This window comes from Notolabrus celidotus, chromosome 5 (assembly GCF_009762535.1).
Source record: "Notolabrus celidotus isolate fNotCel1 chromosome 5, fNotCel1.pri, whole genome shotgun sequence".
NCBI lineage: Eukaryota > Metazoa > Chordata > Actinopteri > Labriformes > Labridae > Notolabrus > Notolabrus celidotus.
Genome location: NC_048276.1, coordinates 6,949,716 through 7,071,611, shown reverse-complemented (window position 1 = coordinate 7,071,611; position 121,896 = coordinate 6,949,716). Strand labels below are relative to the sequence as shown.

The following is a 121,896-nucleotide window of genomic DNA, read 5'->3' as shown; positions in this document are numbered from 1 at the left end:
GCTGGCATGAACAGTCAATCCTGTTCATTACTATTTTGCTCTTTTACTGAGCAAAGCCCTGGTTGTAGAGTTTTTCTGTCAACAGCAAAGCATTAGCAGACAATGTTTCTTTTTGCTAATCCTGCTCCAGTATTAGACATGAGGACAAATCATAATGTAAAATGAAAATTACCTCAAGATAAAACTAAATTTCTCCTGCTTGCTAACTTGACTCTCACTGTCTTTTTTTAGTATTTGCACTTCTTGTTCTGTAATGATAAGTGGTGTGTTAAAAAAACAAGTTATATTATTAAAATAATCAACATTCTAAGCCATGATTCAAACATAATGCAAAGTATTTAATGTCTTCGTGTTCTTAAATGCGTCACAAATGACTGCAGATAAGAAGATTGCATAGATTTTTTGTTGTACCCAAGGACCCTTCTTTTTCTTTAAGAGCTTTATTCTTATGACTCAAAGTTGACCCCAGTTGACCCTGAGCTGTTCATGAATGTTTTTACCTTATTTGGTCGCTTACCTGCAGACACCTCATCACAGCAGTAATCAGCAGGAACCTGCTCGTGGGCTTTTTGAGTCACCATCACTCAACTCCTCGGCTGATTTCACCAGCTGCCTCTGTGAGGTTTTTTTTTTTTGCCTTGACCTTGACTCCATATAAGTACCCATCCTCGTCTGTGGGATTGGCTGCCCTCCAGATACCGGTGATGTCTTACTGTCAGATGCCTCAGGAGCTCCAGCTGTGGTTTGAGATGTTGTTGTTTTTGCTCAACAGGAGCTGTCCCGCTCATCCATTGAAAACCAATGACCCTCTCGACAGCAGAACTCATGCTGCAGTGACTTCTTATTGTCTTACTCTTGTAGGACTTATTCCTGGGATTCTAATTGACTTGATGTTGAGAGGGGAAACACATCCAAACCTTACATAACGTAGCTTCACAAAGAATTAAAAGTTGAAGGTAGGTCTTGTTGGGAATGGACTGTAGGTTCAAGAGTCAGAGCTACATCTTGCTTTTCTGCCATCCGAGCATGAAATTGAATTTGTCAGTGGATAACTGCTGCCACCTAAAGGTCAGAGAGGGATACCTGTATGTGTGTGTAGTAGGTGAGGCTATCTGCAGATTTTATGGATGGCTTGATTAACTCACTACAGAGTAAATCAATTCCTAATCACACTCGTAAAGAACGCACACACGTATACCCCTAATTCTGTTTTATTTGGAGGGGTACACTCAACCTGGAAGCACCTGGTGGGTAAGTTGACTCACATGGCGAGACTGTAACTGAAGCATGAAATTGAAATTATTGATGGATACATTCTGACACCAAGAGGTCAGAGAGTCACAGTCAGCTGCGTTAAAACCTGTGACCACTTGGTAGCTCTGCGGGACTGGATGACGCATCAAGAAGACTTTGAAATCTCACAGATTTTAATCACTTCAGTAAAAACAGAGTTACACTGTGAGGATTATACTTCTCTCTTCTCTCATCTATCCTCGTAAACAGTCCTCCATATCTCGCAGCTCCTGTAATTCAGAACATTGAGGGCCACAGTGAAGGCAGAGGAGCCGCCTGACCTTGGGGATGACGGAGAGCGCCGGCCCTCGGGCTCCACTGAGAGGACGAGGGGAGAAACACACACAGCCGTTATTTTCTCTTTATAGTGTCAGTCAAAATGATGACAGACTCGGACTTGGAATATTGAAAACAACGTGCCCTTACTTTTTTTTTTTTTCAACTATCTGTATAACAACAACTCACCCGTTGAAGTGCAGCTGAGTTAATTTAAAGAGCTGTCGACCCAGTTCAATGCTGTCCTCTCCATACTGCGAGCTAATGGCCGTCGCACTTCGCTCCAGATGGAAGGCCGCTCTCTTCCAGTCACCTGCAGGATCAGCAGAAAGGAACAAAGCAATAAGAGGACTGGGGAGCAAAAGGTTATGATGATTTATTTGACACTCCAGGGTGTCTGATGGTCTGTCATTATTTTTATGGCTTGAGTTGCAGATTTCAGCGACCCATTCTTTGCACCGAACCTTTCCAGGTCCCAGCAGTCAAGATGTACAACGAATCTATCAGAAGCTTAATATCCAATATGATGAAATAAAATCAAGTCAGTCTTGTTTTTTTTTAAAGAAATAAGAAGAGTAGAATCTATCATCCAAAAAGCCACCTGAAGCAGGGCAGGTTATAGTCTCACAAATTGTAAGTAATATAACTTTATTGATCTTTATTTTTCCACTTTGTCTCTAAACTACTTCTACTTTAAATGTCAGCAGACACAAGTCTGCAAATTGATTATTTTTCCTTCAGCAAAGGTAGAAATGCATTTTTATCATTGTGACATATTAGAAAATATTGAGTGGCATTGTTGTTCTCACCCATCGTGGCATAAGCTCTGGCTGTAGCATCCTCTAGCTCCCCCTGTAGAGGGTGTGTCTCTGCAAGGATGAGTCCAGACTGACTGCAGGTCCTTTTCAGCAGCCTCAGAGCCTCATCTGAGGGACGAGGCAGGGCAGAAGAACATGGAGATGTAGCATGACACATTACTGCATGATTAAATGTTATATTAGATTTAAGATCAGAATCAGAATCAGAATCAGCTTTATTGGCCAGGTATGCTTGAACACACAAGGAATTTGACTTTGGTAAACTGTGCTCTCTTTGTACAAGGCATAAGAATAAGACCTACAAATAAAAATAAAGTAAAATAATACCAATAACATCAGCTATAAATACAAAAGAACAACAAATAGGCAAGACTAATATGTACAGGCTAAAATAATATGATAAAGTGCAGTGGTGAGTAGCAGAGGTAGTTTTTATATTATAAAAATAGTATGTAAGTGGCCAGAAACGGCAATTAAATTAAGTTAAAATTAAATGTTAAATGTTCCGGGTTGGAAGCGGGTACCCCGGAACTGCTCAGAGAGTTTAAATGCACGGCGGCATCTCTGCGCAATCAGCTGATCGGAGGATCACAGCTGATCACAGCTGATCACAGCTGATCAGCAGTGGAGCAGCAGCTGTGATCGGGCAGAGCAGCGGCAGGGATCTGTGCGAGTGGCGTGTGTGCAGTCGGGGAGGCCTCGTAGTGATCCATGGTCGAGATGGTTCTCCAAGCTTAAATGTTTTGCACCCTTGGTAGGTGAAGCGAGGTATGTCTGTTTTTAAATCACAGTGAATCTATTTTTATACGAGAAACGTAATGGTGTGGGATGATTTATGAATTAAAATGTTCTTTGTTTGCTTTTAGTTTCACGGTGCGTGCTGGAGACAAATAAATATATTGCACCTGTCGACCTCAACGTCTCATCATTTACCAAGGGCTGTAACATAGTAGTTAAATAATAGTTAAAGATTCAAGATTCAAGTTTCTTTATCGTCATTATGCAGGCATAACGAAATTTTGCAGACTCCCGGCAAGGCACATAAATAAAAAAAAGCAATTAAAGTCTTAATTAGTGTTTATGTAGAATAGATACCTGGAATGTCTCTCTCCATAAGGTCTCCAGCTTTCTCCAGGTGGAGCCTGATCTCCTGCAGCCTGCCGCTCACTTCAGACAGAGATATGTGATGACCACATGATGACTGAGAGCAGACAAATCCTTTTCTTTTGTCCTCTGTGCTTTTCTGAAAATCATGGGAAGTGTCACAGTCGATTAAAGCTCCCGTGAGGAACTTTCAGTGTGTTTTCTTTGCCGCCCCCTATATGCAGTCATACACATCTTGTAACTTTTCTGATCGTGCCTTGTACATGCTAATGGCCCTGTCACACCTTGACGATTTAGCCAGTGTTTTCCTGACGTATCAAAAAATGCCTCTAAAAAGCTGACACATGCTGATGTTTTTGTTGGGCATATACATAACTTATGCCCAACTATAGTCCACAGTGTGTGGCAGCGTAATAACACTGACAAAGTGTCTCTTTTTCCCATGCATCATTAGAGCTGTGTGCTGTTTGATGGCAGAGCTCTGTGTGTTATTAAAAACTCTGCAGTCTCTCTTTGTAAGAACATGATGAGCCGTGGAGAGTGTCAGAGGAGAGAAACCAGCAGGAACACAGCGTCTGATCTTTACAAGAAGTTACACTTATTGACTGCGCTTTTAAAAATGTCACATTCTGAACTTCATTTAACTCAACAACAGCAGCTTTATCGTTGAACACCACCAGACTCCGACATGCTGGCTTCAGCTTCTGTTTCAGAGGCTCTGCTGTTTGACACTGAGTGAGGGAACAAAAATCTCATGTTGCTCTCTTTTAACAGTCAAATATTTCCCTCCTTGTGAGTATTTACTGTTGAAAATGTTGAATGATGCTGTTTTTTCAGGAGGCTGTCTTCGCCTGGTCTGACGCCTCCCCCCTCGCCATGGTTTCAGGCATCATAAATAACCATATGGAAGTTGTCAATCATGTCGCTGGTGGTCTGGTTTGCTGTTGTAAGTCATTTAGAGACATCCGTATCAATTTGGATCTGATTCCCAGCCACTTAAAAACTTCTCACAGGAGCTTTAACAAGGAGGTATCAACTGTGGGAAGGCTCATCTATAAAGAGCAATTAGTACCAGTACACTCACTTTGAGGGATCCTTTGCACTTGCCACACAGGAGTCCTGATCGCTGCTGTCTGCCCTCCGTACCCTCCTCCTCTCCCTCTCCCTCTTCCTGCTGCAGAGTGCAGGCCTCACACTGACATAGGAAGTAGTACTGTTCCTGCAGGAGGCGCTGGCGGTCTTTGGTCGCCATCCTACTGCTGTGAGGACCTGATGGATGGAGGGAGGGATGATGACAGAAAAGCAGCATACATTTAACTCATGAGACGAAATAGCAGTCAATGCAGGGTGCTGGAAATGCTCCACTGAGGTAAGGTGGCACCAAATATATACATGTCTTCTATTTCCCAGATTTCTGATGTCAAAACAGATGTTTTCGTGGTTTCTATTGGTGCTTAGTGTTTCAGGTAAGGTTCTATTTTCACACTCATTAACCCCATTATCTCACCGTAGCAGTGAAGGATCTCTCCTCCAGCACTGATCACTCCAGCCGCTCTGACAGTCACAGTGACCCCACATGAGCTGCTTCTGTACCCAGCTTCTCTCTTGCTCTGATCTGCAGACAGCTCTGCCTCAGAGGGATCAGTACTGGTCCCAGTCTTGAACACCAGGCTGGTGTTGGGACAGCATGAGTGATTCAGGAGACTGAGAGTTGGGAATATCGCTGTGGCAATCCGGATTTCTCTGCTCGACTGCACCGCAGACGTCGCTGATCCTGTGAGATGCAACGAGCAGAAGGTGGAAGGTTATGTAGCGACTTGACATTCACAGCTGAGGAAGCAACACCTTAAAACATCACAGGAGCACACAATGTATGTGTCTGTATGAGATCCACCTGTATCTTGCAGCGTGCAGACGGCCTGCGCGTTACACCTCAGCTGCAGGATGTGCCTCAACACTGCACTTCCCAGCATCCACAGCTCTGCACTCCAACCTTCTCCGTCCCCCTTCTCATTTGATGTTTGGCTGTTTTCCTCTGAGGGTCTACGCAGGTGCCAGGATGCAGGTGGAGGTCCTGCCTTACTTAGCTCCAGGTACAGTGTTGCTGCGGTAACTGCACACAGGAAACGCACACTGGGGCTGTGGCGATTCAGGTGGTGCAGCAGATGAAACACACTCAGGTAAGAGTCACCGTAGTGTGAAGAAGAAGGGCCATGGTGATTGACACGGCTTGGCTGTGGCTTTGCATGCTCGTCTCTGATTGGTTCACTTGCCATTTGGACATTTTTCAACCCCGCCTTCAGAGTGACTCTCAGAGCCAGCTGTGACATCACACCCATCACCGCAAGATCTGCTCCCAGCGAACACTCCCAGCGGTGATGCTCCTCCCAGGCGTCTCTCTGACAGGAAGTGGAGCAGTATCGGCTGTAACTACACCCGTCACACGGCACGGCACACAACGTCACCGTCAAACACCTGTGACAGCGCCTGTGTTCTGTTCCAAACAACACTCCTCCCTGCGTGTCCTGCTTTCTTCCCCTCCCTTTCACCTCCTCCATCCCCGGTATGAGGACGCAGCTGTACGGCCTGTCATGTAGGAGCACCTCTCCAGCTGCGATTCTCTCTGTGGCCACCAGGTGTCGCCCTTTCTCTGAGCTGAAACTAACGGCAGCTTGAGGACTAATCCCTGGTATCAGGGGTCCAACAGATGCATTGGTTTGTCTGTCTGGATTCTTCTGATTCTCTGAGGCAGGATAGTGAGGATCCTTGTTTACCTTTTGACCCACAGAGAGGTGCTTGAGGCACAGGGTGCGACGCTCTTCTAGTTTGTGAAGTAGACGACTGGGGTAGTTGTTTTTTATAGCTCTGTCTATGTCTTCAAGTGATTCCTGAGGAGAGAAAAGCAGCAGATGAAATCCAAGATTAGATTCTTACCAGTCTTTAAAAGTTCCTCGGTCCTGTATAGAACGTAAGCTTCTTTGCATTAAAACAATGTTGCTTAGATAATCACTCTGAACAGACTGATGTTGTCTTACTAGAGTATCATCTATGATAATCTCTCAATGATGTTTCAGGGGTTCCTATAAGAAGTTAGAAAGGCTTAATGAAAAGGATGAACATGTCCGCAGGGTGAAGGCTTCTGCAGACAGATTGAGGTCAAAGCTAAACGTCTGTGGTGGCTGGTACAGTAGAGATACACTACCAGTCAAAAGTTTGGAAACACCTTCTCATTCAAGGGTTTGTATTTATTTTAATTATTTGAAACACTGTAGATTAACACTGAAGACATCAAAACTATGAAAGAACATATATGGAATTATGTAATGAACATAAAAGTGTTAAACAAAGCAGAATATGTTTTATATTTTAGATTCTGTAAAGTAGCCCCCTTTTTCCTTCATGACAGCTTTGCACACTCTTGGTATTCTCTCAGTCTGCTTCATGAAGTGGTCTCCTGGAATGGTTTCTAATTAACAAGAGCCTTGTCAAGAGTTCATTGGTAGAATGACTTGCCTTCTTTTTTGGGTAATTCTCTTTTTATTGAGATATCTTGGCATTATAACACTTTTCAATACATCTTAAAAACATGACATTTTCTTTCTTTATTACACTGCAACACTTTACTTTTTAAATGGTTTTATGGAATGTCCTGTCGGTATTGAATGACTGAATGTGTGTATTGTTTTTGTCCTTGAGTGAGTGAGTGCACATCGGATTTGAGTGTAAACATTAATTTCGTTGTAGCTACAATGACAATAAAGGCTTCAAATTCTGATTCTGATCTTAAAAACATGAAATTTTCTTTCTTTTTTAGTGAAACAAAATATGTATTAAAGGCCCTGTGAGGAGTTTTGAACTGGCTGAGAAACAGACTGAAAATGATACTGATGCCTCTTTATGACCTTCAATAGCAAACAAGACCATCAGCAGCAACACTGACACCTTCTCTGCTGTCATTTTTAATGCCTGAAACCGCCCTGAGGGGGTAGGTGTCAGACCAGATGATGGACATCTTGCTTCAGAAACAGCCTTTATTTGACTGTTTTCATGGAAAAGAATCACATTGCTTGATAAAGTTGACTGTTAAAAGACAACAGGATGAGGCTTTTGTTGAAAACACTACTTTTGCATGTTTAGGACAAGAGATAAGAGGTATCGCTTTGTCCACAAGGGGGCGCCAGAATCGATACAAAACAAAAGTTCCTCACAGCAGCTTTAAAGGTGACATATCATGCAAAATTGACTTTTTAATGGTTCTCTACCTGAAATATGTGTCCCTGGCATGTCTACAAACCCCCTGAGAATGAAAAAAATCCATTCTGCCCCTGTTTTGATTTCTACACCTTTCTGTAAATGTGTGTGAAACGAGCCGTTTCAGTTTTCAGTGTTTTTGTTACGTAACAACAATATCCGGTCTGTCACGGAGTCAGAGCTCGGAGCTTGTTCAGCCCATAGACTGTATAAAATAATACTGAATCCCTCCCCCGTTTTTCATTACCTGCACAAATGTGTGCTAACAAGGAGCTTAGGAGGGAGGCATGCTAGTTGTAGGCTGTCTTAATAAACACAAAGGTCGGTTTTACTCCCCACGTCTGCAGATTTGAAGATCTAGTGGATGATTTTTATTTGTCATGGATAAGTGCTAGCGCTAATTAGCATAGCCACATAGCTATATGTTCATAGCTGTAGCTGTAGCTGTAGCTGTAGCTGTGTACCAAGACACACGTCGACATACTGACAAATAAAACAACAAGAAACACTAAATCTGTGACCAATCCTTCATAAAAGGTCCTGCTGCCTTTCTGGTAGAGGTCGGTTTTACTCCCCACGTCTGCAGATTTGAAGATCTAGTGGATGATTTTTATTTATCATGGATAAGTGCTAGCGCTAGTTAGCATAGCCACATAGCTACATGTTCGTAGCTGTGTACCAAGACACACGTCTACATACTGATAAATAAAACAACAAGAAACACTAAATCTGTGACCAATCCTTCAGAAAGGTCCTGCTACAGGCGCCTCTCCCTCAGGATCAGATTCTGGATCAGATTCAGAGGGTTGAAGTAACGCGATCTCTGAGCAGCCGTGTATATTCAGCCAACATGTAAACATTAGATCAACGTGCTGGAGAGCCGAGGCCACACCCACTTCCTGAGGGGGCGTGGTCAGAGAGAAAACAGAGTGTTCTGATGAGGAATGAAGAAGAGGGTTTTTCAGGCAGACCAAAATCTGATTTCAAAGTGTTTTTTTGAGCATAAACTTTAAAGACATGTTTTGGGGACCTCTTAGACCAATATATATTGATGAAAAAAGCGTGATATGTCACCTTTAAGTAAAAAAAACAACAACAAAAAAAACAACAACCTTCGTATCAATTGATAAGATGGAGTGACTGATAATAGGATGTCGTTAAAACATCTATTGAGAATTTACCTTTATGAAAATGAAAATATACATCCAAATATCTCAATTCTAACTGGCCTTTCTTTAAAAACAGCCACATAATCCAAGAGAAAGGACCAGAATAAAAGTGAAAAAATATATATTGAATGACTTGCCTTCTTAATGTGTTTGAGACCATCAGTTGTGTTGTTCAGAGATAGGGTTAGTACACAATGGTAAATAGTACACAATATTTGACTACTGTTGTAATCCATATTATGGCAAAACCAGATTATTTCACAGTTTTGATGTCTTCAAAATTAATCTACAATGTTGAAAATAATTAAAATAAATGAAAAGAAATGAATGAGAAGGTGTCTCCAAACTTTTGACTGGTAGTGTACGTGTGAAAAGGGCAAATTGACTGTGATAATGAGACATTATTACATCATATCATGTCTTTATGTGTTCTGGTAAATTGTCTGTTATTTGATAGGAGTCTGGTCTGCACAGCATACGGATGTGAGGCCACTGTTTACATAGAATCATAAAAAAAATCATGACAATTTCCCCCAGCCGTCAGATGCTGTTCAAAACTGATCGCACAATGATGACACAGTCTGCTCAACATCTGCAGGCCCATTTGCCGTCAACAAATAAGCAGCGAAGCCGGTTTGAACAGGTTTTAATGACACCACAAGAACAACACTACCTCATTATTTAATTGTTGAAGATGGAGCCAGCTCACCTGGTAGTGCTGCAGATGGTAGAGCGCAGCGGAGCGGTTGGCATAGCACAGAGACAGCTGCTCCGAACTTTGGGAGGCACAGCATATGCCCTGTCATGACAGAGATAGAGAAGTTTGATGTTGATGCATATTAATCAGGACTGGGAGGCATGCCATGTTTGAGACTTATACTGGTAATCATCCAAGAAGCTAGTTTCAACTAATATTCTTAAAAAGAAAACAGTTTCATACAAAGAACTGATTTACATTCAAAGTGAATCTGACTCTGGACCTGTTTCTGGGAGATATTAGAGTCTGGAGCAAGTTCAACACAATGTGAGGGCAAAAACACATTTAAATAATGACATAATACAACATATTAAACTGATGAACAACTTTATTATGCTTCAGTGAATACAGACTGTGTCTATGTAGTTAGACGGTTTTAAGATAATATAAGATAATCCTTAATTTGTCCCACAACGGGGAAATTTGCAGGATTATAGCAGCAAAATGGATAGTGCAAACAATAATAGCATACATAATAAGTATTAAATATAAGTAATTAAAAGTATATTACTGTACCCTATGAAAAATATGTACCGAAATAAGCATAAAATATAACAAAAGTATATTTACAATATATCTACATGGGAAATGAATTACAAATGTAGATAATAGAGGTCGCAGCACACTTAACAGCGGGTGAGTGTTTGTCACTGGTTATAAAGTCTGACCACTGCAGGAAAATTTTAATTGATATGACTACGCAAAGCTACTAAGAAGCCCGCTTTCTTAGTCTTAATCAAGGAATATGTAACATTTAATTCGTCTTTAACCTGTTTAATACTAACCACGGTTGTCTCAGCTGTGATCCTCAGCTACATTTTCTACATACAGCGTTGGAAGTGGTTCAAATAGAAGAACCGAAGCCCTTGACTGAATAAAAAATAAGATGACATAATTTTTAAAGCATACAAATCATTGTTTCTGCATTATAAGAAGGTTTTCATGTAAAAAAAGAAATCTACAATGATGCCAGTATACACATGAGAGGTCCACATGGTCTCACAATTTCAGCCAATTTTAAAAATACACTTTTAATATTTTAATCAGATTTTTTTCTACAATAAAAAACTATGGCTCAATGAAACTTCATCTATTGAATATCCGAGATGTTAGTTTACTTTTACATTCATAATCAAGAGTAATAGACATTATGTATTTGATTGGATGGGGGACTCTAACAAAGAGTAGAGTGGGTTCCGTGTGTAATTATGAAAGCAGATAGGTTATTTATTTTGAATTTACTTGTATTAATGGTTTTCTTTTATTCACCCCTTGCATTTATTTGTTTTATTGATTTTTAATTGATTTAATTGCTTTTAGTAGTTTCTCTTTTACGCTTTTCCTCAACTGTTCCTTTAAGTTGTTCTTTTTATCTCATGCTATGCACCCCGGTTGAGGTACTGCATTTTGGGATGAACAATAGAAAGGGTGGAGTATGATAAAAAGTTTATTGATTTTTTTATTGTCAGTGCAAAACTTTGAATCTGTTTATCTGTATGCTTGATTAATCTGTCTTGTTTCGTTTGTTGATGTTCTGTTTAGGTGGTCTAATTTGTTGTGTACAAGGGGATTACCTTGCTGTATGTCACATTGGTGTAACACCCTTTCTTGCCTTTTTCATTATTGTTGAGGGGTTTTTTTTTATGATGTAAAGCACTTTGTAACGTCTGTTTTGAAAGTGCTTTATAAATAAACTTTATCTTTTATTTATTATTATTATTATTATTATTATTATTATTATAGGTTTCTTCACTTCACCTGTGAGTAGTGCAGAGCAGCTGCAGTGTAGTCTCTGCACTTGAAGCTGGAGTTGCCCTTCTCCCTCCATTTAGCTGCCTGCTCTGGATCCTTGTGGGCTGAATGTCCTGCAGAGATGGACTGCACAAAGTCCAGATCATCTTGTCTACAAAAGATGATTACAGATTACAGATCATGCTTTCTCTGTAAAAAACTGAATTAGTAAAACATGCGCTCAAGCTGCAGAAACTTGAACTACTTTCAATTTAACCATGTGCTTCTGCAAGAGTAAGACACAGTGAGTTAAAGTGAGTCAATAAATACAAATGCATAGCCACAAACAGCACGTTTTACATGTCTAATAGCCTGGAGAATTGATTTTTAAATATACAATGTGTCTCAGATTGAAGCAGGATGAGCACTTGACTCTTGCATGTGTGCTACTCACGTTGTCAGAGTGAGGGTGCATTTAAAAACATCATCTATCTCAACCAGGGCTGTGAACTGTTCCTTCAGCTCAGGATCGAGTCCGGTCCATTTCTGTGCTACATGATCTTGCCATTGCATACTTGGAAGATCCATCACGAGCTAAATGTGTCCACATGGGAACCAGGACTTCGGAGTTTGTTTATATCCTTCCACGCCCGCTCCACGCAGTCAGGAAACTCTAATCAAACTAGCTCATATCACAGCAACTTCCGTTCTAGAGCTTCAAAATAAAATATCTTAGCCATGATAAGATGCTGTCCATGAATAATACTAAGGTCTAATACTCACATTAAACTGATAAAATTATCTCTATGATTTTTTTCATATAGTTCTAAACAAGACTTTACCCCAGTTGGTGATACAGACATTCTTTAGAAACACAACGACATTTTATTTTGAAGGCCTGTTGTGTGTTTCCTGTTTCACCGCGTCACATGACGTAACTTTAGTGCTCTAAAATTGTAAACCTCGCAAATTCTCGCGATACTTGACATTCCTTTAACTTCAGGCACAGCTGATTAAAGCTAAAGCCTCCTGGCTTTGGTGAACTCTTTTAACAGCAGACATGGTTGTTAAACTCACTCCGGGGGCAATTCAAGTAAGAATATATAAGAATGTATCAAACTTCTTTGTCATGACTCGTTTTTCGAGTCTTTTTTGTTGTAATCACGTTTCCTGCTGTATCTGCTAGCATTATGAGCTAAAGAGAATTGGTGTCACAGCTGCATCCAAAACATTAAATATAGCTAAATGTTTTCTGTCTCTTTACTTTTTCCAGTATATGCATGTAGTTGTGCGTGGAAATTGGTCTTGTTGTTTAGATTTGTTATACAGAGAGTTGCAATTCACCAATAATGCCCAAATATAAGGCATCGAGAGTTGGTGTATATAACAGACACCTGAAGGGGCGGTACAAATGACTCATATTAAACCCTACGTGTGTGTTAGCAGTACTGTAATGTGACATGACAGATTTGGAACTGTCATACGATAATAACAAAAGCCACGTGTGTTATTGTTTAGGCCCTGATCACTGGCTCAGGGGGGACCAATCCTGTGCTGCAGCTGCTGGTAAGTACATTTCAGCTGTCCATCAGACCAGCCAATCCCTCATGAATGTATACCAGAGACACTTTATACAACACAGATGGGAGTTTCTGGTTTTGGTTAGTGCAGTGCATTAAATCAGGGGTTCCCAAAGTGTGGGTCGGGACCCATTGTTTTGTATCGATTCTGGCGCCCCCCTTGTGGATAAAGTGATAACTCTTATCTCTTGTCCTATACATGCAAAAGTAGTGTTTTCAACAAAAAACTCGTCCTGTTGTTTTCTACCAGTCAACTTCATCAGGCAATGTGATTATTTTCCATGAAAACAGTCAAATAAAGGCTGTTTCTGAAGCGAGATGTCCATCATCTGGTCTGACACCTACCCCCTCAGGGCGGTTTCAGGCATTAAAAATGACAACAGAGAAGGTGTCAGTGTTGCTGCTGATGGTCTTGTTTGTTATTAAAGGTCATAAAGAGGCATCAGTATCATTTTCAGTCTGTTTCTCAGCCAGTTCAAAACTCCTCACAGGGCCTTTAAGTTATCTAAATTAGTACATTTTACTCATTCTTGTAAAAAAAATAGTAGCAAAAAAAACCTTGAGAAATAGAAAATGTTATTAAAACAGCAAGCAATATGAGCGGGCCCTCGCACAAGCACCGCCGGATGTGCAGCAGGTGTTGCTGTGCTGCACTTTATGAGGCCTAGGCTGAATCGCCTGAATGTCTGCCACACCCTCAAATTTTAGATTTTGCATAATTTTTCTGATAACTTTTAGTGAGTTATCCAAATGTGGCTTTCAAGCGGCGGAAAAATCATAGCGATCTTTAGGGATACAATAGGGCCTCGCCGCCAGTGCGTGTCAGTGCTCGGGCCCTAATGAGTTTTCTGCCTTTCTTTTTGCCAGATGACTCCTAAGTTTAGGGTTGGTGAACAGTTAATTATCAAAAGCATCAGTAGCAGCAGGTTAATTCATAATGGCACAGGAAACACAGCCACGTGCTCATATAGGTAGGCTAATTTTCTGCAGACCAGCTGAATGAAGCCACATTAAATCACTTTGAGGGACAGCGGGCTTTGCAAGTCTTTGGCACCTATACGTTGGGAGTTGTGGTCTGAAAAGTTTGTGAACCCTTGCATTGAATTAGCGATAAATCAAGGTACTTCAATTATCTGATGTTGATGAATGTAGTCAGGAAGTCTTAACATCTGATGAGAGGGGGACTGTCAAAGATAGTGGGCGTGTGCATGTGATAAGACTGTTGGCAACACAATGTCTATTCTTTCACTTAAAACTCCAATCTGTGTGTGTATTTTCTTTGGTTTCTGGTTTCACACATTACACTTGCATAACATGTGGAGTTTAGATGAAACAGAACGAATCAGCAAATATGTACACAAATAATTCATTGTTTTATTTGTAACATCCTTCCTCTCCTCTGGGTTTTTCAGAAAATCCGGCAGGTTGATAACAGCGCTGCTCCTCCAAGGTACCGGCTCATGATGAGTGACGGTCGACACTCGTACGCATGTGAGTATCTCTCAGTTGCTGAATAACTGTAAGACCATGACTTTAGTTTACCAAGGTACACATGCTGTCTTAATGGATTTTTTTAGTTTAATACTTAATGTTCTAATGTAATAATAATGTTTGTGTTTTTAGCTATCCTGCTTGCAACACAGCTGAACCACCTGCCTGAGCAGAACTTCCTGGAACCAAACTGTGTGTGCAAGGTGAACAGGACCACCACAAGCACACTGAAGGATGGCAGGTATGTGTTTCATACTTTTTTTCCCACTATCCTTTCCTCCCCTTTTTTTCTGTTTGTGTTCTTTATATTTTTTTGCCTTTCACCTCCTTCTCCCAGGCTTGTGCTGGTCGTGATAGACATGGAGATATTGCAGTCAGCAGAGGAAACAGGAGGGAAGATTGGGGATCCCATTCCATACAGTGCAGATGGTATTACACTTTTAAAATGTGCATGTCACTAACTATGAATAAAAGACTCAGCAGGTCCTTTATGGAGTTTGTTTAACTCATAGGTAAGGCGTCACCTCCGCAGAATCCTGACTCTAGTACCTCTTTCTCAGCTTCCCCTGCGACCTCTGCAGTACCTGGACCCTCCTACAGGAACAACAGCAGTAAGTAACAAAAGATTTTATCTCTGAGGTCTCAGTTTTATTTATTTTCCTAAAATCAGTGTGTGCTAGCAAGAGAATATCAATCACACTGGGGTTTGGCTGGTTTGATAAGATATCTCAAATTACTTTAACTTTCTTAAGTTTTATTGTTTTTATTGTGACACCAACGGAACATCAGTCAAACTGGTTGTTTATTTTTTAAAGAATATTTATTTAGCCATTTCTGCAAAAGCTCTATTAATAAATGATGTTCCTGTCCTCACAGTCATTACACATAAATCCTGTCGTAACTTGATTAAAGTAGTTCATTTCTTTCTAATTGTTTTTGTCAACCAGTCCAGGACAAAGATTACAAGATCTTTGAAAACACTGCTTTTTATTATTGTTCCTTGCTCATCCGTCACTTACATGCCAGGAATATCAACTCATGTTGTCGACTTCTTATTCACAGCAACAGCAACTGATGAGAAGTATATTAGTGTTGAGCTTTAATGAGTTTCCAGCTTCAGTACAAGGAGCAGCTCTTATTTTAACAAAACAAATGAACAGCCAACAAATTTGTGTTTCTCCTCATGCGTACACTTATTGATTAATGCACTGCTGTATTAGTTTTGTAAACAAAACCTGCATGAAATCATGAGCAGCTTGAGGCTATAGTTGTCAAATATCACAACGTTTTAATCCGTGGTCTTTTTTTCTGTACTAATCAGAGTATTAACAGTGGAACCAAACTTATTTATGGATGTTTTTACGCTGCATGTGAGGCAGAGCTGTGTAAATTAACAGTTTAAAACACAGCAACACAATGCACCTAGAAGCCCTGAAGCTGTCTGTTCATGCACATTATTACTTAACAAGGAAAATAATATTTGACTAATTACCTGAGCAGATTACTGTTGTTACATACTGCACTAATGTACCGCCGGTAGTCAAGATTTTATTTATTTATTTGACATAGTTAGATTAAAGAGCACCTTTGGTTTGCTCAACTAGAACTCAGTATTGTTGACAAAAGGTCACAGAGAGAATCATTTGTTCTGGAGGGATTCCAGAAATGAGTCAAATGTATGTACTCGGAAAAGACCATAACATATTATAATGATAAATAAATATTGGTAATATGATTCTGGGAATGCAAATAGGGATTATTTTCAAGATCAGGATTAGTAATTTTACACCACATGGGCTCTGTAAAGTATAAGCTTCTTATCTGTTCGATGATAAGTTACTGTGTCCTTAGGTTTAATCAAACCCTCTGTTTTCTGAAGTCCATTCCTTAATCTCACAATAACATAATAACACAATGTTTATTTGTGTTTATTTATTTATTTGGATCCCCATTGGCAACTGGGGTGCACATGTGTACAATCCACATAAATTCCATAATAAAAAATCCAAGAAAACGTATCAAAATAGTGAATACACAACGTGTATGAGAAATGAATCAGTATATGTTTTAACTAGGGTTGCATGATGGTGCAGTGGGGAGCGCTGTTGCCTCACAGCAAGGAGGTTCCTATTTCGAATCCCCACTCAGGCAGGTGCCTCTCTGTAAGTAATCCCTCAAGTGCTTAAGTACTATCATCATCCAATCTATAAAATACCATATATGACAAAGCTTAACACAATGTTCATACTGTGACCAACAATTTAATACTACTATTACTGCTAATAATGATAACAGTAAAAATAATAATGATACTAATAATGACAGTAATAATAATAATAATATTAATAATAATAATAATAATAATAATAATATTAATAATAATAATAATAATAATAATAATAGAAATGGTAATAAAAGTAACAATAATAATAACAATAACTAAAAATTATAGTTACAACAATAATAATAATAATAATAACAGTAATAATAATAATGATGATAATAATAACAGTAACAATAATAATTCTAACAATAGCAGCATGTATAATAATAATAATAATAACAATAACAGTGATATTAATAATGATAATAATAATACTACTACTACTAATAATAATAATAGCAGCAACAATAATAAAAAACACTAATAATAATAATAATAATGATGATAATAATAACATTAACAATAATAATAATAACAATAACAGCAAGTATAATAATAATAATAATAATAATAATAATAATAATAATAATAATAATAATAACAATAACATTGATATTAATAATGATAATAATAATAATAATAATAATAATAATAATAATAATAGCAGCAACAATAATAAAAAACACTAATAATAACAATAATAATAATGGTGATAAAAGTAACAATAATAATAATAATAATAACAATAATAATAATGGTGATAAAAGTAACAATAATAATAATAATAATAACAATAATAATAATAGTAATAACCGTCACAGTAATAATTACCACAATAATAATTATTAAACAAGTAAACATGTTGAACTGTGGTAAGATCTGAATGTTGGTGTCAGAGTAAGTGGAAACTGAAGGAGCTGATTAGATGGTTGTTAAATCTGGCCCAGTTCTTCTAATGAAAATTTAATTCTGCAGTCCCTCCTTCCACCAACAGAGGGCGCCCTGCTCCCTCTGAAGGCCGCTGATGAATGATACTCAGCCTTCCTCAGAGGCTTCTCCTCCTGGATGCTGTTGTTCTGCAGCCAAAATTTGGGACAAATTAACTCTTTGGTGTTCACTTTTCAATCTCATTTTCTCGTACCTCGCTTAAAGCAGCGCCGCTCTCTGAAAAGTAAATCCTGGTTTTCAGTCCTTTTTGATTCCCACAGAACTTCAGTGTTTGATGCCTGTAGTCTGAGCGTGGGTTAAGAACCAGATTAAAGGGGATAATGAGGCACAGGGTGGTTTTCAAAACACTGGTACGTCGCTACAGGAAGTGCTAAATGAACTGTAGTTCCTTTTGGTTTTTGTGCTGTGTTTTAATAAGACATTGTGCCCCCTTGTAGTTGAATTTACGGCTCAGCTGAAAAGAAAGTGTGTTTTTGCCTGCTGGCCACTGCGGCTGTTAGAGTCCATAACTCTCCCCTTACAATGTTTTACCACCAACTAGATTCTATAACAGAATAGGACCTCCGAATGATTGCTGGTTTTCTGCCAGAATAGCCGGTGCCATGTATCAAGGCGAAAGTATCCCCTCTTTTATTGAATATACTTTTATTAGCTTAGCCTTTGTTTCACTCAGTTGCTTTAAACCACCAACTGCTCCCTGCGTCCACATCGATTTTTGTTATGTGGCAGAAACATACCAGTAGTCCTCCATCGGTGGAGGATGTGGGCATGTGGGTGGATAATGAGTGTTCGGTATATGTTGTGTACTCGCGTATGTGTAGGTGTGCGTCTGTTTGTGTGTGTTGTGACTGAGGGGAGCTTGTGTGGGCCGACGGCTCCTCCAGTTCATGGCTTCATGAATATTGTGTTGTGGACTGAATACCCCTCCTAGGGATGCACAGACGGAGGGAGGGAGGGAGAGAGGGTGGGGGGGAGAGAGAAGTCAACTCATTTGACTCAGCAAAGACGAGGCGCTGCATTAAGGAGCTCATGCGGCTCTTTCGGCGTCGTACCCTTTGAATCATGTGACCTCGGAGACTCTGACACATACGCAGAACCTGCTGCTCTGTGTAATTGTCCAGCTGATGAAGAGTGTCTGCGTCAGGCCTCGTGCACTGAGCCCGGATGTGATCTCTCACTTCATCTTTTTTATCATAAATGAGCAAACCCAGGTCGGCGATGAGCCTGGGTGCTTTTCAATATCACTAAATGCCACACAGGAAGCTTCTAAGGAGATGTAGGGTAATGAAGGACTTGAGAGGTAGCGTCTTCTCCTCCTTTTTTTTTTGGCCCCCCCCCCCAGCTTCTGAAGAAAGAAGCTGGGAGGAGAGAAACAAAAAAAAGATGAACCACTTTTACCTCATAGGACACCCTCGCTCACTCCAGCATCATTTCCGTGAGAGCTCCCGTTCGTGACGCACGGCATCTTAAATGTCCTGTAATGCGCAGAAATAATGATATAAAGGGGCTGAAAGAGATCACCTGACGTCTGCTGCTCACAGGAGCAAATATGGATGAATGCAGAGATTGGAATGCATAACTTTAATGCACCAATACACATTTGTTTATTACTGAAAGGATGTGACGGACATGAGGGAGCGATAAAGATGAAATTGTCTGTGCACAGCTGGAGGTACAGTTAGCCGTCATGATCAGGCTCATACTGGATGTAATGAGAATATGAAACCACGGCTATTGAGTCACTGAGTCTGTGCAGAAGATATGAAAACAGGAGCATGAAAAAGTGAAGATCAACTTTGAAGAGAAAAGAAGAAAAATGAGCTCAACTTTTTACTCTTTTTTTTTACTACATATTTAGATTAAAGACACAAAACACTCATGAATGTTGTATCTGCAGTATCTGAAGGGAATTAAGTTTATTACATCTGTTCAATTTATCATATATTTTAATTGTCCAAGAATTGAACCTTTCCCGTCCCTTTGCTTTAGCTGCCTAACATTCTTGCACCAGATCCGTGTCCGGTCCGTCTCAGATCCGCTGCAGTCCAGCTCCGTGCTCTCTCGCCCGTCAACACCCATCGGCTGCGTTTTTAGAACGCAGCACAGAGCAGGACCTCCAGACAGCTGGAGTCATGTGATCGAGGTTTTCCCACGGTATTTACTGAATCAATGATTCTCCTCCTCCTCTCCTCATCCATGTTGTCTTTCTGGTCCTCTGAAAACCTCTGACCTGTTGACTCCAAGCCTGGCTCTGCTCATCATGCCGGTTTGTTGTTGTAGTTAAGTGAAATACGATCTGGTGATAACACAGAGAGTTTGATTCTGAAAATTAACCGCATGTTTTCATTTTGTTTTGGTGCCTGACTTCCTGTCCCGCTCCATCTGCTCTGTAGAGATTGATGCGTCGTGGTCTGGCATCCAGCAAAAATAGAAGTCTTGCATATCTGATATGAAGGGTTCCAACCTGACGGATCAGATATGCAGCCAGAACTCAACAGAGCGGATCCAGTGGAAGTTAACACATTGACTAGAATAGAAACCTATCAACTCCAGTGCCGTGATGGATCGGAGACGGATGTGGTGGAATTTGGCCGTAAGGAAGCCTCTGCTAACCAACACTTGCTCTCAATAGATAAATGAAAGCCTCTTTCACACACAAACATTTTATGTCAATTTCAAGACCTTCAGGCCCTGAAATTTTCAGGATCCTGCCCCACCCTCACATCGGGAGGTTTCCTCTCAGATGTGCTCTCACAATCATATAAGAGCTCATGCAGAAGGAAGAGAAGATTTTGTAGTGGTGACTGTCTCTGATTTGATGTAGTGGTTTTAAACACAAAGGACTTTTTTTCCACAACACAACAGTCGAAAGCGTAAAGGCTGATTTATACTTCTGTGTTGAATCAACGGCGTACCCTACGCCGGGGGTCCACGTAGCTCCCATACCTACGCCGAGGCCTACGCACGTAGCTGACGTGCACCTCCTCCAAAATGTAACTCCCCGTAGAGCCGACGTGGACCGCAAGCTCTGTGATTGGTCCGCTCGACGGCTTTGTCTTTCCCGCATTTACAACACTTTCAGGATCCCGCACATCGGCCGCACATCGGCCGCACATCGGCCGCACATCGGCCGCACATCGGCCGCACATCGGCCGCACATCGGCCGCACATCGGCCGCACATCGGCCGCACATCGGCCGCACATCGGCCGCACATCGGCAGTGTATTTCATCTCCTCCTCTCTATTCTTCATGTAATCATGTCTGTATGATAAACAGCAACATGTATCAGCTGTAGATTAACATAACACGCTCTGAATCTCTGTGGAAAAGTAAACAGAGATCGTAGTGGGACCGGAAGCAGGCGGCCGGCTATCAGAGAGACCGCACTGCCCTCAGGCGTTTCGGCGGAGAATTGCTGCGCGACACGGACACACCGACGCACAAGTATGTGGGGCTCATGTCCGTGTCAGCCCCTGCTGCGTAGGGGAGACGCAGAAGTATAAATCAGCCTTAACACTGATAAATGAGGCGAGCAGTAAAGAGTGCAAAACAGAGAAACTCAGCTCAATGTGAACGATGTCATTGTTACGCCCACTCGCTACCTCTGTGAATGTCCCTGACTTTTACCTGCTGCGATCACACATCAAAAAGTAACCATGAAAAGTTCTGCAGTTTGAGTTCACATATGCAGCCCATCCTGATAAAGTCTGGAAACTTTCAGGAGTTTAGTACATGAGTAAAAGAGGCTAAAGAGAGACATTCTCTTGTATTATCATCCTCTGGTAAACAATTGTAGCCAGTCTCCCCTGTTTGATTGTAGATCCTTGTATACGTTCTGTATTTACTATAATGTATTCTTTTTGATATTTGCTATATACAAATATCTGCTGTCTGTTTCTGCCTGGGCCACAGTTACACTTTGGTTCAGTGGGAACTCTAATGAAATGTAGCAGCAGCTACAACTGTGTTATTGTCTTCTACTGTTAGTTTGGTCTATCTTAAATATTATAGTCATGCAATAATATATACAGTGGGGCAAAAAAGGATTTAGTCAGCCACTGATTTTGCAAGTTCTCCCACTTAGAAAGATGAGAGAGGTCTGTAATTTTCATCAGAGGTACACTTCAACTATGAGAGACAAAATGAGAAAAGAAAATCCAGGAAATCACATTGTAGGATTTTTAAAGAATTGATTTGTAAATTATGGTGGAAAATAAGTATTTGGTCAATAACAAAAGTTCAACTCAATACTTTGTAACATAACCTTTGTTGGCAATGACAGAGGTCAAACGTTTCCTGTAAGTCTTCACCAGGTTTGCACACACTGTAGCTGGTATTCTGGCCCATCCCTCCATGCAGATCTCCTCTAGAGCAGTGATGTTTTAGGGCTGTCGCTGGGCAACACAGACTTTCAACTCCCTCCACATATTTACTATGGGGTTGAGGTCTGGAGACTGGCTAGGCCACTCCAGGACCTTGAAATGCTTTTTACGGAGCCACTCCTTCGTTGACCGAGCGGTGTGTTTGGGATCATTGTCATGCTGGAAGACCCAGCCACGTTCCACCTTCAATGCTCTCACTGATGGAAGGAGGTTTTGGCTTAAAATCTCACGATACATGGCCCCGTTCATTCTTCCCTTAACACGGATCAGTCGTCCTGTCCCCTTTGCAGAAAAACAGCCCCAAAGCATGAGGTTTCCACCCCCATGCTTCACAGTAGGTATGGTGTTCTTGGGATGCAACTCAGCATTCTTCTTCCTCCAAACACGACAAGTTGAGTTTGTACCAAAAAGTTCTACTGCGGTTTCATCTGACCACATGATATTCTCCCAATCGTCTTCTGGATCATCCATATGCTCTCTGGCAAACTTCAGACGGGCCTGGACATGTACTGGCTTAAGCAGGGGGACACGCCTGGCGCTGCAGGATTTGAGTCCCTCTTGGTGTAGTGTGTTACTGATGGTAGCCTTTGTTACTTTGGTCCCAGCTCTCTGCAGGTCATTCATCAGGTCCCTCCTGGTAGTTCTGGGATTTTTGCTCACCGTTCTCATGATCATTTTGACCCCACGGGATGAGATCTTGCGTGGGGCCCCAGATCGAGGGAGATTATCAATGGTCTTGTATGTCTTCCATTTTCTTACAATTGCTCCCACAGTTGATTTATTCACACCAACCTGCTTGCCTATTGTAGATTCACTCTTCCCAGCCTGGTGCAGGTCCACAATTTTCTTCCTGGTGTCCTTTGCCAGCTCTTTGGTCTTGGCCATGGTTGAGTTTGGAGTCTGAGTGTTTGAGGCTGTGGACAGGTGTCTTTTATACAGATAACAAGTTCAAACAGGTGCCATTACTACAGGTAACGAGTGGAGGACAGAAGAGCTTCTTAAAGAAGAAGTTACAGGTCTGTAAGAGCCAGAAATCTTGCTTGTTTGTGGGTGACCAAATACTTATTTTCCACCATAATTTACAAATAAGTTCTTTAAAAATCCTACAATGTGATTTCCTGGATTTATTTTTCTCATTTTGTCTCTCATAGTTGAAGTGTACCTCTGATGAAAATTACAGACCTCTCTCATCTTTCTAAGTGGGAGAACTTGCAAAATCAGTGGCTGACTAAATACTTTTTTGCCCCACTGTAAATCAGTGAGTGCGCTGACCCCCACCAAGAATCAGAAGACTGATTTTGTTTGATGCATTTGCGTCCAGTAAAACATTTTAATGCTCAACTAAACTTTATTTATAAAGCACCTTTCATACATATAAACATGCAGTCCAAAGTGCTTCACAGAATAACAGAGAGACCGAAAAAAACAGCAAGAGGTAAAATAATAAAATACATAATCATAAATAAAATCCCTAAAAATAAAAACAAAAACAGTAGCATTGAAAAAAAATACATAATCATAAATAAGATACTGGAAAATGAAATAAAATTAATATTGTAAAATTAATAAAATACATAATCATAAATAAACATACTAGTGGTGCAACGGATCACCGTTGATCCGTGATCCGTTCGGATGCCTCTCCACGGTTCGGCACGGACGTGGTCCGCGGATCGGTTGATGAAAAAAGTTGCGCGTGTTCACGTGATGACCGCATGTTCAATCCACACTCACTCGTGAAGCGCAGCGGTAGTCGTGGCAAGTGAAGCAGCAGAGGGACTTGAAAAACCTCCTGCATCTTGTAAGTCACATGTATGGGAGCATTTTGGTTTCCCTGTGAAATACAGTGAATGCTGAATGTGATTGAGCCACGTTATGAAATTCCGTCGCGCACCCACTAGACCAGAGGCCGTCAATACGCGGCCCGCGGCCCGCATCCGGCCGTCTATTTGTGGTCCCCAAACTGTCATTCCTTCACTCTGTGTTTTGGTCGGGTCACCCCGTGTTTACCAGGACTTGTCTCCATGCCAACGATACGCAGACAGGCTGTTACTGTGTCACTTAGAGTCCACTGCTGCGAGTACAATTTTTTACTTTCACTTTGGTTTATGGAGCAGTTCGCATATTGGCACTTTGCCAACTGTAGGCCCCTAGAATAAAGCGGTGTGTTCCAAGTTTGCAGCTCAAAGAAAAGTGGACGGTGAAAATCAGCGATTGAAAGAAAAATAGAGTGACATTTTAGAAGTTCCTCTGCTCCTTCACTTGCCATGCCATGAAATGCAGTGAAGGCCCACAGATAGGGTGCTTTGCACATGCTGTACATTTTGAGTTGAATGTTGTTTTTATTTAATGGGCAAAAGTGTTTTACAAAATAAATGGAGGACAAAGTTATATTTGTCTTGTCTTCTTTTTTTCTTTTCTTTTTTTTTTGCTGATCCGAAAAATGATCCGATCCGTGACTCAAAACCGTGATCTGATCCGAACCGTGAGTTTTTTGATCCGTTGCACCCCTACTAAACAGTGAAGTTAATGAAATACAAAAGGCTAGAAAGCAAAATTAAAAATCAGTAAAGTTTGAAAATATCAGATACATACAAGAAATAAATACATTAATAAATAAATAATTAATGATAATAAGAAAAATAGTAATAGTAATAATAATAAGTGAAAAGCCAGATTAAAAAGGTGAGTCTTATATTTACTTTAAAAACACACAGAGAGCTTCCCATCCTGATGTCCAGAGGCAGAGAGATTCAAAGTTTAGGGGCATAAAAACAGAAAGCTCTCTGGCTGGTGTTTGTTTGAGACCCATAAAGAACACTTTAATAGATTGAATGCATGTGGGTCCTGCACCTGCCTTCTTCTCTTCTCTTAGATATATTCAAGAGTAGGACGATCTTTAATTCTGACAGATCTTGATCAATTTCCAGGTTACATGACCAGAAAACAGAAGAGCAAAGTCAATAAAGATGAATAAAAACCCCCTCTTTATGAGCTTCCTGCATTTTCTCCATTAGGGAACTCTGACCTTCTCAGAGTGGGAGGATGTGACCAGCAAACATTGTTACTTGCTATTAAAAAAAAAACTGAATGAGATAAAATGCACCACCATTTAAAAATGTTTCTTTCTTAATGTCTTAAAAAGTCAGTCCTTCAGCAGCAGGTGCAGGGTCAAAGGTCATTGACATCTCTGTGTTCTCATTTAAATATTCATCTGCAGCTCTCCTTCAAATCGACTACCTCAAAAAGGCTTTGTGGATGATATTCAAACTCAGAGAAGAGACCTGCACTCGACTTGATATAATGCAATTTAAGTCAAACTGTTTAATTCATCAACAAACCTTCTCTGCACGTTCTCTCCAACTGCGTCCTTCTCCTTCTCTGCCCCCCCCCCCCCCCCCCCCCCCCCCCTCTCTCTCTCTCTCTCATAAACTCACCCACAGTTTTACACACTCACACTTTTGATCACTTCCTCTCTTTATTGGCTTTTTCTCATGTCTGTATATTTCTCTCCGACAGTGATCTTACCACCAAGCTCTCTCCACGCACAGCAGCTGTCGAGTACGTACCCAGCATACGTATGAGGACTCTATACTGGTCTAAATGATAAAAAACCAGGATCTGTAATAAACCTCTAACCCCTCTACTCCACCAAAACTCAAACTACACCTATCATCTCGCTTTCTCTTCTTTTGCTCGTTCCTCCACCACTCCATCCTGATGGCGTGTGTATGAATATTGATGTTAATTACCCCTCGCCTGAAAATAGCAGTTCAATCTCTGATTTCCCTGTGGGTTTTGCTCATAACACTCTCTCTCTCTTGCACACACACACACACGCATTCAAGCACATCCTGCAAAAGAGGGGATCATAGAGGTGAGTGTTTGCTGGAGCTTAAATCAGAGGGAGGGGTCTCTCTGGAATCACATCTCTTTTTTTTCATTCCTGACAATCCCTCCCTTCTTGAATGCTGTTCAATATGGCAGCGTATTCATGCCAACACCGAGCATCATCAGTCGCATAAACATGCACCTCGACAACAGACAGCTATCCCGTCTGAATCACTGCTGGTGGGGCTGATTCTGTGGGAGGTGAGGTAACACTTTGTGATTCTGTGGGCGGGTCTGAAGTGTTCAAGTTTCTTGGCATTGTCACTCGTTCAAAGAATTGAAATGCTGAAGAGTTGTTCTGAAAACAAGAGAGACTTCTCTTAACTTCGTCTTGATTTGTGATCTTTATTTGTATGTAAGGTTTTGTTCGACATCTGCTCTGAGTAAGTGCTCTGTGTATCGTGGTAGAGATATGATTAGCATACTTAATTAAATCAACGCTGGAAAGCAGACTATAGTATTAAAAAAATCCTCAGCTTGAATAAGAATACATTTCTCAGCCTCAGGCGGTAATCTAATAATGTCTTACAATTCCACTTGAAAATGGCACCTTTGGAGCTGACTCGTGTTTAGGTTGTAGTTTCTATCCTCAGTCTTTGACTTAATTCAACATCTCAGAAAACTATATTTGGTAATCAGATAAACAACCCTTTCTAACCTAAGGATTCATGCGTTTATCCAACCGAGCAATTAAACGCTGTCATGAACAGTCAGCACCAGAAGGACTTGTCCGTCAAAGGAGTTATTAACATATTTATAACTGAAGGCCTAAAAATGCTCGTCTTGTGTTTAATCTGTAGTTCAGACACCTCCCACTACACAGCTGAATCCCTGTAGCTCAAGTTAATAGCTACTAGGGATGGGACATGCACTTCCTCCAAAATGTAACTATGCTTCGTTTGACAAGGACCACAAGCCCTGTGATTGGCCCGCTTGATGGCATTGTATTTCCCACATTTACAGCACTGCTGGTATCACCCAAGCGGCAAACTCCGGTCTCGATGAAGCCAATGCGGAAGTGCTATAAACTGCAATACATCGAAAAACCACTTGAGGCTGGCTGCAGAAACACCGGAAACCACATAGATATGAATGGGAAAAAGACGATCTTTGCAGCATTAATAAACATGTTTACAGCCTGGTTCAAAAACCGGCTTGGCCCTACAAAGCTAATCTCTCTAATGGCACACACTGTACGGGGGGGGGGGGGATTTTTTCTAACGTGACGGTTCAGAAGATATTAAGATTACGAGTTTTGCCCAAATAAGGATATGACTGACGTGACTCCCGGTCGGGAACACACAGCCATTGGCTAAGAGGCTCACACTATGTCACACTCTGCCTAGTTGAGTTCCGCATTACCAATATGGCTGCTGCCGTCGATTTGCTTCAAAACAGCTCTCAGGAACAGATGGGTGACGTCACGGATACTACGTCCATATTTTATACAGTCTATGGTATCATCCAGACTGTAAATAAAAATGGACAGCATTGCCCCGCCTCTTCCCGTTGTACGGTTCTGAAGCCAAAAAATCCCGCTCCTGGGCGCAGCCATTGTGCAGCCAGAGCCTGTGAAGCCACTGTAACAAGCTCCGCCCTACAGCGTAGCGTCATAAGACACCGTGTGTCCCTTGAAGTTTCCCTCTACGGCGGCTGTGAATCAAAGGAAACCCGGAAGTAAAACCCCGTTTTTTAAACTCTAATAACTAACAAAAAATAAACTTTTCAGAAAAAAGAGGCCTTGGAAACAAAACAGTCAAATACTGACTACATATCACCACGGCATACGGATGTGAGAAACATTCGTATCGTAAGTGTATTTATTTTTTAAAGTTTGACTGCTCCCCCATTCAAATGAATGGGGGAGACAGAATTTTTGACCTATACTGCAGCCAGCCACCAGGGGGCAGACACACTGCTGAAAGCCTCACCACCAGGGCCGTATCTGGCTCCCTTGGTATCGCCGCACATCGGCCATGTATTTAATCTCCTCTGACGTTTCCTCTCTATTCCTCCCTGTAATCATTGCTGTATTATAAACAGCAACATGTATCAGCTGTAAATTAACATAATGCTTTTAGAATCGCTGTGAAACAGTAAAACAGGAACATAGTGGGGCCGGAAACAGGTGACCCGACTATCAGAGAGACCACACTGCTCTCAAGTGTTTGTATTGCTGCGTGACACGGACACATCCACACACAAGTATGTAGCCTTTAGTCACACACATTGTTGTCCTGCAGATGCTGTAATTGCATGTCAGGTGTGCTACATAACTCATTGAAATGCAGGTTTCCATTTAAAGGGCAAAGGAATTAGTGGCATCTGAACATCCCTACCCTTTTTTACACCAATCAGAATACCTTTGAAATAGCTTCCATATCCACAAAAGTCTGTCTCCACTCTTAAAGGGATATTTTATTACACACCTGCACCTCCAGGTAACGTGGGAATCTCTCCTGCTCTTCAGTTTAGCTCAGAAGTTTCTCCTCTTTTTCCTCGGGTGCATTGAATCACCTCATAAAGGTGTCCACGTGTGTCCTCAGTTAACGGCATGTCATCGGCGCAGTCAGAATCACTCATTATTAAGTTTGGTTGCAGTTTTGTCACTTTGATGCCTGCAGACCTGAACAGCTGATCAGTGCGCTGCAGGCGGAAGAGCACGTCTGTGTTGTGTCCACAAATAGTGCAAAAACAAACAGGCTTTCTTGTGGCAAAGTGAAGCTCTGATAAAATCACAAGTAGAGCATACACCTAAACCAAGATGAGTGCGTACTGGTGGGAATTTTTTTTTAAATTAGCTGAATTACGTGGCAGGACTGACCCCATCTGCTGAAAACTGTAGTCTAGCTTGCATGCTGTTTCTCCCTGGAGTTTCTTATGACAGGGGCAGAGTTGAGAGGCATCTGTTGTGGCAGGTACAATTACTAGTGGCACAACCCAAATTTAAAAACACTGAAATATCCCTTTAAGCTGATAAGAGAAGTACTACAAAGTGAAAATGGTTAAGGCTAGTTTTAAAGGACTTATACGTGTGTTTAGGCTGAGGTACTCATATTCTGATAACAAAACCTAATTACCCTTTCCCATGACTTACAGGCATGAGTACAGTAATTATGAAATTAAACATGTTTTGACAGTCTTACCCAATAAGAAAAACAAAGTTCTGTTCACTGCCACACTTTGATGTTATTTCACAGAGATGTCTGTGTGGAGAGTTTTACTTTCTCAGGCATTTTTCCCTCATGCAGCAGCTGCTCACACGATCAGATAACGTCACTATCATTCATGTTTAAATGCTTTTGAGATGCTTTGTCGGGATGTTTAATTAAGTTTGTAGCGCCTAGTGGCAAACTTTTATGTGCTCTACCAGCTCTGTTTCTGCAAAGTCATTTACCCATATCAACTGGAACTGATTACTCTGACGTGTGCTTTGAGGGGAAAACGTATCCCATGTTGTGTGGAAATTTTAAGTAGCAAATGATGCTTTTTCTCTCTTTTTTTTGGAGTCTTTTGCTTTTAATTGAGAGGACAGCTTGAGAAAGAGGGAATGTGGGGGAATAGTGGGAGATGACAAGCACCAAATACTGTCAGGAACTCCATCCATGGGGTGCACAGTCTGCCAATTAAGCTAAACCAGCACCCCAAAGATGCTGCTTTAAATGAACATACCATTCAGATACTCTTTTAAAGGAGTACTCCGTCAATTTTACACATGAAAATCTGCTTACAGGTCATGGGAAGTCACCTGCGTATGTGCAAAAAAGCTACCAAAAGCATTTTGTGGCTCCTGAGGGAGCATGAAATCTAGTAGAAGTGATGTTACTTGAGGCTTTAACTGTTGTGGAATGTTTGTAGTCTTGTAGATGTAAGCATATATCTTTCCAGAGCAAGTGTCTCCTAGTATTAAATTATGCTGAGACCTGCTAGGTTAAGCTTCAGGGTTGCATGAGTAAGCTTTCTTCTGTATAGAGATACAGTCATTCTCCATGTCATCAGAGTTACTTTGGTAATCAAGGTCCAACTTCCAGCTTCTGTTCATATCTGTATGTTCTGACAGAATTAGTGTCTCCAGGCTAGTACCATCATTTTACAGATTGCTGTGTTAATCATTGTCTAGGTATAAGTATCCAACTTTAGTGTCATCTTTGGGGATAAATACCACGTCACAGGGATTGCACTGTATTCTCCTGCCTGCGTAACGTCAGTCATTTCTTCTCAATCAAGTCTACATGAAGTATTTCAACGTAAGCATTCAGAGTCTCCTGAGTCTTCTGAGTCCTGAGTCAGGACTAACAAAATCTACTAACAAAATCCTTTTCCCCATTGTCATGTCTATTCAGAACCTGCCTATTGCTTGCATCCAGATTGAAGTATTGTTAACACAGCCGCATGGAGCATGAGGCTGCTTTGAGCCAAATGTTTGTTTTCTTTCCTCTTGTTTTCTCTTATTTGACAGAGATGCTGATTTCAGGAACGAGAACTGCTGCATGGCTTCTTGTTGCTTGTCTTACCATTCAACGATAACTAATCTCGGTTCTGCAGCAGCAATGCACCTGCTAAGTGTGATGTTGAACAGATGAGCTGTTCTGTTGAAGTGTGTGCACAGAAACAGCCATTCCTTTCTTTGACGTATGATGCTTTTGCTACAGCACCAATTATTGGTGTTAAATCAGCAAAACTGTCTCCATTGCTGGGACAACATGTAAACATCAACAACTCAAATTCCAAAATCAGTTGGGATGTTGTGTAAAGTTTATAAAACAAAAGTGGATGGCATGCAAATCATTTATACTCATTTAATTGAAAATAGTGCAATGACAACATATCAAGTGTAAACCATAGACTGTGTAATAAATGGACGTAGTATCCGTGACGTCACCAAAGCGCTGTTTGGAAGCCAATCGGCGTTTGGTGCCATATGCAGTGTCAGTAAAGTCAGCTGTGCCTCTCATAATGGAAAACTCATAATCTTAAAGGTGACATATCACGCTTTTTTCATCAATATATATTGGTCTAAGAGGTCCCCAAAACATGTCTTTGAAGTTTATGCTCAAAAAAACACTTTGAAATCAGATTTTGGCATGCCTGTAAACCCCTCTTCTTCAGCCCTGCTCAGAACGGTCTGTTTTCTCTCTGACCACGCCCCCTCAGGAAGTGGATGAGCCCTCGGCTCTCCAGCACGTTGATCTAATGTTTACGTGTTGGCTGAATATACATGGCTGCTCACAGACCCGCATTACTTCAACCCTCTGAATCTGATCCAGAATCTGATCCTGACGGAGAGGCGCCTGCAGCAGGACCTTTCTGAACGATTGATCACAGATTTAGTGTTTCTTGTTGATTTATTTGTCAGTATGTCGACGTGTGTCTTGGTACACAGCTACGAACATGTAGCTATGTGGCTATGCTAACTAGCACTAGCACTTTTCCATGAAAAATAAAAATCATCCACTAGATCTTCAAATCTGCAGACGTGGGGAGTAAAACCGACCTCTGCCAGAAAGGCAGCAGGACCTTTCTGAAGGATTGGTCACAGATTTAGTGTTTCTGGTTGTTTTATTTGTCAGTATGTCGACGTGTGTCTTGGTCCACAGCTACAGCTACAGCTACAAACATGTAGCTATGTGGCTATGCTAACTAGCGCTAGCACTTATCCATGATAAATAAAAATCATCCACTAGATCTTCAAATCTGCAGACGTGGGGAGTAAAACCGACCTTTGTGTTTATTAAGACAGCCTACAACTAGCATGCCTCCCTCCTAAGCTCCTTGTTAGCACACATTTGTGCAGGTAATGAAAAACGGAGGAGGGGTTGAGTTGTATGTTATACAGTCTATGGGCTGAACAAGCTCCGAGCTCTGACTCCGTGACAGACCGGATATTGTTGTGACGTAACAAAAACACGGAAGTCTGAAACGGCTCGTTTTAGACACATTTACAGAAAGGTGGAGAAATCAGAACAGGGGCAGAATGGATTTTTTTCATTCTCGGGGGGTTTGTAGACATGCCAGGGACACATATTTCAGGTAGAGAACCATTAAAAAGTCCATTTTGCATGATATGTCACCTTTAATATCTTCGAAACTGCTCCGTTATGAGAAAATGTTCTGAAACTGATGTGATGACAGTCACTCAAAACATCTGAGAGGACTTAAAAACAACATGGATAATTGGGGCAGAAAAATGGTGCAGATACACACGGGCGTGGCATGACTTCAAAAATGTGTCTTTGAGAGTCACAGTTTAAAAGTGAAAGGCCAACACATTAAGTGATGCTACCATCTGTCTGACTTGAATCAAATTAGACACTTCCTTCCTTTGGGTCCTGAGCAAACTGCCTGCCAAATATGAAGCTGGCTGGATGAGCGGTTGTCGAGAAAATTCAAGGACGGATATACAAACTCCTTTTTTTAGTTTGATAAACAACTTAAATGAATCAATTACCAAAAATGTTTTTCTCTCTTTCCATCCCCAGGCTCTGGAGGAAGCTCTGCCGGAAAGACAACCATGAAAGTTTCACCCATGACTTCTTCAACCATGGAGGCTTCCCCAATGAAGACTTCACCGTTCAAAGCTTCACCCATGAAGACTTCTCCCTCGAAAGTTCCTCCCATGCAGGCTTCACCGTTTAAAGCATCACCCATGAAGTTTTCCCCCTCAAAAGCTTCTCCCATGAAGACTTCTCCCTCGAAAGCTCCTCCCATGCAGGCTTCACCGTTTAAAGCATCACCCATGAAGTTTTCACCTGCGAAAGCTTCACCCATGAAGACCTCGCCCTTTAAAGGTTCACCCTTTAAAGGCTCACCCATGAAGTCTAACGGCTCTTCTCCAGGCTCTTCAATAACAGTGATTCCTATCGGTAGCCTAAACCCATACCAGAGCAAGTAAGTGAGACTGTGTGTCAGTGTGTGCACGTACCTTCTTAATATGCATGTACAGTATCTAAAAGAGGGTGTAGACACAACTGAGATCCTGTATAGGGTTGCAAAGGGGTGGACATTTTCTGTAAAATTTCCATGGGAAGTTAAGCTGAGGATTTTTGGAAATATTCCAAATTGGAAACTTTCAATGGGAATTATGGGAATATATGGGAATTAACTGGGAATTGTGGGTCATTTAATGGAAAGGTATCATATCCAAGCATAGATATTTGTTTTGTTATAAGCAGACATTCATCCAAAATAATACAATTAAAACAGATTTATTAGTAAGTAGAACTTTATCAAGTGTTGAATATTTTATTGAACAATCAATTCTTTCATTGAAGAACAAAAACAACAAAAACATGAGTCAAATATAACTCACCCCCCCTGACCCAACCCTTTCAAAAATTAACAAAAATGCAATCCCAACAAAGTCCCATTCAAAATGTTAAATGCAAAGAGCCCCTCTCCCTCCAAAAAAGTCCCATTCAACATGCAAATAAAAAAGCATCTTCCCTCAAGCTTCTCAAGCTTCGCCTCTGCAGGATTCTAGAAATCATCTGTGCATGTGATGGAGGAATGCACAGTGCATGTAGGGGGCGTGGTCTCTATAGACCTGCAGTAAGCAGTGTGTTATGTGATTGAGGAATAGCATAGATATTCAACTGTACTTGCATTGAATCTTGTTGTTTTAGTCAAGATTATGCTAAAATATATTTTCCTCAACTATATTTAAGTTCCATATTAAGAGCCAACCTTCAATTTAGTAAACTCCTGATTTATTCCCATTAATTCCCATGGAAAGTTTCCAACTTTGAAAATTCCATGTAGGCTATGTATAAATATAAAGCCCTGAGCATGACCTTGGTGCATCCTACCAAATTTTGAACACTCTTGTGCCGTACTCACCATTACACCGTGATTTCTTCTCCTCTCTGCACCGTCATCAGCTGAACTTCTTGTTCTGCCTGCTCCTGTGGCTCTGCTTCCCTGTTTGCTTCCATTTCTGAGACTCTCTTTATGGCATGTTTTGAAATCTGTGCGTGTGCACAACTGTGAATGTCATTTTTTACCATGGCTGTGAATCTTTCCTGCATGTGCGTGTTCCTCAGCCCATCTGCATGGAAATGAAATGACCGCTCCAGCCTTGGAATTGGGTATTTTAATGGCAGGTACCGCTGAGTCTTTATGACTGCTGAGGTTTAGGTTCCGTTATTAGGCCTGGTGGGGATTTGGCCTACAAAGTCTTTTCCTCCTTTACTCTCCTCTTACAGTTTCTCTCCCTCCCCCAGGGGTTCAGTTTTACCCTCTTTTTTTTCTCCCCATTTCACTTCCCATTGTTTCATTTGGCTTAAACCTCTGTCCCTGACCTTTTAAAGTGGTCCAAAGATAGACAAGAGCTCTGCAAATAGAAGATGCAGTGTTTCAGATCTGAGTAAAGGCATCCCGTCAACACTCTCTCAGTGTTTGGGCTTTGATAACGCAGCCCTGTTTGAAATTGCAAGCTGTAAAGATAACTGTGCCTCTAGGTGTTGTAATAAACTGATGACTGTTCTAACTTTGAAGTTGGGGAGTACCTACAGTGAGTAAAAAGAGATGACTTCAGCAGCTGCTCTTCTCTGTATGTTTCTGTGTGGAATGAAGAGAGCGTATGTGTGTGTGTGACATAAAGTGTTACATACAGCGCCTTATATAGGAATGCTGTGAGAGTGCGCACGGGGTCTTTTATGGCCGCTTGCATGGATCTCTCATCCCATTCTCCCTGTGTTAAGTAATAGCATCTAGAGCAGGCTATAATTGGCTTTTGGCTGCCATAAACCACAGTGTAGCAGTCTTATCCATACTGAGCAGGGAATGGGGTTCACTCTGGGCCAGCAGCTGCTCTCATGATAGGGGATTTAATTGCAGGCAAAGTTATGGTACGAATATCCTCCGCTGCACAATTATCAACGCAGTCAAAAAGCTCGCTGTTGCATAAACCGCCGAGCTCGGCTGGCTGGTGTTAAAAACAGAAACAAGAAGCACATTTTAAATGCATCCAGGAGTTGGCAGATGTACAAACACCTAGTTCACTCTTTGAAAAGAGAAATGTCTGATTTTTTTTTTTTTTCTTGCTTTCATGGAAGTTTAAAAAGACAGAAAAGACACTCGTCCAATTTCCATGGGAATTGTTCTGTTGCACAGTTGTGTTTCACTTTCCTGTCTGATGTGAGCGGAGTTGGTGTGCTCATTAACAAAAAAGGAAGCTTTTAAAAGTGTCTCAGTAGCTTTACTTGCGCTGACCTTTGAACTGTGAATCCTTTGGAAAAGTTTCACACAGCACTGTTGGTCAACTTCAACTTTTTGTTGAGTCCTTTTAAACAAAGGGTAAATAGAAGTTTTCTGTAAACATACACAACAGAAACCTTTGATATGAACAGAAAAGTAAACCATTAGAATATTCTAGTGAAAGATTTATAAAGTGTATTCCAGTCTACAGACCGTGCACTGCTAGTTTTTCCTTCCCATTACTGATTCAGATACCTAGACTTATGTATTACAGATACAGGGTGCCCCTCAAATACCAGTGCATTAAGTAAGGGATAATGTATGGTGAGCAGGTGGTTATGGAAAATGGAAAGACGCGAAGGTAAGATACAGACAAGTTAATAACTTTGATTAAAATATTATTTCATTGATCTAAAATTATTTATGTAAACAGTTTTTAAAAATTAGTCCCAGTGAATCCACGTCAGTTTGCGCAGGGGTTCCCAAACTTTCAGCCTGCGACCCCCAAAATATAGGTGCCAAAGACTTTTTATTTAACCTTTATTTAACCAGATAAAAGACCCATTGAGATCGAAACCTCTTTCGCAAGGGTGACCTGGCCAAGAGAGGCAGCAACATACGTCATAGTAACCAAAACAGACAGATAACGACAACAAACATTAAAATATAAAATACAAGCAATTTGATAAAATAAAGTGCAGAAGTTATTTTACAGTTACAATTTAAGAACACAGGCACTGCTCGAAGGATTTCCGTTGTCGTTTTCTTAAGATAGAGCGGAAAGCTTCCAATGAAACAAATGCTGACAGTTTCAGTTCAGATTGGAGGGCATTCCAAGCAGAGGGGGCAGAGAAACTGAATGCTTTTTTTCCCGTTTCAGTTCGAACACGAGGAGTAGAAAGATGCAAAATGTCATTTGATCGTAGGGCATAACGGCTTCCAGTTCTCTGAAGAAAAGTGCATAAATAAGTAGGAGCCAAGCCAAGAAGAGCCTTATAAACCAGAGTCATCCAGTGTGTATATCTCCTTACATTTAAGGAAGGCATGCCAGCTTTAGCGTACAATTCGCAGTGGTGGGTGAGGCGGCTACAACCAGTGATAAACCTCAGAGCACAGTGGTAGACCGGAACCAAGGTCTGTAGGCAGCTGGATGAAGCACACATATACACAACATCGCCATAATCAAGTACAGGCAAGAAAGTAGCTGACATCAGGAGACTTGCAACCCCCACTCTCCCTCAAAGTGATTTAATGTGGCTTCATTTAGCTGGTCTGCAGAAAATTAGCCTACCTATATGAGCATTTCCTGTGCCGTTATGAATTAACCTACTGCTACTGATGCTTTTGATAATTCACTGTTCACTAACCCTAAACTTAGGAGTCATATGGCAACAAAGAAAGGCAGAAAACTCATTACATTTTCTATTTTCAAGGTTTTATTTCAACTTTAGCTACTATTTTTGTCGATATATTTTACTATATTAGGTAAAATGAACTCATTTTAGATAACTTGAATAAAAAACATTCTGGAAGACGTCTCACGACCCTCCATTTGTGTCTCGGGACCGACCCACACTTTGGGAACCCCTGAGTTAGAGGTCCGTGGCGATGGATTCTTATCTGCCTGTTGCAGTGTATTGAACATGAAACTGTCCTCATTCAGCTCTCCTTCTTCTCTAAATAAACGAAGCAAATGTCACAACTTTGAACCCTGCTGCTATCATCACCACCGCTCATGGTCTAAGTTTCGCTAACCTAAAGTTTCTCTCACCTGCTCCGCTCGTTGATAATATTTCTGGACAGGATCCAATATGAATCTGCTGATTTAGCATGCTAATGAAACTAGCATTTTAGCCACATTGTTTGATACTAACAGAAGCTAACGGTTTTACCTCACCTTATGGTCTATGGCAGGGGTGTCAAACTCATTTCAGTTCAGGGGCCACATACAGCCCGAGTTGATCTGAAGTGGGCCGGACCAGTAAAATCAGAACATAATAACCTATAAATAACGACAAGTACATTCTGAAAATGTTCTCATTTAATGAAATATCTTTGTTTTTCCATGATGAGTCTCATAGTGGGCCGAATATTCAGAATCAGAATCAGAATCAGCTTTTTTCGCCAAGTATGCTTGAACACACAAGGAATTTGACTTCGGTAAACTGTGCTCTCTTTGTACAAGGCAGAATAGGAATAAGAATAAGAACTACAATCAAAGATAAAATAAAAATATAATAACAATAACCTTAGCTATAAATACAAAGAAACAACAAATAGGCTTGACTAATATGTACAGGCTAAAATAATATGATAAAGTGCAGTGGTGAGTTGCAGAGGTAGTTTTACATTATAAAATAGAAGTTAAATAGTACAAAAAATAGAAATATGGAATTCTGCTTTGAGAATTGTTGCATTGTGTATCTACATGTATATTTACAGAGAGTATTTATCTGACAGGTGTGACACTGTTATGGTTTAGTGTTCATCAGAGTGACAGCCTGGGGGAAGAAACTGTTCTTATGGCGGGTTGTTTTGGCGCACAGTGATCTGTAGCGCCTGCCGGAGGGGAGGAGTTTGAAGAATTTGTGTCCAGGGTGTGAGGGGTCAGCAGTGATGCTACCTGCCCGTTTCCTGGCCCGGGACCGGTACAAGTCCTGGATGGGGGGCAGGTCGACACCGATGATTTTTTCTGCAGTCCTTATAGTCTGCTGCAGTCTGTGTTTGTCTAGTTTGGTTGCAGAGCCAAACCAGACAGTGATGGAGGTACACAGAACAGACTGGATGATGGAGGTGTAGAACATGATCAGCAGCTCCTGGGGCAGGTTGAACTTCCTGAGCTGATGCAGGAAGTACATCCTCTGCTGGGCCTTTTTTCTGATTGTGTCTATGTGGGAGGTCCACCTCAGGTCCGGGGAAATAGTGGATCCCAGGAACCTGAAAGAGTCCACAGTAGACACAGTGCTGTTCAAGATGGTGAGGGGGGGAGTGGGGGGGGGCTTCTCCTGAAGTCCACTGTCATCTCTACCGTCTTGAGCGGGTTCAGCTCCAGAATATTTAACTCTTTAAGCCCTGAAACCTGCTGTGAACACACCAAACACACAGGTTACCCACTCACCTGACACACAGAGTGTAATGTTTACTGCAAAAGAACAGAGAGGTTATAATAATGAAGAAGGTAAAGTTGATTATTTTGGACCCCTCAGCTCCATCATGAACAGTGTGCTTGCTGGACAGTGTTGTATGCAGCGGTGTAGTGCTAGTGTTAGTAGTTAGTGGATCATCTTATAGTGCTCTAAAAAGTCTTTATGAATCGACCCCCAGAGGACACATTTGAAGTATTAGTTACTTTTATTGAAAAATTGCAGTTAATGTCTTCTCTGTAATTTTTTCCCTTTGCAAAGTCGTTCCGCGGGCCGGATTTTTGAACCTCTGGTGGGCCGGTTTTGGCCCGCGGGCCGCACGTTTGACACCCCTGGTCTATGGTGTCAACAAGCAGAAGCTAAAAGTGTCTGAACTCTTTTCCGCCGATTGATTTGACATGACGTGTGATCAGTTAGCTTCTGGCACTGCTAATGTTAGTGAAAGTTAATAACTGTTGTCAAGAGGTTTTGACCAATCCGAATGAAGCATCTTACACAACCGGAAGATCTGTAAGAGAGCCAGCTAATACTACAAAAAACATTATATTGACATAAAAACTCTGGTTGCTATTTGTACCACATTGATACTGCAACAATACTACTCTATATCAAGCATTTCATTATTTTTCGTCCCTCTTTCCATATTCAGTAATTAAAGTAGTTGTGTTGATGTAGTGCTGATCTTCTAAAACAACCATCTCCCCTGTGTTTATCTTCAGGTGGACTATCAGAGCCAGAGTCACCAGCAAGTCCAGCATCCGCAACTGGAGTAACTCTAGAGGGGATGGGAAGCTCTTCTCCTTTGAGATACTGGACGAGAGTGTGAGTACAGTATTCCAGAGGCCGGTCTGCTTTGTTCATTTATGCTTCACTGTTATATTACTGTCACATATCAAACATGTCACACATGGCTGTTTTGACTTTTTATCCATGAAACAAACTGAGTCTGATTTTGATCAACAGGGAGAAATAAAGGTCACAGTCTTCAACAAAGAAGTGGACAAGTTTTACTCTCTAGTGGAGCAAGGCAAGGTGAGCAGATCCTCCTCACTCATCTCTCTCCTCACATGAAGCGACGAGAGTTATTATAACTTCAATGCAAAATGATAACTTCTGCACTACAGTAGCTGAGAGTGCTGCAGAGACATGTTTTAGAAGCTCCTGGTTCCTGTTTCATATTTAAGTCCCATTTTGACAATAAGAGGACAATATCTAAAGACTATAAGAAATGAGACTCAGACTCAGGTAGACTTTTTGTGCGCTCTCAGTGCTTCAAACAAATGTATCTTTGTTAAGTTGTGCTTAATAAACCCCTTCTACGAAATCCTCTCATGCCTGCAGGACTTTTGGCCAATGAATGAGCCGGAGGCAAGCATTAGAGGATTTGTGGAAGGGATTCATTAAGTCATATTTCACTGAAATATATATGTTTGAGACATACTGAACATTTGGGGGGGATATATTGGGCTGGGAGTGTGCTGCTGAGAACAGTGTGAGAAAAACTTGTCTAATGGTTATTTTTACTTTTTTGGAAATGTCTGGAAGTACCGCAGGCTGTGTTCAGAATGGAAAATGTGTTTATAAAGCTTCTCTTCTGGCTTAGTTAGAGATACATTTAGATTTAAATGTTTAATATATATGTTCCTGTAAGATTGTTAAGGAAAAGTCAGGTTTTTTTTTACAGTCAATCGTCATACAAAACTCAAATGCTATATGCAAATTGAGAGGTATGCTGTATTCCTCTGTATGCTGGGACTAAAATGAATCACATTTTATTAACAGCATGGCAGGAAATGGGGATAAACATCTTAATTCTGCACTAAAATGTCTTCTACAGTTTGGCAAACGCTCATAAAAAGCTTCAGAAGCCTGTCAATAAACTTCCATAAAACTAGCAGGAGATAGATAAAGACTTAATTAGGCAAATTAGTGTTGTGCCTTGGCTGTGTATCTACAAGGATTTCTCCCCTCAGCTGTGCCTCACTGAAGATAAACTGTCCAGAGAAACACAAAGAGGGAGTTTCACTCCAAAAAAGACTGAAGTTTGGAATATGTCCATTCAGTTTGGGCGACTCAGACCGCTGAAACTTAGCTTTGGCTCAAACTCCTTGTTCAGTTTTAGACAGGATGAGGATTTTGGGAAGTAGGGCTACACAGTGAATTGAGATATTATCAAAATGGGAATGAGGCCAAGGGAGAAATGCTTTTAGCAGAAGCTGAAGCTTTATCATAGAGAGGAAATGCATGTGCTCTGGTCTACAAATTTTGAAGACTCTTTCCAAACAGAGCAGGTCTAGACCGTACTCTATGTTCTATTATTAACAAAGACCCAACATCAAGACAGGATGAGATCCAGTCCCATCTTACAGACAGGACTCAGTCTGATCTCATCTTAATCCACCATGAGCAGAGCACTTTGCAGCATTTAGCAAGTTACAGTGGCAAGGACAAACTTCCTTTAACAGGCAGAAACCTCCAGCAGGACCAGACTCATGTTAGACACACATCTGCCTAAACCGAGTTGGGGTTGAAAAGAGGGATAGAGGAGAATAAGAGAGAGATGATAGTGGTGAGATGGATAGTAGTAGTTGTAGCAGCTGGAGTCTGGCACGTCCACAGCAGCAGGAACCTACGAGACAAGGGAGCTCAGGGACTCCAGAAAGGTTTATGGTTAGTAACTTTAATGGGAGTGGGGATCCCTGTGTGTCAGTCTAAGCCTACAGCAGCATAACTAAGAGCTGGTCCAAGCCTGAATCAGCTCTAACTACAAGCTTTATCAAAAAGGAACATTTTAAGCCTACTCTTAAAAGTAGAGAGGGTGTCTGCCTCCCGGACCCTGACTGGTAGATTATTCCAAAGGAGAAATGCCTGATAACTGAAGGCTCTATCTCCCATACTAATCTGTAGGAATAACTTTCTTGGTGTGCCTGTGCATGCAAATATTACATTAAGATTGATCTGGGAGTTTCTGAACTTACTCATGAGCGTTTCTAACATCTATCACGCAGAACAATACTCATTCATAATTCAGTCAAACACTATTACCCATGAATCATTTTGGTAAAGCCTCTGCCCTTTAAGAATCTTGGATGTAGAGTTTGTTAATGGGATCATCTTTCAACCAGCGGGCTCCGGATCAAGACCTTGTGTAAGCAAGCATCTGCTTTGCTGCCCTTTTACTAAGAAGTGTGATGCCTAGCAGCTCCAGCTCCTCTTACATAACTGACACTGACGCTGACCTCTGCCCCTCGCTGCAGGCCTGCAAATTAAACTGCATTTTATACGAGAACTAAAACATGCACAGAGATCGTTTAAATAATCATGAATATTAGAGTGTAGTTAATGTTTAAAAATTGCCTTTTAATGCTTATGGAGACTCAGATTAGGGATCAACCTGAAGGGCGGTTCCAGAAGGAGAGTCATCATATATCACTCATCTGGTTAAACACAATTCAAGTGATTTTAAAAAGTCCATCTTTCATTGTCAGAGCAAGAGAAACATGTGGTCTTATTACTCTGTGCCACGCTGGGTCATCCTCACCCAGAGCATGCCCTCTACATGCTCCTGTATACCTTTGCAGCTGCAGACAGGTACAACACATGTTAAACTGTTGCTCAGCTCAGTCTCCCACAGAGCTTAATAACTCAATTAACCCCGGTCATCATCCCAGAGTCACTCCACCTCAGGTATCAGCCAGTGGCGGTGACTCCTAACAGCCCCAGATCCAATTTGTGCCCTCTGCCCTCCGTAGATAAATAAAGGAATGAATCTGTCCTCCCGTCGTGATCTGACTATTGACAGAACAGAGAGTGGGTGTGACTGACTCCGAGCGCCCTGAATGCTTATCACATTAGTTTCATGCTACTATCTCTGTGTGGGGTAAATCAGAGAGTGAGAGGGAGAGATGGTGAAAGAGAGGCAGCTCTGCAGACAAGCTTGGAGGAAGAGAGAGAGAGAGAGAGTTTTTAGAGTAAATGAAGAAGTGTGCCTGGCATATTAAGTTTAAATTGGGCTGGTTAGCAGAGTTTGCTCTCAGCTCCTTTTTATTTTCTGGTGAATAACTAAAGCCATGGGGTTGCAATGACACCACATCTTAGTGGGAAGGTTTTCAGATCTTTGACAAGGTTATGGTGAAACAGAAGCTATTTTAATTAGAGTTGATTGACTTCCTGTATTCTGTGGTTGTTTTTTGGACAAGGGATCCTGGTCAGCTCCACCCCATTATTGTGAAACTGGCTGGAGCACCTGCATAATGTGTTTGCTGTTATGGAGGAAAATGAGCTGAAATAACAAACTCTATGACTATGACTGTGCTGTGTCAACCCGATAATGTTGAGCATTTTTTGCTATCTCAAACTGGGGTGCACTTCTATCAAAATTCATCCCATAACCATCAGTGCATCATAGACTTGAACAGCTGATCATTGCACTGTAGGCGGAGGAACATGTTCTTGTTGTGTCTGTGATCAATGCGGTAACAAAGTGTACTGATTTTTCTGTACATAGAGTAAACTTACACGGACATGACCCGTCTTTAGAAAGCCTGATTTCCATGTCAGTGCACCATCTGGTTTCTTTATACTAGAGGCAAGCTGACCGGCATCTCTTTTAGAATAAAGATGCACAGACTGGACTTTTCAAAGATGCAGCTTTCCTTCAGTGTCTTCTAAATGAAATTTTTGTTTTTTGCTCTGCACTGTGAAACTTTTGGACCTCAATTTTTGACTGTTTCTCAAAAGCCTTTTCCAGAGACATTCCATCCAACCACAACCTGGCCATCTTTGGATGCTCTGCAGAGACTTTGGAGTTGTCATATGATATTCAGATTGCTCTGCATTTCAGGATGGTGGTTGCTTAAAAACATATTCTCCTCATATGGAAGGCTACCTCACCACCCTGCTTCTTGCATTTGCTCATATACAGTCATGGCCAAAAGTTTTGAGAATGACACAAATATTACATTTTCACAAAGTCTGCTGCTTCAGGGTTTTTAGGTGTTTTTGTCAGATGTTTCTATGGTATAATGAAATACAATTAGAAGCATTTCATAAGTATCAAAAGCTTTTATTGAGAATTACACAGAATTCATGCAATAAGTCAATATTTGCAGTGTTGACCCTTCTTTTTCAAGACCTCTGCAATTCTTCCTAGCATGCTGTCAATCAACTTCTGGACCAAATCCTGACTGATGGCAGTCCATTCTTGCATAATCAATGCTTGGAGTTTGTCAGAATTTGTGGGTTTTTGATTGTCCACTCGCCTTTTGAGGATTGACCACAAGTTCTCAATGGGATTAAGATCTGGGGAGTTTTCTGGCCAAGGGCCCAAAATCTTAATGTTTTGTTCCCCGAGCCATTTTGTTATGACTTTTGCTTTATGGCAAGGTGCTCCATCATGCTGGAAAAGGCATTCTTCATCACCAAACTGCCCTTGGATGGTTGGGAGGAGTTGCTCTGGGAAGACGTTCTGGTACCATTCTTTATTCATGGCTGTGTTTTTAGGCAAGATTGTGAGAGAGCCCACTCCCTTGACCGAAAAGCAACCCCACACATGAATGGTCTCAGGATGCTTCACTGTTGGCAAGAGACAGGACTGATGGTAGCGCTCACCTTGTCTTCTCCGAACAAGCCTTCCTCCAGATGCCCCAAACAATCGGAAAGGGGATTCATCAGAGAAAATGACTTTACCCCAGTCCTCAGCAGTCCAGTCCCTGTACCTTCTGCAGAATATCAGTCTGTCCCTGATGTTTTTACTGGAGAGAAGTGGCTTCTTTGCTGCCCTCCTTGACACCAGGCCTTCCTCCAAAAGTCTTCGCCTCACTGTGCGTGCAGATGCACTCACACCTGCCTGCTGCCATTCCTGAGCAAGCTCTGCACTGGTGGTGGCCCGATCCCGCAGCTGTAACACCTTCAGGAGACGGTCCTGGCGCTTGCTGGACTTTCTTGGGCTTCCTGGAGCCTGTTTGGCAACAATTGAACCTCTCTCCTTGAAGTTCTTGATAATTCCATAGACGGTTGACTGAGGTGCAATCTTACTTGCTGCTATAAACTTCCCTGTTAGGCCCTTTTTGTGCAATGCAATGATGAATGCACGTGTTTCCTTGCAGGTAACCATGGCTAACAGATGAGGAACAATGGTGTCATGCACCATCTTCCTTTAAAGTGTCCAGTCACTCAATCATGACAGATTGATCGCCAGCCTTGTCCTCATCAACACCCACACCTGTGTTAATGTGTGTGACACCTGTGTGTCATTGAAATGATGTTAGCTGGTCCTTTTGTAGCAGGGCTGAAATGCAGTGGAAATGTGTTTTTGGTGATAAAGTTCATTTTCAAGGCAAAGAGGGACTTTGCAATTAATTGCAGTTGAGCTGATCACTCATCATAACATTCTGGAGTATATGCAAATTGCCATTATAAAAACTGAAACAGCAGAATTTGTGAAAATGTAATATTTGTGTCATTCTCAAAACTTTTGGCCATGACTGTACATGCATTATGTTATACAAATGGAAAAACTGAATTTGCACAAACCCGACACAAAGAGTATTCTGAGAGAGTTTGGGGACCTTTTTTGGCACAATTTAACATGAACTAACTTTCATAGGATGGGTTTGGTCATCCTAAACTTAAACCTCTTTTATATTCATGTCACCTTACCTCATTCCTGAGTTGTTACTTTTATGTTAACAATTTTGAAACACTATTTATGTAACTCCACGAACTGGCTGCCCTGTTCTGTTTTTTGTTTTTGTTGTTTTTTTCCTTTTTTGTTTTTTGTTTTTGTCTCTTCTCCATCATATTTAAGGTGAAATATCAAATTATACCCTTTTTGGTCCAATTCAAGGTTAGAATATTTAAAAGAAATCCCTTAATCCACTGAAATGATGTCTCAAACTAGTAGTTTCTACTTTCAGCAGTGGAGTCAGTCTTCCCAAGATTAAGATGCATGCTTGTAATCTGGTTCTGTGTTCCTTTGGTGTTCCTTGTGTTCCCTAACATATTCAAGTCACTGTTTACTGTTCAGTCTCCAAACACTTGCTCAGAGCTGCATTTATTTTCTGTGTACCTGTAATGGCCGATACTCAAGTATAGGTGTATGAATTGGTACTGGGAAGTAGAAAGTCCTGTTTAAACATCTCTCTTTCTAATAAATACTTCCTTTGCAGGATCAATAACTTGTTTATTGGATTTGATCAGTCACAGTTGATTGAAATTTCCAATCAATACCCAGTCTGATCAGGTTTAATTTTATAATGCAGACACATCCTGCTCTCTCTGTCTCTGTAGGTGTACTACATCACCAAGGGTACGCTGAAGGTGGCCAACAAGCAGTACAACACACTGAATCACGACTACGAGATGACCCTCCACGCTCAGTCCTCCATCGTGCCGTGTGATGACGGTCAGGACATTCCTACAGTCCACTGTGACTTTGTGCCCATCGCAGAGCTGGAGAACAGAGACAATAATGATGTCGTCGGTAAGAGAAGAAATGCATCAATAACACTTTATTTGAATATTTGACTGATCACAGAAACAGGTAGCCTTGACATTTGTCCACTAGTCTCAAGTACAGTTAGGGAAAGGCAAGCAACTCATTATAAATCAACTGAGTAAGATAGGCATGTGTCAAATCGATCAACAACCGATCAACAATCGATCAAATGTTCAAATCTGTGGACATTTCTGAAGACATTGTACCACCAGCCTTAATGACTGCTGTTTGCAAGTGTGTCTGTTTTTGAAATCAGAGGCAAAGACAACTGGCAGGTCAAGGAGTTGAAGAAAAAGTTCTGTGGTAATGTTCTAATTCCACCTGATCCATGTCCGGTCTGTCTCCGATCTGTCACCGCACCGGATCTGAGAGGTTTCTATTCTAGCCAATGTGTTAACTTCCACTGGATCCACTCCGTTGCATTCCGGCTGCGTCTCTGATCTGGCAGGTCGGAGCCCTTCAGATCAGATACGCAAGACTTCTATTTCTGCTGGATCAATCTCAACAGAGCAGATGGAGCGGGACAGGAAGTCAGGCACCAAAACAAAATGAAAACATCCGGTTAGTTTTCAGAATAAAACACTCTGTGTTATCACCAGATCGTATTTCACTTAACTACAACAACAAACCGTCATGATGAGCGGAGCCAGGCCTGGACTCAACAGGTCAGAGGTTTTCAGAGGACCAGAAAGACAACATGGATGAGGAGAGGAGAAGAGTAGTCATTAATGGTAAAATCTCAGTCACGACTCCAGCTGTCCGGCGGTCCTGCTCCGTGCTGCGTTCTGTAAACTCAACCGGTGGGTGTTGACAGGTGTCAGAGCAAGGAGCCAGACCACAGCAGATCGGAGACTGACCGGACACGGATCTTGTGGTAGTCCCGGTTAAGAGTGGAGCTGTCAGTAATCATTTTCACTACAGCTCACTTGTGTTCATGTCTCTCTGAAAACTGGGCCTCATGCCAGAAGACTTTCTCAGTTTTATTCTTGACCTCTTTTTGGTGTGTGAGTCGATTCCCCATGCTTTCCTCATGACAAAGTGCATTGTAAATTACGTGTTCAGACCTGATCGATTGGACCAGCTCATGAGGACGCCCCTAAATTAGCCTGTGTCAATTCCATCTCTTAATTCAGCAGTGTCAGAAGAGCAGTGAGGGACTTGAAACCGTTCCATGAAAATCATATGAAATATTGAAAGTGCAGCTGTCTAAGAAAACAGCAGTGCTGCATCATCACAGAAAATATGGAGTGAATCAGTCTTGTTTGTGTTCCAACATATGTCATCTTTAAATAATTGTCTGTGCATTTATGATCATATTTCTCCAATGGCTAATCAAAAACTTGGCTGGTATTGTCGGGACAGGATATCTGATTCGCCGCCAGTATAACAATATTGGCTTATCAGCTTATTTATCTCTGAAGGCTCAGGCAATTACCAGTTTTAGATATTGGAGATGGTAAAAACTGAGCTTATAGACATATGCACATGCCTTTCAGTCATACACCAAGTGTTCTTGAAGAAAGCGTGACGGCAGGGTCAGAGTAAAGGTTAATTCAGCCACACAGTAAAAGATAAGAATAGGAGAATGTTCTTCCTCTGTTTTATGAAGGTTAGTTATGGCGCCTGCCCTCTCTGCCTGACAGGAATGTCTTATCTCTGGGACAGGTAAATTGGGTAGTCCAGGTTTAGATTGGGGTTAAAAATTAGCAATTCAACATCATGCTCTTGGCAGTCTGCTTTATCAGTCAGATGATGCACAGGTTTGACAGTGATGTTTCTGTTGTTGAGGCAAAATGTATGAAAACTTCCTTTGGTCTGCAAGTTTTAGCATACATAAGTAACATCCCGTATGGCATTTGCTCCTATTTGTTTGGTCCACTTTTTAGCTTTACATTAATCAATAGTTTAAGGTCACTTATGTTACATATGAATTATAAGTTATCAATACAAGTGTGGGTTAGATACCTGAGTTTTGATGCTGACATAAAGACAAAAACATCTTCTTGCTCAGGCTTAAGTTCTCTTTGTCCAGATTAAGAAGGCATACAAGTACTTCAACTTTACCAAGATAGTTTAAATCTTGCACAAATCAATATTTATGTCTCTGCATTACCGACAGCATCAAACCAGACTATCAGAAGGATAATTTACTTTATATTTGAAGTCATTTTAAATGCTATTCAGCCCTGCTACAGGGAAGTGTTGTGAAGAAGATCAACAGCACACAGCAGAAAAGGCCTTTTTTTATTTTTCTAACAAAAGTTTCAGTTTCATTCATTGAACCATCCATCCATTCATCCATTCATCCATCCATCCATCCATCTACATGCCCATCCAACCAGCAATCCATTCTTCCATCCATCCATCCATCCATCCATCCATCCATCCATCCATCCATCCATCCATCCATCCATCCATCATCCATCCATCCATCCATCCATCCATCCATCCATCTACATGCCCATCCAACCAGCAATCCATTCTTCCTACCATCCATCCATCCATCCATCCATTCTTCCTTCCATCCATCCATCCATCCATCCATCCATCCATCCATCCATCCATCCATCCATCCATCCATCCATCCATCCATCCATCCATCCATCCATCCATCCATCCATCCATCTACATGCCCATCCAACCAGCAATCCATTCTTCCATCCATCCATCCATCCATCCATCCATCCATCCATCCATCCATCCATCCATCCATCCATCCATCCATCCATCCATCCATCCATCCATCCATCCATCTATCCACCCAGCCATCCAGCCATTCATTCATCCAACCAACCATCAATCCATCAATCCATCCATCAATTCATTCATCTATCCATCCATCCAAAATCCAACCATCCTTTCATCCATCCTTCCATCCACCCATCCATTCTACCATCCATCCATTCATCCATCAATTAATCTGTCCATCCATCCTTCCATCCACCCATCCATTCAACCATCCATCCATTCATCCATCAATTAATCTGTCCATCCATCCTTCCTACCATTCGACCATTTATCCAGCCATTCATTCATTCATCCATTCATTCATTGAACCATCCATCCATCCATCCATCCATCCATCCATCCATCCATCCATCCATCCATCCATCCATCCATCCATCCATCCATCCATCCATCCATCCATCCATCCATCCATCCATCCATCCATCCATCCATCCATCCATCCATCTGTTCATCCATGTATCAGCCCATCCAATCACCCATTAATCCAACCATCTATTCATCCAGCCATTCATCCGTCCATCCGTCTATCCATCCAAATGGTAGCCCTCTACCTCCCCCACTAACTGCAGCTCCCTCCCTGCCACAGAGATGATGTTCCACATACCAATAACCGGTTTACGCTACTGGGGATCAGCTCGTCAAGGCCCCTGCCTTTGCCTCCCACTCAGTTTGTATCGCACCCGACCCCTCACCTGTCCCTGCAGTTGGTGAGCCCACAAGGGGGCGCCTTCATATCACTTTTTTGGCTCGGTCACTAGCAAGCATCCCCTACAAGGTCTAGCTCCGAGAGGTTATCCCAGATTAGGGAAGTTTAGCTCCACTTCTAATACTCGGCTTCACAGTTTGTCCAACAAAGGCACAATCGTCCGGCTTTGTCCACAGGTGGCGCCAAAATTGACATATTATTCAAGCCACAGGAGCTTTAGATCAGGAAATATCTGATGACAGATTTGTTTTTTTGAAACATTAACACATAACCTTCTCATATTTGTTGATGCTGGGTGTTAAATCACACTAAAAAGACGCCAATAAGAGGGATCCTGATGTGGGGATGGGCAATAAAAAGCTCAAGGGCTCATTCACAGCCTTTCGCAGCATGGATCAGAACGATCAGATTTTAAAAGAGCAATTTAAAATCTTCATCTCCAAAGGTGTTTGTGTTCAGACACCTGTGTGTTTGTGTTGCACAGTATTGCAGTTTTGTACTGTAACAGATCAGCAGAGGAGAAACAACTGCTCGTCTGCATCACAAGCAGGGTTATCATTTTATTTAAGTGTCGCACACACTTAATCAGAGAACCAATGACTGCACATTAAGAGGTGTAAACACCATAATGTAAGCTGCAGAGGAGAAAATACACGCAGGATTACACCCAGAGCAGTAATCTCGCATGATGAAACCGGTATCATGTATGCACACCACACATGAACACGTTTACCTGCAGGAGTGTGCTTGTGTTGATCGCAGAGGGGCTGTGTTACATGTTGTGTGTGTGTGTCATCTGTTGTCTCTCCATTCACTCCCCTCTCTCGCTGCCTCTCTCTGCTCCTTTGTTAAATAGGGGATTATAACATGGTAATGAGAACTGTCAGCCTGTTCCTGTGGTGATAATGGAGTTCAGAGGTGGATGACATCGTCTCAATCATAATGGAATTAAGGAGGGCTGAGAGAGCACAGGCGGAGAGCAGGAGAGGAATGAGGAAGGAGTGGGGAGAGCTTAGAAAAAGGTTAGCAGAGGTAGCAGACAGTGGATGGAGTTCCGAGAATGACTGTTTGACATAATCTATAATACAATACTGCTCAGAAATTTTATTAAACGCATGGGCACTACTTCTGACGGTGAGGAGATTGACAGAAATGGGGTGCTCTGAGTTTTTGACCAAATGTTGTACTCAGAATTTAAATCATCCTCTTATATATGAATCCATTCACACACAAACATTACTGTAAAACAGACTGAAGGTGAGCACATCACCTGAAGACTCATCTACAAAAATCAGATCAAAATGCAGGATTTAAAGATAGAGGAGGAAAATGGAAATGTACCCATTATTACAGACAGGTCATTACCATAGACTGTAAATAAGAGTTTGACTGCAGCCCCATTCAAATGAATGGGGGAGACTGAGTTTTTGACCTATACTGCAGTGCAGCCACCAGGGCGAGCGAGCTGCACCCCTGGTCAATACATGCATTAAAAGTGTGCATCGGGATTGTGATCCTGCACATCCAACTGGACCCAACACAAACATTGCCATTGTGAGAGGTTTTGATTTTTCTACTGGTAGGTTCAGGCAGTTTGGACCACATGAAATGCAGAAACAGACAGTCATTGTAAGAATTCCAGTGAAGACATGGGAGCAAGTCAAAGCTAACAGTCCTACTCAAAAATCTGAAGCATTGGTTCATTTTTGGCTAACAAAGGCAAAGGGGGAAGACGGCAACCTTGGACACTTGGTTGTGAACCATTCAGATTTAAGTATTCAGAAATGGTTCTATGCAACAAAGGAACTATAACACATTAAAGGTGACATATCATGCAAAATGAACTTTTTAATGGTTCTCTACCTGAAATATGTTTCCCTGGCATGTCTACAAACCCCCCGAGAATGAAAAAAATCCATTCTGCCCCTGTTCTGATTTCTCCACCTTTCTGTAAATGTGTCTAAAACGAGCCGTTTCAGACTTCCGTGTTTTTGTTACGTAACAACAATATCCGGTCTGTCACGGAGTCAGAGCTCGGAGCTTGTTCAGCCCATAGACTGTATAAAATAATACTGAATCCCCTCCTCCGTTTTTCATTACCTGCACAAATGTGTGCTAACAAGGAGCTGAGGAGGGAGGCATGCTAGTTGTAGGCTGTCTTAATAAACACAAAGGTCGGTTTTACTCCCCACGTCTGCAGATTTAAAGATCTAGTGGATGATTTTTATTTATCATGGATAAGTGCTAGCGCTAGTTAGCATAGCTAAATAGCTACATGTCGTAGCTGTAGCTGTGTACCAAGACACACGTCGACATACTGACAAATAAAACAACAAGAAACACAGAATCTGTGACCAATCCTTCAGAAAGGTCCTGCTGCCTTTCTGGTAGAGGTCGGTTTTACTCCCCACGTCTGCAGATTTGAAGATCTAATGGATGATTTTTATTTGTCATGGATAAGTGCTAGCACTAATTAGCATAGCCACATAGCTACATGTTCGTAGCTGTAGCTGTAGCTGTGTACCAAGACACACGTCTACATACTGACAAATAAAACAACAAGAAACACTAAATCTGTGACCAATCCTTCAGAAAGGTCCTGCTGCCTTTCTGGTAGAGGTCGGTTTTACTCCCCACGTCTGCAGATTTGAAGATCTAGTGGATGATTTTTATTTATCATGAATAAGTGCTAGCGCTAGTTAGCATAGCCACATAGCTACATGTTCGTAGCTGTGTACCAAGACACACGTGGACATACTGTTAAATAAAACAACAAGAAACACTAAATCTGTGACCAATCCTTCAGAAAGGTCCTGCTGCAGGCGCCTCTCCATCAGGATCAGATTCTGGATCAGATTCAGAGGGTTGAAGTAACGTGATCTGTGAGCAGCCGTGTATATTCAGCCAACATGTAAACATTAGATCAACGTGCTGGAGAGCCGAGGCCACATCCACTTCCTGAGGGGGCGTGGTGAGAGAGAAAACAGAGTGTTCTGAGGAGGACTGAAGAAGAGGGATTTTCAGGCATGCCAAAATCTGATTTCAAAGTGTTTTTTTGAGCATAAACTTTAAAAACATGTTTTGGGGACCTCTTAGACCAATATATATTGATGAAAAAAGCGTGATATGTCACCTTTTATTAAGTTAGCAGAAATACACTGAATGAGTTTTAGTTGGTAAACGTTAAAGTTAATTGGAGTTCGTTCATTTCCAAGAAATTACTTTTATCTCACAAAGAAATAAATCAAGCATATCTAACACTTCGCCATCCGATGTAAGAGGGATGTTTTTATTCTCTCTTTTATACTTTTCACTGATTTTAACTTCATTTTGTATTAATTAATTCATTCATTCATTAATCTGTCCTTGCTACTCTAGTTTTTTGTGTAGATACATCTAAAAAAAATAGAAAGGCATGAAAAAGCTCCTGATTTTGTAATCTAACTCAACTCTCATCCTGTATTTATTACATTTAAAGTGAAATATGTCAAGCCTGGTTTTGGTTTAATTTTGATGATTTTGGCTTATAGCTCAAGAAAATCAGAAATCCAGCCCCTCTCATTATTCAAACATTTCTTAAGATCAATAAAAAAAAGGATTTTCAACACAGGAATGTGCAACCTCTGAAAAGTATGCTCATTTAAACACTCAATACTTGGTTGGAGGTCTTTTACCATGCATGAATTACTGCATCAATACAGCGTGGCATATATAGACAATACTCTATAGATTCTCTTTGGGCTCATGTCAGGTGAGATGGCTACCCAATGAGGCACAGTAATATTATGGTAGTAGTTTTGGCGCTGTGGGCAGGTGCAAAGTCCTGCTGGAGAAAGAAAGTGGCATCGTCATGATGCTAGTCAGCAGATAGAAGCTTGAAGTGCTCTAAAATCTCCTGGTAGACGCTGTGTTGACTTTGGACTTGATAAAACACGCTGAACCGACACCAGCAGATCACATGGCGCCTCAAATGATCACAGGCTGCAGGAACTTCAAGCACAATGGATTCTGTGCCTCTCTACTCTTCCTCCAGACTCTTGGATCTTGATTTCCAAATGAGAGTCTAAATTTACTTTCATCTGAAAATAGGACTTTAGACCACTAAGCAACAGTCTAGTTCTTATTCTCTTACCCAAGGTAAGACACTTCTGACATTGTCTCTGGTTCAAGAGTGGCTTGATAATAGGGATGCTCCAGCTGTCGCCCCCTTTCCTGAATACACACCTGAGTGCGTGGTGGCTCAGATGCACTGACACTGACCTTGGTGCTCTCCATATGAAGCTCTCCCAGGTTCTTGGATAGGCATTTCTTAATAATCTTCTCAAGGCTGCGGTTATTCCTGCTGCTTGTGCGCCTTTCCCTTCCAGTCAACTTTCATTAATATGCTTCGATACAACGCTCTGTGAACCGCAGGCCTTTTCAGCAATGACCTTCTGGGGCTTACACAGGGAAGGTCATGGAGGTTGGCATGGAGGGTGTTGATGAAAGCCTGTCACGTCAGCAGACACTTCATTATGTAGAGAAAGCATTGTAACACTTATCATCCCATAACAGGCATTTTAAAAGTCCCCCTTCACATAATGCACCCTCCTTTCCTTACCTCACTTTAAGCATGTTTATCTACCTCTGTTGTGTTCATGAGATATAGACTGAAATGTAAAATGACTCTCTTTGCCAACAGATGTGATCGGAGTGTGCAAGAGTGCGGATGATGTGTCCCGTATAACCACTAAGAGCAGCAGAGAAGTCTCCAAGAGGGCCCTCCACTTAATAGACACAACTGGCAAAGTGGTGACGGCCACATTGTGGGGAGAGGAGGTAATAACTATAATCTCTCTCTCTCTGTGTATCCAGGGATGGATTTGGGGGTTTTAACATAAAAACATGCAGAGCAGGCTATAATTAATGGTGTGTTCATGAAGATGCCCAGCCGTGCATGTGCCCATGTGTCTCTGCGGGCGCTTGCATGCAGAGCTGTGTGATTGGGATTTCAGGGCTGTAAAATTCGGATGGGTCGAATCATTCCCCTGACCTTCAGGAGTGTTTTGGACCAGAGTCTCTGATTTGAGACGGCAGGCTAAATAACTCTCAAATGTGCATGAAATGGCACTATTCTTCTCTAAGCTCATTCAATCTGCAAGAGCTAATCCCTCTTCTTTGCCAAAATCCAAAAATGACTTTCAAATTAACTTGTAGGTTGTCCAATTATAAAAGAAAATCATACCCTATATCACTTTCTGGTGTATCCGAGCTGCAGAAACAGAGTGATGATTTATGATACAATAACACGGCTGCTTTTGTGTCTCTTTTTTCCTTCATCTTTCTCTCCTCTGTTGCTGTTTTTAACACTGTTTTTTTCTCCCTTCAGGCTGAGAAGTTTAACGGCTCAGGGCAGCCAGTGGTCGCAATCAAAGGAGCTCGTTTGTCTGATTTTGGGGGCAGATCTCTCTCTGCTTTGTTCAGTTCGACAGTCATGGTCAACCCAGACATACCCGAGGCCTTTAGATTGAGGGGCTGGTGAGTCACCGTGCACACCCACACATTCGCACATTTTGTAACTGAGTTAAGTGTGCACACGGATACACTGTCACTTAAATCCCAAGCACCACACATGTAGATCGTATCCTCTGGTGCTGTAATAAAAATAAACTGCAACAGAATTTAAACACATGGTTCGGTCACACATGCACAGAGTAACGGGAAAGTGCAAAGCACTGATGATCACGTATCAGGAGAGTGCGTACATGTGCTTTCACAGTCCCAGTGGGGCAGGGTGTAGACGGGACCGGCTTGAGGGAGAAGCAGAAAAGCAGAACAGGGATAAATCCAGATCCTTCTCTGAACTTAAACTTTACATGAACAGAAACATGGGGGACACTGAGCTGCATCAAACTGGATTCTTCTTAGCAGCTCCTGTGGAGGGATTTAAAATTATGACTCATTCACTCTCATTAAGGCTGTTCCCAAAGTTGTGTCACCCCTGAAATATAAATGTATTTTTCCCTTCTGCTTCTTGTGGGAGTGTGGGAGTGTGTGAGTGTGTCTGTGTGTGTGTGCACATACCAATGCTTGAGTTTGCATGTGATTACCTGCGTGTTACAGCAAAAGCTATTCTTAGGCTAAAACTTTCATCAAATAGTGCGCTCACAGCTCACAGCTCACAGCTCACAGCTTGTGTTTTGTCATACCTGTGGGCATTAGTCTGTTAAATCTTTCAACTCTTCATGTGTGGTTTATAAATTCACCTTACTGGGTCTTGAACTCTGGTTTCCTCCACTTTGCTCTAGTTGTAGCAGTTTGCTGGAGTTTGTGTGTTAGAAAGAGAGACAGAGGAGGCGCCGGCTCCATTGCTGCAGCTTTAATCTAGGTCTTATTAGTCTCTGGTCAATACACCAGAATAATAAACCAATAAACCTCCTGACATTCAGTGGACTTAATCAGGGGTTCCCAAAGTGTGGGTCAGGACCCCCTGGGGCAGTCCTGGGCATTTTACGGCCCCCGGGCCACATCCGGCCCTGACTGGCCCGTGTGAGGTTAATGGGTGATAAGATTCAGAAACAAAATGTACAGTAAATAAGCATACACCATGCATCCAATGCCAGTCAAATTATTTTTGACTGGCAGGTGGCTGCGTGTGAATGTATATGCCGCAAAGCATACCGTCTGTGATTGGCTAAGTAGGCTAACTGCTAGCCCTCAAGGATGTTCGCTCCCTTTAAAAAAAAAGAAAGATTGACACTGAATGGAGAGTCTTTAACAAGACATGGACAGCTAAGTATTTATTTTATGAACTCAAAGGTAAAGCTGTGTTCTTAGTTTGTGGAGAACAGATCTCTGTGTTTAAGGATTACAATTTAAACCGCCACTACGAGACAAAACACGCCGAGTTGATGTTATGATTGAAATAGTGCAAAGATGTGCACATTTTAAAATCTGTAAATATTTATGGAAGAGTGTTGCAATATTGGTATTTACACAATGCCTGTTTTCAGGATACCTCAAATGTTTTGAGTTTCTAGTCAAAACCCAAAAATGTGCTGCTTTTAAAGCTAGGGTTGGTAGTCTCGGAAAACTAGCATGAATTTGAATGTAGCATTTCCTCATGACTCCGTCTAACCCCTCCCCTCCTCCCCTCGGAGCTCCTCCAAGACCGGTCCTCACCAAAACATTATCATAGTGAAAGTTAAAAACACAAACAAACATGACTGCTGTTAGTACTCACAACTGTCATTCTAGCATTATCCAGTTGTACCGGTGACACGATATCAGGAGAAAAGTTATAACACATATATAATACTGTAACAGATCTACTGTTTGTTAAACGTGTTCAGTGTAGATGTTCTTAATTCCTACAGTGTTGACAGTCAGTGAAGGCATCAGGAGAGGTGTAGAGTGTGTGAGCTGGAGAGAGGAGAGACAAGAGGAGAAGTTCTTCATTCATTCAAACATTGATTGTTGTTTTGTTGGTTGGCGTGATCACGGCCGACAGTGACCGGTTATTAAAACTCAGCGTGTTCACGAATCGGCTCGTCATCCCTACAGCGTCCGGACGGACGCTACAGTACATATATATTTTCTGTAGGACTTACTAGATGTCATTAATTCTTCTCCTTGTCAGAGCCCCGTGGTGAGAGCTTTTTTAGACTCTGATCCGGACTACAGTCCTGAGCAAAGCACCTCATCGGGTCAGAGGGGACAGGCCCGAGGTCGAGCAAGAGGGGCAGTCAGTAGAGTCAGGGGAAGCAGAGGCAGGAGACGGGGACTCAGAGTGCACGCCGGGGAAATGTACGCGCAGGAGGAGGGCAGAACAGCAGGACGGGATTTGATTGGTTTAAAATTTTGGCACCCAAAAAACGGTGATTGGTTGGTGTTTTCCCAGGTTTACTCCGGCTGTAGATAGCAGCTTTTCTTCGCTCTTTTTTAAGAACACATTATGTATTGATCGCCATCAGGACATAAAGATCATTTTACCCAGTATGACAAAAAGTGTATCTAAATCTGATTACCAAGCCCAGCTTTAATAAACAGCTATAATTTGTGTTGAGTTCAGTTTTTTGTCCAGCCCTCCTAAACAGTCCCCGTCTCTCATGTGGCCCCTTGGGAAAGTTAATTGCCCACCTCTGCCCTGGGGGGTCACGAGACACCAATGGGGGGGTCGCGAGATGTCTTCCAGGTTATTTTTTTTTTTTAAGTAATCTAAATTTGCTTATTTTACCCATTATTGTAAAAATATAGACAACTATAGTACTTACATTTGAAATAAAACCCTGCAAGTAAGCACTTTCCATTAGTTCTCTGCCTTTCTTTGTTGCCAGATGACTCCTAAAGTTAGGGTTGGGGTTAGCTAACTGCTAATTAACAAAATGATCAGTAGCAGCAGGTTAATCACAGCAGCACAAGAAACAGAGACACATCTGCATGTAGGTAAACTAAGTATGAAGTAAATTGCCTTTTTATGATAGGATAGCTGAAGAGAGATAGGAAATGTGGGGAAGAGAGTGAGGGAAGACATGCAGTGCATGGTGGCGGTTGGGAATCAAACTGGCAACCTCTACGACGAGGACTATAGCCTCTGCATGTGGGGCGCTTAGACTGCTAGGCCGCCAGCGTCCTGAAGTAAATGAAGTATGAAGCAACATGTAATCACTTCGAGGGACAGTTGGGGTCACAAGTCTTTGGCACCTATATTTTTGGGGTTGCAGGCTGGAAAGTTTGGGAACCCCTGGACTAAACAAATAAAGAAAATGTTGCTCCTCCTTCCTTCCATTGCACTTCTATTCATCTCTAATCCCTCACAGGCCCGATTTCTGCTGCCGTTTGGTCCTCTCTGCAGTGTACACGCTGACAGCCACAAGCAAATCAAAATAAATGTTATTCAGGAAGCAGGCGCACTGTTTTTGGACTCCTTCTTAATATTTCAGTCTGCGTTTTACAAAGACAAAAAGCACCTCTCTGACTTTCCTCCTGTGGCGAAGTGCTGCTTTGTGGGGGATTGTTTTGACCAGGCTTGCTCACATAATTGAAGGAATCTGATGAATTTGGATGATGCCTTGATTAGATTGCGCCGCTCGGCTTGAATACAGAGCAGGAGTCACAGTGATGCATTAAGAATTTTTAAAGAGAATATTAAAAAGGTAGATAAATGAATGGATGGAGTGGGAAGACAGATGAGTCTTATTTTTCTTTCTACCTCAGGAAAAACATTACGTGTTGAATGAAATGTGAAAATAGATATAAAAGCTGATTTACCTGTGACTGTTTGTCCATGATAGACAGCCGTAGAGCCGTATGTTATGTTGGAGTAGATTGCAGCATAAAGATGCAGTGGATCAGTTCAGGGATTAAGGTGTAATTCAGCCACCGCTGAAGATAGTTCCTTTAGATAACTGCAGATGGTGCAGAATCTTCTCTGCAGATTAGAGAAGTAAGTTTGTTGTATAACACACATTTATACCAGTAAACACACAAAGGTACCTGAATGTGTTCACTGATGATGTTTATTAATGTCATATTCTCAACAAACCTTCCCTTTTCTTTCTCTCACTCTCTCCACTCTTTAAATAATGCATGCCATTTTTTTTTTTACATCAATGTGTTTTTTTTTCTTTGTGCAAGCACGTTTGCTCCATACATTTATTTATACATACGTGCCGTTGTGCATTTTTTATTCCCACACCATAGGTTTGACCAGGAAGGCTGCAAGCTGAACAGCCAATCCCTGACAGAGACGAGGTCAGCAGGCGGTGGAGCGAGGGTGAACTGGAAATTTCTGAGCGACGTTAAAGATGAACAACTGGGACATGGAGAGAAGGTGAAGTACATACAGTACGGCATGTAATTAACATGAACGTAAACAGAATATTCACACAGCTGTGCAGCACACACTCATTCACAAAAGAGGTCAGTACTAACAGCACTAACACTAATAGGAGGAATAGAAATGATTATGAAAATGATTGCTTCATCCAAATTACAAAATGAGAAGCAGAACATTTAAGAACTAAAGAGATGAAACCAGAATCTCTTTAACACTTGACTTAAAATAAAAAGACAACTGAAGAAAAAACTGCACGTCTTCTTACAGCCAAACCTGTTTTTTCAGGGATAACTAGCTTCACATCGTAATTTGGCTGCAACTAATGAGTTCTTTTCATTATTGATAGCTATAATTATTATTTTCTCTAGGAACGGATTAATCATTTGGTAAAATGTCAGGAAAAAGTAAAAGAAGAAAATCCCCAGAACACTTTCCCTGAGCTCAAAGTATCACTTTTTAAGGTGTTTTTCCACTACAGGAACTGTACCCTGGAACTACATCCTTTTAGACCGGAGTAACCAGGGTCTAAATTTAGTTCAGGGCTAGCTAATCTCCCTCCTGAAAAGCCCCTGCTTGGGGGGTAGTAATTTGGTCCCGGGACTTTGGGGGGCAGGGACCAAAGTCCCGGGACCCGCCGTCCACAATAACATCATACACATCTGTGATTCACTTGACTAGTTAAAAATCAATAAATATATTGTCAAAAAAAGGAGCTTTGATTTACTTTGTCTGAGCCCACTGCAAATGCATCTCTCCAGGTGTTATGGTTTTAAAAGTAACCCTTTAAACTGGAGACCCTCAACTGAACAGGTCAGTGTTTGTGGAGTTTACACATAGGCTGTATAAATAATGGACTTAGTATCTGTGACGTCACCCATCTGTTTCTGAGGCGGCAGCCATATTGGAAATGTTGAACTCAACCTAACAGCTGTCGAGCGAGTGTAACGTAAAGAGGCGGGCTTTGAGCCTCCTAGCCAACAGCTACAGTGTTCCCACCTGTCAATCAAGTCAGATGTGCCTCTCATAATGGAAAACTTGTAATCTTAATATCTTGAGTTTACAACAGCTGTGTTTAGTTTTTATTCAAATGTCAAAATATCCTCATCAGATATTTAATTATCATCTAAAGACGTTTGTGAGGGAAGTCTCCAGTTGCCTAGGTCCCTGTTCAAACCAAAACACCGATGCGATGCCCTCGGCTTAAAAAATATTTAAGGGTAAAATATTTTAAAAGCCCCCAGAACTCTTGGTTGAAATGCACCTTTAGATATCTAGTTTGTCTGAAAACCAGAGATATGTCCAGTGATCCGTCGCAAAGAATTGTTGATGTTGGGATGTTACTTGAAATGGTTGCAGATTAATTTTACATGCATAATACTTTTGAATCAGTCAATCCAGGTCCAGTCTAAAAGAGATCAAAATATTTTTCATTCACTGAGTTAAAGTCACGTTTATTATCTCATGTCTTATTAATACACTTTGAATGAGTCTCCGTCTGTAAAGAGTTCACTGAAGGTCATATTTCAGTAATTCTTGTTCCATTTACTCTTTACTTTGGTTGTTGCATTATTTGGGGCAGGCCACAATTATGGGCCTGAAAAATAGAACCACAATAACTGTGACACTTTGATTTTACTCACATCTTTGTAATCAGCTGTGTATATATTTATTTAACTGTTCTGATTTGATATTGTTTACGGTTTGTAGTCACAGAATAGTGCCTGTAGAACAGCTGTGAATGGAGCCTTGTTGTTTCTTTATGTGGATCTCTGAGCTGGGTCTTGACAAAAAAGAAACTTTGGTTGGAAGTAGATTGAAACGTCAGTCAGAAAATCCTCCTCTAACTCGGACAGCTGGCTGCTGTTTGAAAAGACGAGTGTGGAGTGTGTAAGAGTTAGAGAGCAGAAAATCTGTCAGTGTTGTAAGACGAGCAGACGAAACACAGGGTTTGAGTTTTTGTCCCTGAGAATCTGAGACTTAAAGCTTCATGGTTTGCAAACCACAAAGGCTTTGACGACAAGAGTGGGACTCTTGCATTCTCTCGACTCTTGGCTCTGCCTCACCTACGCCAGTGGCTCATGCTTCTGTACCCACACATGCTATATGACCCACATCTTGATTAAACTTTCAAGAGGCTTTAAGGTGCTGTGTCCACTAATGCTGTTTTTTCGTCTGGCAGCACCCACAACCTCAATTTCAGAGCGCTTCTCCGAGCGTTTACTATTGCTAGGTTATGAAAGTCGTTCAGCAGCACTGTTAGGTCTGTTTTAAAATGCTCTGTATGCTTCATACTTGCTTTCATTCAATGCATTTCAACAAGAAACTTTAAAAACTATTGATATAAATCGTGTCATAGCATTAGCAGCAACTCTGAACTTGGAAATTGTACCTCGAAGATGCTAGTGTGATACCATTCATTCCAGTCCCATAGAGATGGATTAAAGTGAGTAGCCTTGGCGGAAAAGGTGAGTTTAGAGGCGGGATTTGAAGGTGTTGGGAGAGGTGGAATTTTGTACACCCTGGGGGGAGAGAGTTCCAGAGGCAGGGCTGAAGGCTCTCGACCCCATGGTGGTCAAGCGAACAGTTGGGAGGGTGAGTTGGGTGGAAGAGGAGGACCTGAGACTACGGGTGGGTATTTTGGTATGGAGGAGGTTGATGAGATACTGAGGAGCTAGGTTGTTGATGGCCTTGAAGGTGAGAAACAGAATCTTAAAGATGATGCGGTATTTGATGGGAAGCCAGTGGAGTTGCTGCAGGACAGGTGTGATTTGGCTGGTGGAGGGGGTTCTGGTGAGGATGCGGGCAGCAGAATTTTGAACCAGTTGAAGTTTATGGATGGATTTGTCTGGTAAAGCAAAAAGAAGGGAGCTGCAGTAATCTAGGCAGGAGGTGACCAGGGTGTAAACCAAAATTGTAGAACTGTTGGGTGAGAGAGACGGACGCAGGCGAGATTAGTGATGTGGGACTGGAATGACAGTGTACTGTCGAGGATGACACCAAGACTCTTAACACGGGGGGAGGGGGAGATGGAGGAGTTATCAATGAGGATGGAGAGGTTGTTTGTTTTTGAAAGGGTGGATTGAGTGCCAAAGAGAAGGACCTCTGTTTTATCACTGTTCAGTTTGAGGAAGATGATGCTAAGGGCCTTTTTTTAGCGCAGAGGACGCTGATGCTGGAAACGCTGAATCAGTTTTTGTTTAGATTGAAGATAGGCTCTGCCAGCGCAAAAAACAGCATTAGTTGACACCTGAAAGCTGGGGTTGGCAGTCTCGGAAAACTAGCATGAATTTGAATGTAGCATGTCCTCATGACTCCGTCTAACCCCTCCCCTCCTCCCTCAGAGCGAAAACGACGCCCCCCCCCCGCGCTCACATGCACGACCGCCGCTGACTTGCGACCATATGATGGTGACTGATTCAAAACCAGTCCTCACCAAAACATTCTCATAGTGAAAGTTAAAAACACAAACAAACATGGCTGCTGTTAGCACTCACAACTGTCATTCTAGCATTATCCAGTTGTACTGGTGACATGATATCAGGAGAAAAGTTATAACACATATATAATACTGTAACAACTCTACTGTTTGTTAAACCTGTTCAGTGTAGATGCTCTTAATTCCTACAGTGTTGACAGTCAGTGAAGGCATCAGGAGAGGTGTAGAGTGTGTGAGCTGGAGAGAGGAGAGACAAGAGGAGAAGTTTTTCATTCATTCAAACATTGATTGTTGTTTTGTTGGTTGGCGTGATCACGGCCGACAGTGACCGGTTATTAAAACTAAACGTGTTCACGAATCGGCTCGTCATCCCTACAGCGTCCAGACGGACGCTACAGTACATATATATTTTCTGTAGGATTTAGTAAATGGCATTCATTCTTCTGCTTGTCAGAGCCCCATGGTGAGAGCTTTTTAGACTCTGATCCGGACTACAGTCCTGAGCAAAGCACCTCATCGGGTCAGAGGGGACAGGCCCAAGGTCGAGCGAGAGGGGCAGTCAGTAGAGTCAGGGGAAGCAGAGGCAGGGGACGGAGACTCGGAGTGCAGGCTGGGGAAATGAAGGAGGCGGGCAGAACGGCTGGACGGGATTTGAATGGTTTAAAATTTTGGCACCCAAAAAACGGTGATTGGTTGTTGTTTTCCCAGGTTTACTCTGGCTGTAGATAGCAGCTTTTCTTCACTCTTTTTTAAGAACACATCATGTATTGATTACCATCAGGATATAAAGATCATTTTAACCAGTATAACAAAAAGTGTATCTAAATCTGATTACCAACCCCAGCTTTAAGGTACATTTTGCAAATCCCAAAGTAGGAATAGACACAGTTCAAGCTAAAAACAAACCCTGCGACCATCATGAACATCAGAATCATAACAGTTATGTAAATGTAATATTTTCTGTTAGATCATGTTGAGGTTACATCGAATACCTCTGATTTAAAACTACCAGAAAAGGTTTTCGTCACCAGACATGGATTTAAATTCTCTTTCTGATTTGAATTTAAGCATTTTAGATGAACACAAATCCACAGTCAGTCTCCTTTTCATTTAAAGGAGAGCAGCTGTAGGCTGTGCCTCGCTATGACTTTATGGATTAGAGTCATGGTTCTCTTGTTTTAGCTGTGGGAGTCTGATAGAGAAGCTCACATATGAGATATACTGCTTTACCCAAAGATTGTTGCAGGCGCACGTGAGAACTCTGAAATTGATCCTTGTCCTATTTTAAGAAGTGTTATCGCGGAGGATTATCTTCACTTTTTTGCACTAAAAAAGTCGACTGCATGGAAGCGGTGTACGCCACTCATAAACTTTCTGTTTAATTAATTGGGTTTACTTCCAGCTAGTCTCCCTCATCCCTCACGTTTAATTAGAAGCCACTCACAAGAAGCTTCAAGATCAGTTTTGTTTCTAATAAAAAACTTCTAATTATGTGTTTGAGGTGGAGGAAGCCTACGGGGCATAACACAGAGGAAAAGGAACTCGGGTGGAGTTTAAAAGATTGAGATACGTGCAGGAAAAACCAGGCAGGCGCTTAAACCTCTTGTCTCTCACAACCCTGCAGAAAAGGGAAGGAAAGGGAGGAGGGGAAAAAAGAGGAGTGGAGTGAGTGGTGACCAGAGATGGGGAAAACTAGCAGGGGGTTTGGAGGAAAGGGTTCAGGAAGGAACACTTAGAGTTGATGAAAGGTGTGAACGTGAAAATAATTCAAGCTCTGATATTTCTCCTCCTCTTTTCTCTCTCTGTCCCCCCAACCGCTTCTGTAATTGAACTGCTTTGAGGAGAAGGGGGGGGCTATCACGTACTCTGAGGCGGCTGCTTTGGCTCTAATAGCAGAATCCAGCTCATTAGCTTTTAGTCAGAGGGAACCTAATTTGACATTCTACCTGTTTGCCTCCATGTATGTGCGTGACTGTGACTCTGTGTGTGCATGTGAAGGTGTACAAGCCATTTCTAATTAAAACAGCCATGTGTGTGCGTGTGTGTGTGTGTGTTTTGGGACAAACATTAAGGTTGGCATGTGCAGCCACGTCAATTATGTGAAGTAGATTTTCACTTGGTTGCCCTTCCACATACAAATTTTAATTGCGTTTATGTGCCAGAGGTGACACAGGGATTTGGTGTGATAAGAATAAAAAGAAGTATTTTCAGGATATCAGAGATGTGCGTGTGTGTGTGAATCTTAAGGTGATTCCATGCACGTATTTGAGTGTCAGAGTGTCTGTGGGGGTTTTTGTGTATCTGTTTTTGTGTGCAGCATTAGTCATACCGCTCCTCCAGGTTCTCCTCAGTGTGCTTAAGGTTAAGACTTTGCCCCAAGGCTTGTGTGTACACGCTGGAATACAGAGGGGAGAGCGAGGAAGCCACTGAAGGAGCCGGGAGAACAGGAGAGATGATCGCAAATGCAGGGGGGGGGATTTATTTAGAGTGGTGTGGTTGTGATTGAATCGCTGTGATCCAAATCCCACTGACCTCTGTCTTCACATTCTGCCAACATCATGAGCCCTTCACAATCCCCTCCCTCCTCGAAAGACAGCATCTTCCCGTCACATGCACCCTCCTTACCACCTTCCCCGCCCGTCGCCTTCCCACCTCTCCAGCCTCGCAGCGCTCCAATCTACCCAAGTTTGCGAAATATGATGAGGCAGGCAGGCGGGCGGAAACATGGGAGTGCAGCGCTGAGGGGGGAAGAGGGCTGTTGCTTACGGGAGAAATTCTCCTAATTAAAAAAAGCTCCTTCGTAAGTGTTTGGAAAGGGGGTTCTTCTTGCTGTGTGGCATGGGCGCTGGGTGGATGGATGGGTGGACAGATTATGAGGCTGTGAGTCAGTGTTAGCTAGCGGGGAGAAAGTGTCACAGAGCTCTAAGTCTGACTGACAGTATCTGTGGAGGTCACGGGGACAACGGAACGCATCATCCATCTCACAAGGGATGCTGGGAACACAATGGCCTTTTCACATCCACTGCCCTGACTGAACTCTTAACAGGAAGTGTGGGCTGTAAAAAAAACAACCAAGGAACAGCACCGCTCAGTCGTCGTGTGTTTGTGAAGTTTGGCCCGCGTCCTAGAGAGAGTCTTTGATAGACTCATTTAGGCCAACATTAGTAATGAGTCTGGCCCAGCTCTAGCTTGTAGTTGTTGTTTTAGAATGCATTTTAAAGCATTTCATTTTAAATTCTGGCTGTAATTCCAACATCTTGTTGAAGGCCAGCTCTCCTGGTAGCAGAAATATCCTCTGGTGACGCCGGGGAAAGCAAAAAAGGATTTTTTCTTTCTGGGGTTTCTCACTTGTGCATGTGTGCCACATCCCTTCTTCTGTGCATGCACATGTGTCCCTTTTCTCTGCACCTGTGTTTGTGCGCGTGCAGCGGTGTACATGTGCGTTGCCGCCTCCCAGTGCGACCCAGTTCATCTGCTGTGTGCATTCTTTATGTTTATATTTATGGAAATCGAATGCTGCGCCTCTCCACAGGAAGAGCGAGTAGCCTCTTTCCCCTGGAATTAGCATTTCTTTCCTTTTTAGCTGTTGATTGTAGCAGTGTGAGTTCTGATGCTCAAGGTGCTAATATCTGTTTAAATTATGGCAACATCCCAGCATTTTAATTTGATTCTGTTCGACTGCACACACACACACACTCATTTAAATTCTCAACTGGAAACAGGCTCATTGTATCTGTATTGCAAATGTGTAAGTTTGGGTCTTTGCATATAACCTTGCATGGTAGTAGAGTGTGTGTGTGCGTGTGCATGAGCACAATTTATGTATTAGAGAGGCAGAGAGAGAAATTCGTCTCATCTCGCATCTATTATGCATAGAATTCTCAAACTCCCTCTGCTCTCTTTTTAAACTGTTCCAAGATTGTTTGGAAGTCAAATAGAGATGTGTAAACAGCATGCATCTACCAGCTGGACTGACTCGTTGGCAACGGTTTTACCAACGTTGCCAAGCTTGATCTGAATATATTTTTATTTTACTTTATGTTTCTTTTTGCACCCTAAGCAGCTTATTCGTATTCTTTAAACTGTTGAAAGATGTCCTGCCTGCACTGGAAGAAGCACTTTTTTGCTCCTGTGCGTCTCTTTCATTTTTCCCTTACTCCGGTTAGACCGGCTTCATTTTCATGACGCTCGCTTCAAAGTTAGGATTTAAAAATACCAATATTGACAGTGCAAGAAAAACGCCAAATCATACTAAAACATTTGGATGAGAACAGACCATCTGCTCGGGATTAATCACCCCACAGTTTGAATGTTTTTTTTCTTTTCATATTTTGGTATTTTGACTGCATCCAAGAGCTTTTTAAAGCAATTCATAACAAAATATTTTCATTAACCAGTCCTGCATGTTTTCTTTTCTGATAGTAGTATTATCTTTTTCACAGCATTCATCGCCTTAAGCTGTGTGAACATGGTCTGTACAGTTGTCTGTACAGTTGTTACAGCATTTAAAACCAAATACACCAATGTCCTTACTTAAAGCAACAAACACCGAAATTGGGCAACAGTTATTTTTTTCCCTTTTATTATACTGCTTTCTTACTGACCTTCAGGTTGTGTAAGAAGCTTGATCCTGATTGGTCAAAACCCCTTGATAGCCTCTTGATGGCAGTGAATAAATTTAAACAAACTGATCACAAGTCCTGTCAAATCAATCCGTGGAAAAGTGTTCTGGCACCTTTTGCTTCTACTTATTGACACCACAGACCATAAGGTGAGGCAAAACTGTTAGTTTCCATCTGCATCAAAACAACTGTTTTCAAAACTGCCTGCTACATACAACCAAGGAATGTAGTATGCAGTACTTACTACGTACTGCGTTTGAAGGTAGTCTGTAGTATGTCTGTTCTGTTGGATCTGTTCTGCAGTACACTGAATCAGGTGTTACTGGATTTTCGGTTTCAGGAAGCGGAAGTAAAGAACGGGCAACCAGATAGCAAAACTGCCTCTTTAGCATCTACTCAATATTTAAAAAGTTAAGCAGTCCCTCCAGGATTTCGCAGAATTTTTTTGTGATTGTTGCGGCCCAAAAAGCCTGAATTTGCGACAGCTTTTTTGTAAAAATTGCGGTGAAAATTGTGATTTTTTTTCTTGCTTTTTTCCTCCAATATCATCTCAGGGGCAAGCAAATACGCTAAATTAGAGTTGTTTTTAGAAAACATTCTTCATGTGGCCACTGTGACTGTATTTTAATTCTCTTGATTCACAGAAAAATGCTATGGAGAGACTATATTGCACATTTATGACGGTCCCTGAATGCACCTCACAGCGACTGAGGCACAGTCAGTTAGTTCACGGCACTCTGAAACGAATCTGCATCTTTGATGACTAGGAGTTGATCAAAATTTACTAAATGTGTCTGATGTTTCACCAAACTGGATTAAATCAAGCTCCAGATGCAGAGCCATTTACGGTAAATGCGGCAACAACGTCAAACCTCAAATATTAAAGGTGAGATATGCAAAATGGACTTTTTAATGGTTCTCTATCTGAAATATGTGTCCCTGGCATGTCTACAAACCCCCCGAGAATGAAAAAAATCCATTCTGCCCCTGTTTTGATTTCTCCACCTTTCTGTAAATGTGTGTGAAACGAGCCGTTTCAGACTTCCGTGTTTTTGTTACGTCACAACAATACCTTTTCTGTCACAGAGTCAGAGCTCGGAGCTTGTTCAGCCCATTGTATAAAATGCAACTCAACTCCTCCTCCGTTTTTCATTACCTGCACACATGTGTGCTAACAAGGAGCTTAGGAGGGAGGCATGCTAGTTGTAGGCTGTCTTAATAAACACAAAGGTCGGTTTTACTCCCCACGTCTGCAGATTTGAAGATCTAGTGGATGATTTCCATTTTTCATGGAAAAGTGCTAGCGCTAGTTAGCATAGCCACATAGCTACATGTTTGTAGCTGTAGCTGTGTACCAAGACACACGTCGACATACTGACAAATAAAACAACAAGAAACACAAAATTTGCGACCAATCCTTCAGAAAGGTCCTGCTGCCTTTCTGGCAGAGGTCGGTTTTACTCCCCACGTCTGCAGATTTGAAGATCTAGTGGATGATTTCCATTTTTCATGGAAAAGTGCTAGCGCTAGTTAGCATAGCCACATAGCTACATGTTCGTAGCTGTGTACCAAGACACACGTCGACATACTGACAAATAAAACAACAAGAAACACTAAATCTGTGACCAATCCTTCAGAAAGGTCCTGCTACAGGCGCCTCTCCGTCAGGATCAGATTCTGGATCAGATTCAGAGGGTTGAAGTGACGCAGGTCTGTGAGCAGCCATGTATATTCAGCCAACATGTAAACATTAGATCAATGTGCTGGAGAGCCGAGGGGATATCCACTTCCTGAGGGGGCGTGGTCAGAGAGAAAACACACCGTTCTGAACAGGGCTGAAGAAGAGGGTTTTTCAGGCATGCCAAAATCTGATTTCAAAGTGTTTTTTTGAGCATAAACTTTAAAGACATGTTTTGGGACCTCTTAGACCAATATACTGTATATTGATGAAAAAAGCGTGATATGTCACCTTTAAACAGACGTCCCCCGGTTGTGTCTTTGTCACTAACGCACACCGGGGGTAAAAATCATCAATGAAGATGAGACAAATGCATGGAGGTGAGGAGAGCTGGTTCATAAAGCACACCTGCTGCAGGTAGAGACCAAGCGAACACTGAGCCCCTCAATCTATAAATAACAACGTTGTCATGGTCACTTGTCCTGCCTGCTGTCCTCGCTCTTCACCCGTTCTGAATTTTGGCCAAATCAGTACGTACTTCTGGTATAGTAGGTGGTTTTAAAAAACAGCCTATGTGGCTAAAATGTTAGTTTTGGTTAGAATTCTAAATTAAACATTTTCGCATTGGATCGGGTCCAGCTATATTAGCAACGGCAGTGGAGCCGGTAAGATAAACTTTAGGTTACTGGTCTCTACAAAGAAACTTGAAGTGTGAGCGGTGGTGTTGATAGCAGCAAGGTTCAAAGTTGTGACATCTGTTAGTTTATTTTTAAAGGTGTGTGAACCGCAGAGCTCAGAGAAGAAGGAGAGCTGATTGAGGACAGTTTCATGTTAAATCAAGTGCAAAAGGCCGATAAGAATCCATTGACATGGTACGCTAGCTGACATGGAATCACTGGGACTATTTTTTAAAAACTGTAAACATAAATCATTTTAAATCAATAAAATAAGCTTCTCGTCGAGGTCTTGTCTCATGCTGTTGGGATTCTATTTCCCATAACTACCTTCTAACAATACGTTATCCCACACTTAATGTCTTCTGTTGTTTTGAATGCACATGCCCAGTACTTAAGAACATTAGATACTCACTGTACTTCAGTGTAAATAGAGAACACTGCACCACTATCCTCTGTATTCTTCAGCTAAGTGGCCATCTCGGTATGTCCAAAGACTTTTGCATTGGCTATTTTTATGCATGTAATCTCCCCTGGGGCTGGTTCCTCCTTATCTGTGTGTAAACATGTGTAAAAACAAAAATCAATATGTTCTGCACTCTCAGATGTTGCTTCTAAATTATTGACTAGAATTAGAAAACTGTCCCTGTTTGTGTATCGTGAATAAATCCTGTCCTTGCCTTGAGTGTCACTAAGATTTAGTGTTTAAAATAATGATAATTCTTTATGGCTGATTCTATTGTGATAGTTAAAAAGTTATTTAACGCCAACACACTGAGACTCATCAGACGAGACAAAGTTTTCTCTCCAGTTCTTCCACCAAAGTTTCTTGGCCCTCTGGAAACACTTATTTCTGATGATGGTGGGCATTAGATCTACCCTTTGAAGTAATCAGCTGTTGCAGCGAATGAAAAATAGTTGGACACATTGCTTGTTGTGAAATTGGTCATCGTATCCGACCACCGTCATGTGGTTTTGACTCTTTAATGTGGACCAGCGATTACTCATTGTGTTTTTGCGGCCTGAGCCACCTGTCTTCTTGTTCATCCACCGAGCTTCAGCCTCCTACATAACAAACACTTAAAAGTTTCTTGTTCTGGTCCACTCACTGTTCACCTTTGAAGAGAGTAGCAGCAGTTTTAATAATACACTTGTTCTGTAAGTTTATATCCTGTTAACAACTTGCAGAAAGCTAGAGAGGATTATCTCTCTTTCTCTCTTCCCTCTTTTTTTTATAACGGAAGTTGAAATGAGACAAAAGTTCTTTAAGCCTTAAAACTGTCTCTGTCTTTTTGTTTTGAGATTACTCTTTAGACTTGTATGCCTTCATTGTGAGGACAGGACAGTGGATGTAGTTAGAAACAGGGAAGAGAAGACAGGGATGACATGCGGCAGAGGTCCAGGGGTGTGAGTTGAAGCCACCACTTCGATGCTTCAGCGTCCAAACAAAGTGGTAACCTCTGGTCTTAGAATAGGAAACCCATAAGGAAGTGCTGAAAACTGCAGTTCATCAAGCGTCCACTAGAGGCTGGCTGCAGAAACATCGGAAATCACATACACACCCATTTAAACAAGACGATCTTACTAGCAGAAAAAACATGTTTACAGCCCGGTTCAAAAACAGCTTAGCTCTGAATAGCTAATTTCTCTATCGGCACACACTGTACAGGGGTGAATTTTTTTAAAACTACTCATTTTTGAAGATATTAAACTTAAGAGTTTTGCCCAAATAAGGGCATGGCTGACTAGATTGACAGTCGGGCACCCTGTAGCTGTTAGCGAAAAGGCTAAAGGCCCGCCTCTTGACCTCGCACTATTTGATTTTTTAAAGAGCAGGTTACATTTGCACCACTGATGTCAAAGACAAACAGGGACAATAAAGTACATCAAATCGTAACGTATCATATCGTATCGTAACGTATCGTATTGTATCGTATCGTAACATAATGTATCATTTCGTAACGTATCATATTGTAACATATTGTAACCTATCGCAGCGTATCATAACAATCATATCGAAACGCATCGTACTGTAACGTATTGTAATGTAACATTACATATCGTAAAGTAACGTTTCATTACGTATCGCATCATAACATATAGTATCGTAATGCATCGTACTGTAACGTATCGTAACGCAACCTTTTGTATCGTATTGCAATGTATCGTATCGCACCAAAGCATAACATATTGTATCAAAACACATTGTAACGTATCATAACGTAACGTTATGTATCGTAAAGTAACGTTCCGTATCGTATCATAACATATCATATTGTCACGCATTGTACTGTAACATTTTGTAACATCGTAACATTTCGTAACATATCGTTTTGTAACGTATCGCATCGCATCATAACAATCATATCGAAACGCATTGTAACGTTACGTATTGTAAAGTAACGTTTCGTAACGTATTGCATCGTATCATAACATATCGTATCGTCACGCATTGTACTGTAACATTTTGTAACATCGTAACATTTCGTATCATATGGTTTCGTGACATATCGTATCGTAATGTAATTTATCGTTTCGTAATGTATCATAACGTAACATAACGTAACATATCGGAACGTATCGCATCGTATCATAACAATCATATCGAAACGCATCGTACTGTAACGTAACATTACGTATGGTAAAGTAACGTTTCTTAACATATTGCATCGTATCATAACATATCGTTTCGTAATGCATCGTACTATAACGTAACGTAACCTTTTGTATCGTATCATAACGTAAAGTTATGTATCGTATCATAACATATCGTATCGTAACGCATAGTACTGCAACGTTTTGTAACGTATCGTAACATATCCTATCGTTTCGTTTCATATCGTATTGTACTGTAACGTATCGTAACGTAACCTTTTGTATCGTATCATAAAGTATAGTAATGTATCGTATTGCATCGTATCATAACATATCGTATCGTATCATAATGTATCGTATCGTACTAACTTGGACGAAGTTTGGTTGTGTTCAGCGTTTTCAATATGGCACCTGCTGACGATTGGCTTCAAAACAGCGTTTCAGGAACTGATGGGTGACGTCACGGATACTACATCCATTAATTACACAGTCTTTGCTCCAAACATGGGGTGCACAATCTAACCACTGAGCCAAACTAGCACCCATCTTTATGACCTCTAACAGGAAGGGTTGAGGTTTTAAAAAGCTGCACTCAATAAAAATAACAGACCATGAAGGGTTTGTGTTTAAAACAGGGAGTAAGTAGTTACCTCATGGGAATGCCTAGCTGTAGTAGTTCTGCACCTGGCTGTGTTTGAGTTGACTAACCTCACTCACAAAGCCTCAAATAAGAGACCGTTTCATGCTCAGCCGTGTGAGCTTGAACTCTTCATGCAAATTATTTCACTCCTCATTTGAAATGCAACTAAAAACATCTTGCTTTCACTCAAGACTCCTAAAAAAAGACCTGAGATGGGTCTACTCTAAAATTTTAATGGAGCACTGCCAGCTACACAAGATGAACAGCCCCAGCCTTTCTTCATGTTTTTAACATCTTCTCGTACTACAAGAAACATATTCAGCACACGCAGAGGGAGAGGGCTGCCAGTTTAACAGGGGAGCAAGATGATCCATCACACCGGTGCCCTGACTCTTCCTCTATCATCATTTCCTTCCTCCCGCGGCTGTTGTCTTGTATTCTATCAATACGCCACATTTTCAGCCACTTGAATCATGCTTTTCGAGGGCCAATGGTAATGAGCTGGTGAATCATACTGTTACATTGTCTTCTCTCACAGCGATGGTGGGGGTGGTTGCACTGCTGCAGCTCCAGTTTTCAAAGTGGTACATTTAATGCAGTGTTTTGGAAATTATGTTCCGAATATAATTATCCCAGTACGGGCGGAAACTACCGGTTTGGTGTGTAATTAAATATACCAGTACAAAAAGTTTTCTGCAATAACATGATGTAGATTTTGAAGATTCTTGCAGCTTGTAACTTGATTTGCGTCTTCAGCAGAGTGCTATTTAAAGGAGCAGCACCTGCTAATGAACTGAGGCTTCTGTAGATGATCAACCTGCAGCAGCTGGACCTGATTTGGAAGTTTTTATTGATCTTGCTGCTCTGTTCCTGTAATTAGATTTCCTTTTTATCTCCCTCTCTTCTTAGGCGGACTATTTCAGCTGTGTGGCGACGATCGTGTACACTCGCAAGGAGAACTGTCTGTACCCGGCCTGTCCCTCTGACGACTGCAACAAGAAGGTCATCGACCAGCAGAACGGGTTCTACCGCTGTGAGAAGTGTAACAGAGAGTACCCTAACTTCAAATACAGACTGCTACTCTCTGTAAGTGCTCACGCTGCACATCATTAATGCAGTGTTGCTGACTTTGAGGAATATTGCCACTTGTGCGATCACATATAGACATGAATAATCTCTGGCCCCCTCATCATCTTGTCTCCCTGTCTGACTCTCAGGCCAACTTAGCGGACTTCGGGGATAACCAGTGGGTGACATGCTTCCAGGAGACAGCTGAGGTCCTCTTAGGTCACAGCGCAGAGACGTTGGGACAGCTCAGAGACACAGTGAGAGACGCATGCACGCAAACACAATTCTCAACCACACACACACTTCTCCTTAAACCAGCTTGTCCCCATCTGACAAGAAAATCGTCTCTGTGTTTCTGCTTGGAGGGTTAACTGTAACAAACTACTTCCTGTAAACTCCTCACCCTGACTTTGTGTACACCTGTTTTTGTGTTTGTGTGTGTTTCTAAGGATGAGGCTGCATTTGATGAAGTCTTTCAGAGAGTCAACTTCACCTCACACATCTTTAAAAACCGAGTCAAGCTGGAGACGTACAACGTAAGTAAACCCACAAAACAGGGAGCACAATAGAATTTGATACAATGCGATGCAATTTAGTTTCCCAGGAATAAAAGAGCAGACTATAATGACTTGTGATGGCGCTCATCATTGTCCTGCAAGCTGTGAGAGTATTTTTTAGTGCACTCTGCCTCGCTGGAAACCTCGACCCTTGATTGGCTTCTGCACGTCTGTTACAAGCAGCTGTCTTATCGCTGCTCTGAACAAATACACCAGCAGGCATTTCCTTTTTTTTCCCCAGCGCTAATAATGGTCCTGGAAAAAAAGAAGAGCTTTCAAAACAACCATTGTAGCATTGTAGGAGAAAAACAGTAAATGGTCTCATTTAGGGTCAATTTCACAATCAAGTCCACAGAATGGGAACCAGCTCCAGAGCATGATTACAAGTTAAAGCAGTGTCTTTCATAAAAACAGAGACCACCTTCAGTCATTTAAACTGCGGTTTGGAAATGGTTGCAGTGAATATTTTCCGAGCCCACAGGATTTTGTTCTTGTCAGATCCAAGTAACACCTTCTTTGTCATGATGGTGACAAATGAAGTCTGATGGTTACAAAATGAAGAGATGGCAGAGCCCGCAGTGTTTACAGATTTAGTATTTTGATTGGCACAAACTTTGCTCTGATTAGCAGCAACCTTTAAGAAGAGCTGGTTGCAGGCAGAAGCAGAAGGGTGCCTGGTAAATAGTGAAATGAAGAAAGCTGCTCGTGGAGTCTGCTCGTCATGATCTTAGCAGTGAAATCTACAAAAGGAAAAGAACACTCTTAGATTAATTCAAAACCCCTCTGTATTTTAAATAATGATACGTGTTTGTGTTGTTGTTTGTTGACTGGCAGCTCGCCGTCAATGAATATGTAACAGCAGCAACAACCAATCATGTAAAGCCACATAACAAGACGTGTGGAGTGCAAAATAATCACAACACAATGTCGGTCACACAGCACAAATCTAAAATCATTTCAATTAGTATCAGGATGACGAGGGACTTGTTATGAAGCCTGTGTGCTTTGGATAACAGAAAAACAAATACAGCTGTGGATTCATTGCTCTTAATTAGGCGCTAATTAGCATTTTGCTATTGTCTGTCTAAGCCTAATTAGCTTAATTATTCAGAGGCTAATTTGCTTCTTGGGGCACATCGCGAGAGTCTGAGTGGAATGATTGAGATGTAGCATGAGCTCTGAACGGTTCTGCATCCTGACCTCGAGAAAACCTACGAGGAACGCCACGCAGAGCTCGGAAGACGTTTCTCTTGAACTCTTCAACTCCAAAAAGTTAAACACGTAATATGGAATTAATGATTTCTGCAACTGCAGTCTTATTAACAAACATTCATATCTTTCAGTGAAGTGAGCTCCACTATCTAATTGCTGCAAAAAGTCAGCACACCAGTGCTGCTTATCAAGTTAACAGATGCTGTGATATTCATTACAGCCCACAAAACAAAAAGTTTCTGCAGAATATGTCAAAACAAACAAACTGATGATTTGGTTCCTATACAACTTTAAACCAGTAATGTGCCTCTGAATATACCGTGAAATGTGTTGTATAAGACGCTCCATTAGTACCTCATTCGTCATCAAAACAGCAGGGAGCACCAGCGTCCTATACACCAGTGCTCCCTGCTGTTCTCCCTTATTAGGTCATCATTTAAAGAAAACAGCGGTACGCTATCAGCTAAATGAATCTTGTGAAGTGCTGATAGATTAAGGTTCATTCAAGAGAAGTGACCAGCACCAGTTGCTGGTGCGTCTCTACGAAGGTTCCTACCTCGCAACTTTTGAAGGTGTACCTGAAGCTAGCAGGTCTATAGTAGAACCAAATAGAGCTACACAGGAGGATAGTTTAGATCAGGGGTATCCAACTAAAGTTTAAAGAGTTTGAGAAAATGTCTTGAAGCAAAGTTCCAGAAGATCATAATGTCTAACTATTCAGTGGGATATATCTGCATGCAACTCAAATGAATTCAGTACGATTCAAAAACTATTCAACAATATCTAAACATATACCTCCCTTTGTTTTCTATTCCTGTATCACTTGCTTTCTTTTTCTTTCTATCGCCTTTTCATGTGTAACTTGTCTCCAACTCTCTCATCTGTCTGAACTGTATAGTCACAATGTTAACCGCCTGGATTGCACAGACTTGATTGGCTGAAGAGTATCACATGGGATGGCTGAACTCTCCTGCAATTAGTTTGTATGTTTCCTCATCCTCTAAACCACTCCCATATAGACTGTAAAAGCTGCACAAGTTAAAATGAAGCACCCCGTCAGGTTTCAAATCATAATCTTCTGTTTTGGGGGTAGGTATGGGACAGCTTCTGGGTCCAGACTCGGACTGCGATCAGCCAGTTTGTGACCTATAGTTAAAACTAGGATGTCAATTTTAAGTGTTCTCCGTGATTGATCTTTGGAAATGTTAATGATCAATCAATCAATCAATCTTTATTTGTATAGCGCCAAATCACAACAAACGTTATCTCAAGACGCTTTTACAAACATAGGAGGTCTAGACCACTCTATGTCAAATTATGAACAGAGACCCAACTTCAAGACAGGGTAAGACTCAGTCTGACCCCACCTTAATCCATCATGAGCATTGCACATCGCAGTATTTAGCTAGTTACAGAGGTGAGGAAAAACTAGGAAAAACTTCCTTTTAACAGGCAGAAACCTCAGGCAGAACCAGACTCATGTTAGACAGCCATCATGCCTCGACCGAGTTGGGTCTGGAAAGACAGATAGAGGAGAGTAAGAGAGAGAGGTGATAGTGATGAGACGAGTCGTAGAAGCTGTTGCCGCTGGAGTCCAGCACGTCCGTATCAGCTGGAGTCCAGATCGTCCACAGCAGGAGGACGTCTACGGCAGCTCAGAGGAATCTACGAGACAATGGAGCTCAGGGACTCCAGAAAGGTCTATGGTTAGTAACTTTAATGGGACAGGCAGAGTTAAAGTAAGTGATGAGGGGGTTGGGGGGAAGGGGGTGAGCTAGGATCCCAGTGTGTCAGTGTGCCAGTTCCCCCGGCAGTCTAGGCCTATAGCAGCATGACAAAAGCTGGTCCAAGCCTGATCCAGCTCTAACTATAAGCTTTATCAAAAAGGAAAGTTTTAAGTCTACTCTTAAAAGTGGAGAGGGTGTCTGCCTCCCGGACCCTGACTGGTAGATGATTCCAAAGGAGAGGGGCCTGATAACTGAAGGTTCTACCTCCCACACTACTTTTAGAGATTTTAGGTACAACTAGCAAGCCTGCATGTTGGGAGCGTAGAGTTCTAGAGGGGTAATAGGGCACTATGAGCTCTTTAAGATACGAGGGTGACTGGTTTTTAAGGGCTTTGTAGGTTAAAAGAATCAACAATCGATTAATCATTGAAACAAAAATTAGACGTTTTCCATGTGAAAAACAATGCCAAATTAGTTTTTTCCTCTAAATCAAATTTTCCTTAGCAGCACAATCTATATAACTGACAGTATTGAATAGCTACGGATCATACTGAGGCGTACAAAATGTTAAACATGCTGAATATCAACGTGTGGAGGAGACTCTTAATCTCCACGGACATACATTTATATAAAGTGAAAGCTCAGACTACAACATGTGGATTTACTGCAACAAGAGAACTGAACAGAAACACATTTCACACTCACAGTGTCCAGTTTTCTGTCTACTTATTCTAACTGAGAAAAAGAAGCATGTGTTTTTGGTCAGTTGTCTGTCAGGAGCGCAACCGGGTCATAATCAGTCCGGCGGCAGAGAAGAGAAGCGCCCCCATGCACAGCTGCAGCCCCCAACTGAGCGTCTTGCTGAGCGCAATGCCTTTAAATAGCTGATCCACATGGAAACAAGCTTTAAACATAAAACACGTCCTTCATAGCTGAATGAAATATGAGACCACATGATGTTTGTTCCACGTGGGGGAAAATCCGAAACAAAAAACATGTTTGAGTGCATTCTTAAGTGTGTTGTTAACATCCACAGTTTAAACCTTTTCTACCTCTGGGAGACCCCGAGAAACAGACGTCATCTCAAATACTGATACAGCTTATATCCTGGATTTGATGCAAGTTTGTCTTCTGTACTTTAAAACAGGAATACTCCTGAGTCATTCAAAACAAATGATTTATCCCTCTGGAGCATGATTATTATCTGCAAATCTTCCTCTGATGAATGAATATTTACAGTCATCACAATTTGAATGCAAGTTATTTGCAGTGCAACTTACAAAACTCAGTCAACAGCGTTATAAGCTTTATTCAAGTAATCTACAGTAGCTTTATGCACATTTCTAAACTTCAAAACAACCAGCTGACTGATCAATTTGCTCCCCCAAGCATGAAGCAAGTTGGGAATATGCCCAGCTGTAACAAATCCGTGCAATCCAACAGCTCATTAGTGAACTGCATTACAAGTTATAAAAGCAACTTTCATTAAAACCTGCATGTCTGAATTCAATGCAGAGAGATTACAGGTCAATAAAGCAATGTTTAATATTCAACACCAAAAATCTACAGCTCCACTGGCACACACGTGTGTAAAGCGCTCTGGTTCTTTAATCAATTTAAATGTGTTAAATGAGAATTAGAATTAGATGTGAATTAATCAAATGTTCTACTTGAGATACTCAAGGAGGAGAAGAAAGTGTAAAAATTATAACAGTGTGAAGGATTATTTACATAGAATCTCACAAAGATGTACAATATGACATTTCTAGGAAAGCTGCCTTCGTAAATGAGGACGTCTTGCACCTTTTTTAATTAACCCATTGATTTAATGTAATTTATGTCGTGTTGAGGGAAGATCTAAGAGTCAATCCAGAGCCAAACAGGAGCAATGACATCTTTATCATTTATGTTGTGCACTAAGCAAAGATAATGAGCGCTGAACAGATTCAAACCAAACACAAGGCTCATCAGCGTACCCCAAATTTATCGTCAGTGGGCGTTTGTCAAAGTTTGAGTTCCAGGGATTCAAATTCAAAAAGATGAACACAGGAGCGTCTGTGATTCACTGCCTCTTCGTCTTTCAAACCTCAGCCTCGCTTCCTTCCTGTAGACTTGTGAGTGTGACACAAGAGGAAAAGATCAGACGCCCGCCACAGTGTTTCCTTAGAAATAGAACAATTTAATGAAAAGTCAGAGCTTAACAGGATTAATGAAGTTACAAAATGTGTGCTTTGTCATTTTTTTGTTGTTGTTGCAGCAAGGACACACTGAAGGGAGAACAACTGTGTTTGGGATCATGTTTCAAAGTTGTTGTTTGAACTTCTTGCATGAAAACTTTTTTTTTTTTATGTTTTGGTGCAATGCAGAGAAGTTACACTACCAACTACTGCCATAAACTATAAATATTAGATCACACAGCTGCTGATTCTTCTGCTTCTTTTCATTTTCAGACTCTGTTTTGCTTTTTTGACTGTTTGGAAGTGTTTGCCTATAATTTATAAAAGATGCGTTACAGTTGCAGTGATCAACACTTTTTTTTACCTCTGTACACACAAGAAATACAGTCAGACTTTCAAAGATTTAGATGCTTGGAGGTTTTCATGGCTGATGTTAATTGAATGGCACTTTTATGTAAAGCAGAGCTCTTCCACACTGAAAGAGGATTTTGGGTGTTTAAAGGAGCATTTGTTTCAAAAGTATGAATAGCTTCTTTAGAGTTACAGTCAAGGCACCGTCCAGTCACACTGTCACATTTACACAAATAGATTCTGCCTCATGCAGTAGCTGCTCATATTGCATTAAGGTGGTTTCATAAGAGGAAGGAGAGTATCCTGGTTTGGCAGTTCCCAGTAGTCGAGAGAGACCCACATCCCTCTGTCACAGGAGGAGTAAATGGACTTTAGATGATGGTGAAGATCAGATTTGGTCTGCAGGACTGCTTTCATTGTGTGCACCTTTATTCATACACATTTAATTTACATTTGTGTTGATGATAAGATCCAGTCCCATCTTACAGACATGACTCAGTCTGATCTCATCTTAATCCACCATGAGCAGAGCACTTTGCAGCATTTAGCAAGTTACAGTGGCAAGGACAAACTTCCTTTAACAGGCAGAAACCTCCAGCAGGACCAGACTCATATTAGACACACATCTGCTGAGACAGAGTTGGGGTTGGAGAGAGGGATGGAGGAGAATAACAGAGAGAGAGAGATGATAATGATGAGATGGATAGTAGAAGACAACTCAGAGGAACCTACGAGACAAGGGAGCTCAGGGACTCCAGAAAGGTCTATGGTTAGTAACTTTAATGGGACAGGGAGTTAAAGTAAGTGATAGGCAGATGGAGGCATGAGACAGGATGGAGCTGGTCCAAGCCTGATCCAGCTCTAACTATAAGCTTTATCAAAAAGGAAAGTTTAAAGTTTCTCTACTGTTAAAAGTAGAGAGGTTGTCTGCCTCCCGGACCCTGACTGGTAGATGATTCCAAATAAGAGGTGCCTGATAACTGAAGGTTCTACCTCCCATACTACTTTTAAAGACTGTAGGTTAGACGAGCAGGCCTGCATGTTTGGATTGTAGTGTTCTAAAAGGGTAATAGGGCGCTATGAGCTCTTTAAGATATGAAGGTGTCTGACCATTAAGAGCTTTGTAGGTCAGAAGAAGGATTTTAAATTATATTCTAGAGAAGCTAACACTGGAGAGATGTGCTCTCTTTTCCAAGTTCTAGTCAGTACTCGAGCTGCAGCGTTTTGGACCAAGTCTAAGTCTATATCAATCAATCAATCTTTATTTGTATAGCGCCAAACCACAACAGACGTTGTCTTAAGATGCTTTTACAAACTGAGCAGGTCTAGACCACTCTATGTTTTATTATTGACAAAGACCCAACATCAAGACAGGATAAGACTCAGTCTGATCTCATCTTAATCCACCATGAGCAGAGCACTTTGCAGCATTTAGCAAGTTACAGTGGCAAGGACAAACTTCCTTTAACAGGCAGAAACCTCCAGCAGGACCAGACTCATGTTAGACACACATGTGCTGAGACCGAATATATATGCAAGGCTTTGAAGCAACTCCATGTTTGATGCTCTGCAGCATTAGGTTACGTACGGGTTCATCTGGTCACCATGAATACACAAGTGTCAGAAGGGAACCTGTATGTTCCAGCTTCAAGTTATCCGACTGAAAGCCCCACACTCTTGACTCCTTCATTTATATTTCATAAACGGACCACTCTCTTAGGAGGCCGTGTCAGCATCACGTTCAGGTCCCAGTGAAGGCATGTAAAAGGGTTAAGATTATTTATAGCTGAAGGTGAATGCATGATACCAGTAAGGTAGCAGCTATTCAATGTAATATTTCTGATAACTAATATAAATTTGTGGCCATGTGGCTCTACACGGCCAGTTTGTCTCCAGGCTGGAAGTACATTAGTAAATTTAATATAAATCTCATTAACATCCTCCCCATCAGTGTATTATAATGCTTCATCACTGCATTATTCATATATCTCAGCAGGGAAACTCATGTAACGTATGCTTACTGTATATTGTTCACTACAGCAGAGAACTTCTCTGAGGTTGAAGCTCCACAAACAGATGTGTGTCGAGTTAAAAGAGACCTCACCTGAGCCCTGCGTTAACGCTGAGTTATATCATCGGGATATTCTTTGCCGACTGAGTAATCGCTTCCCCTGATCTGATTAGATTATTAGTCTACACTCATTAAATGAAGCTTCCTGCCTCGTCTCTTTATAGAGAATTACTTTTGTATAAGTTGTCACCTTTAGTCGAGTGGAACCTTTGTCTCAGTGCCCTCTTGTTTCCTTTAATTTACCTGCTATCACCAGGTAGATGCAAATTGAAAACACTAATAGAGGTGCTGAATCACATCTAAGATAATGGGCAAATGTTAAATCCTTGGTGCTGGCTGTGCAGGCTGAATTGCTAATTGATAAATGAATTGTCTCCGGATTAACACTCCTTATAGCGCCTGTGATTGTAATGGAAATGAGTTTTTGGCTTTATGTTTTCATGCTTCAATACTTGATTAGATATGATAATAGACATCCAACTGAAGTTTATCAAATGGTTGAAGCTGGGTGACACGACAATTATGTGCTGTAGCTTTACCATGCAGTCATTAAAAAGGAATAATACTACTTTTTAGTCAAATTACAACACTTGTTTTTACCAGTGTTTATGTTGTTGATTCATAAAAGAGGCAAACACAGTCCAGAACAGAACATCCTGCCAGTGTTAACTTTGAGAGGAGGGGTATTTGACCTTAAACACTCCTTTCCTTGAACAAATTACAATCACCGGTGTGTATTGTTCTCTCTCTACATTTGAAATGTTGTCGTGTCAGATTTGGTCTAATTAGCTCCGGGCCAGCTCGGCTTGTGTCTCACTGTCGTCAAGCAGGTTCTTTGCTTATTTGTTTTTAAATAAATCCTTTAATGAATCATTGTTATCTCAAAATAAATCTGTACTATGAAGCAATGGGTCAGAAGTGAGGTCCTTATGGTTGGCAAGAGGTGCATCTAATATTGTATTATTTATTATTTAAAGGTGACATATCACACTTTTTTCATCAATATATATTGGTCTAAGAGGTCCCCAAAACATGTCTTTAAAGTTTATGCTCAGAAAAAACTTTGAAATCAGATTTTGGCATGCCTGAAAAGCCCTCTTCTTCAGCCCTGCTCAGAACAGTCTGTTTTCTCTCTGACCACGCCCCCTCAGGAAGTGGATGTGGCCTCAGCTCTCCAGCACGTTGATCTAATGTTTACATGTTGGCTGAATATACACGGCTGCTCACAGACCCGCGTTACTTCAACCCTCTGAATCTGATCCAGAATCTGATCCTGACAGAGAGGCGCTTGCAGCAGGACCTTTCTGAAGGATTGGTCCCAGATTTAGTGTTTCTTGTTGTTTTATTTATCAGTATGTCGACGTGTGTCTTGGTACACAGCTACGAACATGTAGCTATGTGGCTATGCTAACTAGCGCTAGCACTTTTCCATGATAAATAAAAATCATCCACTAGATCTTCAAATCTGCAGACGTGGGGAGTAAAACCGACCTTTGCCAGAAAGGCAGCGGGACCTTTCTGAAGGATTGGTCACAGATTTTGTGTTTCTTGTTGTTTTATTTGTCAGTATGTCGACGTGTGTCTTGGTACACAGCTACAGCTACGACATGTAGCAATGTGGCTATGCTACCAGCGCTAGCACTTTTCCATGATAAATAAAAATCATCCACTAGATCTTCAAATCTGCAGACGTGGGGAGTAAAACCGACCTTTGTGATTATTAAGACAGCCTACAACTAGCATGCCTCCCTCCTAAACTCCTTGTTAGCACACGTGTGCAGGGAATGAAAAACGGAGGAGGGGTTGAGTTGTATTTTATACAGTCTATGGGCTGAACAAGCTCCGAGCTCTGATTCCGTGACAGACCGGATATTGTTGTGACGTAACAAAAACACTGAAGTCTGAAACGGCTCGTTTCACACACATTTACAGAAAGGTGGAGAAATCAGAACAGGGGCAGAATGGATTTTTATCATTTTTTGGGGGTTTGTAGACATGCCAGGGCCACATATTTCAGGTAGAGAACCATTAAAAAGTAGATTTTGCATGATATGTCACCTTTAAAGCAACTGTGAGGAACTTTGTGTTGATCTCTGCTTGTTACAGTTAAATGTATCACTTGTTCTGAATATTTGCTGCGGAAAATGTAAACAAAGACTGTGTTGTAACTCAGAGTGTGACACCTACCTGGTGGTTACAAACATTAATGTTACAATTTGATTTAGCAGATACTTCGTCCAAAGTGACGTAGATCTGAGAGAGAGTGCAAATTTGACACAGGTACTAATATGCAGTGCTAGAGGCAGAGCACAGGATGTTTGGAAGCAGGTTATAAAAATTTTATTTATTAATTTGATCATGTAGTTTTTGTTTAAAACATCCATCACCATCAAAAATTATATTAAACTTCAAAATCAGGTGCCAGTTTAGCCGAGTTGTTAGAGCAGGTGATACATGTTCAGAGGCTACAGTCCTCATCCCACTGGTTGCACGATTGATTCCCGGTCCCCACATGATTTGGTGCCGTCTTCTCTCACAACATCTACACATTTTCTTTCTCTCTCTCTTGAGCTGTCGAAGCAAATAAAGGGAAAAAGCTTAACATGATATGTAAATATAAATGAAAATAAAAATAGTAGCGGTAGCCTCCATTCTGGAGAAATGAAGCCAATGCAGAAGTGTTAAAAATTGCAGTTCCTCATGTGACCACTTGAGGCTGGCTCCAGAAGCACCAAAAAACACATACACACCCATTCAAAAAAATAACCATGTTTACAGCCTGGTTCAAAAAACAGTTCATGTCTCAATAGCTCATTCATCTATCTGCACACACTGTCCGGGGTACATTTTTTCATTACTCGTTATTTTTGAAGATGCAAACTTACGAGTTTTGCCCAAATAAGGGCACAGCTGACTTGATTGACAGACGGGAACCCTGAAGCTGTTAGCAAAAAGACTAAAGGCTTGCCTCTTTACCTCACTCTAGCTCGATAGAGGGTTAAGTTCAGCATTTCCAATCACAAAATAATCCCCCTGATAATCTGCTTCAAAACAGGGCTTCAGAAACAGATGGGTGACATCACGGATACTGTGTCCATTTATTATACAGTCTATGGATTGGCCAAATGTTAGATTGAGTCAGCTATTCCGACAGCCCACTGACGATAGACTTCACAAACCAATGGGTGACATCAATAGAGCTCCTTCCATGCATTATGTGTTCCCACCAAACGCAATTAAAAGCCTTTTGTGTGATTGAATTACATGAAAAGTCCATTTAAAGATGCAAGTTCTTGGCGGGCGATGCAAAGTACACAGATTGGGTGGTGAGGATTGCCCAAAGGAGTTATAGGAGCAAATGTCTTTGTTGTTATTTTCACATATTTGGTCATAAATAGCGACTGTCACAACACCAGAGAGACATTTCACTTTAAAAGAGGCTAGAAGAATTGTTGATGGACTGAGATCACCAGAGGAACTGAAATTAGACTGTTGTAGACTCTTTGTTTTTGGTTACTGTTTGGAGATGGATGAACACTGTTGTGCTCAGTGTGTTCAGTTTAGTATTGCTAATTACTTCACATCTGTTTCGGCTGTCCAGTCAACCCATGCAAAACATGGAACAACAAACACAAGGGTCTCTTTCTGCTCTCATAAGAAAATTCCAAGCTTCATCTGGTTAAAGTTAAGGCTGATTTATAGTTCTGCGTTGAATCAACGGCGTACCCTACGCCGGGGGTCCGCGTAGCTCCCGTATCTACGTCGAGGCCTACGCACGTAGCTGACGTGCGCCTCCTCCAAAATGTAACTCCCCGCAGAGCCGACGCGGACCGCAAGCCCTGTGATTGGTCCGCTCGGCGGCTTTGTATTTCCCGCATTTACAACACTTCCGGGATCCCGGACATCGGCCGCACATCGGCCGCGTATTTCATCTCCTTCTCTCTATTCTTTATGTAATCATGTCTGTATGATAAACAGCAACATGTATCAGCTGTAGATTAACATAACACGCTCTGAAACTCTGTGGAAAAGTAAACAGAGATCGTAGCGGGGCAGGAAGCAGGCGACCGGCAATCAGAGAGACCGCACTGCCCTCTAGTGTTTTGGCGGAGAATTGCTGCGCCACACAGACACACCGACGCACAAGTATGTGGGGCTCAAGTCCGCGTCAGCCCCTGCTGCGTAGGGGAGACGCAGAAGTATAAATCAGCCTTTAGACATGTGTTTCTACCAGTGGAGCACTTCACTTGACCCGAGATGTCTCTTTTGCTTCCTCAGGACGAGGCTCGAGTGAAGGCGACTGTGGTGGAAGTCCAACCCATCGACCACAGGGAGTACAGCAGGAGACTCATCAGCAACATCCACAAACTGGCCGGATAAAGAAATCCCAGTCATCGGAACGGCTGCCTGATGATTAAACCTGTCTTCCGCTGGTCTCTGACTTGTTCGACTTTTTCCACCAGACAACAGCAGATCTGAGGCGACAGATGGGCGGCCACTGATTCATCATGTTTAAATGGCAGCCAAACAAGAGACTAAGCACTAAGTTGTTGTTCATGTTCTTCAACTGGCCGGTTGTACAGCACCAGAAATCTTGCATTTACTTTCAATTCAATGCCATTTTAACAAAGAGGTGTGACAAATCCCTGATCAAGTGTCAAACTGTAAGTAGGTCATTTTATCAACTGGGATCAGTCTTCTCTTTTTTCAGCTTTATTTAAATGATTCATCTCTTTGGTTTCAGATCTGTAACTGATGCCCAGTGTTCGACGTGTGAGATGTAGATGAGTCAGATTTATTTAATTTTTATTGTTTAAAAAAAGCACGCGTGGGCGATGCACGTGTTACTGATTGTTTTAACTGCATGTTGTTTTTTAACTTCTTCCTTTAAGTTTGTTGAGTGTGTGTGAGTTTTGCTTTGTAGACTTCCAGAAATGTTTTAATAGAAAAGAGTGATTAAAAAGGAAGTTTGTGTAAAATACGTTTCACTGTGTGATTTAAAGATGTGTCTGGAGGGACTGAAACATTTCACAGAGCAGTGAATGTATTCTACTCTAGAAATGTCATATATCCTTATATAAACATTGCTTACTATACGGCCATAATGTACAGTCTGACTGCCACCAGATCTGTGTCCTGTCCGTCCTCTTGCACTCTTGTCCATCACGAATCACCGGCTGCATTTTCAGAACGTAGCCGAACAGCTGGAGTCATGGGACCGAGGTTTTCTGCAGGAATCACTAAATCAAGGATTCTCCTCCTCCTCTCCTCATCCATGTTGTCTTTCTGGTCCTCTGAAAACCTCGGACCTGTTGACTCAAGGCCTGGCTCCGCTCATCATGACAGTTTGTTGTTGTAGTTAAGTGAAATACGATCTGGTGATAACACAGTGTTTTATTCTGAAAATGAACCAGATTTTTTCATTTTGTTTTGGTGAAACCTGGCTTCCTGTCCCGCTCCATCTGCTCTGTTGAGATTGAAAAATGGAAGTCTTGTGTATCTGATTCGGAGGGCTCCAATCTGCTGGATCAAGTGGAAGTTAACACATTGACCAGAATAGAAACCGGATTTGGTGCAGTGACGGATCGGAGACAGACCAGACACAGATCTGGTGGAATTTGGCTGTAAAGGGGTTCTAACCCATTGCAACCATGCGTGCCGGATATGGCCTTGGTGGTGAGGCTTTCAGCAGTGTGACTGCCCCCTGGTGGCTGGCTGCAGTATGGGTCAAAAAATCTGTCTCCCCCATTCATTTGAATGGGGGAGCAGTCAAATTTAAAAAAATAAATACTCGTCGTACGAATGTTTCTCACATCCGTATGCTGTGGTGATATGTAGGTAGTATCTGAGTGTTTTGTGTCCAAGGCCTCTTTTTTCTGAAAAGTTTATTTTTCGTTAGTTATTAGAGTTTAAAAAACGGGGTTTTACTTCCTGTTTCCTTTGATTCACAGCCGCCGTAGAACGAAACTTCAAAGGACACACAGCGTCTTGTGACGTTACGCTGTAGGGCGGAGCTTATTACAGTGGCTTCACAGGCTCTGGCTGCACAATGGTGGCGCCCAGGAGAGGGATTTTTTGGCTTCAGAACTGTACAACGGGAAGAGGCGGAGCAACGCTGTCCATTTTATTTACAGTCTATGATTGCAACCCATTACATTTGAACTCATGGTAAAGTCAAACCATGAGCATATTTCTGGTAGCTTTTGAATTGATGCATAAAACAGCTGTACCTGATTAGTCCTCTACCTCTTAACTTTTAAAGTCTGTCAACATTTTCCTTTCACACGGCCGGTCCTTGAACGCTATCAAAGACCACACCATGCTCTGATTTTTTATTTTTCATTCAGCGTCTTGTGTCTCTTAACCTCCTGTTGTTTGTCTCTTCTCTTGTTCATTTGTTTTCAGGTGACCGGTCAGCCATTGACCACAAATCTAAAAAGTGTACCCTCCAAATGTGCTGAAAGTATCATGGAAAATACCAGCCATGTTGTTTACAGATTTAGAATGTGAATGGAAACTAACATTATTACCACAGTGTCAACAGGCAGAGATGGAATGTGTCAGACTCCTTTCCACAATTTGATTTGATTTCACGCTTTGATGTCAAGGAGTAATGGACCAATGCTGCAGGATATTGACCAATCAGAACCAAGCTAGGTAAGCTGCAATGTTCTCTCAAGACACGTGACACGCTAGTCACCTTAAAACAGTTAACGTTCACTTCTATTGTTAATCAGCTGTTTAATCTGTTGCCTTTTGAATAACTTAATCCTCCAAAGAAAGGTGTTTGGTCTTTGGTGCTGAACTGAAGTAGAAACAGAGAAGAGTCATCATGGTTTACGAGCTGAAAGCCTGAAAGACTGAAAACTTCTGGAGCTACTATAGTGATTGTTTAGAAGTCTCAGATTGTTGTAATTAATAGACTTTGTAATTAAATCAATTAACCCTAATCAGACTTATTACACAAAAAGTGATACAATTAATCTTTAACTGCTTAGAAATACCTATAATAAGATTATTGTAACATCTAATGACGTACATTAGAGACTTTTTAATCCTATGTTGTATAGTTTTAGATATCACCATCAGTACTGCAGTAGTACAGTTTCTATTACTTGCTACAGTAGATGGAAAGATATTCCCTTTTCATATTTGATTGAGAGCATCAGCAAATCTGACTGATGTTTTCTCACCCTGTTTGTGCTTTTTTGTCATAAATAACAACTACTTGGAAAACTTACAATATCTTCTTCTCTGTTATATTTTCTTCACTTATTTTTTGTCCTCATAACTTATTTTCCTCGGCTGACATGACAGAGAAACAACTGTTAAATGTCTTTTATGAAGTGACAAAAAGGTCATCAAAAGTCTAAAGTTCAGCTCAGAAATCCTCTTTCTGAGTCACACACATTTCCCTGATAATTTCCTCACTCTTCCGCCCACTCCTACCTGTTTTTTAAGGGTTACCGTTAGTTAAGGGAGCCGGTGAATCACTCTGCACTTAAGTCTCTGTCTCAGCATATATCACACTGCTTTATGTTCGCTGTGAGTATACATTCAGGCAGCGGGGGAAGCGAGGACAGTGTTTCCATGGTGTGTGGCTCAAGGGCACGACTCTGATTTATGTTGGCAGCGGACCGCCTGCTCCTCTCACTCAAAGCTCCGTCAGGACCATCTCCTGGCTGCCGCCTGCTGAGCTGTGTGTGTGTGTGTGTGTGTGTGTGTGTGTGTGTGTGTGTGTGTGTGTGTGTGTGTGTGTGTGTGTGTGTGTGTGTGTGTGTGTGTGTGTGTGTGTGTGTGTGTGTGTGTGTGTGTGTGTGTGTGTGTGTGTGCGTGTGCGTGCGTGCGTGCGTGCGTGCGTGTGCGTGTGTGTGTGTGTGTGTGTGTGTGTGTGTGTGTGTGGAGGTTTGGGAGATTAAAGCACACTGATCTTTTCATCACAGTGTCACCCTCCCTCTAACTTAACGTTATCTCTGTCTCACTTGTTTTCTTTTTGTTCTGACAGTGTAAGCCTTCAACCTTTAACATTTACTTACTTTATAAAGACATTGTAAAGAACATTGACGTTTCTAAATGTCAATTATAATGAATAAAGCTTGATTTTTTGGTACACTTAACTCTGGAACTTTGCCAAGGCAGAAACCAGGAAGTGTTTTAATTTGCTGGCATAAGCAAGTGCAGGAAGTATAAATATACTCTGTTCAGAAATTCGAAAAAAGGAGTCCATAAGATCAGAAAGTCATTTCCAACTTAAAGCCTTGCTAGTGATTGAGACTTAAGATGGAGACGCGTCAGTCTGCAGCCCTGAACAACCCCAAGGCATTATGGGACGGAGGGGGACATAGTGAAGAGATTAAGAGAAATACATTTTTTTGTATTATCCTCAGAGAACTTTATCTGAATGTGATGTGCTAAGCAGTGGTGAACTGAATTCCTGGTAAGCTTGTCATATCTTCTTCCAGGGAATGTGGGACCTCCAGTCTGGTGAATATGCAGTGTGTGTCTATCTACAGAATGTGTGTGTGAGTGTGTGTGTGAGTGACGCTACAAGGACAGCCGATGGAAATGAGCTGCTGTTATCTCACAGGTCGTAGCCCTGATCACAGTCTATCTGACCGCAGCCTTATCTTAAAACACACTGTAGTTCAGTTAAGCTTTTCTCTGGGTGTGTGTGTGTGTGTGTGTGTGAGAGAGACAGAGAGAGAGTGAGAGAGAGAGAGAGGATGTGAGGCTTGACAGGAGAACCAGTACAGGTAGCTCCTTATTGAACGCTTTCATAGTTATGTAGTCATAGTTATAACCCCTCTAAAATGCTACAGTCCCAACATGCAGGCCTGCTTGTCGTACCTTAAGTCTCTAAAAGTAGTATGGGAGGTAGAACCTTCAGTTATGAGGCACCTCTCCTTTATAGTGAGGTCTGGCTCAGGCTTGGACCAGCTCTTAGATATGCTGCTATAGGCTTATGGCCAAATTCCACCAGATCTGTGTCCGGTCTATCTCCGATCCTTCATGGCACCAAAGCTGATAACTGTAACGGGTGTGAGGGTGAACCCAAAAGCAGCACACTGGAGCCCGGAGGAAACAGCAGGTAACAGTTTTTACTAACCAGGTCACACAATGTCTGTTGAGATGCTGGTTTCGCTGTGTGGAGGATCAGGCTGGAAACAGACGAGGAGCAGGCAAATCTCTTGGTCGGGGACAGAAGGCTGAGGTAGTTACCAGGGCAGAAACGAGGAAGGAAGGTCGGGGACAGGCAGGGTCGAAACCGGGAGATCAGTCCGAGGAAAAGTGCTGGAGAGTCTTGCATTTGCAGAGAGAAAAAACTGGCACTGAGTGAGCTGAAACTGGGACTTAAATACTGGCAGCAGGTAATGAGAAACAGGTGATTTGTGTTGGCTTAATGAGGAGAGTGTGGTTCAGGTAAACGAAGGGGAGTGGAAATGTACTGGGCTGAGAGGCTGAGCAGGTGTGGCAGGTGATAACTGTGACAATAGGTTTCTGCTCTAGTCAATCTGTTAACTTCCACTGGATCCGCATGCGTTCCAGCTCTGATCCGGCAGGTCAGAACGCAACGGATCAGATACGCAAGACTTCTATTTTTGCTGGATGCCGGAGCACGACGCATCAATCTCAGCGGGACAGGAAGTCAGGCACCAAAACAAAATGAAAACATCCGGTTATTTTTCAGAATAAAACACTCTGTGTTATCACCAGATCCTATTTCACTTAACTACAACAACAAACCGTCATGATGAGCGGAGCCAGGCCTGGAGTCAACAGGTCAGAGGTTTTCAGAGGACCAGAAAGACAACATGGATGAGGAGAGGAGGAGGAGGAGAATCCTTAATTCAGTGATTGCCGTGAGAAAACCTTGGTCACATGACTCCCACGGTCCTGCTCTGTGCTGTGTTCCCAAAACGCAACCTGTGGGTGTTGACGGAAGAGAGAGCTCGGAACCGGACACAGATCTGGTGGAAGTCCCGTGTCAGACTGCCAAGGGAACTGGCACACTGACACACTGGGATCCTATCTCACCCCCCCATCACTTTAACTCTCCCTGTCCCTTCAAAGTTACTAACAATAAACCTTTCTGGAGTTCCTGAGCTCCCTTGTCTCGTAGGTTCCTCTGGATCTCTGCCGTAGATGTCCTGCTGCTGTGGAGGTTCCAGACTCCAGCAGGAACAGCCTCTTCTACCACCACTATCATCTCCCTCTCTCTTATTCTCCTCTATCCCTCTTTCCAACCCCAACTCGGCCTCAGCAGATGTGTGTCTAACATGAGTCTGGTCCTATTTAAGGTTTCTGCCTGTTAAAGGAAGTTTGTCCTGTCCGTAATAGGGGACTGCTTCACGTGTAATTAATAATACCCACATGATACATATGTCCTGATAGAAACCTGCTTAATTCTCTTATATAGCTCATGATCTTAGTCCTGATCTGATCTCTGCATGATATGAATGTATAAAATCATGAATAGGGTATTATATAATCAGCTAAAATAAACCTCTTCATGTTGAGTACAGATGCTTTAATTTGCCATTAAGCCATGTGCTCATTATGTTTGTGTAAATCTAATGTAATGCTGTTTGATTCTCATTAACTTCTCTGCACTGCTGATAGAGAGCGAGGTCTCTCCGGGTAATAAAGGTTAACACATGCACAGAAAATTGATAGTTAGTATGCAGCTCTCCTTCACTGCACAAGGACCTGGATGTGGAGTGTCTATAAGTGCTTGTGTAAAGATTCAACTCATATTTTCAGTTATGTATTTAGCACTTTAGGGAAATATCATCGTTAGGTATTAAAACAAATCACATATCTGAAACTGCTGCTGAGTTTTTCAGATTTTAACTTGAGTACTGCTGCAGCCAGTACTGGTTTATAGTGTACTACAAGATTGTTTATTTTGGCATGACAGATGATTGAATATATTTTAAGTAAACATTAAAGAGTTTTATAGGAAATCAGGTCTGCAGAATCAGTAATCTCTTCTTAAAACATACTTTCACAGTAGAGCCTTTCCTGATTTTATCTGAATTTTATTTTTTATTTTTATTTTAGTTTAGCCATTTTAAGAAATATATTTAAAAATAATTCTTATTCCTTTAGAGTTCTTTTAAAGGTATTTTATGTCTTTTAAAATATGTTTTATTTCTTTATCTTGCCTTGTGTGATTGTATTTTGTTGCTTGTTGTATTTTGCTGCCCATGTAAAGCACTTTGTATCTTGGTTTTTGAAAATTGCTCTATGAATACAATTATTATAAGTATTATTTAATGATATTAACATTTCTGCAGCATCATTAGTTCGACATCTTTCATTCAGCTCCTTGTGTCCTTGTAGTGTCTTTGCTCTTTTCTTCTTCTCTTTGTCTTTTCAGTGACTGATCAGCTAACACCTACGAATCTACATCTTCATTCTCTCCGTGAAATCCATCCATCCATCCATCCATTCTCTTGACCGCTTATCCCATTCGGGGTCACGGGGGGCTGGAGCCAATCCAAGCTGACTTCGGGCGGAAGGCAGGGTACACCCTGGACAGGTTGCCAACCTATCACAGGGCTACCATGGAGAGACAGACAACCATTCACACTCACACCTACGGGCAATTTAGAGTGACCAGTTAACCTGGAGAGCATGTTTTTGGACTGTGGGAGGAAGCCAGAGTACCCGGAGAGAACCCACGCATGCACGGGGAGAACATGCAAACTCCACATAGAAAGGCACCTGCCCGACTGGGAACTCGAACCAGGAACCGTATTGTTGTGAGGCAACAGCGCTACCCACTCCACGTAGCGTTTTTGCCACATTGTCAACAGGCAGAGGTGAAACTACCACTCTCTTTTCTGCATATTGATTTGACTGGCCTGTGCGATCAGATTATCTGTCAATGCACTGTAAAAATGAAAACTTAAAATTGTTTGCCTGAAAGTGATTTTTTGGTTAAAGCTACTGTGAGGAACTTTTGATTTGTATCGATTTTTGCGCCCCCTTGTGGACAAACTGATACCTCTTACCTCTTGTCCTGTACAGTACATGCAAAAGTAGTGTTTTCAACACAAACATTATCCTGTTGTCTCCCAACAGTCAAATTCATCACGCAATGTGATTATTTTCCATGAATACAGTCAAATAAAGGCTGTTTCTAAAGTGAGATATCAGTCATCCGGTCTGACAACTACCCCCTAACAGCGGTTTCAGGCATTAAAAATGACAACAGAGCAGGCATCAGTGTTGTTGCTGATGGTCTTGTTTGCTTTTGAAGGTCATGAAGAGGCATCAGTATCAGTTTCAGTCTGTTTCTCAGACAGTTCAAAACTCCTCAAAGCGCCTTTAAAGGTGACATATCATGCAAAATTGACTTTTTAATGGTTCTTTACCTGAAATATGTTTCCCTGGCATGTCTACAAACCCCCCGAGAATGAAAAAAATCCATTCTGCCCCTGTTCTGATTTCTCCACCTTTCTGTAAATGTGTGTGAAACGAGCCGTTTCAGACTTCAGTGTTTTTGTTACGTAACAACAATATCCGGTCTGTCACGGAGTCAGAGCTCGGAGCTTGTTCAGCCCATAGACTGTATAAAATAATACTGAATCCCTCCCCCGTTTTTCATTACCTGCACAAATGTGTGGTAACAAGGAGCTTAGGAGGGAGGCATGCTAGTTGTAGGCTGTCTTAACAAACACAAAGGTCGGTTTTACTCCCCACGTCTGCAGATTTGAAGATCTAGTGGATGATTTTTATTTATCATGGATAAGTGCAAGCGCTAATTGGCATAGCCACATAGCTACATGTTCATAGCTGTAGCTGTAGCTGTAGCTGTGTACCAAGACACACGTCGACATACTGACAAATAAAACAACAAGAAACACTAAATCTGTGACCAATCCTTCATAAAAGGTCCTGCTGCCTTTCTGGTAGAGGTCGGTTTTACTCCCCACGTCTGCAGATTTGAAGATCTAGTGGATGATTTTTATTTATCATGGATAAGTGCTAGCGCTAGTTAGCATAGCCACATAGCTACATGTTCGTAGCTGTGTACCAAGACACACGTCTACATACTGATAAATAAAACAACAAGAAACACTAAATCTATGACAAATCGTTCAGAAAGGTCCTGCTACAGGCGCCTCTCCGTCAGGATCAGATTCAGAGGGTTGAAGTAACGTGATCTCTGAGCAGCCGTGTATATTCAGCCAACATGTAAACATTAGATCAACGTGCTGGAGAGCCGAGGCACATCCACTTCCGGAGGGGGCGTGGTCAGAGGGAAAACAGAGTGTTCTGAGGAGGACTGAAGAAGAGGACTTTTCAGGCATGCCAAAATCTGATTTCAAAGTGTTTTTTTGAGCATAAACTTTAAAGACATGTTTTGGGGACCTCTTAGACCAATATATATTGATAAAAAAAGCATGATATGTCCCCTTTAAGTAAACAAAAAATGTTTCATTTTGTTGCAGACTACATCAAAGTAGTTATCTCAACTACCTGTTTTAAATTTGTTTTGTAAAGTTGGTCTCATTTCATGAGTTCGGTCGGCAAAACTTGAAATGATGGGTTTGAGGCTCGGCTGAATTATTTAAGTATGCTTCAGGTAAAGAACGGGGTCTCCAACTCAAATCTACAGGGGTCTTCCACACTTTCAATTCAGAATCAGAATCAGAATCAGAATCAGCTTTATTCGCCAAGTATGCTTGAACACACAAGGAATTTGACTTTGGTAAACTGTGCTCTCTTTGTACAAGGCAGAATAGGAATAAGAATAAGAACTACAATAAAAAATAAAATAAAAATATAATAACAATAACCTTAGCTATAAATACAAAGAAACAACAAATAGCTTGACTAATATGTACAGGCTAAAATAACATGATAAAGTGCAGTGGTGAGTTGCAGAGGTAGTTTTACATTATAAAATAGAAGTTAAATAATACAAAAAATAGAAATATGGAATTCTGCTTGAGAATTGTTGCATTGTATATCTACATGTATATTTACAGAGAGTATTTATCTGACAGGTATGACACTGTTATGGTTTAGTGTTCATCAGAGTGACAGCCTGGGGGAAGAAACTGTTCTTATGGCGGGTTGTTTTGGCGCACAGTGATCTGTAGCGCCTGCCGGAGGGGAGGAGTTTGAAGAATTTGTGTCCAGGGTGTGAGGGGTCAGCGGTAATGCTCCCTGCCCGTTTCCTGGCCCGGGACCGGTACAAGTCCTGGATGGGGGGCAGGTCGACACCGATGATTTTCTCTGCAGTCCTTATAGTCCGCTGCAGTCTGTGTTTGTCTAGTTTGGTTGCAGAGCCAAACCAGACAGTGATGGAGGTGCACAGAACAGACTGGATGATGGAGGTGTAGAACATGATCAGCAGCTCCTGGGGCAGGTTGAACTTCCTGAGCTGACGCAGGAAGTACATCCTCTGCTGGGCCTTTTTTCTGATTGTGTCTATGTGGGAGGTCCACCTCAGGTCCCGGGAAATAGTGGATCCCAGGAACCTGAAAGAGTCCACAGTAGACACAGTGCTGTTCAGGATGGTGAGGGGGGGGAGTGGGGGGGGGCTTCTCCTGAAGTCCACTGTCATCTCTACCGTCTTGAGCGGGTTCAGCTCCAGATGGTTCTGACTACACCAGAGAGCCAGCTGTTCCACCTCCTGTCTGTAAGCAGACTCGTCTCCGTCCTGGATGAGACCGATGACGGTGGTGTCATCTGCAAACTTCAGGAGTTTCACCGAGGGGTCTCCTGAGGTGCAGTCATTGGTGTAGAGGGAGAAGAGCAGTGGGGAGAGAACACATCCCTGGGGGGCGCCAGTGCTGATGGTCCGGGTGCTGGATTTGATGCTCCCCAGCCTCACCTGCTGTCTCCTGTCCGTCAGGAAGTTGGTGATCCACTGACAGATGGAGGCCGGCACTGTGAGCTGGGTGAGTTTCTGGTGCAGGATGTCTGGTATGATGGTATTGAACGCAGAGCTGAAGTCCACAAACAGGATCCTAGCGTAGGTCCTGGGGGAGTCCAGGTGATGCAGGATGTAGTTCAGACCCATATTGACTGCATCCTCCACCGACCTGTTTGCCCGATAGGCAAACTGCAGGGGGTCCAGCAGGGGGCCTGTGATGTCTTTCAGGTGGCTCAACACTAGTCTCTCGAAGGACTTCATGACCACAGATGTCAGGGCGACGGGCCTGTAGTCATTGAGTCCTGTGATGGTGGGTTTCTTTGGGACTGGGATGATGGTGGAGCTTTTGAAGCATGAGGGCACTTCACACAGCTCCAGCGATGTGTTGAAGATCTTTGTGAAGATGGGGGCCAGCTGCTCAGCACAGACTCTCAGGCAGGAGGGGGACACGCCGTCTGGTCCTGGAGCCTTCTTGGTCTTTTGTCTCTGGAAGAGCTGGATTACCTCATCTTCACAGATCGTCAGCGCAGGTGGGGGGTCAGAGGGGGGTGGGGAGGGGCTTGTGGGGGGGCCAGGTAAATCAGAGTGTTCGGGTGTGGGGTGTGAAAACCTGCAGTAGAAGCTGTTCAGGTCGTCAGCTAGTCTTTTGTTACCTTCAGGGTGGGGGGAGGGTCTCCTGTAGCTTGTAACTTCACGCAGGCCTCTCCAAACTTCTGAGGGGTCGTTGGCAGAGAAGCTCTGTTTTAACTTCTCAGTGTAGCTCCTCTTAGCTACCTTGATCCCCCTCGTCAGTTTGTTTCTGGCCTGCTTGAACAGGTCCCGGTCCCCACTCCTGTAGGCCTCTTCTTTGGCCTGACGCAGCTTCCTCAGTTGAGGTGTGAACCAGGGCTTGTTGTTGTTGTATGTGCAGAAGGTCCTGGTCTGCACACACATGTCCTCACAGAAGTTGATGTATGAAGTCACAGTGTCAGTGAGTTCATTGAGGTTTCCTGATGCAGCTTCAAAAACACTCCAATCAGTGCAATCAAAGCAGGCTTGTAACTCCTGCTTTGACTCCTCCGTCCACTTCTTCACAGTCCTAACTACAGGCTTAGCCGTTTTTAACTTCTGCCTGTAGGTCGGGATGAGATGAATCAGACAGTGATCAGATAGTCCTAAAGCTGCACGGGGGACAGAGCGATATGAGTCCTTTATTACTGTGTAGCAGTGGTCCAGAGTGTTAGACTCCCTGGTGGGACACTTAATATGCTGTCTGTATTTAGGTAGTTCGTGGGTTAAATTTGCTCTGTTAAAATCCCCGAGAATGATGAGCAGAGAGTCAGGATGTTTTTTCTCCACGTCTGTAATCTGGTCAGCCAGGTGCTGTAACGCCTCCGTTACACAGGCCTGAGGTGGGATGTAGACGCCGACCAGAATAAAGGAGGAGAACTCCCGCGGCGAATAGAAGGGTTTGCAGTTTATGAAAAGAGTCTCCAGATTTGGACTGCATGACTTCTTCAACACTGTGGTATCTGTACACCAACCTTCGTTTATGTAGAAACAGATTCCGCCTCCTCTCGCCTTCCCAGAGAGTTCCTTTACGCGGTCCGCTCTGTGGAGCTGAAAGTCCGGTAAGTGCAGCGAGCTGTCTGGGATGTGTTCACTGAGCCAGGTTTCAGTGAAACACAGGGCGGCGGATCTGCAAAAGTCCGTGTTTCTTGAGTTGAGGAGCAGCAGTTCATCCATCTTGTTTGCCAGGGAGCGGACATTCGCCAGGTGAATGGACGGGAGCGCACTGCGTAACCCCCGCTGTCTCAGTCTGACGAGCACGCCTGCTCGCTTGCCCCGGCGCCGGCGTCTCCGGCAAAGACCATAGAGAGCTGCGGCTCCACCAGCAAGAATCTCTGTGTAACTTAAAGGTTCAATGAAAACCGGAGTAAAAAGTTCGGCAGAGGACTGTCCAATGTTAACAAGTTCTTCTCTGGTAAAAGAAACCAGAGAAGCGGAGCATAAAGATACAAAAAAAGAGAAAAACGCAACAAGTACGAGAGAGCGCAGTACCAGGGCGACCGTCCGTGGCGCCATCTTGGATTCCCCACATGTGGCGCCATCTCTCCTGTCCTGTGTGGATTTTATCGCCCTAAAGGTGAGTATTTTGTTTGAGTATTGTATCAAAACTCTAGCTTTACAGTTGGTGAGTTGATTACTGGTTAATGTAACTTTAATTTGTTTAGTTAGTTTAATAAGGCATGGTCATTACCAATAGTTAGCCGCCTTGAAGATTAGCTAGCTATCTTGCAAGTGGGAAAACAGTGCAGTGACGTGCAGAAACAAAGGGACATTTACTGAACAACAAATAAGTTGGCACAACTTTCACTTCTCAGTATGCAGAACTCAAAACTTTAAGTTACACTAAATATGAATGATAAGTTCTCCTAACAAGAACTAATCAGTGGGCTCAAATGTAAGATTTATAGTTGGCCTCAAAACTCAAAAATTGAGTGCAGACAGTTGCCTGTTTTCACAGCTATTTCGTTTTAACAGTGTGGTGTGTTCTGCATTGTAACAGTTTGCTATCAGGAAATAACAGACTGTTGTTGTAGAGCACTGACCAATCAGAATCAAGCATTTATCCCAGCTGTGTGATAAATAAAAGTAACGTATTTGTAGCTCTCCGTGTGGAAACTTTTTAATCCTGTAAAATGTGATTTCAAAAGAAAGAGTGCCGTGATGTTTGAGTGTTCATTGCCTCTACATTCAGTTCTGTTTCAGAGACTTAATAAGGAAACGTGTGGTTCTCTTTCTGCTTAATTTGTCTCTGAGATAGCTGCTCTCTGTGCCAAGTTCATAGTTTCTGTAAACAACACTTGTGTGAGTGTGAAAACTGGACCATGACAGTGAAGTTGTGGGCCTCAAAGCAAGACAAAGTGAGAAAACTTGATGAGCTCCCTGTGGCTCAGGGGAGCTGCAGATCCAGGTAACACATTTCTGCTTTTTATCATGTTTATAAGGAGAAGTATGTATCACAGTCTTTATTTAAAGACACGCCATGAAATGCTGAAGTGCATCTTCAAAGCATGAAATCAAAAGATGCAAAAGAAAAAAAGTCTTCATCAATAATCAACTCATTTGAATCTTTTCAAGTCTACAAATGTGAAACTCTAAATATCAAACAGCTCGGCTCTCTGAGAGCTCATGGCCTCTTTACACTGTGTATTTTTCCATCCCTCAAAAGAATCAAACAAATATGTGAACACAAGAAGTACTGCAGGGGGTCAGATTCAAGCTTGTGCAAACGGCATCCCATCGACTAACTACATGTTTGTGCTTTGATGTGCAGAACCTAAGTATTCGTGTTAAATCCACAATATGCATCCACTTGTTGGAAGACGAAGAAGAGGCTCAGCGAGGACTGTGCTCGTCTTCATCTCTGCTGGTCTCACAGAGCGGTTTGATCGACAGTTTGACTGCCTGTTTCTGCTCAAGGATTTCACTGTGCTATCAAGGACACTTCACTCTCACATGGGTATTTATAGGCTCTGTTTGCTGCGTGTGTGTTTGGGTGTGTGTGCTGCTGCTGCTTGAATGAGTGTGGCATCTCATTTATTCCAGTTAAAAGGATCCTCTAGAGACGACGGTGCAGGTTTCATGTTACATGTTCCTAGCAGGGAGCCGTAGGTGCAGATTTCTCACTCTCTCATACCTTTCCTTTCTTCCTCCCTCTCTTCTTGCCTTCTTCTACTCTTTACATAAATTACCCCAAACCCCCCCCTTATCCTCATCCTGTCTCCTCCTGTCAACCTACAGCATCTGTTGTTTTTGCTTTCCACCAGCGTTATCATCATTCCTCTCTGAGCTCCTGATCGATTTCTTTCTCCACTCCGTGCTGCCTCTCATCTTCTGCAGTCTTTGTTTCCTCCTACCCTCCACCGGCTAAGTAAACCTTTCCTGTTGCCCCCTCTCTCTCCCGTCAGGAACAGATTTCGCCCGAGGGCCTTTATGTATGTTCTGCACATGCAGAGCCAGAGGCCATGCCGACACCAAGGCCAGTATGCACTGAGCACGCTATGTCGCTGTATGAATGCTAACTCATCAGATAGGCAGAGATTCTAAATCTCCAGAGACGGACAGTTTATGAAGTAAGAGAGAAGATGGATAACTACTTATGGAGAATTAAATTCATGCAAGATGCAACATATAATCTTAGCTCTACCCCCACAGGTGAAGTTTAACTCAACTCAACTTTATTTACATATATAGCACCTTTAATACATAAAAACATGCAGCCCAAAGAGCTTCACAGAATAACAGAGAGACAGAAAACAACAGAAATGGTAAAATTGTACAACAGTGATGGAAAGTTCGGCTCTTTTCAGAGAGCCGGCTCTTTTAACTCGGCTCCCAAAGAAGAGCCGACTCTTTCGACTCCCGAACGGCTCTTAATTTAGGATCTTTTGTAACTTTGCAAAAAACGAATGGTTTGTGTCGAAAACCCTTTTACGTACAGTGTTTTTATGAGAAGCCTTATAATGCCCAATTTTGTGCATTTATTCTGTCATATGATTATGATTAGGGTTAGGGTTAGGATTAGGATTAGGATTAGGATTAGGATTAGGGTTAGGGTTAGGATTAGGGTTAGGATTAGGGTTAGGATTAGGGTTAGGGTTAGGGTTAGGATTAGGATTAGGGTTATGATTAGGGTTAGGATTAGGGTTAGGGTTAGGGTTAGGGTTAGGATTAGGGTTAGGATTAGGGTTAGGGTTAGGATTAGGGTTAGGGTTAGGGTTAGGATTAGGGTTAAGGTTAGGGTTAGGGTTAGGGTTAGGGTTATGATTAGGATTAGGGTTAGGATTAGGGTTAGGGTTAGGGTTAGGGTTAGGGTTAGGATTAGGGTTAGGGTTAGGATTAGGGTTAGGGTTAGGGTTAGGGTTAGGGTTAGGATTAGGGTTAGGGTTAGGATTAGGGTTAGGGTTAGGGTTAGGGTTAGGGTTAGGATTAGGGTTAGGGTTAGGGTTAGGATTAGGATTAGGGTTAGGATTAGGGTTAGGGTTAGTATTAGGGTTAGGGTTAGGGTTAGGATTAGGGTTAGGGTTAGGATTAGGGTTAGGGTTAGGGTTAGGGTTAGGATTAGGGTTAGGATTAGGATTAGGGTTAGGGTTAGGGTTAGGATTAGGATTAGGGTTAGGGTTAGGGTTAGGATTAGGGTTAGGGTTAGGGTTAGTATTAGGGTTAGGGTTAGGATTAGGGTTAGGGTTAGGATTAGGATTAGGGTTAGGGTTAGGGTTAGGATTAGGGTTAGGATTAGGGTTAGGGTTAGGATTAGGGTTAGGGTTAGGGTTAGGGTTATGATTAGGATTAGGGTTAGGGTTAGGGTTAGGATTAGGGTTAGGGTTAGGGTTAGGGTTAGGGTTATGATTAGGGTTAGGGTTAGGGTTAGGATTAGGGTTAGGGTTATGATTAGGGTTAGGGTTAGGGTTAGGGTTAGGGTTAGGGTTAGGATTAGGGTTAGGGTTAGGATTAGGGTTAGGGTTAGGGTTAGGGTTAGGGTTAGGATTAGGGTTAGGGTTAGGGTTAGGATTAGGGTTAGGGTTAGGGTTAGGATTAGGGTTAGGGTTATGATTAGGGTTAGGGTTGGATAGAACCAGAACTAAACTTAAGCAAACAGAACCAGAACCAAACTCATGCAAACAGAACCAGATCCAAAGTCAAGCAAACCGAACCAGAACCGAAACAGAACCGAAACAGAACCGAAACAGAACCGAAACAGAACCGAACCAAAACCGAACCGAGACAGAACCCAACCGGAACCCAACCAGAACCCAACCAGAACCCAACCAAACCAGAACCAGAAGTGAACCGGACCGAACCAGAACCAAACTCAAGCAACCCGAACCAGAACCGAGCCAGAACCGAACCGGAACCGAACCGGAACCGAGCCAGAACCGAGCCAGAACCGAACTAGAACCGAACTGGAACCGAACCTAACCAGAACTGAACCGGAACCGAACCGGAACCGAGCCAGAACCGAACCAGAACCGAACCAGAACCGAAGTGGAACCTAACCAGAACCGAATCAGAACCGAACCAGAACCAACTCAACCAAACAGAACCAGAACCAAACTCAAGCAAACAGAACCAGAACCAAACTCAAGAAAACAGAACCAGAACCAAACTCAAACAAACAGAACCAGAACCAAACTCAAGAAAACAGAACCAGAACTAAACTCAAGCAAACAGAACCAGAACCAAACTCAAGAAAACAGAACCAGAACCAAACTCAAGCAAATATTATTAATGTCCTCAGGTTGGCATTGAGAAAAATCAGATGTCTCAGTTTGGATGGGCTGATCCGATTTCTCCTCTTAGTGAGAATTTGCACGGTCTTTGAGAAGAACCGCATGATTGGCCGCCACGCTGACCAATCAAAACAAAGTTCTGCTGTGAGCAGAGCTGGGGCTGAGCACTGTGAGAGCTAAGCAGCGAAAGGAAAGCACTGGGAGCCGGCTCTCTCTTGATGCGAGCCGGCTCTTCTGATTCACTATAAAGCATCGACTCTCAGAGCTGCAGCTTTTGATCATGACACATCACTATTATAAAAGGCATGATTATAAAAAAAATACTGAAAAATAAAATAAAATCAATACAGTAAAATTAATAAAATAAGTAATAGTGGAAAGTAAAGTTACAAATAAGGTAGCGTTAACAAAATCAGATGAATACAAGAAATAAATTATTCAAATAATAATTAAAATAAGAAAAATGATAAAAAATAATAATAATGCAGTCCAGGGCTAAAAATAAATTAATTCAAATTAAAAGCTAGATTAAAAATGTAAGTCTTAAGTTTACTTTTAAAAACACCCAGAGAGCTCAACGCTTTAATATCCAGAGGCAGAGAGTTTCACAGTTTAGGGGCGTAACAACCAATATTGGTTTTAAGGAATGATATGGATGCTCACCCAGGATGTTGTTACATTACCATAGATCAGGGGTTCCCAAACTTTTCAGCCCGTGACCCTCAAAATATAGATGCCAAAGACTCGTGACCCCCACTGTCCTTCAAAGTGATCTAATGTGGCTTTATTTAGCTGGTCTGCAGATAATTACCCTACCTATATGAACATGTGTCTGTGTTTCCTGTGCTGTTATGAATTAACCTGCTGCTACTGATGCTTTTGATAATTAACTGTTCACTAACCCTAAACTTAGGAGTCATCTGGCAAAAAGAAAGGCAGAAAACTCATTACATTTTCTATTTTCAAGGTTTTATTTCAAGTTTAGCTACTATTTTTGTCCATATTTTTTACTATAAATGAACAAATTTTACTATTTTTAGATAACTTTTGTCATTCAACTTTTTTTTTTTGCATTTTTTTAGTATTTATTTTTTCACCACAAGTTAACAAATTATATATAAGTAATAGAAAACCAACAAAGAGAAGAAAAAAAAATAAAAAAAATAATAATATTAACAGTACCAACAAAAAGGAGATAAGAAAACAAGGAAAATAAACAAAATAATAATAATAATATTTTTTTTATTATTTTTATATAACTTAAAAAGACATTCTGGAAGATATCTCACGACCCCCCATTTGTGTCTCACGACCCCCAAGGGGGTCCCGACCCACACTTTGGGAATCCCTGCCTTAGATTGTTATGGGTGTGTATTCATTTTGTTTTCTCGGGGTCATGCTGTTGTACTGAATATCAGCTCGGCTTGGATTAGAGTGGAACAAAAGTGACCACAAGGTGTTGTTAATCAGTGTAACAGCACAACCTCCAGAGTGATACAGCTTTACACAGCGTCTCTGAAGACTAATGTTTTAGTAAGACACAAACAGTTCTTATATTTTTGTGATCAAACCTTTTATTTTACTCAACTGACTGAATCACTCATACTCCTGAAGTTTAGAGCTAGTCTGTTATGAATGATCCAGAGCATGTTGTTGTTCTCTTGCTTCCTTGTGTGTGTCAACACTTAACGATTCAGATTCAAATCAAGTATAATTTGAGGTGTTATGTCAGCCACTGAGTCAATCTGTGATGCTAATTAACATTCAGAGGACACTGGTGGATAGTTAAAAGTCCCAGTGATGATGCACTCTACAGTTTATCAGCACTCAAGACAGACTGTTTCAAAATGTCATGGTTTCGTCCGATTGTTCTCATCAATTTAATGCTAATTTGTAATGAAGGCTATAAATTATATGAGATGACCATGTCTGTGGTGCACTGGAGTTTTCAGAATTAGTTAAAGATTGATAAATAAATTAAAATTCCCCTCCAGACATGTTTTAATATGTAGATGCTTTGAATTTAAATAAGTCTGACATTTTTTTATTTCTGCAATAAAACAGAAAATTACTGTTACTGACTCCCTCAGTAAAAAAAAAAAAAAAAAAAAATCAATGAATAGCAAACATTGTTTATTTTTAAAGGTTTAGCTGCTAGGAACAAGAAAAATTAAAAATCTTATCTTAAAATAACTAATCTTAAAGTGGCATTTAAGGGTCAAACTGGCAATGATTAAAACACATTTCAGAAGTGAAAACAGAGATTAAAAATGTCTACAAGCACATCAAAACCTTTATTAATTATTCTAAAAGCATCTCTATCATTTTGGATATTATTCTTTTACAAATGCAATCCAGAAACATTTTAAGGACCTGTTAAAAAATCGACAGCAAAAAAAACTCAGTGTATTTGTCACATTGATCCTGATTTGATTCATGTTTCAAGATATTACATACCAAAAACAAAGACCATTTTTGATTTGATTTGATGACTTTATTTCGAACATGTAAAAGTAAAAAAAATACAATTTAAAAAAAAGCAGAAAAGAAGAAAGAGTTATACAAACATAAAATAAAAAGATACAGTTTTACAAAAGAAACAAAATCAATATTAGCAAGCAGTGAAACAATTTACTCTACATGTACGAAAAGGAGTAGGAAGAAGTTAAAACTGATCTAATCCTATCCCTCTATTCACTATTTTCTGCCATTATATGAGTGCAGTCCCACATGTCAAATCTTCATATATAATCTTCATATTTATGCTAACAAACAAAAGTAAACCCCTCGTGATTATATACACTTGTCTTCCTCCTTGTACCTTATTAAAATCATTTCTTTGTACTTCTTCTTGAATTGAATTATGTTCAGACATTGCTTTAGTTCCATATTGAGACTGTTCCATAGTTTAACACCACAGACTGAAACACAAAAACTTCTCCTTGTGGTCCGAACACTCATCATCTTTAATCTCAACTTCCCTCTGAAGTTATAACCCCCCTCTCTTTCAAAGAATAATCTTTGAATGTTTCCTGGAAGGAGATTTTTGCTAGCCTTGTACACAATTTGTGCAGTTTTACAATCTATGAGGTCAAATAATTTCAGTGATTTTGATTTGAGGAACAATGAATTTGTGTGTTCGCGGAAATCAACATTGTGAACTATTCTTATAGCTCTTTTCTGTATGACTGAGTGGTTGCAGGGAGCTTTTATAGGTGTTTCCCCAAACCTCAGCACAGTAACTGAGATATGGTAAGATCAGTGAACAGTAGAGAATAAGAAGTGATCTATAATCCAGAGTGTGCTTGGCTTTGGCGAGAACTGAAATGCTTCTTGACAGCTTGGATTGAACGTGTTTGATGTGAGGTTTCCAGCAAATTTTTTCATCTATTATTACACCAAGGAATTTATGTTCATGCACTCTTTCTATGTTGACCCCCCCAATCTGTACTTGTAAATATAGAACTCTAAATCTAAATCTAAAATAAAATACTATCTGTACAAGAAGGATAAAACATGTTAAAAGACATAAATACATGTGCCTAAGCCAGAGTGCAGATGAACATAATAATAAATTAGGTTATAGATTAAATTACTGTACTACATGTGGTTATTGAAATAATGCACAGGTATTGTGATACACAGACTTATTTGAATGCAGTCAGTAAAAATGGCGGCTAATGCAGCAAGCAAGAGTTTCTTGAAGAGTTCCCTGAAATACAAACGACATCCTGCTGCAAAAAACTTTGCTTGTCAATATGTTTCATATTAAAGCTCCTGTGAGAGGTCTTAAACTGATTTTTAGATTAGCTGAAATTTATATAATCATTCATTGTGAGTGATAAAAGCACACAAGGATGCTAGCATAAAGACTGCCTTCTTCTCAATCCTTGTTTTAAAGTCTGAAACCATCGCCACAGGGAAGGTGTCAGACAAAGTATGTCAAGTTTTGCAGTTCTAGGACCCAAAAACAGACCGATAGCAATTCAATAGGTTTATTGCTTAAAGTGAGGTTGTATATGGAGTTTGAAGCTGGGGAAGGAACAGATGATCTGGCAGCTGGACAGGTTGAGGCAAACAGTTGAACATCCTGGGTGAGTGGGAACAAAAGGGAGACTGAGAATTACTTCATATAGTGAAAAACAACAAAAGTCTTTGGGCAGGTAGTTTGGCCGTTGACCAGTACTACGTGAAGAAACTGGACACTCTGGTGAAACCTGGTTGTGGAGCCGGGGTAGATATACTGCAGGAGTGATTAGTGGATGGATCTCAGGTGTGCAGGTTGATTAGCAGGAGGAGTGCAGTGGAGAGCCACGCCCTGACAGACACACACAGAACAGGGGAGAGAAAAAAAACACAACAACACACACTTGGGAGGGACAACAACTCAAACACAAGGAAAGAGGGAAGATCCATGACAAAGTACGTTAAAAAAAAGTGATATATTTAAAAGCAGGGTGCAATTTTTCTATTTTCTATTTAATTATTTGGTAAAGAACACAACTTAAAGGTGACATATCATGCAAAGTTGACTTCTTAATGGTTCTCTACCTGAAATATGTGTCCCTGGCATGTCTACAAACCCCCTGAGAATGAAAAAAATCCATTCTGCCCCTGTTTTGATTTCTCCACCTTTCTGTAAATGTGTGCTGAAACGAGCCGTTTCAGACTTCAGTGTTTTTGTTACGTCACAACAATATCCGGTCTGTCACGGAGTCAGAGCTCGGAGCTTGTTCAGCCCATAGACTGTATAAAATGCAACTCAACTCCTCCTCCATTTTTCATTACCTGCACAAATGTGTGCTAACAAGGAGCTTAGGAGGGAGGCATGCTAGTTGTAGGCTGTCTTAATAAACACAGAGGTCGGGTTTACTCCCCACGTCTGCAGATTTGACGATCTAGTGGATGATTTTTATTTATCATGAATAAGTGCTAGCGCTAGTTAGCATAGCCACATAGCTACATGTTCGTAGTTGTGTACCAAGACACACGTCTACATACTGACAAATAAAACAACAAGAAACACAAAATCTGTGACCAATCCTTCAGAAAGGTCCTGCTGCAGGCGCCTCTCTGTCAGTATCAGATTCAGGATCAGATTCAGAGGGTTGAAGTAACGCGGATCTCTGAGCAGCCGTGTATATTCAGCCAAAATGTAAACATTAGATCAACGTGCCGGAGAGCCGAGGCCACATCCACTTCCTGAGGGGGCGTTGTCAGAGAGAAAACAGAGTGTTCTGAGGAGGGCTGAAGAAGAGGGCTTTTCAGGCATGCCAAAATCTGATTTCAAAGTGTTTTTTTGAGCATAAACTTTAAAGACATGTTTTGGGGACCTCTTAGACCAATATATATTGATGAAAAAAGCGTGATATGTCACCTTTAAAAGCAACCCCGCAATCATCAGAGGGATAAGACGTACTGCTTTGTCCACAGGGGGCGCCAAAATCAACACAAACCAAAAGTTCCTGACAGGAGCTTTAAGTGTGATTAAATATGTTGACTTAAGAGAGTAATTTGAGTAAAATTTGAGTTTTTGTAGTGTACCAGTCAGTCCAGCTAGGGTAACATCCAAAAAAGTTCTCAAGGTGGATCGACAGGTCAACAAAACTCTGACCTTTAACAAAATCCCACTCTGTTCTTTTCCTGATTCTGCTGAACTGTCAGCATCATTCCTGTAAACCATGAAAGCAAAGATTTACTCGCTGCTTTATTGTTGTAAATACAACGAACCCTCCATGACAAACTTTTAATGTTTCCTGAACCAAGCTGTTGTGTTACATCTGAAAACATCTTTATTTGTTGTTTTGGAGCAGCAACAAGTTTTATTGTTTAATTTGAATCACATGTTGTGAGTTCTACCTGTGAAATCCCTCACAGTTGCATAGTTAGCGCAAGATTACAATCATTTCCTTCATCATTCCTCACTTAACTGCCTCCTGCATCGGTGCACAGAGGATTTGATGGTGTGTTTATAGAGAGAATAGACTGAGAATTGTTTGCACTTACGATGTCGAGGAAGAGATGAATAGTAATTTCAGTTTCAGTTAGAGAATCAAGAGGAGCAGGAGGGGAGAAATGTGCGAGAATAGAGGGCATTACTCAAAACACTGTGTAATATTTTGGTCTTTTGTGGCTGCTGTCGACAGATAAATTGGTGTCTCTGGGCTCAGTTTTATGGAGTCAATGGTGCAGAGTGTGGCAGCTGACTTTTGGATATTTTATTGCTGAAGGCTTGTAGCTGAGCTGAAGTGCATTTGGAAACAGGGTGTGATTTGAAAACTATATTATAAGGACAGGGTAGGAGCCTCGCGTCAGTCATCATCAATCAAATTAGCTTTTTTTCTGTCTGCTCTAAAGGATTTGTCTGCGCCTCATGGAGTTCAGTCTGTGATATGGATACAGCGAGGGAGCTCCTTTCAATAGGAAACTAACTCGCCTGTGTTGAAGGTGCAGAATAAATGTGAGGCCCCTCAAATTTAACCAGTTTACACGGTGCATTAAATCACTGCTGGAGAAAAAATAGTTTGATGACACTGATTGGAAAGGATCAGAGATGTTCTTTGTGAGGAGGCGATGACTTGAGAGGATGATCATTATCTATGGATGGATGTCATACTTCTTCTGATGCAGTTTTGCATTGTGCACTTCGATTTATTACACATCACTGCATCCTCTACAAAAGGAGGGATGGTCCTCTCAAGCTGAAAGGCGTGATTTGCACCTATTGGGAGGCTACCCTCTTGTATATCCTCCATGCTAGTCTGGTCCTCTGGAGTACACAAGATAAGATAAGATAAGATAAGATAAGATACTCCTTTATTCGTCCCACAATGGGGAAATTCATGGAGTTACAGCAGCAAACAAGAAGGTGTACAGTACAAGAATTTCAACAAGAATATATATGGAAAAATAATGTCCATCAGAGACGACAGCTTGGCAACAAGTCTCCAGTCAGCCACCACCTCCACAGGGTCCAGGGCTGAGCTGGCTTTCTTCACCAGTTAGTTGAGTCCCGCTCTCCTGTATCCTGTCCGCCCACAGCAGGTGAAATCCTTCCAATGTGGCGTTCGTGTCCAGTGTTAGCTCTGTTAGCATGATGCTACTCTGCCAGTATTCCCTCATGGTCATCACACCACGTCTAATGATTGGCTTACGAACTCACTACAAAGCACTTTAAAAATGAAAGCACTAGTTTCTTTTAGTCATTTTAAATCCTTAGCTGTAAATGTTTTAACCCCTGATTGCATCAGTTTTTACTGACTTTGTTTTAAAATTACTTTTTAAGAATTATCTGTTTTAAATGGTTATCATTATTTTGAGGTTATATCTTTAATTTGCTTATCTTGCATTTTAATGTTTATTTTATATGCTGGACATCATTGTAAAAGCATGCTTTGCTCTCAATGATTTTTGAGCCTAAGTAAAGCCAATTATTATTTTAAAGAGGTCGTTGTATGGGTAAAAAAGCGTACTCGGTCAAAAAATCTAATCTGGACATGTCCATCAAAAAACTCCAAGACACACTGTAGTGCTGATGTGACAGTAACATATCTTAGTAACAAGATGTTTAGCTGACAGGTTGAGACCAAGCAGCAACCTCTGGTCTTAAAATATGAAGCCCATGCAGAAGTGTTAAAAACTGCAGTTCATGGAGCGTCCACTTGAGGCTGGCTGCAGAAACACCAGAAACCACATACACAGTGTGGCATCACAAGCGGACAGGTTGTGGATGGGTGCTACATAATCCATGGCTGTTTCCGAAATCGACTACTATACTAGCAGTACGTACTGATATGTCCAAAATTCAGTATGTAGTAAGTAGTTTGTGAACAAGAGCAAAATCTGCAGTATGCCAAAACTCCCCGGATGTCTACTGATTCGGGAAAATATCTCAGTATGCATCGGACCAGTCTGCCTCGCGTACTGTTTCCCATAATGCACAGTGCTCATTCTGCTTTTTCTTTTTCCTCATTTTTTGACGGGAGGAAATCCGTTTTTGGGTGCTGTGAAAGTTATCAAATTACATATAAACCACTTCCTAACTTTTTAAATCATAAATGGATGCTAAATAAGCTTTTTATTAATCGGCTTCGCCGTTGTTTACTTCCGCTTTCCGAAACCGGAAATCCAGCGAAGTCTGGCTCAGCATGCTGCATGACAGATCGGACAGAACAGTCATACTACATACTAAATTCAAACGCAGTATGTAGTAGGCAATACCTACTGCCTACTACATTAGTAAGTAGTATGTAGCAGGCCGTTTCGGAAACAGCCTACAACTCCCAGCAGCCACCACTACCTGGACAGCTGCAGGTGCTTAAGAGCCTTGATTGAGGCAGGACAAAAGGGCTGGAAATCAGACTGGGAGAGGGGAGCACACGGCTGGAAGAGGAGAAGGAACACTGAGAACTGACCACAGGAAAGTGACTAAAAGGAACCTTGTTTTTTCATAACAGAGACTTTAAGTTGAATGAACTAATTTTTTTCATTATTTTTAAAAAGACCCAGAGGAAAATTTTACTGCTCAAGTCTTTCTCTTCTAAGTCTCCGGAGACAAAATTGAGATTCTCACTTCAGCCTCATTCAAGTTTCAAATTGTTCTCATTCGTTTCTCATTAGTTTCTCCTAAAATTCACTAGGAGAAATAGTTGAGACCATGACATGAGTCTTATTTGAGACTTCAATGAGAGATCTTATTAATGGCTAATTTTCTTCTCTTTTTTTAAAATATATTTTTGGTCTTTTTCCCTTTATTTGTCAGGACAGCTGAAGAGAGACAGGAAATGTGGGGAGTAGTGAGAGGGGGAAGAGATACAGGAAATGGTTGACCCGCCGGGAATCGAACCGGCAACCCCTGCGATGAAGACTGTTGCCTCTGTATGTGGGGCGCTTAGACCACTAGACCACCAGTGCCCAAAAGAATCCACCCCTGTAATTGTAATAACCTGGCTAAATCTGGTCAGCCCTTTTTTGGCCCATATTTTAAATAAATGGTCGGTCATACCTGGTATGAAATCTCTATCTTTTGCAATTTCTCTCAAATACACTAAATCTTTGTGAAGTTGTTTTGTTCCAAACAGACTTGTAAAGGAATGACCAGAGTGTGAAGTCAAAGAAGAAATACTTTGACATCTAAATAGCTGATCTTGCAAGTGGTTCAAATGTTTTAATGAGAATTGTAAGTTTGTGGACAATTACATTGAAATCTTAATTTTGCAGGGCACTATAAATGTTGATGAAAAGATGAGCTCAGGCTCTTTCTTTGCTCCATCTGAGCTCAACTTGAGACACAAAAACTGAGTCTGACAAAAACAAATGGATGAGGTTAGATTGAGACTATATTAAAAGAGCTCTCTGATTTCTCCACCTGAGCTCAAAAGGAGTCACAACACTTGAGAAATACCTGAGAATCATTTCAGATTCTGACCAGATCTCCTTTTGAACTGAAAGGGAGACTAAGCTGAGACTTTTTGTAACTTTTTTCTGGAGGCAAGAATGAGAAACAGGAGACATAAGCTATAGTCTCATTTTGCTTTCAATCAGATCTCATTGTTGTCTTGGAGACATAAATGAAACACTTTTGAGATCTCCTCTCTAAATGTATTTCCTATGGGGAACTATTTTCTCCTACGGGATGCTTTAAGTTACCTTTGAGACCTTGTTTGAACAATTACCTGAGTTACCTTTTTGTTTTGTGTGATTATACCTGTGGTTGAATAAACCCCTCCTTTTTGTTGAACCTGAACTGAGACTGTTTCAGATTGATTTTACACTTTCCCACCTCGTACTGCCCTAGAAACCTCTCATGATGTCACAACACCAATTCAAACAAGACGATCTTTACAGCAGAAATAAACATGTTTACAGCCTGGTTCAAAAAACAGTTTACATTTGAGTAGCTAATTTCTCCATCAGCACACACTGGGTGCATCTCAAAGCTCTAAACTGCAGTCTCCTCGCTCCTCGGTCGAACTGGAAGTACTTACTGACGCGCCATTTTAACTTGCGTCCCAAAGCTCTAAACGCTGCTGGAGGAGAGAGGAGCGAGGAGCGAGGAGACTGATCCGAGGAGGGATAATCGAGGAAACACGAGAGCAGACTTTGTGGAAGTCTTTTCTCTGACAGACACGCCCCCTTATCGAATATCACTCACCGATTGGACGCTGCAGTGGCTCGGACTTAACCGAAACTTAACATCAGCTGAGTTTAATAACAGAGAAAAGATGGACCTTAAAACAGTCATTAAGGGTGCTCTGAAACAGATCATAAACATTCTGTGTGTGATGAGCTGAGACTGAAAAGTGTTTGATATGAATTTTAAAAACAAAATACTGATCGCAAAATCATAAATTCAATATAACAGAGGATGGATTATGTTATATCTGATTGTTTTTGTCAGATTCACTGTCTAATGAAATAGAGTAATATAGTCTAACATCATTGATAGAATATATATTAATGATCAGTTATTCCTCCTGTTAGTTTCCCCATTTGTTCTCGTTTTCTTCATGAAGGGAAGTCTGACAGTAAAGTTTGTCTGTTAAAACACTTGTTATATTTCCAGTCAGGTTAATAAAGTTTCATACGAGGCTGATCATTAATGAGCACAGGGTTTGAAAAGAGTTGCATGGTTTCTATTTTCCCTTAAAGTAATAAATAATTTAATAATGAGGCATTTTACCGGTGAATCAATCCGCGATGCTTTAGGACAGAATAAACAGAGAGCTGATTCTCTTCATGTGCAAGTGTGTGTTAAACATGTAAACACAGAGACAGAGCTCTGTTACTGTTTATATTAATCAGAGTTATTACAGTGAACATGTGTGCAGACACAAACAGCTGTTAAAGCCGTCATCACAAACCGACGTCGCTTCACGTGACGCTCCGGAGGAGAGGACGTCTCATTTCTCTAAATACAAATCTCCTCTCTCCTCTCTCCTCTGGTTTCATTTCCTCGCATCTCTGGTGGGCGGGACTAAGACGCGAGGAAGAGACGCGAGGATGGACGTTTAGAGCTTTGAGATGCACCCACTGTACAGAGGTGAATGTTTTTATAATGCTGCAGTTCAGAAGATATTAAGATGACGAGTTATGCCCATTGAAGGACATGGCTGACCTGACCAACAGGTGGGCACCCTGTAGGGCGAGGAGGCTCAAAGCCCGCCATTCTACCTCACAGTAGTTCAGATGAAGTTAGGTTGAGTTCTGCATTTCCAATATGGCACCCGCGACTCTTGGCTTCAAAACAGAGCCTCAGAAACAGATGGGTGACTTCACGGATACTACATCCTTTATTTATACAGTCTATGGCTGTGAGTCCTGATCCAGTTCTAGATCACTTCTGTTCATGCCTCCTGTGCGATATGTCAGCGCCAACTGAATCGGTGTTATATCTTCACATCTCACGGTGCATGAAGACGCCGTGTTCATATAACATGGAGTCAATATGGCCGACATTTTCTTGTGGAGATGGTTAGTGCGTTTTCTGTTTTAACAGCAGATCTTTATTTGAGTCTAAAGTATCTAAAAGATGTTATATCCCTGAGTGTATATAACTAACTGTAAAAAGTAACACGGTGGCAATATGTCAACCTTCTTACAGGGTTGATAGGGCGCTATCGTATGCCAAGCTCCCTGGCGTGCTGTGCAGGTGTCAATGCTATTTCCGCATGCTGCAGTTGTCACTTTCACACCGAGCGCCCACGTCGTGTAAAAAAGGAAATGAACTCGTGCCACACATTTGCACCCATAAGTTATTATTTTGTGCAAGATATACAGTTTGATTACAAGTGTTAAAACCTCTAATCCTGTGATCCTATTTACTTTTGTTCCTCCAAACATACACGTTTCCAGCAGTGTTTACAGTTTCTTGGGTTAAAAATCACCTGACTTTGGAAGCTTTATTTTGATCTACTAGAATGCACTTAAAAGTTGATTAACTGGTGTATAAATCCCAGGAAAGTAAGCACTGAGTTCTGGCTGAGGAAATTGGTGCATGTGGTGGTTTCTGTGGAGTGCAAGGACAGGAGAGGAAGTGGTAGAGGACAGGGAAGAGAAGAAGGAAAAGATCAACTCCCCCAGAGGAGTAAGAGAGGGTAAAACTTAATATTTCTGTAACACATCAGACTCAAAGTTTGAAAACAGGATCATGCTGAAGAACCTAAAAATAGCTCCTTAAAAAGAAGTCCCTACATTGAATCACCCTCAGTGTGATCGTGCATTTGTAAAATTATGCATGCATGAACATATATAGGCAAAAACAAATCGAGGTGACAGAACCGAACTGCAATCTGCACCGAAACATACCTTGTATATGTTGTGGGTGGATGGCATAGGCACACATACCTATAATAAATGGTCTTTGTATTGTTCTGACTGTCATGATTGTTACAGTCTCGGCTGTTCACCCTCCTCTTCCCTCTGAAGGTGCAGACAGGTTCACAGTAACTGAATATCAGTGGGTGGCAAAACCTGTAAACAGCTCGACTGCAAGAAGCACATTCTCACTTTCCTCCTGTGGATGCTCCTGTCTGAAACCGTGGAACATTCACATCATGCAGACCAGAGAGTCTAAAGCTGGAGTCATGAGACTGAGGATTTCCCACAATAATTACAGAATCAGTGGTTTTCTATCTGCATAATGAGCTGTTCCTCATCCATGTTGTCATCTGTGGCCTCTGAAAACCTCTGACCTGTCAACTCCAGACCTGGCTCTGCTCATTATGCTTTCATGTTGTGTTTCATGGCTTCCTGTCCCCATCGATCTGCTCTGTGCTTATTGATGCACCATGTCTTGCGTACCTGCTGTGGAGGGCTCTTGATTGCTGGAACTGAGCTGGAGCAGAAACACAGCAGAGCAACATTGCTCGAGTTAGCTGTAAGCTACTCATGCTATTTAAACTTGTGCATCCCCATACCTCTTGCACTGTGCACGCCTGGTGGTCCCTCCCTTTTTTTTTTTTAGAGCTATGCAACATCCACGATTCCCAAAAGGAATGTCTAATTTCATTCTTCTGACCACAGGGCTGTCATGAGTTTCTTTTGTTTTAGTGTTGTAGTTTCTTTGTTGTAATCTTTCTTATATTTCTGGTTTATTCTGTATGTTCCTTAAGTCCTCCGTGTGTCTCTTGGTACCTTGTTTTGTGTCGTTATTCCTTCTCTTCTAGTGTATTTCATGTTTTATTTTGTAGTTCTTGATGCCTGTGTGTCTGGTTTAGTTTTACTTCCTGCACTTGTGTGTTTCCCTCCATTTTAATTGCACTCATTAGTTTCACCTGTGTCCACACCTGTTGCTTTTTACTCTGTGTCTTTAGTTTCTCTGGATGTTTTCCAAACCGCCTGCCACATTAAGACAATTACAAAGTCTGCCTACTATCACCTTAAGAATATATCAAGGCTTAAAGGACTTATGTCTCAGCAGGATGCAGAAAAACTGGTCCATGCATTTATCTTTAGCAGACTAGACTACTGTAACGGGGTCTTTACAGGACTCCCTAAAAAGTCCATCAGACGGCTGCAGCTCATACAGAATGCTGCTGCTCGAGTCCTAACAAGGACCAACAAAGTACACCACATCACTCCAGTTCTTAGATCTCTACACTGGCTTCCTGTCGGTCAGAGAATAGACTTTAAAATCCTGCTGATGGTTTATAAAGCACTGAATGGTTTAGGCCCAAAATACATTGCTGATCTGCTGCTACTTTATGAACCATCTGGACCTCTGAGGTCATCAGGTACTGGTCTGCTTTCAGTCCATAGAGTCAGAACGAAACATAGTGAAGCAGCGTTTAGTCATTATGCTCCACATAGCTGGAACACACTCCCTGAAAGCTGTAGGTCTGCTCCAACTCTCACCTCTTTTAAATCAAAGACTAAGACTTTTTTATTTGCCACTGCCTTCCTATCTTAGATTATTTCAACTCACTTTAAATTAAAATTTTAATGTAATTTTTAATATATTTCTAATTTTCCTTTTCTTTTTTGTTTTTATCATATTTGTCATTTTAATTGTGCTCTTTTATGCTTGTCTGAATGTCTCCAATGCTTTTAATGTTTTAATGTAAAGCACATTGAGTTGCCCTCGTGTATGAAATGCACTATACAAATAAAGTTGCCTTGCCTTGCCTTGCCTTGCCTTGCCTTGCCTTGCCTTGCCCTGCCCTGCCCTGCCCTGCCCTGCCCTGCCCTGCCCTGCCCTGCCCTGCCCTGCCCTGCCCTGCCCTGCCCTGCCCTGCCCTGCCCTGCCCTGCCCTGCTATGTACTACCTATGAATGTAGTATGTAATGCATACTGCATACTGCATACTGCATACTGCATACTGCATACTGCATACTGCGTCTGAAGGTAGTATGCAGTATGACTGTTCTGTTGGATCGGTTCTGCAGTATGCTGGGTCAGGCGTCACTGGATTTCCGGTCTCGTAAAACAGAAGTAAACAACAGCCAAGTTGATAATGAAACTGCTTCTTTAGCATCACTTATGATTTAAAAAGTTAAGAAGTGATTTATATGTAATTTAATAATTTTCACTGCACCTAAAAAAAAGTCTCAACGTTGAAGAGGTGTTGTACCAAACAGACCCAACACAACCTTCAGTCTTTATCTGTAACCAACTGGGTTTGTCTTTTACTGAAGGCCCAATTATAACCTTTCAAACTAGGGGGAGGATATCCACCTTTTCTTTGTGATTGCAGTTTCTTTATTCTGACGTAGGCTGTGATTTTCCCCAGAGATCTAGAATAAGAAGGTCAAACCCTCTGACGTCAGACTCTGGGATATAGGGAGGGAGATGGGACTGGAAGAATAAATTATAGGTGCAATCATCATTTTAATAGAGTATATTTTGCCCCATAGTGAAAGATGATTTTTTATCCATCCACTAAAATCAATTTTCATTTCCTGAAGTAGTGGTTTAATATTTTCTTGGACCACGTCCTTGTAATCAGGTGTTATCTGTATGCCCAGGCAGGTAAAGCTCTTTGCAGACGGACAAAATCTCCAGTGGTAAAGAGAGTAGTCGGGCAGTAGTTGGACTCTTGCATCTTTCTTTTCATTCCTAACAAACCCCCTCTTGTTGTTTGATGATTGGAGGGACATATTATATATCATTTCACTCTTAAATACTAATCCTATCTCCTGGTGCTTGAGATCCCACCTTTTGGATATCCCTAAAAACCCCATTAGTAGAATCCCAAAAAGCAAACTCAGCAACATAAATCCACTTTCATCCAGCTCCACCGCTGAGAGCATTCAGAGGTCAGTGAGTTCACAGCCCCGCCATACCAGAGGGGCAGAGGAAGCTCTACTCCCCACCAACCCCTCCGTATTTTAATATCTCTGCTCCTACTATTCCATAATATCTTCAGGGAGAAGAGCTTTTCTGCACTTAGTTTGAAAAATAGAGCTTTGTACATGCAGGGATCACAATGAAGGTGAGAGGTTTCCTTGCTGATCAGGAGCTACTGGATGCACCTGTGATGTTCTCACCCAGCTGATGCCAATCACCCTGAGGTTGGAGCTGAACAGTTTTTTGGTCTCCAGAGAGTCAATCCATCATTTGGCTTTATGTGTTTTTTTACGTATCTGAGTGAAATCTGAGTTTAGTGTGTCACAAAAGTTATTCTTCTTTTGGCCAGTTTCTGCTCCCAATTATTTAGTTTCCCCCCTGTCCAGTGACTCCCACTCCCCCTTTGTTTTTTGTGCAGTCAGTGGGTGACCGTGGAGATTTTGTAAATTCACTGCCACCCTTTGAAAACCCAAAGAGCTTGTTTTTACTTGGAACTCTTTTGGAACATGTCGTATTTTGCTAGTTTCTCAAACTGAAACTTTTGTTCTTTAGGTTTTATTTCTTGGGAAACTTGACAGGAAACCTTATGGAGAATGATTTTCAAAAGCTCACAGCAGACGGGGCCTGTAAATACATTGAAATATTTGTGGTGATGAAGTGGTTGGGCCCATTTACCTCTTTTTGACTAACGCAAACCGGGTTTTATTACCAGGCTGGTGCTCGCGCTGGTTCAGAGCTGGTTGAACTCCCCAAACAAAAAGGCACCTGTTTGTTTTTCCACTCGCTCGAGCGGCACGTGATGATGTCACATTTACGTGACCGCTTTTCCCAGCAGCGCTAGCGCAGACTTTCCCTCACAACAACAATGATTGCGGACAACAGCAGCTTGTCTCCTGGGTCAACCACTGCTTTGCCTTAGAATCCATTAGTCTTTTTTATTTGTTCGCTGCAGGACAATGGCGGAAACACATTTGGTTTATGTTTTTGATCAAGGCAACCTCGCCCCTGACGTAAGCGGTTCGCGGTTCTAGACCAGCAAAGAGTTAGAGCCGATGTGGAACCATTTTTCCCGGCCGGGAGCTGGAACACTCGGTTCTCAATTGAGAGCTGGATCCGAACCAGCCTTCAAACTGCCCGGCTGAAAAGGGGTAATTGTGGTATTTTTCATGGAGCCAAAATCCCTGACTGTATCCCTGCACAATAATATGTGGATTTAACATAGTCTGAATCACAGGGTTCTGTCATGGATCTAGAGTTAAAAATTGGATAAAAGTGCTTTTAGTTGGGAATAAAGAGATCCGAATTGGATCCACCAGTTTCACTCTCTCATCAGTCGTTATTGGGAGCTCCTGTGAGTTCTCTCAGCTGGTGTCAATCAGTTAGAGGCTTTGTAAGAAGGCTGAATCTCTTTGTGCAGGTTGTATTTTGCTCAAAAGGGTAAACACCTTGGCTGTTTCCGAAACGGCTTGCTACATACTACTTACTAATGTAGTAGGCAGTAGGTATTGCCTACTACATACTGCGTTTGAATTTAGTATGTAGTATGACTGTTCTGTTCGATCTGTCATGCAGCATGCTGAGCCAGACTTCGCTGGATTTCCGGTTTCGGAAAGCGGAAGTAAACAACGGCGAAGCCGATAAATAAAATGCTTATTTAGCATCCATTTATGATTTAAAAAGTTAGGAAGTGGTTTATATGTAATTTGATAACTTTCACAGCACCCGAAAACGGATTTCCTCCAGTCAAAAAATGAGGAAAAAGAAAAAGCAGAACGAGCGCTGTGCATTATGGGAAACAGTACGCGAGGCAGACTGGTCCGATGCACACTGAGATTTTTTCCCATATCAGTAGACATCCGGGGAGTTTTGGCATACTGCAGATTTTGCTGTTGTTCACATACTACTTACTACATACTGAATTTTGGACATATCAGTACGTACTGCTAGTATAGTAGGCGATTTCGGAAACAGCCCTTCAGTTGGCTTTCTGTGATGAATAAATGGACGTCTGTGGGGAGTCATAATTCTTATAGCATCTTTCAGAAAACAGAAGTTTTGTACTTTTCTTTTGATTTTATTATTAAGTGCAATTTCTTGTTAGTTTCCCACACCGCCACCTCTGTCCTTCAATCACATGCAGGTTAAGACCGTACTCTGTGTTATAATATTAACAAAGACCCAACATCAAGACCGGATCAGATCCAGTCCCATTTTACAGACAGGACTCAGTCTGATCTCATCTTAATCCACCATGAGCAGAGCACTTTGCAGCATTTAGCAAGTTACAGTGGCAAGGACAAACTTCCTTTAGCAGGCGGAAACCTCCATCAGGACAACCAATGCTTTGAACATACACAATTAATTTAATATAACATAGGAAGGCTTCTTTTGGCTCTCCGTACTGTGTCTGCATCTTTATGAATCTCTTTGTTGTCGATTTGCACAGCGCCGCCGCCTGGCAAGAGTCGAGCCTTTTCGTGCACAGAAGAGATCTAATCCATAATTCAAATAAATGTTTTTAACTTGCAGTATTTTAATCTGTTTCAAGCCGTATGTTAAATAAGAAACGTCAGATAGTACAGGACACATGGTTAAATAAAAAATATGCGGATATCAAAATACTCTAAAAGCCTGTTTGAATGGTATTTTTTGGCATAATAAAGTATTTTATTGTAACAAACATTTTAAATGTGATATATCTGTTTTCTGGAACGTTTTTAACAGGGGATTAAAAGGTAAAGAACCTCTCACAGGAAGCGGCATGTATGCCTACGTTCAATGTAACATGGGGAATAGCTAGAGGGCGTTGGTCTTTAAAACTTAATGGTGGGTCGTATTCGGCGGCCTGTTAAAACGACTTATATGGTCGTTTTTGGGGAGGACAGTCTCGGAAATATACATCATAAATTTGTTCTCAATTATCATCTGTTAAATTGTTTTATTTTCAGCAACTAGAAAGGTCAAAAACATTTTGTCAACTAAATAAGATTTTAGAAATTGGAAAGGGTATCTTTGGCTGATCATGTATCTGCCCACACTGGACGAGGCTAAGAGTTGCCTTTTGGGCTTTTCAACTTTTACTGCACTTTACAAATACTTCTTCCTTTCTTACAACAAACTGCAAAACTAGTTTCTGGCCTAGTTTTCCTCCTGTTTCCAAGAGAATGATTCCTCATCCCTGGTGTTCCTTTACCTCGGCACACACGTCACTGATCCCCCTTCAGCTGTTGTGACCTGCTGCTTGACGCCCAAGTCTCACCACGTTTTACCAATATTCTCTCAGTATGTATGTATCTGACATTTTGCCTGCTGGCTTTTGTCAGATTTTTCCAGGCTGCCTGTGCTGTTTCTGACCACCCACGCACCTACCTACCCACCTGTTTCCTGCATGTGTGTTCCCACTGTCTCTTGTTATTCCTTTTCCTGGAGTCCTCCGTTTACAACCTGGTATCTGTTCATAAAAATCCAAAGTTCACCAAGTTGAACTCTAAACGTGTTAGGAGCACGAAATATATTGTTCTGAGGAGATATATATATATTTCTGTTACGTTTCTTTATTCCTTATAGTTCCCTGTCTGTGTTTCCGCTCACTCCACTTGATCCTGTCCGGTGCAGTGCACCTGTAGCATTCAGTGTGAGCTGGTACAGAACTGTCCTAAGCCTCTATCTTCA

General features: G+C 41.6%; 2 protein-coding genes across 3 annotated transcripts; one reads left to right on the top strand and one right to left on the bottom strand.

Moving 5' to 3' along the window:
• Positions 1–1,195: 1,195 nt before the first annotated feature.
• smyd4 (SET and MYND domain containing 4) lies at positions 1,196–12,078 on the bottom strand. The gene is made up of 10 exons (XM_034684248.1): positions 11,854–12,078; positions 11,427–11,571; positions 9,621–9,710; positions 5,386–6,379; positions 4,999–5,265; positions 4,576–4,760; positions 3,483–3,630; positions 2,379–2,495; positions 1,759–1,882; positions 1,196–1,611 (listed from the first exon to the last, which is right to left on the bottom strand). Exons 1-10 carry the CDS (start codon positions 11,985–11,987, stop codon positions 1,488–1,490), a joined length of 2,328 nt encoding a protein of 775 aa, XP_034540139.1. The 5' UTR covers positions 11,988–12,078; the 3' UTR covers positions 1,196–1,487.
• Positions 12,079–12,374: 296 nt separating this feature from the next.
• Positions 12,375–86,750, top strand: LOC117812885 (replication protein A 70 kDa DNA-binding subunit-like). Of its 2 annotated transcripts, none has more exons than XM_034683872.1 (17): positions 12,375–12,492; positions 12,918–12,965; positions 14,392–14,470; positions 14,603–14,711; positions 14,808–14,899; positions 15,031–15,081; positions 32,336–32,744; positions 38,914–39,016; positions 39,158–39,226; positions 45,485–45,677; positions 53,828–53,964; positions 54,515–54,663; positions 58,828–58,957; positions 73,518–73,694; positions 73,826–73,933; positions 74,126–74,212; positions 86,050–86,750. In XM_034683872.1, the coding sequence occupies exons 1-17, from the start codon at positions 12,460–12,462 to the stop codon at positions 86,149–86,151; spliced, it is 2,076 nt and encodes a 691-aa protein (XP_034539763.1). In that variant the 5' UTR covers positions 12,375–12,459; the 3' UTR covers positions 86,152–86,750. The 2 variants fall into 2 exon arrangements, with proteins under 2 accessions (XP_034539763.1, XP_034539762.1); XM_034683871.1 differs by having other exon boundaries at positions 14,983–15,081.
• The last annotated feature ends 35,146 nt before the right edge of the window (positions 86,751–121,896 follow it).

What these genes read in the sequence shown, in the direction of transcription:
- smyd4 (XM_034684248.1), bottom strand. Translation starts at nt 11,987, where the DNA reads ATGGATCTTCCAAGTATGCAATGGCAAGATCATGTAGCACAGAAATGG. An exon ending in ACCATCTGCAGCACTACCAG is followed by an intron (nt 6,380 to 9,620) that starts GTGAGCTGGCTC and finishes TTCTCTCCTCAG; the next exon opens with GAATCACTTGAAGACATAGA. An exon ending in ACTCAGCTGCACTTCAACGG is followed by an intron (nt 1,612 to 1,758) that starts GTGAGTTGTTGT and finishes TCGTCCTCTCAG; the next exon opens with TGGAGCCCGAGGGCCGGCGC.
- LOC117812885 (XM_034683871.1), top strand. Translation starts at nt 12,460, where the DNA reads ATGGTTGTTAAACTCACTCCGGGGGCAATTCAA. An exon ending in ATCCTGTGCTGCAGCTGCTG is followed by an intron (nt 12,966 to 14,391) that starts GTAAGTACATTT and finishes TGGGTTTTTCAG; the next exon opens with AAAATCCGGCAGGTTGATAA. An exon ending in CTCTAGTGGAGCAAGGCAAG is followed by an intron (nt 39,227 to 45,484) that starts GTGAGCAGATCC and finishes CTGTCTCTGTAG; the next exon opens with GTGTACTACATCACCAAGGG.